The 131,862-nt window shown below is 39.7% G+C and overlaps 1 protein-coding gene and 1 pseudogene across 4 annotated transcripts; one reads left to right on the forward strand and one right to left on the reverse strand.

Moving 5' to 3' along the window:
- The first annotated feature begins 4,208 nt into the window (after positions 1-4,208).
- Positions 4,209-5,213, forward strand: LOC119536901 (annotated as a pseudogene).
- A 6,006-nt stretch (positions 5,214-11,219) lies between these two features.
- On the reverse strand, positions 11,220-112,678 carry ALKBH3 (alkB homolog 3, alpha-ketoglutarate dependent dioxygenase). 4 transcript variants are annotated; one of them, XM_037839451.1, is made up of 14 exons: positions 112,540-112,678; positions 110,903-111,026; positions 110,004-110,107; positions 96,428-96,462; positions 94,011-94,058; positions 92,547-92,650; positions 90,847-90,935; positions 74,804-74,838; positions 72,390-72,437; positions 70,926-71,029; positions 69,226-69,314; positions 56,069-56,278; positions 13,659-13,757; positions 11,220-12,837 (listed from the first exon to the last, which is right to left on the reverse strand). In XM_037839451.1, the coding sequence occupies exons 2-14, from the start codon at positions 110,979-110,981 to the stop codon at positions 12,745-12,747; spliced, it is 1,137 nt and encodes a 378-aa protein (XP_037695379.1). In that variant the 5' UTR covers positions 110,982-111,026; positions 112,540-112,678; the 3' UTR covers positions 11,220-12,744. The 4 variants fall into 4 exon arrangements, with proteins under 4 accessions (XP_037695379.1, XP_037695382.1, XP_037695381.1 ...); XM_037839454.1 differs by having other exon boundaries at positions 11,220-12,863; XM_037839453.1 differs by lacking the exon at positions 112,540-112,678 and adding an exon at positions 112,400-112,510.
- Positions 112,679-131,862: the final 19,184 nt, after the last annotated feature.

Consider the following 131,862-nt stretch of genomic DNA (forward strand, 5'->3'; position numbering starts at 1 on the left):
ACTACCCTGTGAGATGGTTTTCTTTTCTTTTTTTTTTTTTCTTTTTTTTTTTTTTTAATCATCATTTTATTGAGATATATTCACATACCACGCAGTCATACAAAACAAATTGTACTTTGGATTGTTTACAGTACCATTACATAGTTGTACATTCATCACCTAAATCAATCCCTGACACCTTCATTAGCACACACACAAAAATAACAAGAATAATAATTAGAGTGGAAAAGAGCAATTGAAGTAAAAAAGAACACTAGGTACCTTTGTCTGTTTGTTTGCTTCCCCTACTTTTCTACACATCCATCCATAAACTAGACAAAGTGGAGTTTGGTCCTTATGGCATTCCCAATCCCACTGTCACCCCTCATAAGCTACATTTTTATACAACTGTCTTCGAGATTCATGGGTTCTGGGTTGTAGTTTAATAGTTTCAGGTATCCACCACCAGCTACCCCAATTCTTTAGAACCTAAAAAAGGTTGTCTAAAGTGTGCGTAAGAGTGCCCACCAGAGTGATCTCTCGGCTCGTTTTGGAATCTCTCTGCCACTGAAGCTTATTTCATTTCCTTTCACATCCCCCTTTTGGTCAAGAAGATGTTCTCCATCCCACGATGCCAGGTCTACATTCCTCCCCGGGAGTCATATTCCACGTTGCCAGGGAGATTCACTTCCCTGGGTGTCTGATCCCACGTAGGGGGGAGGGCAGTGATTTCACCTTTCAAGTTGGCTTGGCCAGAGAGAGAGGGCCACATCTGAGCAACAAAGAGGCATTCAGGAGGAGACTCTTAGGCACAAATACAGGGAGGCCTAGCCTCTCCTTTGCAGCAACCGTCTTCCCAAGGGTAAAACTTATGGTAGAGGGCTCAACCCATCAAACCACCAGTCCCCTATGTCTGTGGTCATGTTAGCAACCATGGAGGTAGGGTAGGCGAATACCCCTGCATTCTCCACAGGCTCCTGTGAGATGGTTTTCTTATCCTTCTTTAACAGGTAGAAAAACTCGGGCTAAGAAATTTGCCAAAGGCCACACAGTAGTTAGTGGAGGAGCTGGGACCAGAACCATGTCTGACTGGCACCAAAATTTACACCACAGTGTAATCCTGCCTGGCTGATTCCTGCCGGCCTGTCCTCCAAAGTCTCTTGGAGAGTGGAAGGGGCAGGGAGCAGGGAGGGGAAGGTATTCTCCTACCCTTATGTTGCAATAAGACTATGCTCCATTCCCAGGAGGGAATATTAGAAGGCAACGTCCAAGCCCCTGACTGTCTCTCTTCCCCAGGAGAGGAGTAACTTACCTGATAGGGGAGTTTGGGAGGAGTAACTTACCTGATAGGGGAGTTTGGGGCAGGAGAGTGGAATCTGGTCTTTTCTGCATGCTTTCAGATCTGCCTGCTTGGCTCCTGTGTCCCCCACGTAGGAGGGAAAGCGGTAAAGGCCAGTGTCCCCCTTCTTGAAGCAGGTCAGGAGCCCACCTCCCCACTCCCCATTTCCAGGCTCGGTAGGGGAGGCGGCGATTCTCCTGGCAGCAGGCAGGAACAGGGTCTGCCAAGCAGACTGTCTCCTTGAACCGGGAGCCCCTAAAGCTTGCACTTGGTGGGGAGCAGCTTGGTGGGGGAGCATCAAGACGTACAACTGTGGTCATGTTTGTAAGCCAAGTTCTCCGATACAGCTTTATCGGTATCAATAATAACCTTGATATTTTGACCTCATCACTTTGATCCTTGTGTCTCCTTTTCTCTTGCTTCAGTACTCATGGGAAGAAGGGGTGGTACCAGCACCTTTACTCCCTGCCACTCCCAGAGGCACCCCCCACCCCAGGCCTCCCTCTCACTTGGGCTCTGGTAATGGTCTCCCAACGGCCCTTTCCACTTCCTAAACCATCCCGTCACTCCATCCTGCCCAGCCTGGTAAACCCATTTTCCTAAAAGTCACCCTCCTTGCCTCCCAGTGTCTCCCCACCACCAAGACCTCTGGTCTGAGATGGCTCCCAGGCCTGATGTCTTACCCGCTCTGCGGCTTCTTGCTCCCCACCACAAGCCCTCGACTCAGGCTACCCAGGGCCTCTCACTGCTCCTGAGCCTTCTGGCTGTCACTTCACAGGGTCCTCCCAACCATTCTCCAAGTGCCTCCTCCTCCATGCAGCCTGACCACCAACCCCACATGATGTGTCATGTCCCTCCAACTTATGTAGCACTCGTCAGGACCACCCTTTTCACTCCACCTTATTGATAAGGTATTTCAAGTGTGTGTCTTGTTTGTTCAACTAGACGATGACGACAACAACAATGCTAATACTGGCTAAGATGTATGGAGCTCTCGCTTAGCCCATGCTGGGAAGACAGCATTATCTTTAGGGAGAGAAACTTTGTAGAATCCTGAGTACAGGACCTGGCTCATGGTTGGTGCTCCAAGCACAATCTGCATCTCTCAGATACATCCAAACACAGTTGGTAGGAAGAGAAGTTGGTGCAACTTTTCTGGAAAGCCATTTACATTATGTATTCAAAACTTTCAAGATGTACAAACTTCCTCTGAGCCAGTGTCTGTGTGTGCCAGGCTGCTCTCACAAACACCACACAATGGACTGGCTCAAACAATGGGAATGTACTGGCTCTTAGTTTTGAGGCTAGGAGAAGTCCGAAGTCAAGATATTGGCAAGGCTTGCAATCTCCCTGAGACTCGTAGCGGTCTGGGACCGGTGGCTGGCGACACTTGGGGTTCCAAGGCTTGCATATCTGCCTCCTGTCATGGGGCGATGCCCTCTCCTTTCTCGTCTGGGTTCCCGCTGTCTTCCTCTCCCCCTCCTGGCTCTTTCCTGGGGGCTTTCTTTTTATAAGGCCTCTAGTAATCCAGAATAAGGCCCTCCCTGCTTCAGTTAGTCACACATTAACTAAAAACAACATCTTTAAAATGTCAATCTTTAATCTTGTATTATGAGGAAGAACATGTCCATGTTCAGATGTATAATTCAATCTACCACAGTCACAACCCCACTCTTGGGAATTTATTCTAAGAAACAGTTATGGATGTGCACAAAGGTTTAGCTACACCATGGCTGTACACCATTCTGCCGAGTAGATCAGCCATGCCTGCATTTCTTCAGTTGAAAATGGGGATAAAAATTGTGCCTAGTGCTTAAGGAGTACAGAATGTTTAATAAAGTCAATTGTCAAGGTTCAGAAATGGATAGCACAATATTGTGTGATGGTAACACAATATTATAAGTGCAATTAACAAAGCTGACTGTGAGTATGGTTGAAAGAGGAAGATTAGGGTCATGCATGTCACCAGAAGGAAAGCTAGAGGATAAAAACTGGGACTGTATAACGTAGCAAAACCTAGAGTGGATGATGATGGTGGTTAATTGTACAAATGTAAGAAAGATTTTATATGAACTAGAACAAATATATGTCACTAATACATGTTAATAATGGGGTAGTATACGGAAAAAATGCAATCAATGTAAACTAAGGTCTATGGTTAACAGTGGCATTATAATATTCTTTCATTAATTGTAACAAAGGCACTACATCAAAGCTAAATGTCAATAGTGGGGGGGATATCAGGGAGGAAAGAGATTGTTTTTCCTTTCTTTTCAGAAGAAATGGGAGTGTTCTCATATAGATTGTGGTGGTGAATGCCTAACTATGTGATTCTACCAGGAGCCACTGATTACACACTTAGGATGGATTGTATGGTGTGGTATGTGAATAAAAGTGTCAAAAAATTTTTAAAAATTGTTCTTAGTTCATGGGCTACTGGAGTATTAATAAACCATAAGTTAATATATGTAAAGTATCTCACATGGTGCTGGGCACATATTCAGGCTCTATCAAAGTGTTAGCTGTTTCTATTATTTGAATTGAGGTCTGAATGATGCTCAAGCCAGGGCTCTTAGCTACAACACCTCCCTGCCTCCCACCATCTATTCTCATTTCCAGTGGCGCCAGAGTGGTTACTTACAGCAAAACAACATCAACACCAACAACAAGCTAAACACCCAACACTAGGGGACTGGTTAAAAAATGACATGATTATATAGTAGAATACTATGCAGCCCCTCCAAGTGATGCTATGGAGCAATAATTATGCATCAATATACATAACATGTGGGAAACGGCTACAATACTGTAAGTTCAGTATGATGCTACTTTCATTCAGAAAAAGTATACAGAGAGAGCGGAGGCGGTGGCGGCTGCTGGCCAGTGTGAGATGGTGGTGGTGCTGGTGGCAGCAGTGGACGGGCCGGATGGGCCTGGAATAGTCAGAGGAGCTGCTGGCAGAAGGGTGACCCGAGACGGGAAGCAGGCTGCTGAGCCTCGCCAGCTCCCATGCTTGTAACTGCTCCAGCCAGACACCCCTCCTTGACCCACTTGAGGAGACATCTTTGCCACTTTAACTTTTCTTAGTCCTTCAGTGAATCGACAGCCCTATTTTCTCAGGACCGCAGCCTGGCTTTACTTCGGTGATAAAGGAGGAAAGGCTGGATACAACAAACACCATTCGTGCTGGCCAGCAAAAAGAGCAGCACAGATGGCCAAACAGACTGAGCTAAGAGAAGCCTGTCCAGCAGTCTGGAGGAAATGTCTGGAGCTGAGGAGGGAAGAGAGACATCCTTGGGCATTAAGGTAGAAGCCTCAGATCTAAGCCTGAGCTTGACTGGGGGTGATGGTGGCCCCAGCCGCATCAGCATGGAAAGTTAGGGGCAGACACAGACAGCTCAGATGAGGACAAGGATTCTGACAGCGTGAAGGACACCGGCCCTTGTTCCATCGATGATGAAAACTGAGTCCATGGCTGCTCAGAGGAAGAAGGGCAGGGGCGTCCTGTACTGCGCAAGCGGGCCGAACGTGATCCACAGGACTCACCAGACGATGAGCAGGCCCTAGAGGACCAGACCAAGGGTCCTCAGAGACATCAGCCCTGCCCCGACCTCACTGGCGAGCCTTTCTTGCCCTTTGGGAGCAGGGGCTAGGTTCCAAGTGTCCGCTTTGTATTTAGGTTTGTGGAGTCAAGAGTCTTTGTGCAGTGTTTCCATCTGCAACCCAGGCTTCAGGGCCATACTGGTGTCAATAATCTGCACTTTAACCAGCTTGGCACCTGGCTGATTAAAATGATGCTCTGAAGGTGGTGGTGTGGGATTGGGTGCAGCGGCAGCCAGTACTGGACTTTGAGAGTGGCCATAAAAGTAGTCTCTTCCAGATGAGTAGCAGCTGAGAGTCATCAAGAATGGGTTAACCAATCTAGCTCCTCCTGGAGCTGGAGCTGGGTATTGTGGTAGGAACTGGACATCAAGACTCCCGGCCCTTCCTTGGCTCCCATAACGATTTAGAGGAGTCAAATACACTGAAAGTCCCATGGCAACTTTTGTTTTCTTGAATATACAGATCACTGGAAGATGTTGGAACTCATCACAAAGGTTTTAGTTGTTGCTGTTTTTTTTTTTTTTCATCAGAAAGGTTTTAAATGTGCCCTGGTAGGATGCATACAGTACAAGAACACAAGCTCTTGAGCCAGTTTGCCCGGGTTCAAGGCCTGGCTCTATCACTTACTAGCTGTGTGATTTTGGGCAAGTCTTAACCTCTGTCTTCAGTTTATTTATCTGTAAAATGGGGCTAATAGTACATAGGGTTATGAGGATTAAATAACAACAGCAACTAAGCTGTTAGAACAGTGCCTGGTACTTAATAAACATTTGATAAAATATATTTTTAAAAAGTATACAAATAGGAAAAATGTTCTGCTGTGAAATGTACCGTTGAGAAATTACACATGGTTTTTCGTTTCTGTTTGTCTTTCTTTTTAATTCTTGTGAAAAACACGTAAGTCCCTTTTGTGGTAGGAAAAAAAAAACTAATTGTGAAAAAGAAAATAGAAGCCACATTGGTTTCTTTCTATCTGCAAGGCAAGGGATTGTGTCTTGCTTTTGTGTATCCCCTGGAGCATCTGACACTCAATCTCTGATAATAAAAGCCCCATCTTAAACAGAATTCCAGCCTGGTAATCTTGTTTAATCTTCCAGGCCAAGGCGTTCTGTACACAGTTTAGACATGGCCTGCAAGGACGAGAAGAAAATGCAGGCTGGCGGGGGCACGTCCAAGCCTGCTCGGTGACCAGCTTGCCTGGCTGGGAGACATCAAGAACTGATGGGGGGGTGAGGCAGTGGAATGAGGCCAGGGACCATGCATTAGAAAACCAATTACCTGGGGAGCATGTGGTGGGGTTGCTGAGAGGCAGCTGAGTGTCAAGGCAAGGCCACTTTGGCATCTGGGAGCTCTCTTCAGCTTGGTATATAGAACTTCCCAGGAGAGGCTTAAGTGCAGCTGGATCTTAATATGACCAGCCTTACTTGTGAACAATTTTCATTTTGGCCATCTTCCCCAAAGCCTCTGGGTTTCCCCTCAAAGAATGCAACAGAGGCACAGGCACCCGGGGAGGCTGCCAAGGGGAAGGGCAGGGTCACGGGGCAGGGTCCCAGGGCCATCTGCAAGCCACAGAGGGACCACCCACCCAGCGGCAGAGCAGCGAGAAGATCAGGGTTGGAGGTAGCAGGGCATGTGAAATGCTCCACTTAGCAAAAATCACATTATGAAACACATTACTGTCAGGCACATTACATTCATGATCTCAAGCCTGGTAAGACACTTGAGAGGTTGCTGCTTCTGTGTCTGTTTCATGGCTGAGGAAACTGAGGCTTGGAGGCTGAGTGACTGTCCAGGGTGACTCAGCTGGAAAGGGCAGAGCTGGGATTCAGCTCTGCCTGATTCAAACTGAGGCTCTTTTGACCTCTCTCAGGTAGTAATTCTAGGGGGGAGGTCATAGCTGCTCGCTAATCCCCCCCATTGCAGGCAGCACTGTGACTGCAAGAGGGGGCACATCCACTTGCAAAGGGGAGCTGGACCAGTCTTGATTGAAATTGTCCAGCAAAATCCCCTGGCTAGTGGGTCAGAGCTCTGCTGGCACTGTTCTCAGCAGGACGATGCTACCTCAACTGCAGCTGGGATCATTGCCACATATTGAGCATCCTGGCTGGTGCCTGTGGAGACTGCCAATCCTGCTCCTTGGAGGGCTGTGACAATAGGCACTGTGACTTTCTGGGGCTGTATATCCCCTGCTTTCCCTCTTGTCACCAGGCCCTGCTTTTAGGTGGTGGTCTCTGAGGAAGTCACAGGCCCTCAGATGGAAAGAACACTGATCTGGGCACCTGATGTGGGCTATCCTCCTGGCTCTGCCTCTCATTTCCTGGGTGACATCTGGATGAGTACTTAGCCCCTCTGGGCCTCAGTTTCCTCATCTGTTCAATGGGGAGGACAGTCCCTAACCTATTCCTTCATGGGGTTTTGGGGAGACAGAGAGCTAGCATGTAGAGTTCACTGGCTCTCCTCTATGACCCAGCTTCTCCCAGCACAGGGCAGCTGGCGGGCCCACCCAGAGACCCCATGGAGGAAGGTGCTGGGCAATGTGGGGTGGGGGTAGGAGAGCCAGCCATTTAGACTCCCTGTCCTTGATTTTCACCTCTAGGTTAGCTGTCTCCCCTTCCCTCTCACCCAGGTGAACAGAGGTTAGAGGCTGAAGGTCAGAAGGCCGTTGTTGCTGGGAAGAAGCTGGTGGTTGATTAGGTTGATGCATCTTCAGGGGAAACATTCCGGGAAAGTTTCTCTACACCACAAGGGCGTGAAGGGAGACACTGCTGTGGGGCGCCCCTCCTCTCCCTGACTCTGCTGAGTCCTGCCTGGGTGGTCCCAGCAGCCAGAATACCCAGGGGCCAGTGTATGGTATCCTTCATCCACCCACTCCATAAGATATTCTTTAGGCTGGAGGGTACAGCCCTCAACCCAGGGTCACTTCCTAGATTGGTCTCATGCCCATTCTCCAGGTAAAGATAACAGGGGCGGGGAGGGCGCTGCTGGCAGACGCTAGGGTCCTCGGAAAGACCCGGGGAAGGTCAGAGTTAATCTAGGGAGCGATCCTGGAAGAACGAGGAGGCCCTTCCCTCTGGGCCACTAACTGCTGCAGGAAAGGTTTTGGCCGGATCCAGCCGGGAGGCCGGGCGGGAGCCCTTCGCTGGTCGCCGCTGGGGCATCTGGAAAATCGCTGCGGCTACCGCCGCCGCCGGCGCCTGTCAAAGCGCGCTCGCCCACGCCCTTCCTGCGGCGGGCGGCTGATTACTGCTGGATCTTGGGGCGCTCGGGAGGCCCGCGCTGCGCCCACCACTTCCCTCCGCTCCGCGCCCCCTCGGGAGCTTCGGCCCACGACCAAGGCAAGACCAGGAGTCTCTGCCTGCTGCTTGCCTGTTAAGGGGCCAAGAAAGCAGTTTCTCTGCAGCCAGGAGAGCTGGGTGCAGCCTCCCCCACTGCCAGGGCTGCCTCAGGGGGTAGGGGTGAGGGGAGGGGCATCCGGAGACCACCACATCAAATGCCCACCGGTAAGGCGAATAACCCTCAGGCTCTCCCCAGCCCACCAGGGAAGACCAGCTCTCAGGATCTAATCAATCCCCTAGGTACTTCCGTTTCCTAGCTATAAAACAAAACAAGGAACACTTCAAAGGGATGCTTTTAGGGATAAATCAGATTACGGATGTAATGGGCCCAGCTCCCTCCAGGCTTTCACTTCTTCCCTTTCAGAAACCCAGAATGTGTCGAGTTAAAGTCTGCGGGGTCAGAGGCCAGGGCCCTGCCGGGGCAGGGAAGATGTGTCCACACTCCTGGAGGCCGCATGAGAACAGGGACTGTCCTTGGTGCAGAGAGGAGCGTCACACCACTTTTACAACGAGGGGGAGTAATGGCATAGAAATAATTGTAACCACGTCATACATACCTCTGCCAGTTCCAAGTTGGCTCACTGGAGAAAACAGTCTTTTTGATAGAGCTGACTACAAAGGTACTAATTTATTCTGTTTTCCTACACTGCTGACTGCCCCCCTACACACACACACACACACACACACACACACACACACACACACACACACACACTCACGACACTAACAAACAGCCCAGCCCCTGCATGGGACTCTCTTCACCAGCTGAGGAAGGCTCCTGTAATACAGTGCAGTACCAAACCAGCTTTTAAAGGCATCGTTAGTCTGTGTCCACTTTAATAAATAAACATCAAAGTCATTGTCCTGTTGACTCCTCGATACAGGAATCATATTTGAGAGTGGATTCCAGCAGCACAATTTTGCCAGGGGCCCCATATGGGGGTTCCTTCTGAAAAGAAAAATGGGGAGGGGGCAGCTATAGATTACGCCCCTGTGAGGGGAAAGCATGTGGGTGGAACCATGTAGAAATGAAGACTTAAATAAACAGAATGTGTCACTATGGAAACATTTGGCTTTTTCAAAGGCACTGTTAAGAAAAATAAAGTAATCAAGACTTTGGATTCAACATTACAAGTGTTTATGACCAGAAAAGGCAAAGTGGGTCTTAGATATTCTGCAGCCAAGTAGAAGCTGCCAGAACTCAAGGAAGAACTATTCCTAGTAGGGCAAAGAGGGACCCATCATTTGTCTGCGCTTTCTCTGAAAATTTCCAACTGGAGCATTTTGCTCCTTGCAGTGCCCACTTTAATTTTTTCGTGGTTACCCTGACGCAACCCAAGAGATGGTGCCAGTTACTGGCCAGGTTCACACAGTCCTGCCACACACTCAGGCAGGATCATCCAGCCACGGGGGCAGCAGAGAGTGAGCACCACAAAGAAATGGCAGGTTTATTACCTGTGACCCAACTTATTAGGAACTGTTGATGCCAACTGAGTAAGCAGCTTAGTCAAGGATGGATCAATTGGCATCCTGATTTCAAAACTGGGGATGGCAATCTGGGTGGAAATTACCCTGATGCCAAGTGTCCAACTGTGTTCTGAGGCAAGATGTTTTTATTGTGCAGCCTGGTTTGTTTCTTTGGGTTCTCTGCTGATCGGACCTTGCAGGTTGGGATACCGGTTAAGTATCTTGAAGAAGCCTGATGATGAGTTTGGGAGTCCCCAAATGTACTTATGGATAAAAATGAGGGGAGGAATGGCTCACTGGGGGAAAATTCATCTAAACTTTAAAAGTTTAATGATATGTCTACTTGGATATGGTCAGGAAACATTGTTCTGAGTCACTTGACAGGAAGGTTGGCCAAGAATTTGTCTAACTCACCAGAAATTGGATTCTGTCCCCTTAAGAACTTCCTCGGTTAAATGTTTAATTACTAATCCAGTCAGCAGCACCCTTCTGACTAGAAGATCTAATGTTGATTAAGGAGAGATCAGATGCAGATGCCTGCCCTGACTCACAGGAAAGGCAGGGGACAAACAAGGTAGCCTGGGATTCAGCTGTGGCCAGCTGGGTTGCCAGCTCTGCAGAAGCATGCCCTGAGCCTCATGATCCCAGTATGCCCAGCAGACTATTCTGTCTAAATTCAGCATGGCAGTGGAAAAGCACCCAGGTTTTTAGATTAGACTGCAGTTTGAATACTGGCTCTGCATTCAATTTCCTAGTCCCTAGAATGGGAATAGTTAACTCTCTCTTGCAGGGCTGTGGTGAGGATTAGGGATTATGTATAAAAAGCACCTAAGAGAGTGCCTGGCAGATTACTGAAGCTAAAAAAAAAAGGAGCTTAAAAAAAAACCAAAACCCTATTTTTTGTCATTATGCTACAGCCATTGTATTTGTTTTCTCTGGTTTACAAGTAATGCTAAGTAAAATAGCTTTACCCTATTTCCTAGTTAAGATTTGCCAACGGTAAAACATAGCAACAGGCTGGCACAGTCACTGAGCCTGGCTGTCCTTTGCCAGGGTCTGGAATTCCTGTGCATTCCTAAGACCCTGTAGTTTAACTCTATGGCAAGTACCTGCTTGTCATTTCAGAAGGAACACTACCTCAGTGGGAAAATAAATGTCTGTGCTGGCATCTGGCGTCTACAGTAACAACAAGAAACAAAACCTGAGATTTGCTGCTCTCAGACAGAGAAAGCCAGGTGACAGTCCAACCTCTCTGCTTTACATTAGAAGTTAGTGTCCCAGACTGATAGGGCTTAATGTAGAGATCAAATTTGCAGCTGATGCAAGGGGTGATCATGACCCTTTACCAGCAGAGATGCTGTAAGACCTGGAACCACTTGCCAGTTCTGTCATCTGTAGAAATGGATGAAGAATTTTCCAACGTCATGCATCAAACTCATGATCAAAGCTGGTTGCATCACCCTGGGCAGATTCTGTTTGTTTTAATGGGAAACCAGTTAGAAATTAAACAGAGGTTTTATTTTTTTGGTGGTTTGTACCTCCCTCACAGGAAGGCTTAGTATGATCCATAGCTCAGATTTTATAAAGCATTTAGTATTTCTTAAAGAAAGGAGCTTTATACATGTGCCTGCCATACATACATAAGCATAATAATAATAGGGGTTACAATGCAAGAAAGCAGAAAGTTTGTCAGAGAACACAGCCAAGCCAGGTATGGTGTTCCATTTTAGTTCTGGGTAAGAGCTTTCTCAGCCTTTGACATGTTACCATGAACACAGGGATCATCAATCTTACAGCATAGAATGGAAACAAAATAAAAAGCAAAATGGCTCTGTAAATTTTCTCCATAGGCAGACAGGGAAACTCTATAACTCTATTGCCCTATTTTCATCCACCTAAACTCATTTTCTTTATCTCAGGTTTTCCATATCTGACTTTGGAATTAATCTGGCACACTGCTCCTAAGTCAAGAGGTCAAGAAAACATGTGCTTTTATGATGCAACAAGGGGCAGCCACTCTGTTCTGTTTTGGGAACCTCAGTGACATCATGGACTAACCCTTGTATCTCGGGACCTTGTGTATAAGAGAACACTGAGTCAGAAGAGAGCCTTAGTCATAGGGCTACTGAACTCTAAGGTGGAAGAGAACTATTAGGTAACAGTCTATTCCCTCAAGGACTGCTCCTGCTTCTATCTGGCTTGGGTTTAAATGACTCAAGTAATTCTCTAGGGGAAACTAATCTATGTGGAACAGCTGCTGCTAGCAAGGCAATTGCTGCTCTACAGCCTAAATTTCAGTCTGTTATTTCTCATGACATCACTCGATTCTCTTCCCTTTAAGGAGACAGTTCTCTCTTGTATTGCAAGTGGGACAGATGACTGCTTGAAAGTGGCTGGAGTAGAGAAAACTGCCTTCATGCTTTATTCAGAGGCCTGCAATGTCTTTGAGTGTGTTCAGGAAGACTGACAGGCAGAGAGACTTATTCCCTGAATATGTAGCTTTCCCTAACAAAAGCACACAAGTCAAGGTGCCTAGGAGTCAAGGCAGACTTCAACAAAGCTCTATGAAACCAACTCTGTTTGGGTTTCAGCAGATGTCTGCCTAAGAAAGGCTCCAGAGTCACTGACGCATATTTGTATCTCCACTTGGCTGAAGTCACGAGGAATAGACACGTGCAGATTTTCCACAGAGGCATAAATCCATTCATATTTCTTCAAATGAAGGCAGGGAGGACAGGAGAAAAACTGCTTATCGACAAAATCATCCTTGAGCAGAACCACAGCAGTTTTTAATTTGCCTAAAGATAATATGCGATTTCAAGATGCAATGAGAGGTTACCATCCCCACAGTAAATATACTGCTAGCTGTCACTTAGTAGCACTCTGAGCTCGGAAACAAATCCCACCCTCATCTTCTGAACAGCCACCCCACGAGATCAGCTGGATCGGCCTCTCCCTGAAGTTTCTTCGTGTGAAAGGTTTGCCCACTTTCAGTGCATCTTCACTCTCAAGGACCTCGCATCACCAGTGCACCCCTCTTGGGTCTGGATAAACTGTCCGAAAGGTCAGGTTAACTCTTGGTTCTCTAGAGTGGTACTCTTTGGGCACTCGATGCTAAATGGAAACATATAAATAACTCTCTGACATAAATACACACACACACACACACACACACATACACTGTTAGTTCATAGCAATTTAAAACTCATCTATGAGGATATAGACATATTTCGATTTTATCCCCTCTAAACTGAAGGGCTCTAAACTGATGAGCTCTCTAAATTCTTGTACAGAAAGGGCTCCTCCTCTGAAACAAATTCCCATCCTCACTCCTACTGCAGTATGCCAGTACCCTCACAGTGAGATATTTTCATCTCATCTAATAGTTTGTTGTTCTTTGTCTCAGACTCCTCCCTTTTTTCCAAATTTCAGAAGAACACATGAATGGCTGAGACAAAGAGAGGATGGAAGTCCACTCTCATTCTAACTGCTCTTACGTTAACATGCACACCTTAACAAATGGTCTGGCCAAGACCCTGGAACTACGTAGTCCAATATGGTATCCACTGCCACTTGAGGCTATTTAACTTTAAATTAATTAAAATTAAATAAAGTTTAAAATTCAGTTCCTCAGCACACTAGCTATGCTTCAAGAGGTCAAGAGCCACATGTGGCTAGTGGCTTTTGTATTAGCACAGATAGAGAACATTTCCATCATCACAGAAAGTTCTATTGCACAGCACTGCTGCAGAGTCCCATTTTAATTGTCAGTAGTATCAAAACTCCTTGGAAATGATGCCACATTTTTCTCTGGCTCATTATAAAAAAGATTTGCTTTTCACCACATAATTTACTCTAGACACTCATAATCCAAAGCCAGTCAGGAATCTGCCTCCACATGATAGAGTGAATCCGTATTAATTGCATGCTCTTACCTGCCAGTCAGCTTGTGTAGCTCCTTCCATGATTAACAAGGTCCCATGATCCAAGGGGATCTTCACTCTTTCCACATATGTGTAGTCTCCATTCTCTTCCTATAAAACAATATAGGAATATTTTTGCTTGCATGACCAAGATACAATATAACCTAAAGTGGACAAAGAGCTAGAAACTTCTACTCCTTGGCCAGACTGTGGGATTCATACACAGCTGTCACTCAGAAGCTGTTTGACCTTGGGCAAGTTATTTCTGCTCTCTGTACTTCAGTTACTCATTTGTAAAACAGGGATAATGAGAGTACCTGCCACACAGAGTTGCTGTAGGCCTAAACTGATATGTGTAAATCACTTAGAGACAGGCACATAAATAGGCACAATATAAGTGCTGGTTGTTGTTGTTGTTATTATTACCAGCATCCAAACTGTGGAAAAACCCATTCTGGCCTATGAAGAAATTAAACATCATTTATACAAGAACTCTTCATAACTGCTTTATGCTGATGCCATGCCTTTTGACATACTCAATGTGGGGAAAATAGGCTTTTAAGCATGACATGAAGTAAATGAGTTCTGCTTCCCCTTTTCACAATTTATGCCCACACTCTGTAATCGATACCTATGTTGAAGCTAGTCACAACTATTCCCATGGCTACTTTGATGTTTTGGAGATACATTCCTGTCTCTTTCCAGAACATTCAACAGCAAGATAGTCTCAAAGAAGGGAGCTCTGGTTTGACCAGAAGTGTTGCCAAACTGAGGACAGCTGTTTAAGCCTCTGAAAATGGATCACAACTCCTGAAAACTTAGGATATAAATGCCTTGTATTTATACTGCCCCTTTCTTCCAGAGACCTCACAATTTATGTCCAATATTGCCATGAATCTTCCCAGCACAGCCTGCAATGCAGCCAACAGGTGGTGTTACTCCATCTTCACAGCTGACAAAGGCATGCATTAAGCAACTTCCTTCCTCTCAGCAATACAGAACATGCCAAGAGTTGAGGCGAGGACAGACCTAAGCTTTCTGGATTTCTTAACCTCCATTCTGGGCAGAAGTGGTAGATCCATCCATTCATCTGCTTCACTTCCAATGCAAGGGTTACATCTGGGTTGCCACAGGACTGATTTTTAGTGCAATACTGTGTTTTTGTTTATTATTGTAGGAGTGACTCTGAGAACTTAACTGTTTACAATGATTTTCTCCCAGGGAAAATCAAAATCAAAACAATAATGAACTTGCATAAACAGTCTAAGCTCCAGGCCTCAACCCTTGATAGTGACTTTGTCAAGCACAGTAATAATGTTTACAGGCTGAAGTAGAGGTAGTGCTTGAAATAACTTCTGATTTCAGTTATTGATTTTAATTGCTTGCCACTTTTTCTCTTCCAGTAAATAGGTAAGAAACAAAACATTTGCTTCTGACCCCTCAGTTAACCAGTGAGCAGTGGGAAGATAGCCTTGCCCTTCGGTGGCCCATTTCCATCTCAGAAAAGAAAAAAGTTATTCCCTGAAAAAACATCAGACAGAGAAATATATGTTCTGGAGAAAAGTTACCAGAAGGGAGTGCATCAACCTTAGATTAGAGGGGTCTAAGGCTACTTGATGTAGGCTGAAAGTCAGTTTTCAGATCAAGGTTCAGCATAGCCAGAAGCAAAAGAACTTCTGCTACCCTCTCCATAATCAGGGAGTGCAAGGCAGCCTTAATCTACAAATTAGGTACAGACACTAGGACAGGAGTGTGAAATGAAGTAGAGAAGAAAGACACTTAACCACAACACGAGGACAATTCTGAGATGAAGATCATTTAGAACATCAAATACATTTGGGGGGAGGGGCACTGCTAAGGCCAATGGAAGAGAAGAGTCAGCACTGTAACTCCACCTGGAAACGTGAAACAGGAACAGACTTAGCAGGTCAAAGAGAATTTCAAATGCAAGTGGGATCAGCATGGTTGGAAAGTAATGCTCAGCAGATCCACTTTTCACCTAATGTTCCTAAGATCTGAATTTTTCAAATGAGAGAAAACTAGGTTTTTTTTGAACACACTACCTCCAACACAACCATAAGCCAGACCAAAAAGCAGGTAAGGATGTGCCTTCACTTGGTGTAGAGTTACTCTGATCAGTCCATGAAGAAGACAAAGACACACAGAGCACCCACTGTGAGAGGTGATGTCATTACTTTGCTGCTTGCAATTTATTCCTTCCAACACCCTTGGCTTAGAGACTGCATTCCTAATTTGAAGATGGGGGATGGGCTGAAAAGAGGGCAAGGGAGCCTACCATGGCAACACAGAGCTCACAAATGCTTCCTTCTTCTCTCGAGGCCTGAATGGCAGCAGACCACAGTGCCACCCTTTAATGCAACTAAGATACATGGAGATTTTTTCCACTTAGGAAGTAGATAAAAGACCAGAACTCACGTGGCTGATAAAGCCCCAAGCTGATAAACAGATATGCAACAGTGGAAGCAGGGGTTGGACTGTTTGGAGGAAAGCACTCACAGCCATTAAGCTCAGTTATGTTACCAAAACATGTCTCCATATAACCCTTTTTATTTACTTGGGAATTTCTTCAAAACAAAACAAAACACACCTCAAAAAACATGGTTTAGGATAAAATTTTCCATCTCTGATTCCAGCTAAAAAAGGCTGTTAGGGTCACATTTCAATCTACTGGGTAGGTGGTGGTGTTGCTGATCTTGGTTTTCTATACATTTGAAACCTCACAAGTAGATGGAAACAAAAAAAATAAAAATAAATAAAAATATATATATATAATATTAATATGATCAGTATTCTCACTCCCTCCCCAACCACAGCTAGTTTATTTGGATGCTTGGTCATCCTTTCCCAAGAAGTGCTGGGGGCTTCCCAAAGTTCCACAATTCTCACTTCAACCTCACCCAGCTACTACTCTCTACAGTTTCCTTTAGAAAAATGCTATTTATATTTTTTAAAAGTCTGGGTTTATTTATTGTTATATCATTACTAATCATCCAACAGACAGGAAAACTAACATTTTTCTTTTAGTTGGAAAGGTATGAGATCTACTTTGAGTTTTCATGTAATCATCCCCTTCTTGTTCTAAAAGAAGTATCTTAGAAATTGTAACAATCATCAGTCCTTTTAAATCATCATCATAGTTTTTCTTTCTAGAATATAAAAGAATATTATCAGTTCATTAAAGTAAATGATGCACTTGTAATTACTTGTTCAATGTCTGCCTTGTCCACGAGGGCAAAGGACTATGTTTCGAGATCTTTAGAAATATACCTAGTGCTTATCACACATATCAAGAAATACGGAAGGAATGACTGAGGAAAAGCAACAGGTTTTTTTTTTTTTTTTTTAATTACCCTTAATCCTATTATCCAGAATTCACTCAACACACACACACATAGAGGAAACATTCTAGGTATACAAGCTTGTACTCTGCATGTTTAACATTATATTGTGAGCACTTTAATACATTTTAAAATATACCATATTTCAAAAATATGGTTAAGTAACATTCCTTTATATGAACATAGCCTTCCTTCTTTAAACTCACAAAAATTTTCTGGACCATCCCTGTGTGTCAGGCACTGTACTTATGCTAAGGATACGGCGGTGAGAACACACTATTGGAGATTTAGATTTTTCCATTTTATTACTATTATATAAAAGAAATGAAGGGAGGGTAAACAAGCTACTGCAAGTAGATCTTGGGCTACTTTTCTGAGTAAATTTCTAGGATATATTCTTAAAAATGGAATCTGTTGGATCCATGGGTAAGATCTTTAAGGCACTCACACTACACCAAACTTCCTTCTTAAGAAGGCTATAGCAATTTATAGTTCTATCAGGAAAATATGACAGTACATATCTGCTGGCCACATTACCAGTAATAAATGTTATCAACTGACAACGATGAAAAAAAATTTAGGGGAGAAATGGCAATTTATTCTAACTTAGAGTTCTTTGATTACTGGCGCAGTTAAACATTTTTTTCCCATGCCTGTTTGCTGTTTGCATTTCTTCTGTTGTGAACTCTCTATTCATGTCCTTTGTTCATTGTTCTGTGAGTTGCTAACATTCTAATTGACCTGTAACCACAGATAGTACGGTATTTATTTACCTTTTGTATGTCATACTTGTTGCAAATTTCTCATTTGCTATTTGTCTTTTAACTGTATTAATGATATTCAACATAGAGTAACTCAAAAATATTGGAAGTCAACTCTACAGACCTTGCTTTGGCTCTCCTTGAAGGGTTTTTATGCTTAGACTTTTCCCATTCTGAGGAAAGTTAAATACAATCGTGTTTCCTTCCGGTTAAAAAAAAAGTTGTTTGTTTCTTTTTTTTTTTAGATTTAACTCTAATCCACCTATAGTAGTAGTTGTTGTTTTTCATGCTTCTTTTATAAGTTTCCAGGTACTTAAAGCAAAGTGTACTGCTAGAATTTTTGGCCAGGACCAACCATGGTGTGTGCTCATGTTAGGTGCTGTATATACACTATTGCCAATCCTCACTACAACCCCAAAGGGAGGCATACATCCATTTTGTCATAAGCAAAGGCACTGTACTCTACTCCCCAAAGCGATCTCTATTCTTTCTGAAAACCTTCCTGTCCTAATTGTATGGCACTCTGACTATACCACAGAGGTCACAAATGCCAGCAAGTAGCATAAATGAGGGGTGTAGGTCAGGTGAAACATGGCAGGGGGCAGGAAACATGGGGAACCAGAGAGGTGGCAGCCACTCTGCTGCTCCAGCTCATTGTTCCCCCAGTGTTGCCCGATTTTCTGGGTTTTCCAGGGGGACTTTTATGTGAAATCTTTAGAATTTTATATTTTGGCAACTAATTCAGTATCTTTAAAAACACTGGGCAGTATAAACATAAGTCAGAGGGCCAGATTCAGCTCAAGGGCTGCCCACCTGTGGCGTGATGGACCCTTATCCCACAGATTGCCTTCTTTTATGTCATGTCTTGTCACCTCCTAGCTGGCCTGTAAACTCCTGTAGCCAGTTGTCATCTGATGTGCTTCTTTGATCCCTGTTTGCCATTCCCCACAGTAGTGCCTGCTGGAAAGCGCAGGACACACATTATTTCATCTTCAAGTATCATATTTTTCATCTTCCTCCCAATGCAATCAGAAAAGACTCTTCAAAGTAAAATGTATTTCCAGATGAATGATCTCAGATAATAAAGAGGCATTTTTTGCTGGAAAGGATGTGAGCAAGATTCAACAGTTTACTGGTCCCATTTAGACTGGTTTTCCAAGTTATCTCTGATATCTTAGATAAGCTATTTATCTAAGGAAACTTTCATCTTTTTACTAAGGAGGTGTGTACAGAAACAACAAAAATGAGTAGAAAGGACAAGCAAAATCAAGTAGAAATCTGCTACCTGTTTCTAATTTCCCAAGCTCACGGCGGGGTAGGGGTGGGAGAATGGACTTGACACAGAGTAACTATTATTATTAGTTTCTGCATCTGAGGCATCAGGGAATACTTTATGGCTAAACTGGGGCCCTGAAACCTGGGGAGGATTTCTAGTTAAGGAGAAAGTGAAGAGCATGCCTCAAGGAGAGCAGAGAAAAAATTTCACTGAAATGAAGCAATAATACTAGGAAGAGAGACCAAAGGAGGCTGGGCATAGATTACATAAAGTTTTAACAATCTGGCTAAGGAGTTTACATTTTATCCTTTATTCAGCAGGAACAAATAAAGTCTTGTGACTTGGAAAACAGTGATGAAAGCAGTAGGGTCAATTCTGGTTCTCTGCTCCTCATTCTCTCTTCTCTTGCCTTGAATGACAATGTGCAATTCCATAGCTTTACACATTACTTATATTATTAGTTTCAATTCAGTTCAACAAATAGTTGTAGATCAGCCGTGTGCAAAAGATTTAACTCTGCCTCAGCCACTTCATCTGTACAATGGGGATGATCATAGTACCAACTTCACAAGATTATTGGAAGATTAAATGAAAAGCACTTAGAACAGTGCCAGGCACAGAGCCAGTAATACACATTTGTTATTTATCATTTTACTGCTGTTAGTCTGACAATTCCAAGATGACATCTCTACCCCTGGCTTATCGTCTGAGTCCCACGTATATTGCCCATGGTCTACATTACAACGTTTGGATGTCTGGGGCATCTCAAACTCAGCATGCAGAGATTAGAACTCTTAATTCCCACTATAAACTCTCCTTAAACAATGGCAAAGTCAAATGCAAAAATCCTTGCTCCTCCTCCATCTGAGTAAATAGCACCTCCATCTACTAATTGTGCAAGCCAGAAACCTAGTAGTCACTCTGATTCTTACCTCCACATCTAAAATGTTATTGGCAAGTGTGGTGGTTTGAAGCTGTATGTACACCAGAAAAACATGTTCTTAAATTTAATCCATTCCTGCGGGTGTGGAACCATTGTAAGCAGGACCTTTTGATGAGGCTACTTCAGTTAAGGTGTGACCCATCTCATTCAGGATGGGTCTTAATCCTATTAATTGGGTCCTTCATAAGAAGGAAATTCAGATAAAGAGAAAGAAAAGCCATGAAAGCAAGAAGCTGAAATCAACGAAACATGGGAGAAGGGAGAGACCAGCATGTGCTTTGCTATGTGACAGAGGAGCAAAGGATTACTGACAGCCAGTCTTTGGGAAGAAAGCATTGCCTTGATGAAACCTTGATTTGGACATTTTCCTGGCCTCAAAGGCATGAGCAAATAAATTCCCATTGTTTAAGCTGAACCATTTCATGGTGTTTTCTTTGAGTAGCTTAAGAAGCTAAAACAGCAAGTTTTGCTGGTTCGACTTAAAAAACATACCTCAAATCCATTCATTTCTTATCCCCACTGCCACCATCTTAGTCCAAGCCATCAGTCTTCCACCTAGACTACTGCAAACACCTTTTGTTTAGTTTCCTTTTACTCATGCCTCTCCCCAAACTACTCTCCACATAGCAGCCAGACTGAGCTTTTAAAAATGTAAATCAGATATACCACAACTCCTTACTTCCCATTTATTCCTATCACACTTAGAATAAAATCCAAACTCAGAGTTCTAACCATCAGATATAATTATTTCTCTCTCTTTGCTTATATGATTATTGTCTATCTCCTGTGACCTCCATGAGGGCAGGGACCACTTCAGTCATATTCACTGCTATATCCCCCGAACTGAGCATAGTACCTGACACATAGTAGGTGCCTAATATGTGTGGGGGAAGGAGGAAGAAAGGGAGACAGACAGACACACACACACATTACACAAAAAGATCAAGGAATTAAACCTGGGAAAAATTCATTTTAGTATTTTAGGCATGTGTTAAAAAGAGCCTGGGATGAAGATGGCCATGATGGCCATTATGAGAAGAATGAGTTCTTTACACATTTGAAAAAAAAAAAAAAGATTACGATGGCTTGGGAATTGATTATATATGAAAAGCAAGAGAACAGGGAAGAACTGAAAGTAATTTATGTTAATGTGATCAAGAGAATGGTATCATGAACTAAAATGAAAATGGACTTATCTACAGGTGGCAATTATGAAGCTGTTCTAATCTAATTTTACATATTCAGTTTGGAGGTGACATGCGTTATAAATGGAAATGCTGTGTGAGCCTGTGGAAAGTGATGACTGGAACTTGAGACAGAAGTCAAAGCCGAAGATAAGAGATTTAGAAGTCACCGTACCAAGTGAGGGTTGAAGCCATAAGACCTAATGAGATCCTATATATTTACTTATTCAATGAAAAAAAAAAAGAATTCTTGCTCTGCTAAATGCTGGGTTCATAATGACAAACAAGATAGAAATGGACCCTGCCCAAATGTACTACAAGTTTATACTTGTCTAAAGAATAGAGTAGACAAAAATGCCAGAATTAAAGGTAACAACTTACTTGTTGAGGACCAACTGTCCATTTGCTTCTCTTATACTCCAATTTATGACTATATCAATAACATTTTTTTGGTCATTTCTTAGCAGCTTGTTTTTCCAAATTAATGGTGTTGCCTTGCCCTTGAGATCCTGGCTGGGTCTCCTGCTTCATGGATCATCTAAGCTTGCCACTATATTTGAACTGCAAAGTTGTTTCTAGAGCACTGATGCAAGAACACAGCTGGACTTTGGACTTTTTGTTAGTAGTGGTTTTATATATATATATATATATATATATATATATATATATATATATATGTATATATATATATGTATATATTTTAATGCAATTTTATTGAAATATATTCATATACCATACAATCATCCAAATTGTACAGTTGTTTACAGTATCATCATATAGTTGTACATTCATCACCATAATCAACTTTTGAACATTTTCGTTACTCCAAAAAATAAAAGTAAAAATAAGAATATAAATAAAAGTAAAAAAGAACACCCCAAACACCCCATACCCCTCCACCCCCCAAACTATTCATTCACTTTTTGATCCCAGGTAATATATTTTTTAAAATCTGACATAAACAAAACATTAGTTACGGAAATTATGAAATTATGGAGAGAGAATAAAGCCTGGAGCCCCACAAAATCATCCCTACAGAATTATCTGCCAACTCTAACCACATTTTAAATGACAGCATCCACAGCATTGATCTGAAATACATTACTTTAAAAACAAAAGCAACTGTTTCTGAAATAAGATCTGCTAAAATAACAAACTAGCTGAAAAAGCCCAGAATTGAAAGCACTGAGGTTATCTGTTCAAAAGGGTTTTCAACTCACTTGCCACATATATATCTTTGAGTTTTTAATCAAATTATTTCCTGAATTTGGCATTCATTTGAGATGGAAGTTTCTGGCAAGGTGAATTGGAAAGCAAAGGATAAAATGTGCAATAAATCATCCTACACTGGAAACACTCAGCATGATCTTAATAGCTCAGTAATGCAGGACCTCACCAATGCCATGCTAACTTATAACAGGGTTTGCAAATAGTGGGCAATTTTTCATTGCAGCAGAGGTTCTCTCTCTATAGGCACCTAAAATAAGCACCGTAACCCAAACCAGTATGGAGTCTCCTGCTTTTCCTTCTGGACTGGACACAATGAAAGGCAAATGAAATTTAGAATGAAGTACCTGCAGACGGTGTTTGGTGTTCAGTTTTGTTGTTGGTATGGTACTGGGAGAAGGGTGGGGTAAGAAATTACTGAATTCAACCAAAGGAAAACTAGGCTTCCTTTCCAGCTACACTGAATGTGCATTTAAAATTATATGAGTTAACGTAATGAAGAATCCATTCTTGGTAACATTATATTACAAAGTGTGCTGGTTTGAAACTGCTATGGACCCCAAAATGGCCATGATCTTTTAACCCAATCTTGTGGGTAGAACCTTTTGATTGAGTGTTTCCATGGAAATGTGGCTCACCCAACTGTGGGTGAGACCTCTGATTAAATTATTTCCATGGAGATGTGACCCCGCCCATTCTGGGTGGGTCTTGATTAGTTCACTGGTGTACTCAAGAGAGCTCAAGAGCCGACACAGACGACGCTGCTTGGAGACACTTGGCGATGCAGACAGAAAGACATCTGGAGATGCTAAGCTAAGAGATGAAGCCCAGAATTTGCCCTGGAGAAGCAAAGAGAGAACCCCCAGATACTTAGAGAGAAATGCCCTTGGAGAACAAGCAAAGATGCACAGAGACTGAGAGAGAGAAGCTACGAAAGACAGAAGCTCAGAGACATTCTGGAGAAGGCCATTTTGAAATGCAACCTGGGAGCAAAGGACCAGTAGACACCAGTCATATGCTTTCCCAGCTGACAGGGGTGTTCTGAATGCCATTGGCCTTCCTTCAGTAAAAGTATCCCCTTGCTGATGCCTCAGTTTGGCCTTAGAACTTAGGTTATTTGTAACCTAATAAATCCCCTTCATAAAAGCCAATCCATTTCTGGTATTTTGTATAACAGCAGCTCTAGCAAACCAGAGCATTGAGAAATGCAAATAAGGGAACTGCCATCCTGAAAGAGCTTCCACCAAAGACCACAGCACCAGAAACAAATGCCTTACTTCTTCTAAGAGCAGATGAGAATAAAGTCCCCAATGCCTGACATACCAGCTGGCCCCAGTCACTACTAGAAGTGCAAGCTTCCCCAGTCATCCATTAATAACAGAACACTCATTCCAAACCCTTCCTGAACATATCCTGATCAGATACAATACCCCATCACTCGCCCCCCTGCAACCTTCCACTGTGCTCTCTGGAACTCCTATTCAGTGATGAATGAACCCCCCTATAGCCTTAACTTCAAAATGCTCTGAAGGTTCCTTGTACTTCCTTGTACTAAATGAAACCTGGCAATTCCCAGAAGATTTCAGGTTTCCTGGAATCCTCTCATATGGAAGGTGATACCTCTCATATCCAGTGGCTCTCAGGGCCAGGCAAGAGAGTAGATATTCTCCTTGGTTCTCATTAAGACTTTCAGACCATCATTCCCATGCCTCTCTTAAGCCAGATAAACTTGAATATATCTACACCAAGTCACAGTATAGTGAAACTGTCAAAATACAAAGAAAATTAGAGAATTCTGAAAGCAGCAAGAAAGAAGCAACTCATTACAAACAAGGGATCCTCAGTAAGATTAACAGCCAATTTTTCTACAGAAACCATGGAGGCCAGAAGGCAGACATAAATTCTGTAAAGAAAAAACCTGTCACCCAAGAATTCTATGTTCAGCAAAATTATCCTTCAAGAATGAAGGAGAAATTAATACTGTACTGGTTTGCTAATGCTGCCTTTTCGCAAAACACCAGAAATGGATCGGCTTTTATAAGGGGGTTTATTTGGTTACACAGTTACAGTCTTAAGGCCATAAAGTGTCTATCAACAAAGGGTACCTTCACTGGAGGATGGCCAATGGCGTCTGGGAAACCTCTGTTAGCTGGGAAGGCATGTGGCTGGAGTCTGCTCCAGAGTTCTGGTTTCAAAATGGCTTTCTCCCAGGATGTTCCTCTCTAGGCTGCAGTTTCTCAGAAATGTCAATCTTAGTTGCTCTTGAGGCGTTTTTCTTCTCTTAGCTTCTCCGGAGCAAAAGTCTGCTTTCAATGGCCATCTTCAAACTGTCTCTCATCTGCAGCTCCTCTCTCTCAGCTCCTGTGCATTCAAAGCATCCCTCTTGGCTGTAGCAAGCTCCCTCCTTCTGTCTGAGCTTATATAGTGCTCCAGTAAACTAATCAAGGCCCATGCTATATGGGTGGAGCCACACCTCCATGGATACTATTCAATCAGAGTCATCACCCACAGTTGGGAGGGTCACATCTCCATGGAAACACTCAAAAAATTACAATCTAATTAACACTGATATGTCTGCCCACACAAGATTACATCAAAGATAATGGCATTTTGGGGGACATAATACATTCAGACTGGCACATTCTGCCTCCTGGAACCCAAAATGACATGATCTTTTCATATACAGAATACATTCATCCCATCCCAATATCACAAAAACTTAAATCATTTCAGTAGCAATAGTTAAGTACAAGATCCCATCAAAATCAGTTACAGGTGTGGTCTGTCCCAAGGCATAATTCTCCTCTAGCCATGGACCTGCGAAACTTAGAACAAGTTATGTACTTCCAATATACAAAGGAAGGACATTCACAGGATAAACATTCCCATTGCCATAGGAGAAACTGAAAGGAAAGCAGGGTTTAAGGGACCAAAACAGTTACTAAAACCCACAGGGCAAACTCCATTAGATTTCAAAGTCTGAGAGTCATTTACAGAATGACGTTGCATCCTTGGGGCTTGAGAGAGCAGGAGTCTAACCCTTCTTAAGGGTGTTTGTGGCAGCCCTTTCCTCTCCAAACGCTGGGGTGAGTGCTCCAATATATCCACACACTGGGGAGACCACCTTCTCAGCTCCACCCTCCTCAAACATTGGGGCAGCACCCAGATCCTCTTCCATCTCTGGGGCACACGCTCAACCCCTTCAAAACAGTGGGGTGGTGGCCAGGCTCTCCCCAGTTCCCTGGGAATGTGCCCCATCCTCTTTGAGGCCTGAGGTGGCAACACCTTTCCTGAACATCAAGGTGGAAGGCCCACCCTTGACCTCTGGGGCAAACTCACCCTTTCCATGCATGTGGGCCACTCCGCTCTCCCAGCCTAAGATCTCTTGACTCCAGACCTCAACTTCCATGGCTCTGTCTTTGAAGAAATTTTTCCTTCAATTTGTTCCTTGTCTGTCTCCTCCAGTCCAGACCAGCAGTGGCTCCATTTATAAAGATCTTGCAAAAATTCTGTTGGCTTTGCATGAAGCACACAGGGGTGAAAGCCATCAGACAATAGGACTTTCCACAAATCCTTTCTGCTTAACTCCTTCTCCAATCTTGGCTTGTACTGAAATGGTGGCTGGGTTCCATATTTGGTTACATCCCCACATTGGGCTGTAGCTTCTGGGGTTTTACCCCCTGGAAGCCCAGAGTTTTTCAGGTCATCAATTTCTAGTTTTTTTGAAACCAAGAGTTCATTTCTCAGCTTATCTCTGTCCTCTCACATTTTACTATAAGCTGCAAGTAAAAGCCAGGCTACTTCTTCTCTCTCTCTCTCTCTGTGCATATATATATATTTTTTGGCCTTAAATGCATTTATTAGAAATCAAAATTGAAAACAAACCAAGCTTTCAAGAATCTAGGTGAAAGTACACAAAATAAACTCAAATAAAAGTAAAAGGAAGTAATTAATAAAGTCAGAAATCAATGAAAGAAAATACAAAAAATAGAGTTGAGCAATACACAAAAAACTGCTTCTTTGCCATGACCAACAAATTAGACAAATGTTCTTTCTGATAAAGAAAAAGAGAAGGGAGACATAAATAATGATAGGAATAGGCTTCACCTCCAGAATAGATTTTTTAACAAATAAATTTTCAAAACAGAAACATAATTATTTGGTAGGCAATCATAAACTTGTGTAAGGAAAAGTATAGGACTAGTATGGACCAACAGCCATAGAAGAAAGTAGAGGGGTAGTCAAAGATCTACCTTTAAAATTTGTTGCAGGTAGCCTCTAAAATGGCCCATAATAGCACCTACTGGTATTCACACCCTTGTGTAATCTCCTCCCTTTGAGGGTGGCTGGACTAGCAACTCGCTTCTTCTAGCCAACAGACTGCAGCAAAAGTGATGGGATATTACTTTCAAGGTTAGGTTACAAAACAGTCACTCCTGTTTTGCTACATGACTCTCTCCCTTAGTGAAGCCAGTTGCCAAGTCGTGAGCTGCCCTGGGAAGAGTTCCATGTGTCAAGGAACTGAGGGGGCCTCTGGCCAACAGCCCATGAAGAACTGAGGTCTTGGGTCAGACAACCCACAGGAAACTGCATCTTGTCAAGAGCCATGTGAGTGAGGTTGGAAATGTATCCTCCCCCTAGATAGCCCTAAGATGACTGAAATCCCAGCCAACACCTTGATTGCAGCCTGTGAGAGATCCATGCTTAGTTTCTTGATCTACAGAAATTATGAGGTAATAAATGTTTGTTGTTTTAAACCATTAAGTTTTGGGGGTAATTTGTTACACAGAAATATATAACTAATACAAAAACAGGTCCCAGGCCCAGATGATTTTCTATATTATGTAAACACTTCCTGAGCATAGAAAAAGATGGACAGCTATTCACCTCACTTTTGATACCAAAGGTGGGACAAGAACAGGATATGTAAAGAAGATGATAAATGAATCACTTTACAAACACCAAAGAAAAAGTCATAAAAAAACATTTAACAAGTGAAATCTAACAACATGGTAATTGAATACTGAATTGTAACCATGTCGAATTTACTTCCAAGAAAGTAATACTTTAAAAAATATATATTTAGTACTTACTATGTACTAGGCTCTGTCGTAGGTGCTTTACATGTACTTAGTGGTTTAACCTGCGTAATAACCTAATGAGGTAGCACCTATTGTTTAAACCCAATTATATATTTGATGAGACTGATGGGGAGAAGTTACACAAGTCCCAGCATTACCCTGATGATAAAACCAGATAAAGACATTACAAGAAAGAAAAACTACAAATATCTCTTATGAATACACATGCTAAAATTCTCAACAAAATTTTAGCAAATTGAATCCAACAATATATTACTGAACCTTTCTCCATCTCTCTCTCTCCTTTCTTTGTTTCTCTGTCAGTAGGGCTCTCTGTATCTGAAGTTGCACAGGTCTTTTGTTAGCAAAATCTCTCAGCATTTGTTTGTCTGTGAAAAATTTAAGCTCTCCCTCAAATTTGAAGGAGAGCTTTGCTGGATAAAGAATTCTCAGTTGGAAATTTTTCTCTCTCAGAAGTTTAAATATGTTGTGCCACTGCCTTCTCGCCTCCATGGTGGCAGCTGAGTAGTCACTACCTAGTCTATACTGTTTCCTTTGTATGTGGTGAATTGCTTTTCTCTTGCTGCTTTCAGAACTTGCTCCTTCTCTTCAGTATCTGACAGTCTGATCAGAATATGTCTTGGAGTGGGTTTATTTGGATTTATTCTATTTGGAGTTTGCTGGGCTTTTATGCTTTGTGTATTTATACTGTGTAGAAGGTTTGGGAAGTTTTCCCCCAAAATTTCTTTGAATACTCTTTCTAGACCTTTACCCTTCTCTTCCCCTTCTGGGACACCAATGAGTCTTATATTTGGACATTTTATTTTATCTATCATATCTCTGAGGTCCATTTCAATTTTTTCGATTTTTTTCCTCATTCTTTCTTTTGTTCTTTCATTTTCTGTTTTGTCCTCCTCCAGGTCACTGATTCATTGTTCAGTTTCCTCTAGTCTTGTACTATGAGTATCCAGAATCTTTTTAATTTGGTCAACAGTTTCTTTTATTTCTGTAAGATCATCTATGTTTTCATTTACTCTTGCAATTTCTTCTTTATGCTTTTCTAGGGTCTTCTTCATGTCCTTTATATCCTGTGCCATGCTCTTCTTCATGTCCTTTATATCCTGTGCCATGCTCTCATTGTTTGTCTTTAGTTCTTTGATTAATTGCTCCAAGTACTGCATCTCCTCTGATCTTTTGGTTTGGGTGTTTGGGTTTGCGTTATCCATATTGCCTGGTTTTATCACATGCTTTAAAATTTTCTGTTGTTTTTGGCCTCTTGGCATTTGCTTAACTTGATAGGGTTCTTTTAAGATATGTAGGCTAATTCAAAGACTAATCTCTAATTTGTCAGATCTACAGCTTGGTGGCATACACTTTCTCTAACCAACCAGCAGGTGGCATCCACGAACCATCTGTTCCCCTCAAGCCAGTTCTCCCCAACTTTGTCTTCGTGGTGTGTGGCAGTCTGATTCTTGTGTGGTTCCAATTGGTGCACCAAGGATGGGTGTGTTGTTGGTGCTGTCCGCCCTGAATGTGGGGCGTGTGTCTGAGTGGACAGGGAGGGAGGGTGGCTTTAATAATCAAACCTCCCAGGTATTCCCGGAGATTTAAGGCTGTTATAAGAGTCTAAACCTTCAGTCTCACCACAGATTGTCTCTGGCGCTCACCCACAAGTCCTTGGTATTGGCGTATGGTCCCTGGGATTTCCAAATGGGTCCCTCTTCCAAGCCATGCCCTCCTAGGGCCTCTGCTGAGGGAAGGCTGTGCTACATCACAGGTGAGTGATGTCCCCCAAGGGAAGTTCTGGGCAACGGCTGTGTAGGGGCATTCCCAGCCTGCTGAAAGGATGGCTATATGGGGCGTGTTAATTTCCGCCTTTTTGCACAGCTCCACCTTCCTAGCTCTGGGACAATTAGCTGTGGGTGCGTGAAAGGCTATTGTCCATGCCAGATATTGTGGCATGTGTGTGTTGTTGGAGACACTTCCTGTCACACTGGGTTTTTTGGTGTGGCTCTGGGCTGTGGCACCAGCTCCAGGTAGGAGCGTTCCCAGCCCGCCGGGAAGATAGCTATAAGGGGCATGGTTATTTTCCCCTTTTGGCTCCCCTCTGCCTTCCTCGCTCCGAGACAATTAGCAGCAGGTGAGCAAAAGGCTATCATCCACACCAGATACTAAGGCGTTGGCACAGCCCGTTCCTGCCGTGCTTCACTGCGCGCTTCTCACTGCCATATCTGCAGCCGTTTTTGGGTTTTTTTAAAAAAAGAACTGGTCCGACTCCAAACCCCAGCCCATGGTTTCCCCACACCACAGCATGGCTGCCAGATATTCAACAGGCTTACTCACTCAGTTCAGAATGTAGACTCCTGGTTTCACCAAGTGCACGGTCCTTGTGGATTTAGCAGACCTCGTCCAGCTGGTGCACTGCTGGAACTGGTGTTCTGGGTCACTTTCTGGCTTTTACTTAGTATTTTTCACGGAGGTGTTTTTTTGCCCTGTCTCTCCTAGACACCATCTTCCGGAAGTCTTCTTCTATATTTTGTTTGGAGATCTCATCAACTAAATATTCCAGGTCATTGCTTTCAAATTCTGCCTTCTGTCCAACACCAGGACTCAATTTTGCCAAATTCTCTGCCCCTTTAAAACAAGGATTGCTTTCCTTCCAGTTAGCAACAACACATTCATCATTTCTGCTCAAGGCCTCATCAGAAGTATCTTTAGAGTCCATATTTCCACCAACGGTCTCTTCAAAGCAGTTTAGGCCTTTTCTATCAAGCTCCTCACAATTCTTCCAGAACCTTCCCCTTATCCATTTAAAAAGCCATTGCAACATGATTGGTATTTGCAAACTCAGCAGCATCCCACTTCTCTGGTACAAAAATCCGTTCTGGTTTGCTAATGCTGCCTTTTTGCAAAACACCAGAAATGGATTGGCTTTTATAAGGGAGTTTATTTGGTTACACAGTTATAGTCTTAAGGCCATAAAGTGTCCAAGGTAAGTCATCAATAGCCGGTACCTTTACTGGAGGATGGCCAATGGTGTCTGGAAAACCTCTGTTAGCTGGGAAGGCACGTGGCTGGTGTCTGCTCCAGAGTTCTGGTTTCAAAATGGCTTTCTCCCAGGACGTTCCTCTCTAGGCTGCAGTTTCTCAAAAATGTCAATCGTAGTTGCTCTTGGGGCATTTTTCCTCTCTTACTTTCTCTGGAGCAAAAGTCTGCTTCAATGGCTGTCTTCAAACAGTCTCTCATCTGCAGCTCCTTTCTCTCAGCTCCTGTGCATTCTTCAAAGTGTCCCTTCTTAGCTGTAGCAAGCTTGCTCCTTCTGTCTGAGCTTATATAGTGCTCCAGTAAACTAATCAAGGCCCATGCTGGATGGGTGGGGCCACACCTCCATGGAAATTATCCAATCAGAGTCATCAACCACAGCTGGGTGGGTCGCATCTCCATGGAAACACTCAAAGAATTACAATCTAATTAACACTGACATGTCTGCCCACACAAGATTACATCAAAGATAATGGCGTTTTGGGAGACATAATACATTCAGACTGGCACAGATACATTTACAGATAAACAAAAGCTGAATGATTTCATTACCAGAGAACCTGCCCTACAAGAAATGCTAAAGTCCTTCAGGCTGAAATAGAAATCACTAACTTAAAGCCATAAGAAGAAATAAAAAACATTATCTGGTAGAGGAAAGAATATGGGTAAATATAAATTGTGTATTATACTTTTGGTTTGTAACTGCTTTTTCCTCCATTTATGACTTAAAAAAGGAAAATATATAAAACAATAAAATCTATGTTAATAGGCATACAATGTATAAAGATATAATCTGCAACAATAACATCATGAAGTGGGAGGGACAGAGATGTAGAACATTTGTATATTACTGAAACTAAGTTGGTATTATTCAAATTAGGTTGTTAATAGTTTAAGATGTTAACTGTAATCACGAAGGCAACCACTAAGAAAAATAATTAAAAATAGAGAAAAGGAGAGAAAGGAATCAACATGGTACACTACAAAAATCAACTAAATACAAAAAAAAGAAGGAAAGAAACAGAGTAATCTAGGAACAAAAAACATAAAAGACATACAGAAAATAAACAGCTAAATGGCAGAAGTAAATCAACCCTTGGCAGACTGGTGAAAAAAAGCACGATCCATCTATATTGCTGCACAAAAGAGACTCACTTTAGAGTCAAAGACAAAAAGAGGTTGAATGTAAAGGAAGGAAAAAGATATTCTATGCAAATAGTAACCAAAAGAGAGTCAGAGTGGCTTAAGTGAAAAAGGTTACTAGAGACAAAGAAGGACATTATATATTGGTAAAAGGTTCAATCCAGCAAGAAGATATAATCATTATAAGCATATAGGCACCTAACAACAAGGTCTCAAAATATATGAAGCAAAAATTTACAGACATGAAGTAAGAAATAGGTCTACAATAAGAGTTGGAGTCTTCAATATACCACTTTCAGTAACTGACAGAACGTCTAGATGGAAGATCAATAAGGAAATAGAGGACTTTAACAATATTACAAAAAAATTATACTTAAAGAACATATATAGAACACCCACCAACAGCAGAATACACATTCTTTTCAAGTATACATGGATCATTCTCCAGGACAGACCATAGGTTAGGCCAAAAATCAAATCTTAATAAATTTTAAAATATTGAAATCATATGAAGCGTGTTCTCTGATCACAACGGAATGAAGCTAGAAATCAATAAGAAGGAAAACTGTTAAATTTACAGTATGGGAAATTAAACAATACATTCTTTAACAACCAATAGATCAAAGAAGAAATCGCAAGGGAAATGAGAAAATACTTGGCGATGAATGATGAAAACAAAAATACAACATAAATAAATTGATGGAATGCAGCAAAAGTAGTGCTCAGAGAGAAACTTTTAGCTGCAATTGCCTATACTAAAAAAGAAGAAAGGTCACAAATCAGTAACCTAACTTCATATCTAGAGGAATTAAGAAAGACAAACCAAACCTGAAGTTAGCAAAAGAAAATAAGATAGTAAATATGAAAACAAAGATAAATGAAATAGAGAATAGGAAAACCATAGAGACTCAATAAAACAAATTTGGTTCTTTGAAAAAAATCAATAAAATCAACAAACCTATAGCCAGAATGAAAAGGAAAAAAAGAGAAAAGACACAGACATCTAAAATCAGTAACGAAAGTGGGGAAATTAACACTGATCTTTAAATAAATAAAAAGGATTTTAAGAGAATACAATGAATAACTGTATGACAACCAATGAAATGGATGAAATGGACAAATTTCTAGAATTATACAAATTACTTAAACTGACTCAAAAAGAAACAGAAAATCTCAGCAGACCTATACTTTGTAAAGAGACTGAATCAGTAATCAAGAACCTCCCAACAAAGAAAAGTCCAGGACCAGAGGGCTTCACTGGTACATTTTATCAAACATTCAAAGATCAATGAACAACAAGAGTTTTGCTCAAACTCTTCCAAAAAATCAAAGAGGGAATACTTTGTAACTCATTCAATGAGGCCAGTATCAGCTGAATACCAAAGTCAGACAAAAATATCATGAGAACAGAAAATTACAGATCAATATCCCTTATGAAAACAGATACAAATACACTTAACAAAATACTGACAAACTGAATCCAACGGTACATTGAGAGGATTATACACCATGACCAAGTGAGATTTATTTCAGGAATGCAAAGGTGGCTAAACATAAGAAAATCAATATAATACAGCACATTAATAGAATGAAGGAAAAAAACACACGATCATCTCAACTGATGCAGAAAAAGTTTTTGAGAAAATACAGTACTCTCTCATGATAAAATCACTCAGAAAACTAAGAATAGAAGGGAACTTCCTCAGTATGATAAAGGGCATTTATGAAAAACCCATAGCGGAGACTTCCAGGAAGATGGCAGATTAGGAGAGACAGAGCAAAATTCTCCTCCATTAAACACACTAGATAAAGGACAGAAAGTTGCTCCAGAACAGCAGTTCCAGGGTTCCATAGGCTGGGCAGGAATTTCTACACCCACAGTGAGTGTGCATTTGGAGAAGCTGAGAGAGTGTGTTTAAGAGTGGTGAGTGATTAGCCCGGAACAATGCCAGGGAAGGAGCGATTGGAGCTGGCTGACGAGCATGGAAGGGAGGAGCCTCCCATGCCCTGGGCACCCTCCTCAGTACTTGGCTCAGGTGATAACCCTTCACTGACCTGCGGCCAAGAGCCCCCATGCCAGAGACTGTTGGTTGGAGCAGGCAGATGAGCACGGAAGGGGGCAGCCTTCCATGCCCCGTGCAGCCATCTTTGCAGTTGGCAGGGGAGATGACCCTTCGCAGCCCCATGACTGAAAATTTCCTTGAGAGAATTTAGGATTCAGTGGGCTTGTGACATCATCCACTCATCTTCCATGGAAGCCTGCAATGTGTACAACCTAGAGGCAAGGGTTGTCATCAATAGCCGGTACCTTTACTGGAGGATGGCCAATGGTGTCTGGAAAACCTCTGTTAGCTGGGAAGGCACGTGGCTGGTGTCTGCTCCAGAGTTCTGGAGTCTCCAGTCCCAGGGACTCATGGGCACACAGCAGACAGGGAATATGGGGCATTTGAGCTGGAAGGTGAGACGCACAGCTCTGCAGCCCAAGAGTACTCCACTGGCAGTTCTAGGAATGGCTGGGACCACTGTAACCTGGAGTGGACTCCCTGACAAACTGCACAGGGCATGCTCCCCACACACAGGGCTGGCAGTCCCCAGTGCACATGAAAATTGGTGAACTGATTGGACTTACACATGGTTTGGATCCCCAGTCAGTGCAGAGACGAAGTTGGGGGAGGATTGGCTTGAGGGTAAAAGGTAGTTCGAGGGCGCCATCTGCTGGTAGGTCAGGGAAAGTACACACCACCAAGCTGTAGCTCTGCCAGATTATAGATAAATGTTCAAATAATCCTACATATCCTAAAAGAACCCTATCAAGATAAGCAAATGCCAAGAGGCCAAAAACAACAACAGAAAATTATAAAGCATATGACAGAACCAGATGATATGGACAACCCAAACATCAAAATTAAAAAGCCAGAAGAGACAGAGAACTTGGAGCAATTAACCAAAGAAGAACACACAAGTATCAATGTCATGGCTCAGGATATAAAGGACATGAAGAAGACTCCAGAAGAGCATAAAGAAGAATTTGCAAGAGTAAATAAAAAAATAGTGGATCTTATGGAAATGAAAGATACTGTTGATCAAATTAAAAATACTCTTGAGACACATAACAGCACACTTGAAGAGGTAGAGGAATGAATTAGCGAAGTCGAGGACAAGGCAATGGATTATGAAAGCACAAAAGAACGAATGGTGAAAAAAATCGAAAAATTTGAAATAGATCTCAGGGAAATGATGGACAACATGAAGTGCATAAATATAAGAATCACTGATTTCCAGAAGGCAAAAAGAAGAGTAAAGGGCTAGGAAGAATACTTGAAGACATTGTTGGGGAAAACTTCCCAACCCTTCTAAATGACATAAACATGCAAATTAAAGATGCCAAAGGAACTCCAAATAGAATAAATCCAAATAAAGTCACTCCGAGACATAATTTGATCAGATTGTCAAATGCTGAAGAGGAGAAAGTTCTGAAAGTAGCAAGGGAGAAGCAATTCACCACATACAAGGGAAACAACATAAGACTAAGCACTGACTACTCAGCAGGCACCATGGAGGCGAGAAGGCAGTGCTCTGACATATTCAAAATTCTGAAACAGAAAAATTGCCAGCCAAGAATTCTTTGTCCAACAAAGCTCTCCTTCAAAATTGAGGGAGGGCTAAAATTTTCATAAACAAATGCTGAAAGAAATTGTTAAGAGACCCGTCCTGCCAGAAATATTAAAGGGAGCTCCACCACCTAAGAAAAAAAGACAAAAGAGAGAAGCTTGGAGAATGGCACAGAACTGAAGAGTATTAGTAAGGGTAACGTAAAGGAAATAAAGAGAGAGGGAAAAAATAGATCTGACAATTAAAAACCAAAGGATATGATGGCTGATTCAAGAACTGCCTTCACAGTAATAATATTGAATATGAATGGATTAAAATCCCTAATTAAAAGAGACGGATTGGCAGAACAGATTTAAAAATACGAACCATCAAATGCTGTTTACAAGAGACTCATCTTAGACCAAGCAACACAAAGAGACTGAAAGTAAAAGTATGGGAAAAAATATTCCACGCAAGCTAGAGCCAGAAGGAAGCAGGGGCAGCAATACTAATTTCAGGTAAAATAGACTTTACATGCAAGGATGTCATAAAAGACAAAGAAAGACATTATATACTAATAAAAGGGACAATTCACCAAGAAGAAATAAAAATCATAAATATTTACGACCCAATCAGGGTGCTCCAAAATACATGAGACAAACATTTGGCAAAAATGAAGGAAGCAATAGATATATCCATAATAATCATGGGAGACTTCAATACATCACTCTCTCCTATATATAAATCAACCTGACAGAGGGCCAATAAGGAAATTGAGAACCTGAACAATATGATAAACGAATTAGACTTAACAGACATATATAGAGCATTACATCCCAAATTACCAGGATATATATTCTTCTCTAGTGCTCATGGAATTTTCTCCAGGACAGATCAAATGCTGAGGCATAAAACAAGCCTCAATAAATATAAAAAGTCTGAAATTATTCAATGCATATTCTCTGACCACAATGGAATGTAACTATAAGTCAATAGTGATCAAATATTTAGAACATTCACAAATACCTGGAGGTTAAACAACACACTCATAAACAATCAGTGGGTCAAAGAAGAAATTGCAAGAGAAACTGCTAAATATCTACAGATGAATGAAAATGTGAAACAACATATCAAAACTTACAGGATGAAGAGAAGGCGGTATTGAAGGGGAAATTTATAGCTCTAACTGCACACATTAAAAGGGAAGAAAGAGCTAAAATCAAATAACTAATGGAACAACTGAAGAAACTAAAAAATGTTCAGCAAACTAATCCTAAAACAAGTAGAAGAAAAGATAGAACAAGGATTAAAGCAGAAATAAATGAAATGGAGAACAAAAAAAACAATAGAATAAATAAAACCTAAAGTTGGTTCTTTGAAAATATCAACCAGACTAACAAACCCTTAGCTAGACTGACAAAGTCAAAAAGAGAGAAGACCCAAATAAACAAAATAGTAAACGAGAGGGAGGAACATTAGTGTGGATCCCGAGGAAATTTTAAAAGTCATTAAGAGGACACTATGAACAACTGCACACCAACAAACTAGACAATTTAGAGGAAAGGGATAATTTCCTGGAAACAGCATGAACAACCTAGACTGACAAGAGAAGAAATAGAAGACCTCAACAAACCAATCACAAGTAAAGAGATCCAATCAGTCATCAAAAAGTTTCCTACAAATAAAAGCCCAGGGCTAGATGTCTTCACAGGGGAATTTTACCAAATTTTGCAAAAATAACTGACACCATTCCTACTCAAACTCTTTCAAAAAACTGAAGAAAATGGAACACTACCTAACTCATTTTATGAAGCCAACATCACTGTAATACCAAAACCAGATAAAGATGCTACAAGAAATGAAAACTACAGGCCAATCTCCCTAATGAATATAGATGCAAAAATTCTCAAAAAAATACTTGCAAATTGAATCCAAAGAAATCATTAACAAATGGGGTCCATCCCAGGCATGCAAGGATGGTTCAACATAAGAAAATCAATCAACATAATACAACACATTAACAAATGAAAAGGGAAAAATCAAATGATCATTTCAACAGATGCTGAAAAAGCATTTAACAAAATTCAGCATCCTTTTTTCATAAAAACACTTCAAAAGGTAAGAACTAAAGGAAACTTCCTCAACGCGATAAAGGGAATATATGAAAAACCCACAGCCAGCATAGTACTCAATGGTGAGAGACTGAAAGCCTTCATCTAAGATCAGGAATGAGACAAGGATGCCTGCTGTCACCACTATTATTCAACATTGCGCTAGAAGTTCTAGCCAGAGCAATTTAGCAAGACAAAGAAATAAAAGGCATCCAAATTGGAAAGGAAGAAGTAAAAAAGTCACTATTTACAGATGATATGATCTTATATTTGGAAAACCCTGAGAAACTGATGATACAACTACTTGAGCTAATAAACAGATTCAGCAAATGGCAGGATACAAAATTAATGCACATAAGTCAGTGATGTTCCTATACACTAGAAATTACCTAACTGAAGAGACACTCAAGAAAAAGTTACAATCCACAATAACAACTAAAAAAATCAAGTACCTAGGAATAAACTTAACTAAGGATGTAAAAGATCTCTACACAGAAAATTACAAAACTATACTAAAAGAAATCAAGGGGGACCTAAAGAGATAGAAGTGTAAACATCGTTAAGATGTCAATTCTACCCAAACTGATCTACAGATTCAACGCAATACCGATAATAGTTCCAACAACCTACTTTGCAGACTTGGAAAAGCTAGTTACCAAATTTATTTGGAAGAGAAAGGGGCCTCAAATTGCTAAAAACATTCTAAAAAAGAAAAACAAAGTGGGAGGACTTATACTTCCTGACTTTGAAGTCTACTACAAAGCCACAGTGATCAAAACAGCATGGTACTGGCACAGAGACAGACATACTGATGAAGGGAATCAAACTGAGAATTTGGAAATAGAACCCCAGATCTATGGTCGACTGATTTTTGATAAGGCTCCCAAATCCACTGAACTGGGACAGAACAATCTCTTCAACAAAGAGGACCCCTATCTCACACCCTATACAAAAAAGAACTCAAACTGGATCAAAGACCTCAGTATAAGAGACAGTACCATAAAACTCCTAGAAGATAATGTAGGGAACATCTTCAAGACCTAGTATTAGGAGGTCGCTTCTTAGACCTTGCACCAGAGCACAAGCAATGAAAGAAAAAATGGATAAAAGGGAACTGCTCAAAATCAAAAGCTTCTGTACCTCAAAAGAATTTGTCAAAAAAGGTGAAGAGGCAGCCAACGCAATAGGAGAAAATATTTGGAAACCATGTATCTTACAAGAGACTGATATCTTGCATATATAAAGAAATCCCACAACTCAATGACAGTAGTACAAACCGCCCAATTATAAAATGGGCAAAAGTTATGAAAAGATATTTCTCCAAAGAGGAAATACAAATGGCTAAAAAACACATGAAAAAATGTTCATCTTCACTAGCGATTAGGGAGATGCAAATCAGGACCACAATAAGATGTCATCTCACACCAATAAGAATGGCTGCCATTAAACAAACAGGAAACTGGAAATGCTGGAGAAGATGTAGAGAAATTGGAACTCTTATTCATTGCTGGTAGGACTGCATAATGGTATGGCCCCTCTGGAAGACAGTTTGATGGTTCCTCAGAAAACTAGATATCGAGTTACCCTATGGTCTGGCAGTTTCATTTCTCAGTATATACCCAGAAGATCTAAAAGCAGTGACAAGAACAGATGTTTGCACACCAATGTTCATAGTGGCATTGTTCACAATTGCCAAGAGATGGAAACAATCCAAATGTCCTTCAACAGATGAGTGGCTAAACAAAATGTGGTCTATACATATGATGGAATACTGTTCTAGTTTGCTAATGCTGCTGGAGTGCAAAACACCAGAGATGGATTGGCTTTTATAAAAGGGGGTTTATTTGGATACACAGTTACAGTCTTAAGGCCATAAAGTGTCCAAGGTAACACATCAGCAATCAAGTACCTTCACTGAAGGATGGCCAATGGTGTCCAGAAAACCTCTGTTAGCTGGGAAGGCACGTGGCTGGTGTCTGCTCCACAGTTCTGGTTTCAAAATAGCTTTCTCCCAGGACATTCTCTCTAGGCTGCAGTTCCTCAAAAATGTCACTCTTAGTTGCACTTGGGGTATTTCTCCTCTCTTAGCTTCTCTGGAGCAAGAGTCTGCTTTCAACAGCTGTCTTCCAACTGTCTCTCATTTGCAGCTCCTGTGCTTTCTTCAAAGTGTCCCTCTTGGCTGTAGCAGCTTGCTTGTTCTGTCTGATCTTATATATTGTGCTCCAGTAATTTAACTCAGACCCACCCTGAATGGGCGGGCCAACACCTCCATGGAAATTATCCAATCAGAGTCATCACCTACAGTTGGGTGGGGCGCATCTCCATGGAAACACTCAAAGAATTACAATCTAATTAACCCTGATAGGTCTGCCCACACAAGATTATATCAAAGATAATGGTGTTTGGGGGACATAATACATTCAAACTGGCACAAATAGTATGCAGCAGTAAGAAGGAACAAGGCCGTAAAACATATGACAACATGGATGAATCTTGAAGACATAATGCTGACTGAAATAAGGCAGACACAAAAGGTGAGAAATTGTATGTTACCAATAATGTGAACTCCATGAAAAATGTAAAATAGGTGTTCTATAATGTAGAATATAGGGGACCTAGAGATAGAAGCTAGTGAAAGGGGAATGATAATCTAATATGTACAGATATGATAATGAGGGTGAACTTAATGGTATGGGAATGGTCAGGTGTGACTATGGTTCATTAATAAGATTATAAGTATCAGTGACACATTGAAGGCAAACATGTTTGTAAATGGTTATTTAAAGACATGTAACCCACAGAGTAGCACCACAAACCTAAATGTTAGCATGATATACTTAATAAGGTATGACACTGGTGCAGAGGGTTAACAACAGAGTGGTATGGAAAAACTGTCCATTACATATTAAAGACTATATTTAATAGGAATATCTTACCAATGCTACACGAATACTAAGGATGAATAATTAGCAGCTGATAAGAGCTCTGGGATGTATTATGTTATGATAATTGTTTAAAGTTGAGAGTGATGATGATTGTACTAAGTGAAATAGTAAGTGAAGACAATGTAAGAAAGTGACCATTTATCTTGGAATAGAATATATATTAAGTGAAATTAGGACCCCACTACTTAATAAATCAAACTCTCAGCTTGAGGCATGCTCTTGTGGAACTTAGGGTTGTAAATGGGAGGCTAAGCCCTCCTATATTATGCCTAAGAAGCACCTCCTGAGAACCTCTTTTGTTGCTCAGATGTGGCCGTTCTCCCTCTAAGCTCAACTCAGTAAATAAATTCACTAACCTCCCCACCACGAGGGACATGACTCCCAGGGGAAAGAATCTCCCTGGCGATGTGGGAAATGACTCCCAGGAATACGCCAGGCCCTGGCAGTGAGGGACTGAAAATGCCTACTTGACCAAAAGGGGGAAAAAGGCAACAAGCTGAGGTCACAGTGGCTGAGAGATCCCAAATAGAGTAGAGAGGCTAACCTGGAGGTTTCTTGTATGCAAGCTCCAGCTAGACATTCCAAATCACCACCGTATGCCAGGCCCTTCTCAAAAGTAGTCCCCAAATACATAGGTCCCTACCTGAGATTCTATAAAAGATTCACTTACTAAGTTTTATCTCTCAGAAACTTAAATCCACCAGAGTGTTCCTATGCCAGACAAGTCCTAAAACCCAGAGGCAACAGCCTCTTTAAGAACAACAATCAGATGCAGCTCCCATCCCCATGCTGCCTAGACACCCCTGAAGAAAGAGAAAGGGATTAAGTGAGAAGAAGGGGTGGCAACAAACAATATAAGATTTAACAAAGGTCTATGAATACTGCAACTTATATAAATATAAATATATATATGTATAATAGATGCTGGGGTGTTGGAATAGCTGGAAGGAGGTAAATGACATGGTGGAACCGTAACCTATGACACCCTTTGAAATTTTCTCTACAGCTACCTGTTGAATTGTGCTTTGAAAGTCTTCAGCTTTCTGTATATACTCTATATTGCATGATAAGGAAAGAACTGAGACTGTGGAACTGTAACCCATAACAATTTTTGAAATTACCTATATAACTACTTGCTGAGCTTTACATCAAAAGTTAACACGTTTCTGTATGTATGTTATATTTTACAATGATGTAAATAGTTGAAGTTGTGGAACTGTGTCCCATGACATTCTTTGGAATTTGTTCTCTAACTACTTGTTAAATCATACTTTGAAAGTTATCATATATATATATATATATATATATATATATATTACAGTTCACAATAAAAAAAATGCGTTAAAAAAACAAAACAAAACACAGCAAGCATTTTACTCAATGGCAAAAGACCAAAAGCTTTTCCCCTAAGATTAGGAACAAGAATGCCTGCTGTCACCACTGTTACTCAACATCATATTGGAAGTTCTAGCCAGAGCAATTAGGCAAGAAAAAGAAAGAAAAGGTATCCAAATTGGAAAGGAGAAAGTAAAACTATCTTCATTCACAAATGACATGATTCTATAGATAGAAAATCCCAAAGAATCCACAAGAACTACCTGAACTAAATGAATTCAGCAAAGTTGCAGAATATAAGATCAACATGAAAAATCACTTATATTTCTATACCAGCAATGAGCAATCTGAAAAGGAAATTAAGAAAATTCCATTTATAATAACTTCAAAAAGAATAAAATATCCAGGAATAAATTTAACTTGGGAAATAATTCATTCAAAATGCCTAGGAATAAATCTAACCAAGGAGGTATAAGACTTATACACTATAAACTATAAAACATAGCTGAAAGAAATTAAAGAAGACCTAAATAAAAGGAAAGACATCCTCTATTCATGCATTAGAAGACTTAATATTGTTATTGTACTACCTAAAGTGAATTACAAATTCAGTGCAATCCCTTTCAAAATTCCAACACCCTGTTTTGCAGAAATGGAAAAGCCAATCCTCAAAGTCATATGGAATTGCAAGGGGCGCTTGAATAGCCAAAACAATCTTGTAAAAGAAGAACAAAGTTGAAGGACTCATACTTCCTCTTCAAAATCTGCCACAAAGCTTCTTATAATTAAAACAGTTTGGTTCAGGCATAAGACCAGATATATGGACCAATGGAATATAGTTGAGTGCCCAGAACTGAGTCTTCATATCTAAGGCCAGTTAATTTTCAATAAGGGTGTTCATTCAATAGGAAAAAATATTCTCTTCAACTAATGGTGCTGGGATAACTGGAAATCCAAAAGCAAAAGATAGAATCTGGACTGCTACCTCACACCACATACAAAAAAATTAATTCAAAATGGCTCAATGACCTAAATATAAAACTCTTAAAAAAAAAATGGGGAAATATCTTCAGAACCTTATTTTAGACAATGGATTCTTAGATTTTACACCAAAAGCATGAGCAACAAAAGAAAAAATAAACTGGATTTCATCAAAATTAAAAACTTTTGTGAAACAAAGAACATTGTCAAAAAAATGAAAAGACAACCCACAGAACAGGAAAAAAATATTTGCAAATCACATATCTGATAAGGGTTTGTTCTAGTTTGCTAATGCTGCTGGAGTGCAAAACACCAGAGATAGATTGGCTTTTATAAAAGGGGTTGATTTGGATACACAGTTACAGTCTTAAGGCCATAAAGTGTCCAAGGTAACACATCAGCAATTGGGTACCTTCACTGGAGGATGGCCAATGGTGTCCGGAAAACCTCTGTTAGCTAGGAAGGCACGTGGCTGGTGTCTGCTCCACAGTTCTGGTTTCAAAATGGCTTTCTCCCAGGACGTTCCTCTCTAGGCTGCAGTTCCTCAAAAATGTCACTCTTAATTGCACTTGGAGTTTTTCTCCTCTCAGCTTCTCTGGAGCAAGAGTCTGCTTTCAACAGCTGTCTTCCAACTGTCTCTCATTTGCAGCTCCTGTGCTTTCTTCAAAGCGTCCCTCTTGGCTGTAGCAGCTTGCTCGTTCTGTCTGATCTTATACATTGTGCTCCAGTAATTTAACTCAGACCCACCCTGAATGGGCGGGCCAACACCTCCATGGAAATTATCCAATTAGAGTCATCACCCATAGTTGGGTAGGGGACATCTCCACGGAAACACTCAAAGAATTCTAATCTAATCAACACTGATAACGTCTGCCCACACAAGATTGCATCAAAGAATATGGCTTTTTCTGGGGGACATAATACATTCAAACCAGCATAGGGTTTAACACCCAGAAAATAAAAAATACTCCTACTGCTGGTGGAGAATGCAAGGGTATTGGCCTGCTCTACCTCGATGGTTGCTAATGTGCTCACAGACATAGGGGACTGGTGGTTTGATGGGTTGAGCCCTCTACCATAAGACTTGTCCTTGGGAAGACTGTTGCTGCAAAGGAGAGGCTAGGCCTCCCTATAAATGTGCCTAAGAGCCTCCTCCTGAATGCCTCTTTGTTGCTCGGATGTGGCCCTCTCTCTCTAGCTAAGCCAACTTGAAAGGTGAAATCACTGCCCTCCCCACTACACAGGATCAGATACCCAGGGGAGTGAATCTCCCTGGCAACGTGGAATATGACTCCCGGGGAGGAATGTAGACCTGGCATCTTGGGATGGAGAACATCTTCTTGACCAAAAAGGGGAAGTGAAAGGAAATGAAATAAGCTTCAGTGGCAGAGAGATTCCAAAATGAGCCAAGAGGTCACTCTGGTGGGCACTCTTATGCACAATACAGACAACCCTTTTTAGGTTCTAATGAATTGGGGTAGCTGGCGGTAGATACCTGAAACTATCAAACTACAACCCAGAATCATGAATTTTGAAGACGATTGTATAAAAATGTAGCTTATGAGGGGTGACAATGGGATTGGGAAAGCCATAAGGACCACACTCCACTTTGTCTAGTTCATGGATGGATGAGTAGAAAAATGGGGGAAGGAAACAAACAAACAAAGGCACCCAGTGTTCTTTTTTACTTTAATTGCTCTTTTTCACTTTAATTATTATTCTTGTTATTTTTGTATGTGTGGTAATGAAGGTGTCAGGGATTGATTTAGGTGATGAATGTACAACTATGTAATGGTACTGTGAACAATCGAATGTACGATTTGTTTTGTATGACTGCGTGGTATGTGAATATATCTCAATAAAATGAGTATTAAAAAAAAAGTACTCCTACAATCAACAACCAAAAAACAAACAGAATTGAAAAGTGAGCAAAGGACTTGAACAGACATTTCTCCAAAGAAGATACACAAATGGCTAAAAAGCACATAAAAAGATGCTCAATATCATTAGCCGTTAGAGAAATGAAAATCAAAACCATGAGATACTATTTCACACCCACTAGAATGACTCCTATTAAAAAAAAAGAGAGAGAGAAAATTACAAGTGATGGAGAGGATGTAGAATAATAGGAATACTCATTCACTGTTGGTAGGAATGTAAAATGGTGCAGCCACTGTGGAAGACAGATTGGCAGTTCCTCAGAAAGCTAAATATGGAATTACCATATGACCTGGCAATCCCACTTCTAGGTATATACTCAAAAGAACTGAAAGCAGGGACTCGAACAGATATTTACACATTGCTGTTCATAACAGATAAGCACAATTGCGAAAAGATGGAAGTAACCCGTGTCCTTCAGCTGATGAACCAACAAAATGTGGTATATACATACAATGGAATACTATTCAGCTGTAAAAAGGAATGAAGTTCTTATACATGTGACAACATAAATGAACCTTGAAGATAGTATGCTGAGTGAAATAAACCAGACACAAGAGGTCAAATATTGTACAATCTCACTGATATGAACTAATTATAATAAGCAAATTCATAGAGTTAGAACTAGAATACAGGTGACCAGGATAGGTGTAGGGAAGAGATGGAAGGTAGAGATGAAAGGGTTAATGCCTAATAAGTACAGAATTTCTGTTTGGGGTGATGGAAAAGTTTTGGTAATGAACAGTGGTGATGGTGGGACAACACTGTGAACATAAGTAACTGCACTGTAATACATTTAAAAATATGGTAAAAGGGGAAATTTTAGGCTGTATATATATTAGTAGAATAAAAATTCTAAAAAAATATCCACATGCCTGTACAACACAGTAAACCCAAAGTTAAACCATGGATTATAGTTAATAATTATAAAAACGTTCTTTCATCAATTGCAGCAAATACACCACACTAATGCAAAGTGTTAATAATAGGATAGAATATGGAACTCTGTATTTTACGCATGATTTCTTGGTAAACCTACAACTTCTCTAATAACAAATTAAAAAAAAAAGTTAGTAAGATCTCATGGTGCCCTGGCTGGCCCTTTCCCCCATCCCCTTATCAGCTCTGCAAAAAGCCAGCCACACTCCTGTGCAGATCCTTGGTCCCAATTACAGAGGAAGCAAAGTAACTTCCATGTACATACTGGGAGTATGTATGTCTGGACCAATCTGCTGGTGCCTGAATGGCTCATTGTCCCAGAACTTGCCCTGCATGTAGAAGACAGCTCACTGAGTTCACCTAAAGAATCCTGCAGGAGAGCAGTAAGTTGTGCCGCCTGGGGCAAGGATTGCTGGCTAAGACATACAGTGCAGTGCCCTGTGTGGGGAGGAAACAGTTTCCTAGGGAAGACAAACATTTGTACCCATGTTTATGGGGGAATTTCTAGGGCCACATGTTCATGATCAAGACCAGAGGCATGTATAGAAAGGATTAGGGAGGTCCCCATGCTTTAGCCTGGAATTTATTGTATAGATAAGCCCGGGAGGAAAGCACTCCCACAAATCAATCTTAAAGACTAGGAAAGGTGTTTTCTTTTCTCTCTTCTCCTTTTTTTTTTTTTTGTTAGTTCCCACTATTCAAGGAAAGCTCTGTCATAACACTAGCTGGGTACAAGACTAAGGAACAGACATCACAGAGACTAAATCCCAATGATAGCACACAAAAATATCAAAATGTACAGGTTTCAACAAAGATTACAAAACATACAATGAAACAGGAAATAGTGGCCCAGCCAAAGGAGAAGATGAAAGCTTTAGAAACCATTTCAGACAAAGATTAAAAAAAAAAAGTCCTAAATATGCTCAAAGAGTCAAAGGAAAACATGAACAAAGAACTAAAGGAAATCAGGAAAAAACCACAGATGAACAGAAAGAGAATATCAATAGAGAGATGGGAATTATGAAAAGAAACTGAACAGAGCTGAAGTCCACAGTAACAGAAATTTAAAATTCCCTAGAAGTGTTCAACAGCAGATTGGAGTTGACAGAGAAAAGAATCAGTGAATTTGAAAATAAGACAACTGAAATCTTCCAGTTGAAGAGCAGAAAGAGGAAAGAATGAAGAAGAGTGAACAGAGCCTTAGGAACCTGTGGGACACCATCAAGCATACCAATATACACATTGTAGGTGTCCCCAAAGGAGAAGAAAGTGAGAAATGGCAGAGATAATATTCTAAGAAATAATGGCTGAAAACTTGTCAAATTTAACAAAAGACATGAATATACATATCCAAGATACAAACTCCAAACAGGATAAACCCAAATAGATCCATATTGTGCCAAGTTATAATCAAACTGTCAAATGCCAAAGATAAAGAGAATTCTGAAAGCTGCAAGAGAAAAGTAACATGCCACATACAAGGGAGCCTCAATAAAATTAAGTGATTTCTCATCAGAAATCATGGAGGCAAGAAAACAGTGGGAAGACACATATATAGTGTTTAAAATGAAAAATTGCCACCCAAGAATTCTGTATCCAATAAAATTGTCTTTCAAAAATGAGGGAGGAATTAAGACATTCTTAGATATAAATAAAACCTGAGGTACATCATCACCACTAGATCAGCCGTAAAAGAAATGGTAAAGGGAGTTCTGCAAGTCAAAAGGAAAGGACACTAGACAATTGACCAAAGCTACAAGAAGAAATAAAGATCTCCAGTAAAGATAATGACATGGGTAAACATAAACATCGGTACTACATTTTTTATTTATAACTCCGCTTTTCATATCCTACAGGACTTAAAAGGCAAATGCATATAATGTAATGATAAATCAAAGGTTTTGGACTTATAAAGTATAAATAGGTAATTTGTGACAAGAACTACATAAAGGTGGGAGGACAGAGGTACAGGAACAGTTTATCTATGCTACTGAAGTTGTTAAGTTTGTATCAAAGCAAACAAGATTGTTACAGATTTAGATTGTTAAATTTAAGACCCACAGTAACTACAAAGAAAATATCAAAGAATATGCAAACTCATAGAGAAAGAGAATAGAGTACAGGTTACCAGGCTGGGGGGCAGGGGCAATGGGGAGTTAATGTGAAATGAGTGCAGAGTTTCTGTTTGAGATGAAGGGAAAGTTCTAGTAATGGATGGTGGTGAGGGTAGTGCAACATCGTGGATATGATTAATCCCACTGAATGGTATTGCTGGAAGGGACTGGAATGGGAAGGTTTATGTTATATATATATTTCCACAATAAAAGAAAAAGAAAAAAGGAAAGAGAAAGCAAAGAGATGATGACAATTAAATGCAATACGTGATACTAGATGGTATCTAAGAATGGAGAGAAAAGGCTCAAAACGATATTATTGGGACATAAAACATTGGAACATAGAACATAAGCTTTATATCAACACTAGATTTCTTGAACTTGATAATTATACTCAAGGTGAGTATGTAAGTGAATATTCTTGTTCATAGCAAATGTACATGGAAGTATTATGTGTTCAAGGAGTATGATGTGTGTAACCTCTCAAAGGTTTAGAAAATAGATAAATGACATGGTAGACAGATGATGGATGGATGGAAGGAAGGAAGGAAGGAAAGAAAGAAAAAAGAAAGGAAAGAAGGAAGGAAGGAAGGGAGGGAGGGAGGAGGGAAGGAAGGAAGGAAAAAGGAAAGAAGGAAGGAAGAAAGAAAGGAAGGAAGGAAAGGAGGAGGGAGGAAAGGAGGGAAGGAAGGAAGGAAAGAAGGAAGGAAGGAAGGAAGGGAGGGAGGAGTAAAGGAAGGAAGGAAAAAGGAAAGGAGGAGGGAAGGAAGGAAGGAAGGGAGAAGGGAGGGAAGGAGGGAAGGAAGGAAAGAAGGAAGGAAGGAAAGAAGGAAGGAAGGGCAAAGGTGACAAAATGTTAAAATTGGTGGATTTGGATATCTAGGGTGGGAAGGGTGGGGTATGTTAGAGCTTTCTGTATGGAGTTTGTATTATTTTTGCAACTATCCTGTAAGTTTGAACTTATTTCAAAATAAAAAGTGAAAAAAAAATGGTTAAAATGATTTTTAAGTTACGTATATTTTACCATAATAAAAAAGGGGGAAAAAAAGTCACCACGACATCTACCATTTATAAAAGCTGAAAAACTCACTGATTACTAAAACAACTTTCATGGTGCCTTTCATGGCAAAACTTTTCTATTACTCCCATGAAGTAGCTACCAATGATCATCTCCATTTACAAAAGGAGTAAGCATAAATGAGGCAGATAAGTGCTTTTTAACAACATCAGCAACAGAAATAAGAAATAAAAACCTGATTTTCTACATCTCATTAGGGTTTTTTTTTAAAAAGACCATGGTTTTCAACAATTTTTTTCTTATGATTTCTCAGAACAGAAGCAGTTATCAGAATATATATGAAGAAGGAGGATGGATGACTGGAATAGCAGCAGCAGGGGCTGCTGGCTAAGGGGGATGTTCAGTCACTACTCCATGAACTGCTGCATTAGTTTATCAGTTTCCAAAATTAAGCTATTCAGTACATTATTTTGGATTCCCCAATATCATTTCTTTCTAAAGTCCTGGAAAAAAATATCAATATCCAGAATCATATTGACTGACATTTTTATATTTCATTCTCACCAGTAGTGTGTAAAAAACAATTAGTAAGGGAGGTAACTTTGAACCCCAATCCACTAAGAGCTCTCAGTCTCTACCATTATTTTACAACCACCTCCTCTGGTGATATGAACAGGGTTCACATTCTTCAGAAGCAGCTAGAGATAGGAGTGGTTAGAGAATGTCCAACTTGCTTCAGCTCAACCACCTTGATGTAGACAGAAGGCCTTTACATTTGCAAGAATCAGTGCATGAAGGACACAGCTTATCCAGAGATTATTTGCTAGAAAAACAAGGCTTTTGGCATCTAAATCTCCAGTGCTTCACAAACTTCTTGCTATTATCTAATAACCGCCCCTCACCCCCACCCCGTAGCCATCACTGTTTCCATGGTAACCGACAGAGAAATAGCAACCTGCCAAATGCAGTTCCCTTTCCAGCTTGTTCTTCGGTATAGAATTAAAGCTAGTTATGAAAAGAACCAGACTAATCTTTACAACATGGACGTGATGCAGTCCATGCATCACGTGCATGCAGTTTTAAAAGTACAACTGGCTTTGGGAGAAGGAAAGTAGAAAAGCTTTAATGAGCTCAGGATGATAGAATTAAAAAGGTTCTTGGTTTCTGACAAATACCTAAAATATATTCAGTAAGCTTTACTTTGGTATCAAGACAGTTTTTCCCGGCATTGTTCCGAAGACAGATATGGTGTTGTTCACTCAGTCTTTGATTTGAATTAAACAAAAGAAGGCATTGAGGTGAACGGAAGAACAAGATCAGGCAAGTCTACTATACCCCCAAGTTCCTTAGTATCGTTAAAGGAAATGGTAATTTACTCCAAAATCAAAATGGATGAGCAGGGGTTGGCAGACTTGGGCTAGAAGATAGTGTCAAAAGGATCAGCACCTTGGAGGAGTGAAATATCTAATCTCAAGAATGATGTATGCATGAAGCTCACTAGTCAAATAAATAAATCAGAGAGGGCACTGATGCTTAGGAAACAAAGATCTCCTTACAATCTCAGCACAGTGAGAAATTGTTAGGAAAGCAATGTGTGGAACTGGGGCAGCTTTCAGAAGATCAGCAGTTACAGAGATCTGCTTAAGGTGCCAGACCACAAAACAAGCAGCTGCCGCAGGGGTGGAAGAGTTTGAATTTTTAAAAAAATCAAGAGTATTTCTCTTTGAAAGTGGACCAAAACAGATGCTTTTCTCTGACAAAAGTGCCTACTTGAATGAAGTGTAGGAAATGTCATGACTCTTCTATGTCAGTTCCAGATGAGATAATGTGACTGTAGTCAAACAGATATTAGCTTCTCATCTGATAGGTTAAAATTCATCAGAATTTGGAGCGATGTCATCAACATGGCAACACAGAGAAAAAATAGATAATTGAGACCTCCTCAAAATTAAAAACCTTTGTGCATCAAAGGACTTTGTCATGAAAGTGAAAAGGTAACTTACTCAATGAAAGAAAATATTTGGAAACCACATATCCAATAAGAGTTTATTATCCAAAATATATAAAGAAATTCTACAATGCAATAAAAAAAAGACAACCCAATTAAAAAATGGGCAAAAGACTTGAATAGACATTTCTCCAAAAAAAGATACACAGATGGCTAAAGAGCACATGAAAAGATGCTCAACATCATTAGTTAGAAGAGAAATGCAAATCAAAACCACAGTGAGATATCATTTCCCACCCACGAGAATGGCTACTATTAAAAAAACAAAAACCACAACTGTAGGGGAGGATGTGGAGAAATGGGAATACTCATTCATTGCTGGAGGGAATGTAAAATGATGCAGTTGTTGTAGAAGACAGTTTGGCAGTTCCTTAGGAAGCTAAATATAGAATTACCATACAACTGGGCCATCCCACTGCTAGGTATATACCCAGAAGAATTGAAAGGAGGGACTTGAACAGATATTTTCACAGTGATATTCACAGAAGCATTATGCACAATTGCCAAAAAGGTGGAAGCAACCCAACTGTCCATTCAACTGATGAATGGACAAATAAAATGTGGTATATACATACAATGGAATATTATTCAGCTGTAAAAAGAAATGAAGTCCTGATCCATGCAGCAACATGGATAAACCTGGAAGACATTATGCTGAATAAAATATGACAGACACAAAAGAACAAATAGTGTATGATCTCAATAACATGAACTAATTATAATAAGCAAACTCATCGAGTTAGAATCTAGAATATAGGTTACCAAGGGATAGACTTGGAGTAGAGAATGGAGAGCTGATGTACAATTTGTCCAGAATTTGTATTTAGGTTGATTGCAAAGGTTGGAAATGGATGGTGGTGACGATAGCACATTATTTTGAGTGAAATTAAAAGTACTGAATTATGTCTGTGAATATGGTTGAAAGGGGAAGTTTTGGGCCATGGATGTTACTAGAATGAAAAGTTAGAAGATAAAACATGGAACTAGATAACACCGTGAACCCTGTTGTGGATGTTGGACTGGGGTTAATAATACAAATATAAGAATGTTCTTTCATGAATTATAACAAATGTAAGAAATTAATACAATGTGTTAATAATAGGGTGGTGTATGGGAAAAAACATACCTAATGCAAACTATGGACTATATTTAACAGTACTATTTTAATACTTTTTCATCAATTACAACAAAGGTACCACACTAATGCAAAGTGTCAACAATGGGATGGTATATGGAAACAACGTATTTTTTACATGATTTTTCTGTAAACCTACAACTTTTCTAATTAAAATAATAATAATAATAATAACAGGACATATTTCACAGGCCTGTATACTGGATGTTTTAAATGACGTAACCATGTAAATTGCTTCACACAGTGCCTAGAACATTGAATCTCTCAATAAATGCTGGCTACTACTGTTAAAAAAAATAGTACACTTATAAAAAAGTGCTACCATCAATTGTAACAAATGTTCCACACCAACATTTGTTGGTAATGTGGTGTTGTATGGGAATCCTGTATTTTATCCATGGTTGTTCTGTAAACCCACAACTTGTCTAATAAAAAAATTAAATTAAAACAAAAAACCAGCTAATTGGAGTTTGAAAGAGATTGCTTTCCATAACCTTGGTGCACCCCAAATGTCTTGTTGACAGACATGAAAATTACAAATGTACAGCAGTGTACTAAGCCAGGTAGCTAAGAGTTACAGAAGGTCAGACTCCCACACAGAATATTAACCTAATTTATAATTTTAAATTTATGCTTTTACTTTGGGCTATATGAATCATAAGTCATGCTTCTCAGAGCTATCACCTGAGTTTAAAAAGAAAAGTAGACACAAATTTGCAATAACTATTTCCTTTCAATCTTCCAGAAAATGGATCATTATAATATAAAGGTGATGTATCCTAAGATACATTTCCAAGGTTGTCAACTCAAGCAAAGGCTTCCGTACTTCTAGTTTGGCTAGATTTGTAGAGAACCCAATTTTTGGAGTCTGTTAAGAAAAACCTGAAGGAATCTGTCCAAAAGTTTAAACGTGGGTCCTGTATATCCAAGAATGGAACTAATAAGTTCTAAAAGAGAAAGGTCATTTTTAAGCTTTATTCACTAATGCCATTATAATTTCAATATATTAAAATTCAGTTGCCTCAACTTAAACAAAAGCCAGAACTGAAGGAATATACAAAATTTGCATCAAACATCAAACTCAATCATAGTTAAGAATAGACAGGAAGCCAAAATTTACTAGAGTCAATAACCTGTGGTACTAACATGTTTATATGTCTTCCCAAATATATTTTTTCCCAAACAAAGCTAACTTTGTTTCAAGATCTCAGACAAATTTTCTTTCTTATTAAATCTTTATTTTCTTCAAATCAGCTACAATAGTTATAATGCTGATTCCCTTGCTACTGGCAGACAACGGGCTTTTACCACATTTTATAATCGGTGTTTCATGGCCTGTGCTTTCACTTGTTGTTCATCAAGACAGACTCCAAGAGGCCTTGAGGAGAAAACAGAGCTGCAATACAGGCAGCCTCCTTCTTAAACACAGATTTTGTTCCAAACTGTTTCTTTCAGATACAATATTGTATGTAGTAATTATGTTCTCAGTCCACATATTAACCTATACCATTACTGAAGTATATTACCAAGAAATCGCTCTTGATCACCATGTATAATATTTTTATATGCAAACATGAAGAGCTTCAGCTACCTGGAAGGGGAAGGAATGGGGTATTTCTGGGCATCACAACACTGCAAATGCTTAATAGCCGGAAGCCACTTGTATATAATTGTAAAACTAATTATCCCCAAACCACACTTTGGGAAAATTATTAAATTCTGATTTTATAAATAGGTCCCCAAAACATTCTTAAAGGAGGTGGTGGTGGTAAATGTGTGTGTAGAGTAACAGTAACTGAATACTTGACTAGTTAGCAACAAAGAAACAAGCAGTGAAGAAACAAAGACAGAGATAATACCAAAGATGATACCAGATGCACTATGGCTTGTTTGCCAGTAAGGAGGATGGAAGGATAACAGCACCAGCAAGTGCTACATCATGAACTCTTGGAGAAGAAAGACCTCTTCATCTTATTCATTGTTTCAGCCCCAGCTCCCAGAAACAGGCCTGGCAAAAACCTGATATTCTTAGCTTATGTATCTATTGAAGTTGTTAAACTGGTATCAAAGCAAACAAGATTATTATAGATTTAGGAATGTTAAATGTAAGCCCCATGGTAACCACAAAGAAAATATCAGAGAGTATGCAAACTCATGGAGACAGCAGAGTACAGGTTACCAGGATTGGGGGCAGGGGCAGTGGGGAGTTAATACAAAGTTAGTGCAGAGTTTCTGTATGGGGTGAGGGGAAAGATCTAGTAACGGATGGTGCTGAGGGTACTACAATACTGTGAATGTGATTAGTCCTACAGAATAGCATGCTGGGGAGGAGTTGGAGTGGGAAGATTTATGTTGTAAGTTTCCACAATTAAAAAAAAAGAGAGAGAAAGAAACTAAAGAGATAATGATAATTAAATGCAATACATGACACTGAATGGGATCTAAGAATAAAGAAGAAACGGCTCAAAATGACATTATTGGGACATAAGAAAAAACTGGAACATAGAACATAAGCTTTATAATGTTAAATTTCTTGCTAACTGTACTTCAGGTGATTACATAAGTGAATATCCTTGTTCATGGGATATGTACATGGGAGTATGACATGTGCAAAGAGTATGATGTGTGTAACCTGCTCTCAGATGTTCAGAAAATAGATAGACTAATACAGCAAAGATGACAAAATGTTAAAACTGGTGGATCTGGGTATCTGAAGGTGGGGGTTGGAGGATGTTAAAAGTTCTCTGGATGGGGTTTGTATTATTTTTCCAACTATCCCGTGAGTTTGAAATTATTTCAAGACAAAAAGTTTTTTAAAAAGTTGATATTCCCTATGTCTGGCTTGAGAAGAAGGTCTAAACTTAAAAATAACAGGAGCCTTGCTGAAGGCAGGATGAATTCTTCACATGCACGAACTTGGAATTTAAGTGAGTGAAAGCCTGTGTACAGAAGCATAATCATACCCAAAAAAGAACATGGTGAAGACTGGACAGTTTGGTTCTCAAGTAGTGCTCCTTGGGACATGAGAAGGCTGACTGCTAGTAAAAACTGTGACAGCTATTCAAAGTGCTCAGAGAGTGAGTTCATTAGACAAGTCACTGGCAACTGGCAATCTCCTGCTAACATATACCGAAGTTACTATCTAAACACAATCAAGGAAGGCCCAACCAATGGAAACCCTACCAACAAAAGGTACTTAATGGCTTATATGCAAAATTACTCAATATGTGTCAAAATACCATGTTTGGAAACCCAAATCCATGTCAAGAAAACAGCCCAGGCATGGATTTCACTCTCAGAGCCAAGATATCTGATGAAGAAGAGACATGAACACTGACCAACTAATAAGTACATGAGTTGGATTAGGTCAGAATCAGGAACAGCCTTGTGGACCTTCCACCCTGACTGGGTTTGGTTTCATGTTGCAAGCTGAATGATGGGGAACCTTGGTTGGGAAAAGGCACAAACCCTGGAATTCAGACAATTTGGTAGAGGTTTGTTCTTTTCCTAGCATTCCCACAATCTATCTGTTTTAGTCATAAGGTTCTACACTTTTTGATTAAAAAAAAAAAAATAATAGCCCTAGTATTCCTCAAATGTCATGTAAGCTAGGTAAGAGTTGGGGTAGAAAGCTGAAGTTATTATACAGTCAAGTTAGTCACTGATTTCCTCCTTGAACTTGGACCAACCGTCACCTCTGATAATCTGGCATTAGTTCCCTCTGTCTGTAAGAGTTAAAGCTTCATCTGCATTTCAGAAGAACGCTGAGAAGGCAGTGATGATGCAAGTGATGCTCCCTGATAGAAAAGTGGCAACATTATGATGAAAAGCACTTACTTAAAATAAAGCCTTCTTCAGGAGCAACTTCCTTGAGCCTCCTTCCTTTCCCTTCTTGCCCCACTAGCTTGAGTCATCCCTTTATAAACCGCCTTCATACCATTTACCACAATTGCAATTCTTTGAGTATTCACTAACATCTGTCTGCCCCCACCAGACTATACCTCCATGAGGAAAGAGACTGTATCTTTCCTTTCTGCCAATGTATTGGCAGTACTTGGTAACAAGCCACCAGCACTGGGCACATAGCAGGCAATTCCTCCAGGATGACTAAATGAATGAATGAGCACTGTGGAAGACAAAAGTCAACCATGGAGTGAATAACCAGTTGAAAAAATATCATCAACAAAACATACACTACTGTCCTCTAAATATGAAAATAGGAATTTTAGGAACTCTATCTTTTCTGCAGAATCAGAGAAGACAGGAAGAGCATAAACAAGAGAATACTCACTGGTGGGGGCTTCTTCCTCATCTCAAACACACGTGTGGCACCGAAACTGAGTGAAGCGATGATGGGGCACTTCCCTAGCGAGGGTTCATCATCACTGTGCCAGTCCACGCTATCTTTCTCGTTTCGGTAAAGATTGCAGAGCAAGGAGTTGAAGGTGCGGCCAGTGTTCTCTTCAATGCGGCGCTTTAGTATGCTCAGCACAGGATGCCACTGCAATCAATAGGCCAAGAAAAGGGCAGAGACACTCACATAAGTTACAAGGTGACCGCCACGTGGAAAAAGAGAAATAAAGGGCAAAATTAGTCAAGTTATTAACAGGCGCATGGAATAAGCAAACCACTTGGAAAACAAGAAATAGAAGGCAAGACAGTCGTTTAATTCCCTCCCATTATTTCTATTTTCAAGCAAGTTTACCTCCACAATTTTGTAAAGACACTAAATTTGGTACAGCAATGTCACAAAGACCAGGGCCTATCTACCAGTATCATCCTTTCCATGTTAAACACACAACCCTCACAAAGAAGTCAGTGTCAATATATTCAGGGCACTCACCTTGGTAAGTCACTAAGGCAGTAAGTGGAGCAGAGGCTAGTTTGCAACCACAGCTGAGGCCTTGCCAGGCAGTTAGACTGACTGAAGTCTAAAGAGTGAGAGAACTTTCCTGCTGGGTGGCCCTCTGTTCATTTTATTCCTATTTTATCATGAATGGCAGAATTGCTTTTTAAAAAAGATATTTAATATTCCCAGAGCTAGCTAACTTATTAAAAATAGATCCTTATGGGGGAAAAACATTCTTTTCTATAGAATGGGAATCATGACATACCCTCAACACATACCCTCAATAAGTGTGCAGGCTATGAACTACAGATTTAAACAGATTCCACAGCCCATCCTTCTGGGCACTGGGCTCACTTATATAGTGTATATTGGGAACTTGAAGAGAAACCACTGTCTTATCATGTAACTAGAGAAAGCTTGATCCCAGACCTCAAGTTGTAGTCGGTAGATACAATCAGTACAGCCAATAATGGCTCTTGCTAGAATTTTGTCTTTCCTCCTCTCAGTACACTCAAGTTTTATAGAGCTTCCTTTAGGACAGCAGTTCGAAAATGTACACTATTAAAAAGTATTGAAGGTAGAGGCGGGGCAAGATGGCAGACTGGTGAGCTGTATGTTTTAGTTACTCCTCCAGGAAAGTAGGCAGAAAGCCAGGAACTGCGTGGACTGGACACCACAGAGCAATCTGACTTTGGGCATACTTCATACAACACTCATGAAAACGTGGAACTGCTGAGATCAGCGAAATCTGTAAGTTTTTGCGGCCAGGGGACCCGCGCCCCTCCCTGCCAGGCTCAGTCCCGTGGGAGGAGGGGCTGTCAGCTCCGGGAAGGAGAAGGGAGAACTGCAGTGGCAGCCCTTATCGGAATCTCATTCTACTGATCCAAACTTCAACCATAGATAGACTGAGACCAGACACCAGAGAATCTGAGAGCAGTCAGCCCAACAGAGAGGAGACAGGCATAGGGAAAAAAAACAACACGAAAAACTCCAAAATAAAAGCGGACGATTTTTGGAGTTCTGGTGAACATAGAAAGGGGAAGGGCCCTGAGGCGCATATGCAAATCCCGAAGAAAAGCTGATCTCTCTGCCCTGTGGACCTTTCCTTAATGGCCCTGGTTGCTTTGTCTCTTAGCATTTCAATAACCCATTAGATCTCTGAGGAGGGCCCTTTTTTTTTTTTTTTTAAATCCTTTTTTCTTTTTCTAAAACAATTACTCTAAGAAGCCCAATACAGAAAGCTTCAAAGACTTGCAATTTCGGCAGGTCAAGTCAAGAGCAGAACTAGGAGAGCTCTGAGACAAAACGCAATAATCCAGTGGCTGAGAAAATTCACTAAACACCACAATTTCCCAAGAAAAGGGGGGTGTCCGCTCACAGCCATCATCCTGGTGGACAGGAAACACTCCTGCCCATCGCCAGCCCCATAGCCCAGAACTGCCCCAGACAACCCAGTGTGACGGAAGTGCTTCAAATAACAGGCACACACCACAAAACTGGGAGTGGACATTAGCCTTCCCTGCAACCTCAGCTGACTGTCCCAGAGTTGGGAAGGTAGAGCAGTGTGAATTAACAAAGCCCCATTCAGCCATCATTTCAGCAGACTGGGAGCCTCCCTACACAGCCCAGCAGCCCAGAACTGCCCTGGGGGGACGGCACTCACATGTGACACAGCACAGTCATCCCTCAACAGAGGACCCGGGGTGCACGGCCTGGAAGAGGGGCCCACTTGCAAGTCTCAGGAGCCATACGCCAATACCAAGGACTTGTGGGTCAGTGGCAGAGACAAACTGTGGCAGGACTGAACTGAAGGATTAGACTATTGCAGCAGCTTTAAAACTCTAGGATCACCAGGGAGATTTGATTGTTAGGGCCACCCCCCCCTCCCTGACTGCCCAGAAACACGCCCCATATACAGGGCAGGCAACACCAACTACACACGCAAGCTTGGTACACCTATTGGACCCCACAAGACTCACTCCCCCACTCACCAAAAAGGCTAAGCAGGGGAGAACTGGCTTGTGGAGAACAGGTGGCTCGTGGATGCCACCTGCTGGTTAGTTAGAGAAAGTGTACTCCACGAAGCTGTAGATCTGATAAATTAGAGATAAGGACTTCAATTGGTCTACAAATCCTAAAAGAACCCTATCAAGTTCAGCAAATGCCACGAGGCCAAAAACAACAGAAAATTATAAAGCATATGAAAAAACCAGACGATATGGATAACCCAAGCCCAAGCACCCAAATCAAAAGACCAGAAGAGACACAGCACCTAGAGCAGCTACTCAAATTACTAAAGATGAACAATGAGACCATAGTACGGGATATAAAGGAAATCAAGAAGACCCTAGAAGAGCATAAAGAAGACATTGCAAGACTAAATAAAAAAATGGATGATCTTATGGAAATTAAAGAAACTGTTGACCAAATTAAAAAGATTCTGGACACTCATAGTACAAGACTAGAGGAAGTTGAACAATGAATCAGTGACATGGAAGATGACAGAATGGAAAATGAAAGCATAAAAGAAAGAATGGAGAAAAAAATTGAAAAAATCGAAATGGACCTCAGGGATATGATAGATAATATGAAACGTCCAAATATAAGACTCATTGGTGTCCCAGAAGGGGAAGAAAAGGGTAAAGGTCTAGGAAGAGTATTCAAAGAAATTGTTGGGGAAAACTTTCCAAATCTTCTAAACAACATAAATACACAAATCATAAATGCTCAGCGAACCCCAAATAGAATAAATCCAAATAAACCCACTCCGAGACATATACTGATCACACTGTCAAACACGGAAGAGAAGGAGCAAGTTCTGAAAGCAGCAAGAGAAAAGCAATTCACCACATACAAAGGAAACAGCATAAGACTAAGTACTGACTACTCAGCAGCCACCATGGAGGCGAGAAGGCAGTGGCACAATATATTTAAAATTCTGAGTGAGAAAAATTTCCAACCAAGAATACTTTATCCAGCAAAGCTCTCCTTCAAATTTGAGGGAGAGCTTAAATTTTTCACAGACAAACAAATGCTGAGAGAATTTGCTAACAAGAGACCTGCCCAACTGGAGATACTCAAGGGAGCCCTACAGACAGAGAAACAAAGACAGGACAGAGAGACTTGGAGAAAGGTTCAGTACTAAAGAGATTCGGTATGGGTACAATAAAGGATATTAATAGAGAGAGGGAAAAATATGGCAAACATAAACCAAAGGATAAGATGGCCGATTCAAGAAATGCCTTCACGGTTATAACGTTGAATGTAAATGGATTAAACTCCCCAATTAAAAGATATAGATTCGCAGAATGGATCAAAAAAAATGAACCATCCATATGTTGCATACAAGAGACTCATCTTAGACACAGGGACACAAAGAAACTGAAAGTGAAAGGATGGAAAAAAATATTTCATGCAAGCTACAGCCAAAAGAAAGCAGGTGTAGCAATATTAATCTCAGATAAAATAGACTTCAAATGCAGGGATGTTTTGAGAGACAAAGAAGGCCACTACATACTAATAAAAGGGGCAATTCAACAAGAAGAAATAACAATCGTAAATGTCTATGCACCCAATCAAGGTGCCACAAAATACATGAGAGAAACACTGGCAAAACTAAAGGAAGCAATGGATGTTTCCACAATAATTGTGGGAGACTTAAACACATCACTCTCTCCTATAGATAGATCAACCAGACAGAAGACCAATAAGGAAATTGAAAACCTAAACAATCTGATAAATGAATTAGATTTAACAGACATCTACAGGACATTACATCCCAAATCACCAGGATACACATACTTTTCTAGTGCTCACGGAACCTTCTCCAGAATAGATAATATGCTAGGACATAAAAAAAGCCTCAATAAATTTAAAAAGATTGAAATTATTCAAAGCACATTCTCTGACCACAATGGAATACAATTAGAAGTCAATAACCATCAGAGACTTAGAAGATTGACAAACACCTGGAGGTTAAACAACACACTCCTAAACAATCAGTGGGTTAAAGAAGAAATAGCAAGAGAAATTGCTAAATATATAGAGACGAATGAAAATGAGAACACAACATACCAAAACCTATGGGATGCAGCAAAAGCAGTGCTAAGGGGGAAATTTATAGCACTAAACGCATATATTAAAAAGGAAGAAAGAGCCAAAATCAAAGAACTAATGGATCAACTGAAGAAGCTAGAAAATGAACAGCAAACCAATCCTAAACCAAGTAGAAGAAAAGAAATAACAAGGATTAAAGCAGAAATAAATGACATAGAGAACAAAAAAACAATAGAGAGGATAAATATCACCAAAAGTTGGTTCTTTGAGAAGATCAACAAGATTGACAAGCCCCTAGCTAGACTGACAAAATAAAAAAGAGAGAAGACCCATATAAACAAAATAATGAATGAAAAAGGTGACATAACTGCAGATCCTGAAGAAATTAAAAAAATTATAAGAGGATACTATGAACAACTGTATGGCAACAAACTGGATAATGTAGAGGAAATGGACAATTTCCTGGAAACATATGAACAACCTAGACTGACCAGAGAAGAAATAGAAGACCTCAACCAACCCATCACAAGCAAAGAGATCCAATCAGCCATCAAAAATCTTCCCACAAATAAATGCCCAGGGCCAGATGGCTTCACAGGGGAATTCTACCAAACTTTCCAGAAAGAACTGACACCAATCTTACTCAAACTCTTTCAAAACATTGAAGAAAATGGAACACCACCTAACTCATTTTATGAAGCTAACATCAATCTAATACCAAAACCAGGCAAAGATGCTACAAAAAAGGAAAACTACCGGCCAATCTCCCTAATGAATATAGATGCAAAAATCCTCAACAAAATACTTGCAAATCGAATCCAAAGACACATTAAAAAAATCATACACCATGACCAAGTGGGGTTTATTCCAGGCATGCAATGATGGTTCAACATAAGAAAATCAATCAACGTATTACAACACATTAAGAAGTCAAAAGGGAAAAATCAGTTGATCATCTCAATAGATGCTGAAAAAGCATTTGACAAAATCCAACATCCCTTTTAGATAAAAACACTTCAAAAGGTAGGAATTGAAGGAAACTTCCTCAACATGATAAAGAGCATATATGAAAAACCCACAGCCAGCATAGTACTCAATGGTGAGAGACTGAAAGCCTTCCCTCTAAGATCAGGAACAAGACAAGGATGCCCGCTGTCACCACTGTTATTCAACATTGTGCTGGAAGTGCTAGCCAGGGCAATCCGGCAAGACAAAGAAATAAAAGGCATCCAAATTGGAAAAGAAGAAGTAAAACTGTCATTGTTTGCAGATGATATGATCTTATATCTAGAAAACCCTGAGAAATCGACGATACAGCTACTGGAGCTAATAAAAAAATTTAGCAAAGTAGCGGGATACAAGGTTAATGCACATAAGTCAATAATGTTTCTATATGCTAGAAATGAACAAACTGAAGAGACACTCAAGAAAAAGATACCATTTTCAATAGCAACTAAAAAAATCAAGTACCTAGGAATAAACTTAACCAAAGATGTAAAAGACCTATACAAAGAAAACTACATAACTCTACTAAAAGAAATAGAAGGGGACCTTAAAAGATGGAAAAATAGTCCATGTTCATGGATAGGAAGACTAAATGTCATTAAGATGTCAATTCTACCCAAACTCATCTACAGATTCAATGCAATCCCAATCAAAATTCCAACAACCTACTTTGCAGACTTGGAAAAGCTAGTTATCAAATTTATTTGGAAAGGGAAGATGCCTCGAATTGCTAAAGACACTCTAAAAAAGAAAAACGAAGTGGGAGGACTTACACTCCCTGACTCTGAAGCTTATTATAAAGCCACAGTTGCCAAAACAGCATGGTACTGGCACAAAGATAGACATATAGATCAATGGAATCGAATTGAGAATTCGGAGATAGACCCTCAGATCTATGGCCGACTGATCTTTGATAAGGCCCCCAAAGTCACTGAACTGAGTCATAATGGTCTTTTCAACAAATGGGGCTGGGAGAGTTGGATATCCATATCCAAAAGAATGAAAGAGGACCCCTACCTCACCCCCTACACAAAAATTAACTCAAAATGGACCAAAGATCTCAATATAAAAGAAAGTACCATAAAACTCCTAGAAGATAATGTAGGAAAACATCTTCAAGACCTTGTATTAGGTGGCCACTTCCTAGACTTTACACCCAAAGCACAAGCAACAAAAGAAAAAATAGATAAATGGGAACTCCTCAAGCTTAGAAGTTTCTGCACCTCAAATGAATTTCTCAAAAAGGTAAAGAGGCAGCCAACTCAATGGGAAAAAATTTTTGGAAACCATGTATCTGACAAAAGACTGATATCTTGCATATATAAAGAAATCCTACAACTCAATGACAATAGTACAGTCAGCCCAATTATAAAATGGGCAAAAGATATGAAAAGACAGTTCTCTGAAGAGGAAATACAAATGGCCAAGAAACACATGAAAAAATGTTCAGCTTCACTAGCTATTAGAGAGATGCAAATTAAGACCACAATGAGATACCATCTAACACCGGTTAGAATGGCTGCCATTAAACAAACAGGAAACTACAAATGCTGGAGGGGATGTGGAGAAATTGGAACTCTTATTCACTGTTGGTGGGACTGTATAATGGTTCAGCCACTCTGGAAGTCAGTCTGGCAGTTCCTTAGAAAACTAGATATAGAGCTACCATTCGATCCAGCGATTGCACTTCTCGGTATATACCCGGAAGATCGGAAAGCAGTGACACGAACAGATATCTGCACGCCAATGTTCATAGCAGCATTATTCACAATTGCCAAGAGATGGAAACAACCCAAATGTCCTTCAACAGATGAGTGGATAAATAAAATGTGGTATATACACACGATGGAATACTACGCGGCAGTAAGAAGGAACGATCTCGTGAAACATATAACAACATGGATGAACCTTGAAGACATAATGCTGAGCGAAATAAGCCAGGCACAAAAAGAGAAATATTATATGCTACCACTTATGTGAACTTTGAAAAATGTAAAACAAATGGCATATAATGTAGAATGTAGGGGAACTAGCAATAGAGAGCAATTAAGGAAGGGGGAACAATAATCCAAGAAGAACAGATAAGCTATTTAACGTTCTGGGGATGCCCAGGAATGACTATGGTCTGTTAATTTCTGATGGATATAGTAGGAGCAAGTTCACAGAAATGTTGCTCTATTAGGTAACTTTCTTGGGGTAAAGTAGGAACATGTTGGAAGTAAAGCAGTTATCTTAGGTTAGTTGTCTTTTTCTTACTCCCTTGTTATGGTCTCTTTGAAATGTTCTTTTATTGTATGTTTGTTTTCTTTTTAACTTTTTTTTCATACAGTTGATTTAAAAAAGAAGGGATAGTTAAAAAAAAAAAAAAAAAAGAAAAACAAGGAAAAAAAAAGATGTAGTGCCCCCTTGAGGAGCCTGTGGAGAATGCAGGGGTATTCGCCTAACCCACCTCCATGGTTGCTAACATGACCACAGACATAGGGGACTGGTGGTTTGATGGGTTGAGCCCTCTACCACAGGTTTTACCCTTGGGAAGACGGTTGCTGCAAAGGAGAGGCTAGGCCTCCCTATGGTTGTGCCTAAGAGCCTCCTCCCGAATGCCTCTTTGTTGCTCAGATGTGGCCCTGTCTCTCTAGCTAAGCCAACTTGAAAGGTGAAATCACTGCCCTCCCCCCTACGTGGGATCAGACACCCAGGGGAGTGAATCTCCCTGGCAACGTGGAATATGACTCCCGGGGATGAATCTAGACCTGGCGTCATGGGATGGAGAACATCTTCTTGACCAAAAGGGGGATGTGAAAGGAAATGAAATAAGCTTCAGTGGCAGAGAAATTCCAAAAGGAGCCGAGAGGTCACTCTGGTGGGCACTCTTACGCACACTTTAGACAACCCTTTTTAGGTTCCAAAGAATTGGGGTAGCTGGTGGTGGATACCTGAAACTATCAAACTACAACCCAGAACCCATGAATCTTGAAGACAGTTGTATAAAAATGTAGCTTATGAGGGGTGACAATGGATTGGGAAAGCTATAAGGACCACACTCCACTTTGTCTAGTTTGTGGATGGATGAGTAGAAAAATAGGGGAAGGAAACAAACAGACAAAGGTACCCAGTGTTCTTTTTTACTTCAATTGCTCTTTTTCAGTCTAATTATTATTCTTGTTATTTTTGTTTCTGTGCTAATGAAGGTGTCAGGGATTGATTTGGGTGATGAATGTACCACTATGTAATGGTAGTGTAAACAATCGAAAGTACGATTTGTTTTGTATGACTGCGTGGTATGTGAATATATCTCAATAAAATGAAGATTTAAAAAAAAAAAAAAAAAAAAGTATTGAAGACCTGAAAGAACTTTTGTTTATGTAGGTTACAGCTAATATTTACCAGATTAAAAATTAAAACAAAATTTAACTATTGACTCATTTTAAAAAGCAATAATAAATGCATTACATGTTAACATAAATATTCTTTTATGAAAAATAACTATTTTCCAATACAAAAAAATTGATGAGTGGCACTGTTTTGCAAATCTCTTTGTTGTCTGGCTTAATAGAAGACAGTTGCTTCTCATACCTCTTCTGCATTCAATCTGTTAGAATTTATTGTTTTGGTTGAAGTGTATGAAGAAAATACATAGATACGTAGTTGGAAAAGAGAGTTGGAAAAGGTAATTCATAGCCTTTACAAATAACATGTAAATATATTTGTAAAAAATATATAATCAAACAATTGTAGATATTTTTCTTTGATATTACACCAAAACTCAGCAAGTGCTAATTTCTTAAAGGTTAGCTGTGATGTGGAATCTAAAACTATATAAATGTTATATTTAAAACCACTGGTCTAGCTTGCACTCTGAATGGGTCTTTTAACCGTACATGATTTTATAACATCAAGCACTGGTCATCTGGAAAATGTCAGCTCACTAAGTTATGCAGCTCTTCTAAAATGCTGACACATTTCATTATACAATAACAACAACAGCAAAAATCACATTCATTAATATCACCACCAATCTCATCAGAAAAGTCTAAGTAAGGGGAAGTGGTCAGGCTCAAAGTGGCCAATACCAGTTTTCCAAAATTCTGATTTTGCTTGAAAACTCAACTTTTATCATTAATCCTGTCCATTGTTTTCCTTGAAGTGACACTCAATTTATTCTTTTATGAGAAAACGTCTGTCAAATTCTCAAGTCTGAACAAGAATAGTTTGTCTGTCAGTTGTTCTTTTAAGTAAAAACGGTCCATGAAAAAAGTTAGTTAGTTCAGCTCATAACTCAAACAATCACACAAGTGTTTTTCCTCAAGATAGTCATCACCCTTTGGTTTGCAGCAGAAGTGCTTTATGTGTCCTTTCCATTTCATCAAACAAAATATTAAAAAGACAGATTTAAAGGTTGAGATTTTTAGGAGTTAGTAATTTTTACTTATTTATAAAGGGACATTCTTAAGTGAAATCAGCATTTTGTTTTGTTTGATTTTTACTGGAAATACCTCAGTGTGACGAATATACAATGTCTTCTAGTACAGTTTGGTTACAATGCCTTGATTCATGCTAAGGCACTAGCAGTTTTATCCACCATTAATTTTGTCCACCAGTGCAAATTCAACTATGGAAATAGTTTTGACCTTGTGGACACCCAAAGGCTTTTGAGGACACCTCTCCAGGAACCCACAGATTATACTTTGAGAACTACTGCTTTAGAGAACACCTTAAAAGTCCATGTTATATGTTTGGTAGTGAAGGAATGAATGTTCCAGCAAAGAAAAGCATAATATTATTATTAAGCATATCCCATGGCTACTATCAAGGAAAACTGCTGGGGAAGCATATGTGGGAATCACTCAGCTTTGCTGTGATGTTCAAACCATGGGATTCTTTGTAAATATTAACTTTATATTCTAAGCAGAGGATTTTAATAAGTAAACAGTAAAACCAACAAACAAAACTTAGCTGAATAAAACAGAAATGTTAATAAATTCCAAAAAGTAATTACAATAATAATGTTAGCAAGCTGAATTTTGTATATGGAGATAAAAATGATACTAGATTTATATACTTGACAAGAAAGACAAGAAAAACAAGAATGCAAAGGAGAGAGCTCTTCTGCAATGTGACTGAGAAACTAATTAGCAAAATCCCTGACTTGCTGAGGTTCTGCACTGTGATAACATCAAGTTTGCATTATGCTTTTAAGTGAGTATATTTTTTTCTTGGTTATTTTTGGTGATGAAGTACAGAGAGAAGGAGAAAAAAGAGAAAAAAGAACTAGAGGACTAAATTTAGACTCTCCAACCAATATTCTATACGGTTTCCTCAGAACTGAGAGTTTAAATTAAAATTCAGTGTCATCTCACTGTTCAGTGAAGACATTCTATCCTTAAAAGACATTTGAGGAAGAAACGATGAGAATATATGAATCACAGAAGTAAAAGGACCTATGCAGTGGATCTAAACTCTGTTTTGTAGAGTCCTAGAGAACCATAGAGGTGCTTCTGGAGCTACAGTCTGAGAAAAAGAAGGTTAAATTGGCAGGACTTGCAGTCTACCTCTGCTTCAGACAAGGCATTCTAGTTTTATCTGCTTTCTATATTGGATTCGTATAAGATTTAATTTGAACAAAGACTAAAAGAAGTTTAAAAACCTATGATTGAACCTACTCCTTTTCTATGGGATATTAAGCTGAAGGTAACACTTCAATTTTAAAGGTAAACAAGTATTTGAACCCGTATACACACACATTAATGAATCTCCTTTAAAAAAATCTGAGAAAGAGGCATTTTAAAAAATTTTTCAAGACTGTACATAAATAAACTAAATCTATTAGCAAAACATATGAAATGAGCCAGAAAAATCCAAATAAAAAAATTTTAATTTGACAACCTTAACATCTAACAAAAGGGGCTTGCTTGAATAAATTATGGTATACACACATCATGAAATACTATGCAGTCATTAAGTATGACATTGTAGAAGGAACAATGATAGAACACAATTTATAGTTAAATGGAACACAATATACAGAATTGATTTTATTCTTATAGAAAAAATTCTCTACGTATATTTGCCTAAAATAAGAGAAGATTGGAACCAAAACATCAGGTGATGTAAGTATTAGGAATTTCAATATTATTCTTTGTGCTTATCTAAAATTTCTAAATTTTTAATAATGAGAACATATTTCTTACATCACTTTAAAAATTATCATTAAAATAATTCTTTTGAAGGAATGTCAAAATGTCCCCAAAGTGGAAGACAATGCTACTTTACGCAGCAGATCCTGTGTGTCTTACGCTTATTCTAAAACAGTATTATCAACCCAGGGGCAATTTTTCCCCTCAGCAGACATTTTGCAATGTCTGGAAACATTTTTGATTGTTATGACAGGGTGGGGAATGCTACTGGCATTTAGTGGGTAGAGTTCAGGACAGCGCCCCACAACAAAGAATTATCATCAATAGCACGGAGGTTGAGAACTTTAACTAGACTGAATAAAAAAGAACTTCTTCTCCAGAGCCTGTTTATTCCTCAATTTCTCTGCTCTGAATAGTGGCAAGGAGGTAAATTAATTCTGACAGAAACATGAAGAGCAGTCTATATGGGATTGGCCTAATTAAATTCTCTCCATGTTTCCAAATCAACCTCAGATATAAAGGGCCCCAACACTTCCCTGGGTCACACTCTAAATGCAGCCCCTAGAAACCAAAGCAAGCAGATATTCTTCTATGTATCAGCCATGTACGCCCACTCAATATTTTATCCCTGGACATTTTAGTAAAGAGGTAGTTTGTGACTACAAGTACTGGGAGCTCTAACATGTGTCACCACTTCTGTTTATCTGAATACCATAAGCAAAACTCCATTTTCTTCAAACTTTCTTTCAATAAAGCACAACATTCTTTGCCAAAGGCAAGGTTCCAGGGACTAAACAGGGAGCTATTTCTTGGACCTTAACTCCATCCTCTGGACAAGCTTAATTTATAGACTAGAATATCTTTGTCTACTGTTACGGAAATTTTTAAAAACAAAAGCAGCAGTAGAAACAAGCCAAAGCATGATAAGTTGGAAGTCTGAGAGCAGCAGCCAGAGAATGAATACAAAGCCAACAAGAAAAACACCAGATTTTTCCGCAAATGGCAAGAGAGTCTGAGAAATGGAAAGACATTCTAACACCACGGGTCAGTCACAGGGACTTGGCCCCACAGCAAATGTATACCAGGCTGTACACAGAAGGGCTACAGCCAGAAAAGCTTGGGAAATGAGGAGAGTAGGAGAAAAAATGGTCCACTTTCTTGAAATCCTGGATTCTGGTTCCAATTTATTCTAGTACCAGTTTTTTTCTCATCCTCTGAATTCATCTATGGATCAGAAGCATATAAAGGGTAACAGGCACAAAGACTCATATTTGAACCCAGAGTATTTGTTGAACTAGGAGCCATCAAGCATCTCTGCAAGGTAATTTACTGTTATTTTTACAGAACTCTATGTTTATAGTATATAGTCTATAAAACCATACCAACGACAATATTCCAACATACGTGAGGATTTGGTTCCATAGTGATTCTTGAATAAGTGTAAGGAAGTTCTCCATACCATGCTGTGAGTCTTGGTTGCTGATAAGTTATATCTAAGAAAGAAAATAAAGGGCCTTTGAAATGGTTTAGTGCTACTTAAGGTGTACCTACTGAGTGCCAACTCTGTGCTTTGCAATGTGCAAGAAGCTATGAGAAATAAAAAGGAAGAATAAGGATGGGGTCTGACCCAAGGTTCCACTTTCATAGAGGACATGGGATTTGATTAGAATGGGTAAGAGCTAAAAGGAAGAAAAAACAAAAGAACGTACTATGACAGAAACTCTGAGAATAGAATATGTATGAATATGTATGACTTGTTTACATTAGTGTTGACAAACACAAGAGTGAAGAAGTCACACTGGGAAGACTTTCGAAGGTTTCAAAAAGCAAGATATGGACTCTGAACCCTTGTAGGTGGGAATTTGTGGCACTAGAGTCCATATCTAGAAATAAGGCAAATTGTTCACCCATGTGTCCAACATTGTAAACCTTTTGATTTCAAATGAAGAAAAAAGTACTCTGACCAACCATAGCATGTAGCTAATTTGAGTCAGAAGTTTTTGATGTCCAAATTTATTTAGAGAGGGAGTTATCCACAGATCTACTATTTTTTCCACAACTGAGATCAACCAAAACAACACCAATAACAATAAAAGCAGCTAACATTCAATGAAGGCTTACTATGTACCAGGCATTCCATGAAGCACTTATCATGCATTATTTCCTTCAATTATCACAATAACCTTATAAGGTAGGTATCATTATTAGCTTTATTTTACAGAAAAGAAAACCAAGGATCAGAGAGTTACTTAACTGTAATTTGCTTAAAATTAACAATTATTTTGAATGACAGAGCCAACAATCAAAGCCAAATCTGTCACCAAAAGCTCTGCTATTGAAACTGCTAGGAGTTGGGAAAACATAGCCCTGAAAAAGCTGACCCCTATTCTGATGTCTGAGTCACAAAAATGAAGATGGTGCTTGCTATGCCTCTTTCTTTACAGAAAATGTAAACTCACTCATGGTGGCAGAGAGGAAATTATCTGCCGAAGCACATCCGCCCTCCAGTGACCACCAGAGGTATAACAGGTACCGCTGCTTGTGGATGCACATAGGGGATCAGGTTCCCAGTCAGGCAATAAACTGTGCCTTGTCAACCTTACAAGCTCAGGAAAGTACAGAAGCTGAAGCTAAAGGAGTCTGGACTTCTCTGGTGAAAGTAAATTGAGAATAAAAAGTCAGTAAGAAGGATAGCAAAAGACCATCCCAAACAGGATCAAAAAAAGAGAGAAAGCTCTGGAAGTTTGTATGAAGAAAGAGGAAAGTTGGCACCATTTGAACTAATAAAGGCAGTGAACAAAGACAAAGGGAGATAAATATGTCAACCAGAGTTCAGCCACACTAAGCTTGCTTTGATTTCCTGAACTCTCACCTCCATTTCCTGATTCCTGCCAAGTTCACTCTGATCTCTGGGCATTCCACCTACCGTTCTTTTCTGCCTGGAATACTCTTTTGACTAGCTAATTCCTACAGAGCTATACGGTCTCAGTTAGGTTTTGAACCTCTGTTTAAGACTGGTTGCTGTGAGAAAAGGCAATGGTATTAGCAGAACTTAGGGGAGGAAGGCCAGGCAGCAACAACTACAATCTCAGAATTCTACTTACCCTCTCTGATACCTGTCCTCTGTTTCCAGGGAACATCCTGAAGAAGCTGTTCCAGTATCCCGTCTGCTTCTTTTAAATCAAGAAAGCCAGGATACAAACGCAGCCTTGATGCAGAAAGAACCCAGGAAAGATGGGTTAGACTTTAACCATTAGAAGAACAAATTGATTTAGATGTTTCCTTTAATCTGGATGAAATCATTTTACCACATCTCCCATGGCAAGCAGAGCCTATTATCACCCAGGTCATGATGTGCCTGATGTAAATTAAATTCCTTTCATGTTAAGACATATGAAAGAGGAAATGGAGGATAAAGGGATACAATGAAGCTTGTATTTATTTATGTATTTATTTTTGTGCTAATCAGATAGATTATGGTTCAAATACTGCTCCAGCATGGATTAGCTTTGGGAACTTGGGCAAGCTGCTTAACCTCTCTGAAACTAGATTTCCTCATCTGTAACATGAAGATGATATCCATCACATATGGACACTGTGAAGGGTAAATAAAATAACTAATAGAAGGCCTAGCTCTGTGTTATCTTAACCATTCGTAGTCTTCTGAGACTATGTCAATTCTAGTGAAAGCTAGAGAACATTATCTGACTGTATCAAAATAAAGATATCCAAATGAGGGTTCTTTCTGTCACTGCAAATATGGTTATTTCAACAATGCCAGCCAGCTCAAAATATTTTTGGATTTCCTTCTTAAGAAATGTTCTGAAAGTCCATGGAACAGTCTCTTGACTGTTTGGTGGTAGCAAACTGAAAGTGCATTTGATTTTTGAAAGAGCCAAAGTTCACCTGCAAAGCCATACCTTGTTAAAAATGAGATGTGATCAAAATAATGCAACTAATTTTCTTGTGTGACTGATAAACTCACTTAAAAGAGAGAGATTCCAAAAAGGGTTATGAACAATGGAAATGCCATTGGAATAATTAGAGCTTTCCAGGTCCAGAGGATGCTCTTTAAGGGCAATTCATTCAGATGTGTAAGTTCTAATATATTTGCTTTAAGAATATCATTTTTTTATAGTGACAATTGGTATACTCATGCATTAAGGTGATGCTTTCTAAAACACTGGATAATGCTTAACATACTAAATAGTATATGCTTTAATATTTTTGAAATACACCTATAGTCTACAAGTCAAGGCTAGACCCAACTCTAATATTAATTAATTTACTATGTGTCCCTGGGAAAAATTACTCAATCTCCTTAGGTCTCACTTCCTCATCTGATAAACTGGGGAAACAATAGTTACTATATCTGTCAGAGAGGCTGTGAAAATTTTTTGAAGCCAGAAGAGCTATATAAACAGGAGATATCCAATTCCTGTGCTCCCCATCACACCAAACATTATTTAAGGGACAGATGTTACCTATTTCAAGTAAGGGGATTAGCATATTTTAAGAGACTGTAATTGAGTGATAATTGTAGTCACTTCTAGCGAGGATTCACTTACCTTGATACACCTGTGGGTGACAGGCTGATTTCATACACACCCTCCCTGCTAAAGAAACAAAGGAAATAGACTTGTTGGTGTGAGGCAAAACAATACACTACACCCAGTAAAAGAGCTATCCTTTTGGATTCCTAAAGTATTGGCTCACGAAAATCATTTAAAAGCACTAGGAGGGAGACATAATCCCTGCCTTCCACTACCATCAAGGTAAGGGGCAAGACAACCATACATCACTAACGGCACTGGGAAAAGAACTGACAGGTTCAGGTCATGAAGATGAAGAGTGGGATAAAATGAATTCTGATTCTACCCTTTTATATTTCATCTATAATTAAGGCTGATATGTCCAGGAATCTATCATTACTCCTTTGGACACCCTTTGGAATTAGGGATGCATTTAACAGGTAGGAAGTATTTCTCAGGGCTCTGAGCTTCTCTGGCTTTTAAACACATGTCTAATGAGGTTCTTCCTCTGACTAAAATCCTTCAGTGCCTTCCCATCAACTTTTTAGCATTGCATTCAACATCTTCATGACCTAGCTCCATCTCTGGATAGCTGTCACCAACTCATTATCCTCAAGCAACAATTAACTGCTAGGAACTTCCTGAACATATCCCCACATTTCTAACCCCATGCTTTTCCATATGCTGGAATGCCTCTCTGCCACCAAGCAACCTCACTCATTTCCAGTCTTGGTCCAAGGGAAAATTCTAATTTGCTTTTCAAAATGCAGCTCAGCATCTCTTTCTCTAAAACTTTCCCAAACTTCAATTCACCTCATCCTCCATGCCACCATTAAATCTTACATGTAAGTCTACGTTTTCACTATGAACAGGATTATCACTTATCTCTATCACTTATCTGTTTGCATGTCTTTATCAGTTATTAGACTATGGGCTCTTCAGGGGCAAGGATAAAGTTATTATCCTGTTTCCCGGTACCTAGCACATAGTAGATGCACAATAAAAAGCTTTCTGAATTTGATTAAAAATAAGACAGTATAAAACTTGCAGATGTGCAGTGAGGCAGAGAAGAGTGGTATAGACTGGATAGGTGTATCTATCAAGACAACAGTGTCAAATCCTTCTCAGAGACAGAATTACATGAAGGGTCAGTTTTCATGTCACCTCTGCCATGTGAGTTAGTGGTTTATGATCTCTCAGCTAAGCTCACAGATAGATCTGTGAGCCCCTTTGAGCCAAAATGTAGGCATAGTTATTGTCATTTATATACACATGATATTTATGAATTAGTTGCCTGTAAAGTTCCCCAGAGTAATTCAGCATGATGTATCTTGGGCCACATTTGGAAACTGGCTTACTTCAAATATGGGGGGCATTTCCGGCCATTAAAAAAATCTAGCATAGTTAACTTTAGATGACAAGAATTAAATTCTATGGCTAAGCAGGAATGGGTTCTGTCAATTTTCTCTGATTTGCAAACTCACAACTGTCCATTTTTTCCAGCCTGAATATTCCATCTATACCTTCTAATGGGTTTCATGGTGGTGTTTATTCTCTTTATCATCAATGAAGTCAATATTACACTGGTATTGGTAAAACAATCAAAGACTGTTAGAGTCAGACTGGGCCTTAAGTGTTTACGTAGTCTAAAAACCTTAATTTACAGACAAGGGAAGTGAAGCCCAGAGAGAACAGAATAACTTATCTAAGGACTAGTTACATAGCTAACTAGTGGCAGCAGGGCCAAAACTAGATGCTCTCTTTGAAAAGATGTTGATACTTGTGTTAGTTTCAAATTTTTCTAAGATATAAAGCCAACCTACAAACAGTTAAAAATCATAACAGATTGCTCTTGGACAATAATATACACTTATTAACAAATGATAATTTGTTAAAATAAAAGAATGGTTTTCACTGACAATTTATCTACATCAGATAGAAATGGAGAAGCAGGAAAAGAAGAGTCAAAGTATCCCTCATCTGTATTAAGAACATTTTAGACACGGATCTCAATAAGAGAAATGTTACTAACATTTAAATTGCTATGGAACAATTATGTGGTTTTAATAAATGGACTGGAAGGTCATCCAGATTTCTACAGCTTTATAAGCATTGCTAGTAAAATGTGCTTAGAGGCTTCTCAAAGACTCAGGAAAAATTCCCCTCTTTCTCTAGGACATGTTTTAGCTTACTGTCTGCAGAAATAAGTGAAATAGGATCAGGAAAACTACCACCAGAGAGATTTTGTTACATTTTCCAAATTGATTATCAATTTAGAAGATTTTTCAGAGACCAAATTTAAATATATCTGAGACAGGAATATCCCAGCCAAAAGTTCAGACACTTATGGGCCATATCTCTTCCAGATGGAAAAATCAGGGTCAGGGAAAGATCCCGGGCTCTCCATTTCACTATGGACAACTGTTAGGGGAAAACAGCAGATTACTTACTCGATCACTCGTGGCTCTGGGGCTCTGCGTGTTACCTGCAAGGAACAAGCAGATCTTATTTCTGAATGATACCTAATCCCCAGGGAGACTTGCAGCATAGGATTACTGTATTCTCCCATTTTTGGTCAAAATAAATCAGGTTTAAAACTATCTCCTTTTATCAAGCTTTTACTACTCCTTCAGAGACCCTTGTTTCTACTCCTCTTTTAACTAATCACAAGTGGGGACTACACATTTGTTAGGGGCAGTGAAAGAAGATAAATTAGAATTAAGCAATATTCCTAGTAGACAGAGCTCCAGAAAAACCTTCTTTACAGAAATTTTTTGAGAAGAAGAAAAAAGCAGAAGCAGCAGCAGAAGCAGCGGCAGCAGCACTATAAAATAAGGAGGGAAGAATTACCAAACCCACAGAAATAAAAAGGATTATAAGAGGATACTATGAACAACTTTATGCCAACAAATTAGATAACCTAGATGAAATGGGCAAATTCCTAGAAATACACAAACTACCCACACTGACTCAAGAATGAATAGAAGATCTCAACAGAACAATAACAAATAATGAGATTGAATTAGTAGTCAAACACTTCTTGACACACAAAACCTAGGACAGGATGGCTTAATTGGTGAATTTTACCAAATATTCAAAGAAGTAACAAAAAGCCTGCTCAAACTCTTACAAAAAATTGAAGAGGCGAGAACACTACCTAACTCATTCTATGAGGTCAGCATCACCTGAATACCAAAGCCAAATAAAGAGCACAAGAAAAGAAAATTAGAGAGTAACACCCCTTATGATGAATGCAAAAATACTCAGCAAAATACTTGTAAACTGGATCCAACAGCATATTAAAAGAATTATACACCAGAATCAAGTGGAATTTATCCCAGGTATTCAAGGGTGGTTCAGCTTAAGAAAATCAATCAATGCAATATACCACATTAATGGAACAAAGGAAAAAACCACATGAGCATCTCAATTAATGCAGAAAAGCCACCTGAAAAAATATAGCACCCTTCTAGATAAAAATGTTCAAAAAACTAGGAATAGAAGGAAACAACCTTAACATGATAAAGGGCATTTATGAAAAACCCACAGCTAACATCATATTTAATGGTGAAAGACTGAAAGCTTTCCCTCTAAGATCTGGAACAAGACAAGGATGCCCACTATCACTACTCTTATTCAACACTGTGCTGGAAGATTCAGCCCAGAACAGTTAGGTAAGAAAAAGAAATAAAAGGCATCCAAATTAGAAAGGAAGAAGTAAAACTTTCCCTATTTGCAAATGACATGCTCCTATATATAGGAAATTCTGAGAAGTCCACAACAAAGCTACTAGAGCTAACAAATTTAGCAAAGTGGCAGGGTACAAGATCAACATGCAAAAATCAGTGGTGCTTCTATACACTAGCAATGAATAATCTAAAGAGGAAATTAAGAAAACAATTCAATTTACAATAGCAACTAAAAGAATCAAATATCTAGGAATAAATTTAACCAAGGGTGTAGATGACTTGTACATGGAAAACCACAAAACACCGCTGAAAGAAATTAAAGGAGACCTAAATAAATGGAAAGACATTCTGTGTTCACAGACTGGGAGACTAAATATTGTTAAGATGCCAATTCTACCCATAGTAAGTTACAGATTCAATGAAATCCCAAAAAATTCTAACAGCTTTCTTTGCAGAAATGGAAAAGTCATCATCAAATTCATATGGAAGGGTAAGGGGCCCCGAATAGCCAAAAACATCTTGAGAAGAACAAGGTTGAAGGACTCACACTTCCGATTTTAAAAACTTATTACAAAGCTACAGTAATCAAAACAGTGTGGTACTGGCACAGACATATAGACCAATGGAACAGAATTGAGAGTTCAGAAATAAACTTTCACATCTACAGCCAATTGATTTTGACAAGGGGGCCAAGTCTACTCAGCAGGGAAAAAACAGTCCCTTCAACAACTGGTGCTGGGAAAACTAGATGACCATATGCAAAAGAATGAAGGTGGACCCCTACCTCACACTATATACAAAAATTAATTCAAATGGATCAAAGATGTGATTATAAGAACCAAAACTATAAAACTCCTAGAAGGACACACAGGGAAACATCTTTAGGACCTTATTTAGGCACAACAAAAGAAAAAATAGATAAATGGGAATTCACCAAAATAAAAAACTTTGAACATCAAAGGACTTTATTAAGAAAGTAATCATAGGGCAGATAAAAAATATATTTACAGCCTCCCCCTCCCCAGCCCCGAGGATCTGGGGAAAGGTGCAGATGTCTTGGACATCCTCACCTGGCCTGGTGTTGATGTTGTCACAAACACTGGGACTGGCGGTTTGATGTGCTGAGCCCTCGAGCATGGGACTTGCCCTTATGAAGCTCATTACCACAAAGGAGAGTCTAAACTTGTATGTAATGGTGCCTAAGAGTCTCCCCCTGAGTACCTCTTTGTTGCTCAGATGTGGCCCTCTCTCTCTCTAACTGAGCCATCTCGACAGGTGAACTCGCTGCCCTCCCCGCTACGTGGGACTCGACTCCCAGGGGTGTAAATCTCCCTGGCAACGCAGAGTATGACTCCCGGGGATGAATGTGGACCCGGCATCGTGGGACTGAGAGTATCTTCTTGACCAAAAGGGGGATGCAAAATGAGATGAAATAGTTTCAGTGGCTGAGAGATTCCAAATGGAGTCGAGAGGTCACTCTGGTGGACATTCTTATGCACTATATAGATAACACCTCTTAGGCTTTAATGTATTGGAATATAGCTAGAAGTAAATACCTGAAACTACCAAACTCCAACCCAGCAGTCTGGACTCCTGAAGACAATTATATAATAATGTAGATTACAAGGGGTGACAGTGGGATTGTGAAGACCTTGTGGATCACACCCCCTTTAACTAGTGTATGGATGAGTGGAGGAATGGGGATAAAAACTAAAGGACAAATGGGGTGGGATGGGGGGATGATTTGGGTGTTCTTTTTTCACTTTTATTTTTTATTCTTGTTCTGGTTCTTTCTGATGTAAGGAAAATGTTCAGAGATAGATTGTGGTGATGAACGCATAACTATGTTATCATACTGTGGACAGTGGATTGTATATCATGGATGATTGTATGGTGTGTGAATGTATTTCAATAAAACTGAATTTAAAAAAAAAGGAAAAAAAAGAACGTAACCATACAAACTACAAAGTGGAAGAAAATATTTGGAAATCAAATATTTTATAAGGGTTTAATATCCAGAATTTATAAAGAACTCCTACAACTTGCAACAAAAAGACAAACATCCCTATTTAAAAATGGGCAAAAGATTTGAATAGAAATTTCTCCAAAGAAGATATCCAAATGGCCAATAAGCACATGAAAAGATGCTCAACATCATTAGCCATTAGGGAAACGCAAATCAAAGCTACAATGAGATACCATTTCATGACCACTAGAATGGCTACTATTAAAAAAAACAGAACACTACAAGTGTTGGTAAAAACCCTCATACATTGTTGGTGGGAAGATAACATGGTGTAGCCACTGTGGAAAACAGTTTGACTGTTCCTCAGAAAGTTAATATAGAGTTACCCAATGACCTGGAATCCTACTTCTAGATATATACCCAAAAGAACTGAAAGCAGGGACTCAAACAGGTATTTGCAGGCCAATGTTCACAGCAGCATTACTCACAATTGCCAAAGGGCAGAAGCAACCCAAGTGTCCATCAACAGATGAATGGATAAATAAAATGTGGTATATCCATACAATGGAAGATAATTCTACCATAGAAAGGAATAAAGTTCTGATACATGCTACAAAACGAATGAACTTTGAAGACATTTTGTTGAGTGAAATAAGCCAGACACAAAGGACAAATATTGTATGATCTCACTTATATGAAATAATTAGAATATGCAAATTCATAGTCAGAAACTAGAATACAGGTTACTAGGAAATAGGCAGGGTGGGGAACGGGAGTTAGGAGTTAATGCTTAAAAGGTATGGAGAGGGGCGGGGCAAGATGGCAAACTGGTGAGCTGTATGTTTTAGTTACTCCTCCAGGAAAGTAGGTAGAAAGCCAGGAACTGCGTGGACTGGACACCACAGAGCAATCTGACTTTGGGCATACTTCATACAACACTCATGAAAACGTGGTGGAACTGCTGAGATCAGCGAAATCTGTAAGTTTTTGCGGCAGGGGACCCGCGCCTCTCCCTGCCAGGCTCAGTCCCGGGGGAGGAGGGGCTGTCAGCTCCCGGGAAGGAGAAGGGGAGAACTGCAGTGGCAGACCCTTATCGGAAACTCATTCTACTGATCCAAACTCCAACCATAGATAGACTGAGACCAGACACCAGAGAATCTGAGAGCAGCCAGCCCAGCAGAGAGGAGACAGGCATAGGAAAAAAACAACACGAAAAACTCCAAAATAAAAGCGGAGGATTTTTGGGAGTTCTGGTGAAATAGAAAGGGGAAGGGCCCTGAGGCGCATATGCAAATCCCGAAGAAAAGCTTGATCTCTCTGCCCTGTGGACCTTTCCTTAATGGCCCTCGTTGCTTTGCCTCTTAGCATTTCAATAACCCATTAGATCTCTGGGAGGGCCCGTTTTTTTTTTTTTGTTTTTTTGTTTTTTTTAATCCTTTTTTCTTTTTCTAAAACAATTACTCTAAGAAGCCCCAATACAGAAAACTTCAAAGACTTGCTATTTGGGCAGGTCAAGTCAAGAGCAGAACTAGGAGAGCTCTGAGACAAAACGCAATAATCCAGTGGCTGAGGAAATTCACTAAACACCACAATTTCCCAAGAAAAGGGGGGTGTCCGCTCACAGCCATCATCCTGGTGGACAGGGAAACACTCCTGCCCATCGCCAGCCCCATAGCCCAGAACTGCCCCAGACACCCCAGTGTGACGGAAGTGCTTCAAATAACAGGCACACACCACAAAACTGAGCGTGGACATTAGCCTTCCCGGCAACCTCAGCTGACTGTCCCAGAGTTGGAAGTGTAGAGCAGTGTGAACTTAACAAAGCCCCATTCAGCCATCATTTCAGCAGGACTGGGAGCCTCCCTACACAGCCCAGCAGCCCAGAAACTGCCCTGGGGGGACGGCACTCACCTGTGACATAGCACAGTCATCCCTCAACAGAGGACCCGGGGTGCACGGCCTGGAAGAGGGGGCCCACTTGCAAGTCTCAGGAGCCATATGCCAATACCAAGGACTTGTGGGTCAGTGGCAGAGACAAACTGTGGCAGGACTGAACTGAAGGATTAGACTATTGCAGCAGCTTTAAAACTCTAGGATCACCAGCGAGATTTGATTGTTAGAGCCACCCCCCCTCCCTGACTGCCCAGAAACACGCCCCATATACAGGGCAGGCAACACCAACTACACACGCAAGCTTGGTACACCTATTGGACCCCACAAGACTCACTCCCCCACTCACCAAAAGGCTAAGCAGGGGAGAACTGGCTTGTGGAGAACAGGTGGCTCGTGGACACCACCTGCTGGTTAGTTAGAGAAAGTGTACTCCACGAAGCTGTAGATCTGATAAATTAGAGATAAGGACTTCAATTGGTCTACACATCCTAAAAGAACCCTATCAAGTTCAGCAAATGCCACGAGGCCAAAACAACAGAAAATTATAAAGCATATGAAAAACCAGACGATATGGATAACCCAAGCCCAAGCACCCAATCAAAAGATCAGAAGAGACACAGCACCTAGAGCAGCTACTCAAAGAACTAAAGATGAACAATGAGACCATAGTACGGGATATAAAGGAAATCAAGAAGACCTAGAAGAGCATAAAGAAGACATTGCAAGACTAAATAAAAAAAGGGATGATCTTATGGAAATTAAAGAAACTGTTGACCAAATTAAAAAGATTCTGGACACTCATAGTACAAGACTAGAGGAAGTTGAACAATGAATCAGTGACCTCGAAGATAACAGAATGGAAAATGAAAGCATAAAAGAAAGAATGGGGAAAAAAATTGAAAAAATCGAAATGGACCTCAGGGATATGACAGATAATATGAAATGTCCAAATATAAGACTCATTGGTGTCCCAGAAGGGGAAGAAAAGGGTAAAGGTCTAGGAAGAGTATTCAAAGAAATTGTTGGGGAAAACTTTCCAAATCTTCTAAACAACATAAATACACAAATCATAAATGCTCAGCGAACCCCAAATAGAATAAATCCAAATAAACCCACTCCGAGACATATACTGATCACACTGTCAAACACGGAAGAGAAGGAGCAAGTTCTGAAAGCAGCAAGAGAAAAGCAATTCACCACATACAAAGGAAACAGCATAAGACTAAGTACTGACTACTCAGCAGCCACCATGGAGGTGAGAAGGCAGTGGCACGATATATTTAAAATTCTGAGTGAGAAAAATTTCCAGCCAAGAATACTTTATCCAGCAAAGCTCTCCTTCAAATTTGAGGGAGAGCTTAAATTTTTCACAGACAAACAAATGCTGAGAGAATTTGCTAACAAGAGACCTGCCCTACTGGAGATACTAAAGGGAGCCCTACAGACAGAGAAACAAAGAAAGGACAGAGAGACTTGGAGAAAGGTTCAATACTAAAGAGATTCGGTATGGGTACAATAAAGGATATTAATAGACAGAGGGGAAAAATATGACAAACATAAACCAAAGGATAAGATGGCTGATTCAAGAAATGCCTTCACGGTTATAACGTTGAATGTAAATGGATTAAACTCCCCAATTAAAAGATATAGATTCGCAGAATGGATCAAAAAAAATGAACCATCAATATGTTGCATACAAGAGACTCATCTTAGACACAGGGACACAAAGAAACTGAAAGTGAAAGGATGGAAAAAAATATTTCATGCAAGCTACAGCCAAAAGAAAGCAGGTGTAGCAATATTAATCTCAGATAAAATAGACTTCAAATGCAGGGATGTTTTGAGAGACAATGAAGGCCACTACGTACTAATAAAAGGGGCAATTCAGCAAGAAGAAATAACAATCGTAAATGTCTATGCACCCAACCAAGGTGCCACAAAATACATGAGAGAAACACTGGCAAAACTAAAGGAAGCAATGGATGTTTCCACAATAATTGTGGGAGACTTCAACACATCACTCTCTTCTACAGATAGATCAACCAGACAGAAGACCAATAAGGAAATTGAAAACCTAAACAATCTGATAAATGAATTAGATTTAACAGACATATACAGGACATTACATCCCAAATCACCAGGATACACATACTTCTCTAGTGCTCACGGAACTTTCTCCAGAATAGATCATATGCTGGGACATAAAAAAAGCCTCAATAAATTTAAAAAGATTGAAATTATTCAAAGCACATTCTCTGACCACAATGGAATACAATTAGAAGTCAATAACCATCAGAGACTTAGAAAATTCACAAATACCTGGAAGTTAAACAACACACTCCTAAACAATCAGTGGGTTAAAGAAGAAATAGCAAGAGAAATTGCTAAATATATAGAGACGAATGAAAATGAGAACACAACATACCAAAACCTATGGGATGCAGCAAAAGCAGTGCTAAGGGGGAAATTTATAGCACTAAACGCATATATTAAAAAGGAAGAAAGAGCCAAAATCAAAGAACTAATGGATCAACTGAAGAAGCTAGAAAATGAACAGCAAACCAATCCTAAACCAAGTACAAGAAAAGAAATAACAAGGATTAAAGCAGAAATAAATGACATAGAGAACAAAAAAACAATAGAGAGGATAAATATCACCAAAAGTTGGTTCTTTGAGAAGATCAACAAGATTGACAAGCCCCTAGCTAGACTGACAAACTCAAAAAGAGAGAAGACCCATATAAACAAAATAATGAATGAAAAAGGTGACATAACTGCAGATCCTGAAGAAATTAAAAAAATTATAAGAGGATACTATGAACAACTGTATGGCAACAAACTGGATAACGTAGAGGAAATGGACAATTTCCTGGAAACATATGAACAACCTAGACTGACCAGAGAAGAAATAGAAGACCTCAATCAACCCATCACAAGCAAAGAGATCCAATCAGTCATCAAAAATCTTCCCACAAATAAATGCCCAGGGCCAGATGGCTTCACAGGGGAATTCTACCAAACTTTCCAGAAAGAACTGACACCAATCTTACTCAAACTCTTTCAAAACATTGAAGAAAATGGAACACTACCTAACTCATTTTATGAAGCTAACATCAATCTAATACCAAAACCAGGCAAAGATGCTACAAAAAGGAAAACTACCGGCCAATCTCCCTAATGAATATAGATGCAAAAATCCTCAACAAAATACTTGCAAATCGAATCCAAAGACACATTAAAAAAATCATACACCATGACCAAGTGGGGTTCATTCCAGGCATGCAAGGATGGTTCAACATAAGAAAATCAATCAACGTATTACAACACATTAACAAGTCAAAGGGAAAAATCAATTGATCATCTCAATAGATGCTGAAAAAGCATTTGACAAAATCCAACATCCCTTTTTGATAAAAACACTTCAAAAGGTAGGAATTGAAGGAAACTTCCTCAACATGATAAAGAGCATATATGAAAAACCCACAGCCAGCATAGTACTAAATGGTGAGAGACTGAAAGCCTTCCCTCTAAGATCAGGAACAAGACAAGGATGCCCGCTGTCACCACTGTTATTCAACATTGTGCTGGAAGTGCTAGCCAGGGCAATCATGGCAAGACAAAGAAATAAAAGGCATCCAAATTGGAAAAGAAGAAGTAAAACTGTCATTGTTTGCAGATGATATGATCTTATATCTAGAAAACCCTGAGAAATCGACGATACAGCTACTAGAGCTAATAACAAATTTAGCAAAGTAGCAGGATACAAGGTTAATGCACATAAGCCAGTAATGTTTCTATATGCTAGAAATGAACAAACTGAAGAGACACTCAAGAAAAGATACCATTTTCAATAGCAACTAAAAAAATCAAGTACCTAGGAATAAACTTAACCAAAGATGTAAAAGACCTATACAAAGAAAACTACATAACTCTACTAAAAGAAATAGAAGGGGACCTTAAAAGATGGAAAAATATTCCATGTTCATGGATAGGAAGGTTAAATGTCATTAAGATGTCAATTCTACCCAAACTCATCTACAGATTCAATGCAATCCCAATCAAAATTCCAACAACCTACTTTGCAGACTTGGAAAAGCTAGTTATCAAATTTATTTGGAAAGGGAAGATGCCTCGAATTGCTAAGACACTCTAAAAAGAAAAACGAAGTGGGAGGACTTACACTCCCTGACTCTGAAGCTTATTATAAAGCCACAGTTGCCAAAACAGCATGGTACTGGCACAAAGATAGACATATAGATCAATGGAATCGAATTGAGAATTCGGAGATAGACCCTCAGATCTATGGCCGACTGATCTTTGATAAGGCCCCCAAAGTCAATGAACTGAGTCATAATGGTCTTTTCAACAAATGGGGCTGGGAGAGTTGGATATCCATATCCAAAAGAATGAAAGAGGACCCCTACCTCACCCCCTACACAAAAATTAACTCAAAATGGACCAAAGATCTCAATATAGAAGAAAGTACCATAAAACTCCTAGAAGATAATGTAGAAAAACATCTTCAAGACCTTGTATTAGGCGGCCACTTCCTAGACTTTACACCCAAAGCACAAGCAACAAAAGAGAAAACAGATAAATGGGAACTCCTCAAGCTTAGAAGTTTCTGCACCTCAAAAGAATTTCTCAAAAAGGTAAAGAGGCAGCCAACTCAATGGGAAAAAATTTTTGGAAACCATGTATCTGACAAAAGACTGATATCTTGCATATATAAAGAAATCCTACAACTCAATGACAATAGTACAGTCAGCCCAATTATAAAATGGGCAAAAGATATGAAAAGACAGTTCTCTGAAGAGGAAATACAAATGGCCAAGAAACACATGAAAAAATGTTCAGCTTCACTAGCTATTAGAGAGATGCAAATTAAGACCACAATGAGATACCATCTAACACCGGTTAGAATGGCTGCCATTAAACAAACAGGAAACTACAAATGCTGGAGGGGATGTGGAGAAATTGGAACTCTTATTCACTGTTGGTGGGACTGTATAATGGTTCAGCCACTCTGGAAGTCAGTCTGGCAGTTCCTTAGAAAACTAGATATAGAGCTACCATTCGATCCAGCGATTGCACTTCTCGGTATATACCCGGAAGATCGGAAAGCAGTGACACGAACAGATATCTGCACGCCAATGTTCATAGCAGCATTATTCACAATTGCCAAGAGATGGAAACAACCCAAATGTCCTTCAACAGATGAGTGGATAAATAAAATGTGGTATATACACACGATGGAATACTACGCGGCAGTAAGAAGGAACGATCTCGTGAAACATATAACAACATGGATGAACCTTGAAGACATAATGCTGAGCGAAATAAGCCAGGCACAAAAAGAGAAATATTATATGCTACCACTTATGTGAACTTTGAAAAATGTAAAACAAATGGCATATAATGTAGAATGTAGGGGAACTAGCAATAGAGAGCAATTAAGGAAGGGGGAACAATAATCCAAGAAGAACAGATAAGCTATTTAACGTTCTGGGGATGCCCAGGAATGACTATGGTCTGTTAATTTCTGATGGATATAGTAGGAGCAAGTTCACAGAAATGTTGCTCTATTAGGTAACTTTCTTGGGGTAAAGTAGGAACATGTTGGAAGTAAAGCAGTTATCTTAGGTTAGTTGTCTTTTTCTTACTCCCTTGTTATGGTCTCTTTGAAATGTTCTTTTATTGTATGTTTGTTTTCTTTTTAACTTTTTTTTCATACAGTTGATTTAAAAAAGAAGGGATAGTTAAAAAAAAAAAAAAAAAAGAAAAACAAGGAAAAAAAAAGATGTAGTGCCCCCTTGAGGAGCCTGTGGAGAATGCAGGGGTATTCGCCTAACCCACCTCCATGGTTGCTAACATGACCACAGACATAGGGGACTGGTGGTTTGATGGGTTGAGCCCTCTACCACAGGTTTTACCCTTGGGAAGACGGTTGCTGCAAAGGAGAGGCTAGGCCTCCCTATGGTTGTGCCTAAGAGCCTCCTCCCGAATGCCTCTTTGTTGCTCAGATGTGGCCCTGTCTCTCTAGCTAAGCCAACTTGAAAGGTGAAATCACTGCCCTCCCCCCTACGTGGGATCAGACACCCAGGGGAGTGAATCTCCCTGGCAACGTGGAATATGACTCCCGGGGATGAATCTAGACCTGGCGTCATGGGATGGAGAACATCTTCTTGACCAAAAGGGGGATGTGAAAGGAAATGAAATAAGCTTCAGTGGCAGAGAAATTCCAAAAGGAGCCGAGAGGTCACTCTGGTGGGCACTCTTACGCACACTTTAGACAACCCTTTTTAGGTTCCAAAGAATTGGGGTAGCTGGTGGTGGATACCTGAAACTATCAAACTACAACCCAGAACCCATGAATCTTGAAGACAGTTGTATAAAAATGTAGCTTATGAGGGGTGACAATGGATTGGGAAAGCTATAAGGACCACACTCCACTTTGTCTAGTTTGTGGATGGATGAGTAGAAAAATAGGGGAAGGAAACAAACAGACAAAGGTACCCAGTGTTCTTTTTTACTTCAATTGCTCTTTTTCAGTCTAATTATTATTCTTGTTATTTTTGTTTCTGTGCTAATGAAGGTGTCAGGGATTGATTTGGGTGATGAATGTACCACTATGTAATGGTAGTGTAAACAATCGAAAGTACGATTTGTTTTGTATGACTGCGTGGTATGTGAATATATCTCAATAAAATGAAGATTTAAAAAAAAAAAAAAAAAAAAGTATTGAAGACCTGAAAGAACTTTTGTTTATGTAGGTTACAGCTAATATTTACCAGATTAAAAATTAAAACAAAATTTAACTATTGACTCATTTTAAAAAGCAATAATAAATGCATTACATGTTAACATAAATATTCTTTTATGAAAAATAACTATTTTCCAATACAAAAAAATTGATGAGTGGCACTGTTTTGCAAATCTCTTTGTTGTCTGGCTTAATAGAAGACAGTTGCTTCTCATACCTCTTCTGCATTCAATCTGTTAGAATTTATTGTTTTGGTTGAAGTGTATGAAGAAAATACATAGATACGTAGTTGGAAAAGAGAGTTGGAAAAGGTAATTCATAGCCTTTACAAATAACATGTAAATATATTTGTAAAAAATATATAATCAAACAATTGTAGATATTTTTCTTTGATATTACACCAAAACTCAGCAAGTGCTAATTTCTTAAAGGTTAGCTGTGATGTGGAATCTAAAACTATATAAATGTTATATTTAAAACCACTGGTCTAGCTTGCACTCTGAATGGGTCTTTTAACCGTACATGATTTTATAACATCAAGCACTGGTCATCTGGAAAATGTCAGCTCACTAAGTTATGCAGCTCTTCTAAAATGCTGACACATTTCATTATACAATAACAACAACAGCAAAAATCACATTCATTAATATCACCACCAATCTCATCAGAAAAGTCTAAGTAAGGGGAAGTGGTCAGGCTCAAAGTGGCCAATACCAGTTTTCCAAAATTCTGATTTTGCTTGAAAACTCAACTTTTATCATTAATCCTGTCCATTGTTTTCCTTGAAGTGACACTCAATTTATTCTTTTATGAGAAAACGTCTGTCAAATTCTCAAGTCTGAACAAGAATAGTTTGTCTGTCAGTTGTTCTTTTAAGTAAAAACGGTCCATGAAAAAAGTTAGTTAGTTCAGCTCATAACTCAAACAATCACACAAGTGTTTTTCCTCAAGATAGTCATCACCCTTTGGTTTGCAGCAGAAGTGCTTTATGTGTCCTTTCCATTTCATCAAACAAAATATTAAAAAGACAGATTTAAAGGTTGAGATTTTTAGGAGTTAGTAATTTTTACTTATTTATAAAGGGACATTCTTAAGTGAAATCAGCATTTTGTTTTGTTTGATTTTTACTGGAAATACCTCAGTGTGACGAATATACAATGTCTTCTAGTACAGTTTGGTTACAATGCCTTGATTCATGCTAAGGCACTAGCAGTTTTATCCACCATTAATTTTGTCCACCAGTGCAAATTCAACTATGGAAATAGTTTTGACCTTGTGGACACCCAAAGGCTTTTGAGGACACCTCTCCAGGAACCCACAGATTATACTTTGAGAACTACTGCTTTAGAGAACACCTTAAAAGTCCATGTTATATGTTTGGTAGTGAAGGAATGAATGTTCCAGCAAAGAAAAGCATAATATTATTATTAAGCATATCCCATGGCTACTATCAAGGAAAACTGCTGGGGAAGCATATGTGGGAATCACTCAGCTTTGCTGTGATGTTCAAACCATGGGATTCTTTGTAAATATTAACTTTATATTCTAAGCAGAGGATTTTAATAAGTAAACAGTAAAACCAACAAACAAAACTTAGCTGAATAAAACAGAAATGTTAATAAATTCCAAAAAGTAATTACAATAATAATGTTAGCAAGCTGAATTTTGTATATGGAGATAAAAATGATACTAGATTTATATACTTGACAAGAAAGACAAGAAAAACAAGAATGCAAAGGAGAGAGCTCTTCTGCAATGTGACTGAGAAACTAATTAGCAAAATCCCTGACTTGCTGAGGTTCTGCACTGTGATAACATCAAGTTTGCATTATGCTTTTAAGTGAGTATATTTTTTTCTTGGTTATTTTTGGTGATGAAGTACAGAGAGAAGGAGAAAAAAGAGAAAAAAGAACTAGAGGACTAAATTTAGACTCTCCAACCAATATTCTATACGGTTTCCTCAGAACTGAGAGTTTAAATTAAAATTCAGTGTCATCTCACTGTTCAGTGAAGACATTCTATCCTTAAAAGACATTTGAGGAAGAAACGATGAGAATATATGAATCACAGAAGTAAAAGGACCTATGCAGTGGATCTAAACTCTGTTTTGTAGAGTCCTAGAGAACCACAGAGGTGCTTCTGGAGCTACAGTCTGAGAAAAAGAAGGTTAAATTGGCAGAACTTGCAGTCTACCTCTGCTTCAGACAAGGCATTCTAGTTTTATCTGCTTTCTATATTGGATTCGTATAAGATTTAATTTGAACAAAGACTAAAAGAAGTTTAAAAACCTATGATTGAACCTACTCCTTTTCTATGGGATATTAAGCTGAAGGTAACACTTCAATTTTAAAGGTAAACAAGTATTTGAACCCGTATACACACACATTAATGAATCTCCTTTAAAAAAATCTGAGAAAGAGGCATTTTAAAAAATTTTTCAAGACTGTACATAAATAAACTAAATCTATTAGCAAAACATATGAAATGAGCCAGAAAAATCCAAATAAAAAAATTTTAATTTGACAACCTTAACATCTAACAAAAGGGGCTTGCTTGAATAAATTATGGTATACACACATCATGAAATACTATGCAGTCATTAAGTATGACATTGTAGAAGGAACAATGATAGAACACAATTTATAGTTAAATGGAACACAATATACAGAATTGATTTTATTCTTATAGAAAAAATTCTCTACGTATATTTGCCTAAAATAAGAGAAGATTGGAACCAAAACATCAGGTGATGTAAGTATTAGGAATTTCAATATTATTCTTTGTGCTTATCTAAAATTTCTAAATTTTTAATAATGAGAACATATTTCTTACATCACTTTAAAAATTATCATTAAAATAATTCTTTTGAAGGAATGTCAAAATGTCCCCAAAGTGGAAGACAATGCTACTTTACGCAGCAGATCCTGTGTGTCTTACGCTTATTCTAAAACAGTATTATCAACCCAGGGGCAATTTTTCCCCTCAGCAGACATTTTGCAATGTCTGGAAACATTTTTGATTGTTATGACAGGGTGGGGAATGCTACTGGCATTTAGTGGGTAGAGTTCAGGACAGCGCCCCACAACAAAGAATTATCATCAATAGCACGGAGGTTGAGAACTTTAACTAGACTGAATAAAAAAGAACTTCTTCTCCAGAGCCTGTTTATTCCTCAATTTCTCTGCTCTGAATAGTGGCAAGGAGGTAAATTAATTCTGACAGAAACATGAAGAGCAGTCTATATGGGATTGGCCTAATTAAATTCTCTCCATGTTTCCAAATCAACCTCAGATATAAAGGGCCCCAACACTTCCCTGGGTCACACTCTAAATGCAGCCCCTAGAAACCAAAGCAAGCAGATATTCTTCTATGTATCAGCCATGTACGCCCACTCAATATTTTATCCCTGGACATTTTAGTAAAGAGGTAGTTTGTGACTACAAGTACTGGGAGCTCTAACATGTGTCACCACTTCTGTTTATCTGAATACCATAAGCAAAACTCCATTTTCTTCAAACTTTCTTTCAATAAAGCACAACATTCTTTGCCAAAGGCAAGGTTCCAGGGACTAAACAGGGAGCTATTTCTTGGACCTTAACTCCATCCTCTGGACAAGCTTAATTTATAGACTAGAATATCTTTGTCTACTGTTACGGAAATTTTTAAAAACAAAAGCAGCAGTAGAAACAAGCCAAAGCATGATAAGTTGGAAGTCTGAGAGCAGCAGCCAGAGAATGAATACAAAGCCAACAAGAAAAACACCAGATTTTTCCGCAAATGGCAAGAGAGTCTGAGAAATGGAAAGACATTCTAACACCACGGGTCAGTCACAGGGACTTGGCCCCACAGCAAATGTATACCAGGCTGTACACAGAAGGGCTACAGCCAGAAAAGCTTGGGAAATGAGGAGAGTAGGAGAAAAAATGGTCCACTTTCTTGAAATCCTGGATTCTGGTTCCAATTTATTCTAGTACCAGTTTTTTTCTCATCCTCTGAATTCATCTATGGATCAGAAGCATATAAAGGGTAACAGGCACAAAGACTCATATTTGAACCCAGAGTATTTGTTGAACTAGGAGCCATCAAGCATCTCTGCAAGGTAATTTACTGTTATTTTTACAGAACTCTATGTTTATAGTATATAGTCTATAAAACCATACCAACGACAATATTCCAACATACGTGAGGATTTGGTTCCATAGTGATTCTTGAATAAGTGTAAGGAAGTTCTCCATACCATGCTGTGAGTCTTGGTTGCTGATAAGTTATATCTAAGAAAGAAAATAAAGGGCCTTTGAAATGGTTTAGTGCTACTTAAGGTGTACCTACTGAGTGCCAACTCTGTGCTTTGCAATGTGCAAGAAGCTATGAGAAATAAAAAGGAAGAATAAGGATGGGGTCTGACCCAAGGTTCCACTTTCATAGAGGACATGGGATTTGATTAGAATGGGTAAGAGCTAAAAGGAAGAAAAAACAAAAGAACGTACTATGACAGAAACTCTGAGAATAGAATATGTATGAATATGTATGACTTGTTTACATTAGTGTTGACAAACACAAGAGTGAAGAAGTCACACTGGGAAGACTTTCGAAGGTTTCAAAAAGCAAGATATGGACTCTGAACCCTTGTAGGTGGGAATTTGTGGCACTAGAGTCCATATCTAGAAATAAGGCAAATTGTTCACCCATGTGTCCAACATTGTAAACCTTTTGATTTCAAATGAAGAAAAAAGTACTCTGACCAACCATAGCATGTAGCTAATTTGAGTCAGAAGTTTTTGATGTCCAAATTTATTTAGAGAGGGAGTTATCCACAGATCTACTATTTTTTCCACAACTGAGATCAACCAAAACAACACCAATAACAATAAAAGCAGCTAACATTCAATGAAGGCTTACTATGTACCAGGCATTCCATGAAGCACTTATCATGCATTATTTCCTTCAATTATCACAATAACCTTATAAGGTAGGTATCATTATTAGCTTTATTTTACAGAAAAGAAAACCAAGGATCAGAGAGTTACTTAACTGTAATTTGCTTAAAATTAACAATTATTTTGAATGACAGAGCCAACAATCAAAGCCAAATCTGTCACCAAAAGCTCTGCTATTGAAACTGCTAGGAGTTGGGAAAACATAGCCCTGAAAAAGCTGACCCCTATTCTGATGTCTGAGTCACAAAAATGAAGATGGTGCTTGCTATGCCTCTTTCTTTACAGAAAATGTAAACTCACTCATGGTGGCAGAGAGGAAATTATCTGCCGAAGCACATCCGCCCTCCAGTGACCACCAGAGGTATAACAGGTACCGCTGCTTGTGGATGCACATAGGGGATCAGGTTCCCAGTCAGGCAATAAACTGTGCCTTGTCAACCTTACAAGCTCAGGAAAGTACAGAAGCTGAAGCTAAAGGAGTCTGGACTTCTCTGGTGAAAGTAAATTGAGAATAAAAAGTCAGTAAGAAGGATAGCAAAAGACCATCCCAAACAGGATCAAAAAAAGAGAGAAAGCTCTGGAAGTTTGTATGAAGAAAGAGGAAAGTTGGCACCATTTGAACTAATAAAGGCAGTGAACAAAGACAAAGGGAGATAAATATGTCAACCAGAGTTCAGCCACACTAAGCTTGCTTTGATTTCCTGAACTCTCACCTCCATTTCCTGATTCCTGCCAAGTTCACTCTGATCTCTGGGCATTCCACCTACCGTTCTTTTCTGCCTGGAATACTCTTTTGACTAGCTAATTCCTACAGAGCTATACGGTCTCAGTTAGGTTTTGAACCTCTGTTTAAGACTGGTTGCTGTGAGAAAAGGCAATGGTATTAGCAGAACTTAGGGGAGGAAGGCCAGGCAGCAACAACTACAATCTCAGAATTCTACTTACCCTCTCTGATACCTGTCCTCTGTTTCCAGGGAACATCCTGAAGAAGCTGTTCCAGTATCCCGTCTGCTTCTTTTAAATCAAGAAAGCCAGGATACAAACGCAGCCTTGATGCAGAAAGAACCCAGGAAAGATGGGTTAGACTTTAACCATTAGAAGAACAAATTGATTTAGATGTTTCCTTTAATCTGGATGAAATCATTTTACCACATCTCCCATGGCAAGCAGAGCCTATTATCACCCAGGTCATGATGTGCCTGATGTAAATTAAATTCCTTTCATGTTAAGACATATGAAAGAGGAAATGGAGGATAAAGGGATACAATGAAGCTTGTATTTATTTATGTATTTATTTTTGTGCTAATCAGATAGATTATGGTTCAAATACTGCTCCAGCATGGATTAGCTTTGGGAACTTGGGCAAGCTGCTTAACCTCTCTGAAACTAGATTTCCTCATCTGTAACATGAAGATGATATCCATCACATATGGACACTGTGAAGGGTAAATAAAATAACTAATAGAAGGCCTAGCTCTGTGTTATCTTAACCATTCGTAGTCTTCTGAGACTATGTCAATTCTAGTGAAAGCTAGAGAACATTATCTGACTGTATCAAAATAAAGATATCCAAATGAGGGTTCTTTCTGTCACTGCAAATATGGTTATTTCAACAATGCCAGCCAGCTCAAAATATTTTTGGATTTCCTTCTTAAGAAATGTTCTGAAAGTCCATGGAACAGTCTCTTGACTGTTTGGTGGTAGCAAACTGAAAGTGCATTTGATTTTTGAAAGAGCCAAAGTTCACCTGCAAAGCCATACCTTGTTAAAAATGAGATGTGATCAAAATAATGCAACTAATTTTCTTGTGTGACTGATAAACTCACTTAAAAGAGAGAGATTCCAAAAAGGGTTATGAACAATGGAAATGCCATTGGAATAATTAGAGCTTTCCAGGTCCAGAGGATGCTCTTTAAGGGCAATTCATTCAGATGTGTAAGTTCTAATATATTTGCTTTAAGAATATCATTTTTTTATAGTGACAATTGGTATACTCATGCATTAAGGTGATGCTTTCTAAAACACTGGATAATGCTTAACATACTAAATAGTATATGCTTTAATATTTTTGAAATACACCTATAGTCTACAAGTCAAGGCTAGACCCAACTCTAATATTAATTAATTTACTATGTGTCCCTGGGAAAAATTACTCAATCTCCTTAGGTCTCACTTCCTCATCTGATAAACTGGGGAAACAATAGTTACTATATCTGTCAGAGAGGCTGTGAAAATTTTTTGAAGCCAGAAGAGCTATATAAACAGGAGATATCCAATTCCTGTGCTCCCCATCACACCAAACATTATTTAAGGGACAGATGTTACCTATTTCAAGTAAGGGGATTAGCATATTTTAAGAGACTGTAATTGAGTGATAATTGTAGTCACTTCTAGCGAGGATTCACTTACCTTGATACACCTGTGGGTGACAGGCTGATTTCATACACACCCTCCCTGCTAAAGAAACAAAGGAAATAGACTTGTTGGTGTGAGGCAAAACAATACACTACACCCAGTAAAAGAGCTATCCTTTTGGATTCCTAAAGTATTGGCTCACGAAAATCATTTAAAAGCACTAGGAGGGAGACATAATCCCTGCCTTCCACTACCATCAAGGTAAGGGGCAAGACAACCATACATCACTAACGGCACTGGGAAAAGAACTGACAGGTTCAGGTCATGAAGATGAAGAGTGGGATAAAATGAATTCTGATTCTACCCTTTTATATTTCATCTATAATTAAGGCTGATATGTCCAGGAATCTATCATTACTCCTTTGGACACCCTTTGGAATTAGGGATGCATTTAACAGGTAGGAAGTATTTCTCAGGGCTCTGAGCTTCTCTGGCTTTTAAACACATGTCTAATGAGGTTCTTCCTCTGACTAAAATCCTTCAGTGCCTTCCCATCAACTTTTTAGCATTGCATTCAACATCTTCATGACCTAGCTCCATCTCTGGATAGCTGTCACCAACTCATTATCCTCAAGCAACAATTAACTGCTAGGAACTTCCTGAACATATCCCCACATTTCTAACCCCATGCTTTTCCATATGCTGGAATGCCTCTCTGCCACCAAGCAACCTCACTCATTTCCAGTCTTGGTCCAAGGGAAAATTCTAATTTGCTTTTCAAAATGCAGCTCAGCATCTCTTTCTCTAAAACTTTCCCAAACTTCAATTCACCTCATCCTCCATGCCACCATTAAATCTTACATGTAAGTCTACGTTTTCACTATGAACAGGATTATCACTTATCTCTATCACTTATCTGTTTGCATGTCTTTATCAGTTATTAGACTATGGGCTCTTCAGGGGCAAGGATAAAGTTATTATCCTGTTTCCCGGTACCTAGCACATAGTAGATGCACAATAAAAAGCTTTCTGAATTTGATTAAAAATAAGACAGTATAAAACTTGCAGATGTGCAGTGAGGCAGAGAAGAGTGGTATAGACTGGATAGGTGTATCTATCAAGACAACAGTGTCAAATCCTTCTCAGAGACAGAATTACATGAAGGGTCAGTTTTCATGTCACCTCTGCCATGTGAGTTAGTGGTTTATGATCTCTCAGCTAAGCTCACAGATAGATCTGTGAGCCCCTTTGAGCCAAAATGTAGGCATAGTTATTGTCATTTATATACACATGATATTTATGAATTAGTTGCCTGTAAAGTTCCCCAGAGTAATTCAGCATGATGTATCTTGGGCCACATTTGGAAACTGGCTTACTTCAAATATGGGGGGCATTTCCGGCCATTAAAAAAAATCTAGCATAGTTAACTTTAGATGACAAGAATTAAATTCTATGGCTAAGCAGGAATGGGTTCTGTCAATTTTCTCTGATTTGCAAACTCACAACTGTCCATTTTTTCCAGCCTGAATATTCCATCTATACCTTCTAATGGGTTTCATGGTGGTGTTTATTCTCTTTATCATCAATGAAGTCAATATTACACTGGTATTGGTAAAACAATCAAAGACTGTTAGAGTCAGACTGGGCCTTAAGTGTTTACGTAGTCTAAAAACCTTAATTTACAGACAAGGGAAGTGAAGCCCAGAGAGAACAGAATAACTTATCTAAGGACTAGTTACATAGCTAACTAGTGGCAGCAGGGCCAAAACTAGATGCTCTCTTTGAAAAGATGTTGATACTTGTGTTAGTTTCAAATTTTTCTAAGATATAAAGCCAACCTACAAACAGTTAAAAATCATAACAGATTGCTCTTGGACAATAATATACACTTATTAACAAATGATAATTTGTTAAAATAAAAGAATGGTTTTCACTGACAATTTATCTACATCAGATAGAAATGGAGAAGCAGGAAAAGAAGAGTCAAAGTATCCCTCATCTGTATTAAGAACATTTTAGACACGGATCAATATAAGAGAAATGTTTACTAACATTTAAATTGCTATGGAACAATTATGTGGTTTTAATAAATGGACTGGAAGGTCATCCAGATTTCTAACAGCTTTATAAGCATTGCTAGTAAAATGTGCTTAGAGGCTTCTCAAAGACTCAGGAAAAATTCCCCTCTTTCTCTAGGACATGTTTTAGCTTACTGTCTGCAGAAATAAGTGAAATAGGATCAGGAAAACTACACCAGAGAGATTTTGTTACATTTTCCAAATGATTATCAAATTTAGAAAGATTTTTCAGAGACAAATTTAAATATATCTGAGACAGGAATATCCCAGCCAAAAGTTCAGACACTTATTGGGCCATATCTCTTCCAGATGGAAAAATCAGGGTCAGGGAAAGATCCCGGGCTCTCCATTTCACTATGGACAACTGTTAGGGGAAAATAGCAGATTACTTACTCGATCACTCGTGGCTCTGGGGCTCTGCGTGTTACCTGCAAGGGAACAAGCAGATCTTATTTCTGAATGATACCTAATCCCCAGGGAGACTTGCAGCATAGGATTACTGTATTCTCCCATTTTTGGTCAAAATAAATCAGGTTTAAAACTATCTCCTTTTATCAAGCTTTTACTACTCCTTCAGAGACCCTTGTTTCTACTCCTCTTTTAACTAATCACAAGTGGGGACTACACATTTGTTAGTGGGCAGTGAAAGAAGATAAAATTAGAATTAAGCAATATTCCTAGTAGACAGCAGCTCCAGAAAAACCTTCTTTACAGAAATTTTTTGAGAAGAAGAAAAAGCAGAAGCAGCAGCAGAAGCAGCGGCAGCAGCACTATAAAATAAGGAGGGAAGAATTACCAAACCCACAGAAATAAAAAGGATTATAAGAGGATACTATGAACAACTTTATGCCAACAAATTAGATAACCTAGATGAAATGGGCAAATTCCTAGAAATACACAAACTACCCACACTGACTCAAGAATGAATAGAAGATCTCAACAGAACAATAACAAATAATGAGATTGAATTAGTAGTCAAACACTTCTTGACACACAAAACCTAGGACAGGATGGCTTAATTGGTGAATTTTACCAAATATTCAAAGAAGTAACAAAAAGCCTGCTCAAACTCTTACAAAAAATTGAAGAGGCGAGAACACTACCTAACTCATTCTATGAGGTCAGCATCACCTGAATACCAAAGCCAAATAAAGAGCACAAGAAAAGAAAATTAGAGAGTAACACCCCTTATGAATATGAATGCAAAAATACTCAGCAAAATACTTGTAAACTGGATCCAACAGCATATTAAAAGAATTATACACCAGAATCAAGTGGAATTTATCCCAGGTATTCAAGGGTGGTTCAGCTTAAGAAAATCAATCAATGCAATATACCACATTAATGGAACAAAGGAAAAAACCACATGAGCATCTCAATTAATGCAGAAAAGCCACCTGAAAAAATATAGCACCCTTCTAGATAAAAATGTTCAAAAAACTAGGAATAGAAGGAAACAACCTTAACATGATAAAGGGCATTTATGAAAAACCCACAGCTAACATCATATTTAATGGTGAAAGACTGAAAGCTTTCCCTCTAAGATCTGGAACAAGACAAGGATGCCCACTATCACTACTCTTATTCAACACTGTGCTGGAAGATTCAGCCAGAACAGTTAGGTAAGAAAAAGAAATAAAAGGCATCCAAATTAGAAAGGAAGAAGTAAAACTTTCCCTATTTGCAAATGACATGCTCCTATATATAGGAAATTCTGAGAAGTCCACAACAAAGCTACTAGAGCTAACAAATTTAGCAAAGTGGCAGGGTACAAGATCAACATGCAAAAATCAGTGGTGCTTCTATACACTAGCAATGAATAATCTAAAGAGGAAATTAAGAAAACAATTCAATTTACAATAGCAACTAAAAGAATCAAATATCTAGGAATAAATTTAACCAAGGGTGTAGATGACTTGTACATGGAAAACCACAAAACACCGCTGAAAGAAATTAAAGGAGACCTAAATAAATGGAAAGACATTCTGTGTTCACAGACTGGGAGACTAAATATTGTTAAGATGCCAATTCTACCCATAGTAAGTTACAGATTCAATGAAATCCCAATAAAAATTCTAACAGCTTTCTTTGCAGAAATGGAAAAGTCATCATCAAATTCATATGGAAGGGTAAGGGGCCCCGAATAGCCAAAAACATCTTGAAGAAGAACAAGGTTGAAGGACTCACACTTCCGAATTTTAAAAACTTATTGCAAAGCTACAGTAATCAAAACAGTGTGGTACTGGCACAGACATATAGACCAATGGAACAGAATTGAGAGTTCAGAAATAAACTTTCACATCTACAGCCAATTGATTTTGACAAGGGGGCCAAGTCTACTCAGCAGGGAAAAAACAGTCCCTTCAACAACTGGTGCTGGGAAAACTAGATGACCATATGCAAAAGAATGAAGGTGGACCCCTACCTCACACTATATACAAAAATTAATTCAAATGGATCAAAGATGTGATTATAAGAACCAAAACTATAAAACTCCTAGAAGGACACACAGGGAAACATCTTTAGGACCTTATTTAGGCACAACAAAAGAAAAAATAGATAAATGGGAATTCACCAAAATAAAAAACTTTTGAACATCAAAGGACTTTATTAAGAAAGTAATCATAGGGCAGATAATAAAAAATATATTTACAGCCTCCCCCTCCCCAGCCCCGAGGATCTGGGGAAAGGTGCAGATGTCTTGGACATCCTCACCTGGCCTGGTGTTGATGTTGTCACAAACACTGGGACTGGCGGTTTGATGTGCTGAGCCCTCGAGCATGGGACTTGCCCTTATGAAGCTCATTACCACAAAGGAGAGTCTAAACTTGTATGTAATGGTGCCTAAGAGTCTCCCCCTGAGTACCTCTTTGTTGCTCAGATGTGGCCCTCTCTCTCTCTAACTGAGCCATCTCGACAGGTGAACTCGCTGCCCTCCCCGCTACGTGGGACTCGACTCCCAGGGGTGTAAATCTCCCTGGCAACGCAGAGTATGACTCCCGGGGATGAATGTGGACCCGGCATCGTGGGACTGAGAGTATCTTCTTGACCAAAAGGGGGATGCAAAATGAGATGAAATAGTTTCAGTGGCTGAGAGATTCCAAATGGAGTCGAGAGGTCACTCTGGTGGACATTCTTATGCACTATATAGATAACACCTCTTAGGCTTTAATGTATTGGAATAGCTAGAAGTAAATACCTGAAACTACCAAACTCCAACCCAGCAGTCTGGACTCCTGAAGACAATTATATAATAATGTAGATTACAAGGGGTGACAGTGGGATTGTGAAGACCTTGTGGATCACACCCCCTTTAACTAGTGTATGGATGAGTGGAGGAATGGGGATAAAAACTAAAGGACAAATGGGGTGGGATGGGGGGATGATTTGGGTGTTCTTTTTTCACTTTTATTTTTTATTCTTGTTCTGGTTCTTTCTGATGTAAGGAAAATGTTCAGAGATAGATTGTGGTGATGAACGCATAACTATGTTATCATACTGTGGACAGTGGATTGTATATCATGGATGATTGTATGGTGTGTGAATGTATTTCAATAAAACTGAATTTAAAAAAAAAAAGAAAAAAAAGAACGTAACCATACAAACTACAAAGTGGAAGAAAATATTTGGAAATCAAATATTTTATAAGGGTTTAATATCCAGAATTTATAAAGAACTCCTACAACTTGCAACAAAAAGACAAACATCCCTATTTAAAAATGGGCAAAAGATTTGAATAGAAATTTCTCCAAAGAAGATATCCAAATGGCCAATAAGCACATGAAAAGATGCTCAACATCATTAGCCATTAGGGAAACGCAAATCAAAGCTACAATGAGATACCATTTCATGACCACTAGAATGGCTACTATTAAAAAAAACAGAACACTACAAGTGTTGGTAAAAACCCTCATACATTGTTGGTGGGAAGATAACATGGTGTAGCCACTGTGGAAAACAGTTTGACTGTTCCTCAGAAAGTTAATATAGAGTTACCCAATGACCTGGAATCCTACTTCTAGATATATACCCAAAAGAACTGAAAGCAGGGACTCAAACAGGTATTTGCAGGCCAATGTTCACAGCAGCATTACTCACAATTGCCAAAGGGCAGAAGCAACCCAAGTGTCCATCAACAGATGAATGGATAAATAAAATGTGGTATATCCATACAATGGAAGATAATTCTACCATAGAAAGGAATAAAGTTCTGATACATGCTACAAAACGAATGAACTTTGAAGACATTTTGTTGAGTGAAATAAGCCAGACACAAAAGGACAAATATTGTATGATCTCACTTATATGAAATAATTAGAATATGCAAATTCATAGTCAGAAACTAGAATACAGGTTACTAGGAAATAGGCAGGGTGGGGAACGGGGAGTTAATGCTTAAAAGGTATGGAGAGGGGCGGGGCAAGATGGCAGACTGGTGAGCTGTATGTTTTAGTTACTCCTCCAGGAAAGTAGGTAGAAAGCCAGGAACTGCGTGGACTGGACACCACAGAGCAATCTGACTTTGGGCATACTTCATACAACACTCATGAAAACGTGGAACTGCTGAGATCAGCGAAATCTGTAAGTTTCTGCGGCCAGGGGAACTGCGCCTCTCCCTGCCAGGCTCAGTCCCGGGGGAGGAGGGGCTGTCAGCTCCGGGAAGGAGAAGGGAGAACTGCAGTGGCAGCCCTTATCGGAAACTCATTCTACTGATCCAAACTCCAACCATAGATAGACTGAGACCAGACACCAGAGAATCTGAGAGCAGCCAGCCCAGCAGAGAGGAGACAGGCATAGGAAAAAAAACAACACGAAAAACTCCAAAATAAAAGCGGAGGATTTTTGGAGTTCTGGTGAAAATAGAAAGGGGAAGGGCCCTGAGGCGCATATGCAAATCCCGAAGAAAAGCTGATCTCTCTGCCCTGTGGACCTTTCCTTAATGGCCCTCGTTGCTTTGCCTCTTAGCATTTCAATAACCCATTAGATCTCTGAGGAGGGCCCGTTTTTTTTTTTTTGTTTTTTTGTTTTTTTAATCCTTTTTTCTTTTTCTAAAACAATTACTCTAAGAAGCCCAATACAGAAAACTTCAAAGACTTGCTATTTGGGCAGGTCAAGTCAAGAGCAGAACTAGGAGAGCTCTGAGACAAAACGCAATAATCCAGTGGCTGAGAAAATTCACTAAACACCACAACTTCCCAAGAAAAGGGGGGTGTCCGCTCACAGCCATCATCCTGGTGGACAGGAAACACTCCTGCCCATCGCCAGCCCCATAGCCCAGAACTGCCCCAGACAACCCAGTGTGACGGAAGTGCTTCAAATAACAGGCACACACCACAAAACTGAGCGTGGACATTAGCCTTCCCGGCAACCTCAGCTGACTGTCCCAGAGTTGGGAAGGTAGAGCAGTGTGAATTAACAAAGCCCCATTCAGCCATCATTTCAGCAGACTGGGAGCCTCCCTACACAGCCCAGCAGCCCAGAACTGCCCTGGGGGGACGGCACTCACCTGTGACATAGCACAGTCATCCCTCAACAGAGGACCCGGGGTGCACGGCCTGGAAGAGGGGCCCACTTGCAAGTCTCAGGAGCCATATGCCAATACCAAGGACTTGTGGGTCAGTGGCAGAGACAAACTGTGGCGGGACTGAACTGAAGGATTAGACTATTGCAGCAGCTTTAAAACTCTAGGATCACCAGCGAGATTTGATTGTTAGAGCCACCCCCCCTCCCTGACTGCCCAGAAACACGCCCCATATACAGGGCAGGCAACACCAACTACACACGCAAGCTTGGTACACCTATTGGACCCCACAAGACTCACTCCCCCACTCACCAAAAAGGCTAAGCAGGGGAGAACTGGCTTGTGGAGAACAGGTGGCTCGTGGACACCACCTGCTGGTTAGTTAGAGAAAGTGTACTCCACGAAGCTGTAGATCTGATAAATTAGAGATAAGGACTTCAATTGGTCTACAAATCCTAAAAGAACCCTATCAAGTTCAGCAAATGCCACGAGGCCAAAAACAACAGAAAATTATAAAGCATATGAAAAAACCAGACGATATGGATAACCCAAGCCCAAGCACCCAAATCAAAAGATCAGAAGAGACACAGCACCTAGAGCAGCTACTCAAAGAACTAAAGATGAACAATGAGACCATAGTACGGGATATAAAGGAAATCAAGAAGACCCTAGAAGAGCATAAAGAAGACATTGCAAGACTAAATAAAAAAAGGGATGATCTTATGGAAATTAAAGAAACTGTTGACCAAATTAAAAAGATTCTGGACACTCATAGTACAAGACTAGAGGAAGTTGAACAACGAATCAGTGACCTCAAAGATAACAGAATGGAAAATGAAAGCATAAAAGAAAGAATGGGGAAAAAAATTGAAAAAATCGAAATGGACCTCAGGGATATGATAGATAATATGAAATGTCCAAATATAAGACTCATTGGTGTCCCAGAAGGGGAAGAAAAGGGTAAAGGTCTAGGAAGAGTATTCAAAGAAATTGTTGGGGAAAACTTTCCAAATCTTCTAAACAACATAAATACACAAATCATAAATGCTCAGCGAACCCCAAATAGAATAAATCCAAATAAACCCACTCCGAGACATATACTGATCACACTGTCAAACACGGAAGAGAAGGAGCAAGTTCTGAAAGCAGCAAGAGAAAAGCAATTCACCACATACAAAGGAAACAGCATAAGACTAAGTACTGACTACTCAGCAGCCACCATGGAGGTGAGAAGGCAGTGGCACGATATATTTAAAATTCTGAGTGAGAAAAATTTCCAGCCAAGAATACTTTATCCAGCAAAGCTCTCCTTCAAATTTGAGGGAGAGCTTAAATTTTTCACAGACAAACAAATGCTGAGAGAATTTGCTAACAAGAGACCTGCCCTACTGGAGATACTAAAGGGAGCCCTACAGACAGAGAAACAAAGAAAGGACAGAGAGACTTGGAGAAAGGTTCAATACTAAAGAGATTCGGTATGGGTACAATAAAGGATATTAATAGACAGAGGGGAAAAATATGACAAACATAAACCAAAGGATAAGATGGCTGATTCAAGAAATGCCTTCACGGTTATAACGTTGAATGTAAATGGATTAAACTCCCCAATTAAAAGATATAGATTCGCAGAATGGATCAAAAAAAATGAACCATCAATATGTTGCATACAAGAGACTCATCTTAGACACAGGGACACAAAGAAACTGAAAGTGAAAGGATGGAAAAAAATATTTCATGCAAGCTACAGCCAAAAGAAAGCAGGTGTAGCAATATTAATCTCAGATAAAATAGACTTCAAATGCAGGGATGTTTTGAGAGACAATGAAGGCCACTACGTACTAATAAAAGGGGCAATTCAGCAAGAAGAAATAACAATCGTAAATGTCTATGCACCCAACCAAGGTGCCACAAAATACATGAGAGAAACACTGGCAAAACTAAAGGAAGCAATGGATGTTTCCACAATAATTGTGGGAGACTTCAACACATCACTCTCTTCTACAGATAGATCAACCAGACAGAAGACCAATAAGGAAATTGAAAACCTAAACAATCTGATAAATGAATTAGATTTAACAGACATATACAGGACATTACATCCCAAATCACCAGGATACACATACTTCTCTAGTGCTCACTGGAACTTTCTCCAGAATAGATCATATGCTGGGACATAAAACAAGCCTCAATAAATTTAAAAAGATTGAAATTATTCAAAGCACATTCTCTGACCACAATGGAATACAATTAGAAGTCAATAACCATCAGAGACTTAGAAAATTCACAAATACCTGGAGGTTAAACAACACACTCCTAAACAATCAGTGGGTTAAAGAAGAAATAGCAAGAGAAATTGCTAAATATATAGAGACTGAATGAAAATGAGAACACAACATACCAAAACCTATGGGATGCAGCAAAAGCAGTGCTAAGGGGGAAATTTATAGCACTAAACGCATATATTAAAAAGGAAGAAAGAGCCAAAATCAAAGAACTAATGGATCAACTGAAGAAGCTAGAAAATGAACAGCAAACCAATCCTAAACCAAGTACAAGAAAAGAAATAACAAGGATTAAAGCAGAAATAAATGACATAGAGAACAAAAAAACAATAGAGAGGATAAATATCACCAAAAGTTGGTTCTTTGAGAAGATCAACAAGATTGACAAGCCCCTAGCTAGACTGACAAACTCAAAAAGAGAGAAGACCCATATAAACAAAATAATGAATGAAAAAGGTGACATAACTGCAGATCCTGAAGAAATTAAAAAAATTATAAGAGGATACTATGAACAACTGTATGGCAACAAACTGGATAACGTAGAGGAAATGGACAATTTCCTGGAAACATATGAACAACCTAGACTGACCAGAGAAGAAATAGAAGACCTCAATCAACCCATCACAAGCAAAGAGATCCAATCAGTCATCAAAAATCTTCCCACAAATAAATGCCCAGGGCCAGATGGCTTCACAGGGGAATTCTACCAAACTTTCCAGAAAGAACTGACACCAATCTTACTCAAACTCTTTCAAAACATTGAAGAAAATGGAACACTACCTAACTCATTTTATGAAGCTAACATCAATCTAATACCAAAACCAGGCAAAGATGCTACAAAAAAGGAAAACTACCGGCCAATCTCCCTAATGAATATAGATGCAAAAATCCTCAACAAAATACTTGCAAATCGAATCCAAAGACACATTAAAAAAATCATACACCATGACCAAGTGGGGTTCATTCCAGGCATGCAAGGATGGTTCAACATAAGAAAATCAATCAACGTATTACAACACATTAACAAGTCAAAAGGGAAAAATCAATTGATCATCTCAATAGATGCTGAAAAAGCATTTGACAAAATCCAACATCCCTTTTAGATAAAAACACTTCAAAAGGTAGGAATTGAAGGAAACTTCCTCAACATGATAAAGAGCATATATGAAAAACCCACAGCCAGCATAGTACTCAATGGTGAGAGACTGAAAGCCTTCCCTCTAAGATCAGGAACAAGACAAGGATGCCCGCTGTCACCACTGTTATTCAACATTGTGCTGGAAGTGCTAGCCAGGGCAATCTGGCAAGACAAAGAAATAAAAGGCATCCAAATTGGAAAAGAAGAAGTAAAACTGTCATTGTTTGCAGATGATATGATCTTATATCTAGAAAACCCTGAGAAATCGACGATACAGCTACTAGAGCTAATAAACAAATTTAGCAAAGTAGCGGGATACAAGGTTAATGCACATAAGCCAGTAATGTTTCTATATGCTAGAAATGAACAAACTGAAGAGACACTCAAGAAAAAGATACCATTTTCAATAGCAACTAAAAAAATCAAGTACCTAGGAATAAACTTAACCAAAGATGTAAAAGACCTATACAAAGAAAACTACATAACTCTACTAAAAGAAATAGAAGGGGACCTTAAAAGATGGAAAAATATTCCATGTTCATGGATAGGAAGGTTAAATGTCATTAAGATGTCAATTCTACCCAAACTCATCTACAGATTCAATGCAATCCCAATCAAAATTCCAACAACCTACTTTGCAGACTTGGAAAAGCTAGTTATCAAATTTATTTGGAAAGGGAAGATGCCTCGAATTGCTAAAGACACCCTAAAAAAGAAAAACGAAGTGGGAGGACTTACACTCCCTGACTTTGAAGCTTATTATAAAGCCACAGTTGCCAAAACAGCATGGTACTGGCACAATGATAGACATATAGATCAATGGAATCGAATTGAGAATTCGGAGATAGACCCTCAGATCTATGGCCGACTGATCTTTGATAAGGCCCCCAAAGTCACTGAACTGAGTCATAATGGTCTTTTCAACAAATGGGGCTGGGAGAGTTGGATATCCATATCCAAAAGAATGAAAGAGGACCCCTACCTCACCCCCTACACAAAAATTAACTCAAAATGGACCAAAGATCTCAATATAGAAGAAAGTACCATAAAACTCCTAGAAGATAATGTAGAAAAACATCTTCAAGACCTTGTATTAGGTGGCCACTTCCTAGACTTTACACCCAAAGCACAAGCAACAAAAGAGAAAACAGATAAATGGGAACTCCTCAAGCTTAGAAGTTTCTGCACCTCAAAAGAATTTCTCAAAAAGGTAAAGAGGCAGCCAACTCAATGGGAAAAAATTTTTGGAAACCATGTATCTGACAAAAGACTGATATCTTGCATATATAAAGAAATCCTACAACTCAATGACAATAGTACAGTCAGCCCAATTATAAAATGGGCAAAAGATATGAAAAGACAGTTCTCTGAAGAGGAAATACAAATGGCCAAGAAACACATGAAAAAATGTTCAGCTTCACTAGCTATTAGAGAGATGCAAATTAAGACCACAATGAGATACCATCTAACACCGGTTAGAATGGCTGCCATTAAACAAACAGGAAACTACAAATGCTGGAGGGGATGTGGAGAAATTGGAACTCTTATTCACTGTTGGTGGGACTGTATAATGGTTCAGCCACTCTGGAAGTCAGTCTGGCAGTTCCTTAGAAAACTAGATATAGAGTTACCATTCGATCCAGCGATTGCACTTCTCGGTATATACCCGGAAGATCGGAAAGCAGTGACACGAACAGATATCTGCACGCCAATGTTCATAGCAGCATTATTCACAATTGCCAAGAGATGGAAACAACCCAAATGTCCTTCAACAGATGAGTGGATAAATGAAATGTGGTATATACACACGATGGAATACTACGCGGCAGTAAGAAGGAACGATCTCGTGAAACATATGACAACATGGATGAACCTTGAAGACATAATGCTAAGCGAAATAAGCCAGGCACAAAAAGAGAAATATTATATGCTACCACTAATGTGAACTTTGAAAAATATAAAACAAATGGCTTATAATGTAGAATGTAGGGGAACTAGCAATAGAGAGCAATTAAGGAAGGGGGAACAATAATCCAAGAAGAACAGATAAGCTATTTAACGTTCTGGGGATGCCCAGGAATGACTATGGTCTGTTAATTTCTGATGGATATAGTAGGAGCAAGTTCACAGAAATGTTGCTATATTAGGTAACTTTCTTGGGGTAAAGTAGGAACATGTTGGAAGTTAAGCAGTTATCTTAGGTTAGTTGTCTTTTTCTTACTCCCTTGTTATGGTCTCTTTGAAATGTTCTTTTATTGTATGTTTGTTTTCTTTTTAACTTTTTTTTCATACAGTTGATTTAAAAAAGAAGGGATAGTTAAAAAAAAAAAAAAAAAAAAAACAAGGAAAAAAAGAAGATGCAGTGCCCCCTTGAGGAGCCTGTGGAGAATGCAGGGGTATTCGCCTACCCCACCTCCATGGTTGCTAACATGACCACAGACATAGGGGACTGGTGATTTGATGGGTTGAGCCCTCTACCACAGGTTTTACCCTTGGGAAGACGGTTGCTGCAAAGGAGAGGCTAGGCCTCCCTATGGTTTTGCCTAAGAGCCTCCTCCCGAATGCCTCTTTGTTGCTCAGATGTGGCCCTGTCTCTCTAGCTAAGCCAACTTGAAAGGTGAAATCACTGCCCTCCCCCCTACATGGGATCAGACACCCAGGGGAGTGAATCTCCCTGGCAACGTGGAATATGACTCCCGGGGAGGAATGTAGACCTGGCATCGTGGGACGGAGAACATCTTCTTGACCAAAAGGGGGATGTGAAAGGAAATGAAATAAGCTTCAGTGGCAGAGAGATTCCAAAAGGAGCCGAGAGGTCACTCTGGTGGGCACTCTTACGCACACTTTAGACAACCCTTTTTAGGTTCTAAAGAATTGGGGTAGCTGGTAGTGGATACCTGAAACTATCAAACTACAACCCAGAACCCATGAATCTCGAAGACAGTTGTATAAAAATGTAGCTTATGAGGGGTGACAAGGGGATTGGGAAAGCCATAAGGACCACACTCCACTTTGTCTAGTTTATGGATGGATGAGTAGAAAAATAGGGGAAGGAAACAAACAGACAAAGGTACCCAGTGTTCTTTTTTACTTCAATTGCTCTTTTTCACTCTAATTATTAATCTTGTTATTCTTGTGTGTGTGCTAATGAAGGTGTCAGGGATTGATTTGGGTGATGAATGTACAACTATGTAATGGTACTGTGAACAATCGAAAGTACGATTTGTTTTGTATGACTGCGTGGTATATGAATATATCTCAATAAAATAAAGATTAAAAAAAAAAAAAAAAAAAGACATAATGCTGAGCAAAATAAGCCAGGCACAAAAAGAGAGATATTGTATGTTACCACTAATGTGAATTCTGTGAAAAATGTACAATGTTTTATACTGTAGAATGTAGGGGACCTAGAGATAACAATTAGTGGAGGGGGAATGATAATCTAATAAGAACAGATAAACTATGGAGGGTAATCTGAATGTTATGGGAATGCTCAGGAATGATTATGGTTTGTAAACTTTCTTGGATATAGTAAGATCATGTTGGAAGCAATAGAGTTATTTTAGGTTTTTTTTTTCTCTTATTCCTTTGTTTTCTTAGGGGTTGTTAATTTTCTTGGGGTATGGTAGGAACATGTTGGAAGCAATGTAGCTATTTTAGATTATTTGTTTTTCTTACTCTTCTGTTTGGACATGGTTTATTAATTTTCTTGGGGTATGGTAGGAACATATTGGAAGCTAAGTAGTTATTTTAGGTTATTTGTTTTCCTTAATCCATTGCTTTGTTTGAAATGTTGTGGGGTTTTTTTGGTTGTTGTTTGCCTGTTTGTTTTCAATTTTTTGATAAACAAAGTTAAAAAATTGAAAAAAAATCAGTAGAAAAATGGGAGTAAAAACTAAATGACAAATAGGGTGGGATGGGGGGATGGTTTGGGTATTCTCTTTTCACTTTTATTTTTTATTCTTATTCTGATTCTTTCTGATGTAAGGAAAATGTTCAGAAATAGATTGTGGTGATGAACGCATAACTATATGATCATACTGTGAACAGTTGATTGTATACCATGGATGACTGTATGGTTTGTGAATATATTTCAATAAAACTGAATTTTAAAAAAAAAAAAAAAAAAAAAAAGGTATGGAGTTTCTGTTTGGGATAATGGAAAAGTTTAATGGATGGTGGTAATGGTGGCACAACAATGTGAATGTAATTAACAGCACTGAATTGTATAATTGAAAGTGAATAAATGGGTATCTATGTCACCAGAATTAAGAAACAAACACCATAGAACTGTACAACACAAAGAGTGAACCACAGACTATAATTAATAGTATAAATATAATAATATTGTTTTAACAATTATAACACAGATACCACACTAATCATGAAATATGTTAATAATGGGGAAAACTGTGTGAGGGGGGTTATATGGTAAGTCTGTACTATCTACATGATTTTTTCCTAAACCTACAATTGCTCTCATAAATATTAAATAAATAAATAAATTAGGAAGGTTGATCATTATTGCGTGATCATTACTACCTCAAAATGCCTGATTTTTAGCTCTTTTTTTCCATGTTATTAAAAACAGTGAATCTTAACTGTTTCTTACATTTTTCCCCAAGGGAAAAAGAATTAAAAAAAACAGGCATTTTGCTGTAGTAACTGAAATTTTAATCCATTTCCAGAGATATTTCTTGCACTAGCACTGAAGACAGCTTGATTTAGGACTGTTAGAATTTGGATAACCATGGCAAACTTGTGTCGTGGTATAGCCTTTAACCTCTAGTCATGGCATAGCCTTCTTGCCTAAAATTTGGGAATAACCATAAATTGGGAGCAAACAATAAAGAGTCCTCAGACATACTAAGGAACTGATACTTTACATTTCATTATTATAACACTTTTACTCTTCTTATTTATTAGTGACATTATTTATTCAATCACCATATACTTGAGTGTCTATTCAATGAATGTATCTTTTATAAGCAAATCTTTGTTACTGTTAAAGGAGAAACAAGAATTCACCTGCTGGGGTTCTTTGAATACAAACTGTCTGTCAGACAGATGTTGGTCCTTGTTTTTCCAGGTCTGACCAGGCCTCTGCTGGAGATGGCTCTTAACAGTGGTAGCTGAAACGAAAGAGAAAACACCCTCAAACAGGGGTAAATCTGTTCCATCACCTTCTATTGAGCAAGAGCCAATAAAATGCAGTTGGAGATGACCTCAGTGACATCCAGAAATTAACTGGTCAAGTCAAAAGAAGACCTCAACACACACACTGAAAGATTTGAGGGGAGTGGCTAAAAGTGAGGAAGGCTAAAGATCCATTTTTACCTCATCAACAACAAACCAGATAAAATGCCAGCCACAGTTCAAACAATTCCTTAACATCAAGTGAAATTGTTGTCCATCATAAACCAAAAAGGATATAAATAAGGAAGGAATGGTGGTGGTTCACATCCATAAACACATACACTGTGGTAAGTTGAATTGTGTACCCCCAAAAACACGGGTTCCTACTCTTAATTTGCATCCCTGTGGACGTGAACCCATTGTAAATAGGACCTTTTGAAGATGTTATTTTAGTTAAGGTCTGGCAAATTGAACCAAGGTAGGCCATAATCCAGGTTACTGGAAGCCTTATAAACAAGAAGTCACAGGGAGGAACCAGAAGCTGAGTGTTAGCAGGAACCCAGAAGAGAAAGGAGAGAGCATCTCCACATGACATGAGGCAGAGATGCAAGCCAAGGAACCCTAAGGATTATGGCAAGCCAGCACCAGAAAGCTAGTGACCCCAGGAGGAAGTAAGCCAAAACCGTGAGACAATCAATTCCCATGGTTTAAACCAACCCATTAAGTGGTATTCATGATAGCAGCTTGGGTAAACTAAGATACACATACAAGAGATCCCCATAGGTTCTTGCCTGGCTGTGCAGTGGCCTGGCTCTTAGCAGGGCCCGCCCAGGCTCCCTGCACTCGGGCTCGCTGTCTTTTGTCCTCCATGCTGACCAAAAAGGCTCTGCTTTCAGCTTTCAGAAGACTTCATTCCTGGTTCAAGACACAATGATAACTGTTTAAAACAAACAAATGTGCTTGTGAGAGCTTAGATTCCTAAGGGGTAACTGTAATCTTTTCAGGCAGAAGAGGTAGCTCAACAGCAATCAGAGCTTTTATATACAATCAACTTCTGACATCACAACATCTCAATCAAGGAGCCTACTAAGTCATTTGAGGCTGCTGGTTTGTTTAGCTTTTGCAGCTGTATCATAGTACCTTCCTTTCTTTCCAAAGAAAACAGTGCCTGCTAAGAAATTCTAAAACCATGAACATGGTTTATGATAGGTCTCTAACCGTGTTACTCTTATTAGTCCCCAGGAGCAGGACATAAGGAAACTGTAATACTCCCATTTTCACCTAAACTGGGAAATAGGCTAAGACCCAGTTTCCAAGTGCATTTCTATATTCTATTGTCAGCTGACTGCTGACATCAGACTTCCCTGGAAGCTTGTTAACATCACACAGGTGCTACATCCAGAAATTCTCATTTAGGATGGGAGATAGGCATCTGTCCATATAACAAGCATTGTAGGAGACCATGATGTACAGGTATGTATGGGGCCCACAAGGTTAAGTGACTTATCTAAAGTCATTCAGAAAATCAATAGTAGGTTGATTAACATGCAAATTTTATTAAGTTCCAGTCTTCAGCTACCTAAAAATTCTTCCTCATAATGGCTAGTACCACTAATTTGACATTTTTGCCAATAAAAGCTTAGCCCACAGTAAATAGAGGCATGTATAGCTACAAAACAAACAAAGGAGGCTTCAGCTACATGTTCTGAATCTATGATCAATTTTTTAATGGCTCTTTCAAAGAGAACTTTACACCTCAAGTTCTCAAATGCAGCAAGACCATTTTACAGCTTGTCTAGTTTAGATCCCCAGGCCCCACCTCCAGATCCTCTGATTCAGTAGCGGTGATAAGTAATTCTTCTCATTTAATAAATGGGAGAGACTGCCATCTGCTGGAAAGACTTAATAGCAGAATCAAATACTAAAATGTGTGGAGGAAACCCCCATTTACAAAGCAGCAGCATGTGTCCCCCAAATAGTTATTTGTCAGGAGACAAGGGTTGGAAATACAGAATCTGTTTTATAACTAACCCCACCCTCTACCCACGGATTCTTTTACCCAGAAACTTGAGAATGTTGCGCAGTGCAAAAAACGAGGCCGCTGGCGCCAGGAGGGATTCTCTTTGAATATAGATCTGTCGATTCCCAGCTGCAGGATCTGGGGCAAATGACTTCACCTTTCTGAGCTTCCGTTTCTTCTAAAAACTGGGGAATCAATACCTCCCTTACTAATGAAGTGCAGATTACGAGAGTCACACAGGTGAAAGCGCCTGGTCCTTGACAATCACCTGCTCTTCCTAATTCAGACCCTCCTTTCTCTCCCAAGGAGCACTGAATCAAGCCCTAGGAGGCCGCCCGGGAAAGGAACTCAGGGGCAGTTCCCACACTCCCATTCCCGGGCGCCCAGCGGGAAGCCCGAAGGCCGCACCTGCGGGCGGGACCCAACGCTCGGGTCCAGACACGCTCCGGCCTGGAGCAACCTCCCCTTATCTCCGAAGAGCTCCGCCGCCTGCAGCCCGGAAAACGTTTAGAGCAGGACACCGACTCCGGCAACTCCCAACCACAGGCAGCAGCGTCCGGCGCTTTCTTCTGACGTAACGCGCGCTGCCCCCGCTTCCGGTGCCACAGCCTGGGGTCAGCACCCGGAAAACTGGGCTGTGAAAGTGCCTGTGTGAGGGTGAAATTAGGGGATTGCGGGTACTGTAGAGCCGGGTGAGGGGTTGGGATGTGGCGCCAGTGGGATTGAAGACGTGTTTCCTAGATCGAAGTTCCCGGGAGGTGAGCTCCCAGGTCCTGGAGACATCCAAGCGCCGGCATGTCTGGTCCATGCGGAAAGAGCCACCGGATCCCAGCGGGGCTGGCGGAAGGACGAAAAGTTTGGGAGGCCAGATTAGCAAAAAGGATTTGATGTTTATCCCGAAAGCCGTGAAGAGTATAAAAGACGCCCCCTCAGTGCTCCCGTAGCTGCATGTGGATACGTCCATAGCAGCACTTAAAACAGGGCATGGGACCACTCATTCAGTTTGACTGGATGCTAAGCACATGATCTGTATATAGTAGGAACTCAAATATTTGCTTGAGTGAACCGACCTGGATTTCAGACCAGACGCCACTCTTTACTAGGTATAAAATCTAGGTCAGGTTAAGTACTCCGCTTCTTTATAAAATGGGCATAGGGCCTGTTGGGAGGGTTAATGTTGAGTATTAAGTGAAGAGTGTCCTCTCTTCCCTCATCTATGAGTTCTTGAGAAGCGTCTTTCAAGTGGCCTTGTTAAACCATGTACCTTAAGGTATAAAAAAATATTTTGTTGATTACTGAAAGTAACTCTGAATTAACTATTTTGTGCAAGTTATTTCTCTACTATCTACCAAAGCATAGTCATTGTGGAAATCTGTAAAATAAGCCTTGTATTAAATAGTGCATAACTCCAGAAAGCTCAGTGTACCCCATAAATGTATCTAAATTGTTGCTACTCTCAAATCTAATTTTCACAGCACCCATTAGTCTTTGTTATAGTTCGATTTATCCTAGAACTGAAAGGAGAGTCTATAAGGTCTGTAAGATTAGACTATAATTTTTGTCTTTTTTTCCTTTTTGATCAACCAGTAATTTGTCAGCATCTACTTCTAGCTAAAGAACCTTAGCTGTGTCTTCCGAAGGATGCCATTTCTTTCTTTTTGATAGTTATGGCACTGGAACAGGAACAGAGAAGTCTGGATGGAGGAGTCCCTAAAAGTAGCGATTAACACTTCTTCAGACTCCAAGTAGAATGTTTCTCAAAAATCAATCCATGGCTTGTTAGCATATGAAATCCCTGCATTTTAAAACAGATTCGCCTGCATTTTTACCAAGTGTCCAAGGTGATTCTGGTGCACAGAAAGTTCAGGAACCTCTGAAACATTTGTAGGGTGATGAATCATCCAGGTTTGCCTTGGACTAATGGGTTTGCTGGGGTGCGGGACATTAAGTGCTAAAGCTGGGACAGTCCTAGACAAATTGGGATGGTTGCTCAACCTAGATGCAAGTGAGTATATAGTATTAGAAAGCTGCTCTTGATAGGTTTTGGCATTCTGACTTTCCTTATTCTGTTTGCAGTAGTTGTATTTTTATGGTGGGGGCGGGGGTGGTGACCTGGAAACCATGGGAGCAGGAATGAAAGCAAGGTGTGTGTGCCCGTTTTCCATCCATTGACTTTCAGCTCCAAACCCACCCTTCATTGTCCTGTTCACAAGACAGAACATTCCCCTTGCTGGCTGGCAAACTTCTTGTTAAGCTTCATCAGTAGAGGGTACTGGAGGGACACTAGAAGAGGAAGGGGCACTTCTTCCTAGTTCCAGTGGGTTCCTGTCTGCTAACTCCTAGCATGGGATGATCTCCAATTGCCCTGTGGCAGCTTCCCAGAGAGTTCGCCTATTGCAGCAACTCAGTGAACTTTTTTACCATCTGGTGTTGGCCATACCTTCTCCAACAAGGTTTGGATGGCAGTCTTGTGGGCCAGGGGCTTTTCCAGATTTGTTTCTTCCTCAGATGCTCTGCTTCAGGCTAGAAGCAGTGGCTGTCCCTCTCTGATATTCCTTTATTCTTTGGAGTTCTCTTTTTCTCTTAGTAGTTAATGTGTTTTAATTAATAATTATTTACATTTACTTTTCCCTATTCAAATTACTATGTGGTTTTTCTCACCTGATTGGACCTTGACCAATACAGAATTGCTACCAGAAGTGGGTGGTACAGGGAGACAGATGTGCAGATATAAATTTTGAGATAGGTTGGTTGTGCCTTGGGTTTGAATACTGTACTGTGTTCCTTGCCAGTAGTGCACAGGATGCTAATAACTCATGGCATGCATTGGTATCACAATTAATTAAGCTATCACTATAGTTGACTGTGATGATGTGTCAACTAATGCAAGTGCCTTGGGACACCAAATGCTGTTGCACTTGACCAGTATGGCAATAATGACTATAGGGACAGTCGTGTGGAATGGAGTGTTCTGATTGACCTGGAGCAGAAAACAAGATGACAAACTCAAGTCATTTAACTTTCAACTTTAGTTACAGACGGAGAACAGAAGAGTGTCTCTGACAGCCCTAAAAGAATCTTTTATTTATTGCAGCTACCAGGTTGGTGTTGCTAAAAATCAAAACACAGGCTGCTAAATTACAGTATTAGTCAAATTTACAGTCTTCCAAAGTTTCACTCATGAAAGTGAAGGCATTAATTGTGAAAGAATGGAATCTCAAAACTTGAAATGGGGACATCTGCTTGGACCTAGTTGAAACACAATCTCAAACCCCAGTGTCACTCTGAGCCTCTCTTACCAGTGGAAGTAGCTTGCCTTCCTGTGTCTGAGGAGACTAGTCTTCCTATGCTTGAAAATCCTGTGACACCCTTACCTGCAGAAGATGCCTTGAAAGGGGAGGCTCTTTATGTCACTGAATCAAAAGGCAAAGAAAGACATTGCTCTGTTGGCTGGAGTGATTGATCCTAATTACCAAGGGGATATTGGGTTAATGCCCACAATGGGGGCAAGGAAAACTATGTTTGGAAGCTAGGTAATTTTTCTGGGGTGCCTCTCAAAAATAAAGGTTAACAGAAAATTACAGCAACCAGAAAGAAGTCAGGATGAGTAATAATTTGTATTCTTCAGGAATGAAGATTTGGGTCACTCCACCATGTCAAGAAACCAACCAGCTGAAGTACTTGGAATTGATATGAAAGAAGCCATAGATAACCAGTTATAGTCTCATAACCAATAACAAGCAAACATTGTAGGAGGTTTGTGTATTTTTCCCTTTGCTTGTTTTATTTGCTTATTTGTATATGCCAACCATTTTCTTCTCTCTTCTTCTTGCTACTATTTGGTATGCACATTTTGGAGGTTACTTTTACAATTTAGTTTTTAGGTAACAGAATATTCCATGGGATTCTGATCGAATTACTCATTAACATAGTCAGTGATGGATAAATGACTGCTAGAACCTCATTTTGGGGGAAAGGATGAGAATTTCTTCGCTTTGATGAGGGATAACTATATCTTGTTATGTGGAAACGTAGAGTTGTTGTGGTGCCCTGCAGAAGTTCAAATGCGTATATGCAAGAGCATATGGAAACTGAGGAGGTAAAGGACAGGGCTGTGCCAGTTATTAACCCATTAGCTCTCCGTTCCAAATCCACCCTTTATTTCCCTGCTTGAGATACTACATTTCTTTCTTGCCAGTTGTGCTGATGTTAAGCTTCATCATTCAAGGGTGTTTGGCACCTTCCTGTGGGCAGTTTCCCCCAGCACCCTTGAAGGCAATTTCCTAATGAGTTCCACTGTTGTGACACACACACACCTGCTCCTCCACGGGCAACTTCCTGTACACCCCAGCGAGTTCCCTTGCCATCGCACCTTAACAAACTTCTCTGCCATCCAGTGAGCCATGGCCACATTCTCCAGCAAGGTTTGGATCTTAATCTTGGGGGTAGGATCTCTTCCAGATTTTATTCTTTCCTTGGTGTTCTGCCTTGATCTAGAGGTAGTGGCTATTCCCTAAATCTGCTATTCCTGTATTTTTAGAGTTCTCCTTTTCCTTTTGTAAGTATCCCCTACTATATAGTTAACTTTTTTTTCCCTGTTCAAGTTACTATGTAGTTTCTGTCCCCTGTTTGCATCCTGACTGTTACAGTGTGACTGTGATGTCAGGGATTGGGAGCAATGGCTAACATGTAGCTGGACTAGGGCTGGCTTTAAGCTGTAAGTAATTGGTTTGCCGCCAGTTTGGGCCCTTGCTATTTCTAGCCCTTCACTCCTGTTCTGCTTCCTCTTGTGGCTTCTCAACTAGATGGCCCTCCTGAAGTCCCAGTAGACTTCGCTGTTTGGTTGCCTTGTCTCTACTCCAAAACCAGAATTCTTCGGGATATGATTAGAAGACCACCTGCATCAGAATCACTAGGGATGCTTGTGAAAAATGAAGAATTCACCTTCCCCCCCACCAATCCAGATTTGGAGTTGGTAGGTCTGGGATTGGGCCCAGCAATTAGAATTTTTAACAATACCTTGTTTTGTTTTGCAAGGCCTGCAAGAGTTCTCTCTACTTCTTCTAGCTGCCTGATTTCTGCAGGTGATTAATTTCCACTCAAGAGTTTCTCATCCCCTAGATGGGAGATAGTATATGCACTGGTACCTCTTAGAAATGATTTGGAATGAGCTACATACTGCAGCCTATTTTCAGTTGCTGATTTTCACACCAGACTCTTGCCAAATGTTCCGTTTCAAACATGTGCAGCTTGTGTAGCACCTGCTGCTGTCTTCCTGAGAAAACCTAATCCAAGGAAAATAATGGCACATCATACTAATAGCTCTCAGTGAAGGTGTCTCATAGAGAAATTCCCAACCCATGTCTCACTGCCAAAGGCTTAGCATTTCCCAGTTTGAGGGAGGAGGGTGGGAGGGGAACCTGCCAATTCTGCAGCGAGTTTGCATGGAGGCTTTCATGCCTTAGCCAACTTTAATCAACAGTGATGGGTAGAGGATGTTCCTCCAGACTCCAGACAGGAACTCCTGTTCAATGCCCAGCAGGACTGTAGATGCTTCAGAAGATAAAAAGTAATATGAGGAAAACTAAGATGGCGGCTAGGTGAAACAGGGCAAAAATACACCTCCGCGAAAAACACTAGATAAAAACTAGAAGGTGACCCAGAATACCGGTTACAGCGATGCGCCAGCTGGACGAGGTCTTCTAGTTCCACAGAGGCCGTATACTTGGTGAAACCGGGAGTCTGCATTCTGAAACGAGTGAGTAAGCTGGCTGGAAGACCCAGAGCTGCACGGCGGTCTGGGAAAGCCAGGGTTTGGTGTTTGGAGACCAATGGGCTCTTCTGAAAAAAAAAAAAAGGGAAAAACCCAGGAGCAGCTGCAGCTGTGATAGTGATAGTGGGAACCACGCAGTAAAACACAGCAAGAGGGGGCTGGGCCAGCCTCTCAGTGTCTGGCCGGGAAGATAGCCTGCTGCAGATAACCTTGGGGCCAGGGGAACGGAGGGGAGAGCCAGAAACAGAAAGAAATCCTGCGGCTAGCAGCTGGCTCCCCAGAAGGCTGGATAAACTCCTGCCCGGGGCTGTGCCCACAGCCCAGAGCCCCGCCAGTTGTCCCGGAGCTGGGAAGGAGGAACTGTGCGAGGAGGGGGTGTGGAGACACTCTGTTTGGCCATCTTTGCATCAGGTGGAGAGCGCCCCTGCACGGCCCGGCAAACCGGGGCTTCCCTTGAGGGACGGCGCACACTGGTGATGTAGCACGGCATTTCCTCAGCAGAGGTCCTGGAAGATCATGGCTGGGTGGGGGGACCTGCTCGGAGAACCCAGGGACACTACGCCAAGTCCAGTGGTTTGTGGGACAGCGGGAGAGAGGGTCTGGGGCTGAAATAAAATGAAGGCTTAGACTCTTGCGGCAGCCTTGAATCCCCGGGAACCTGGGGGATTTGAATATTAAAACTGTCCTTCCTCCCTGGCCACCCATACACATGCCCCACATTCAGGGTGGACGGCTCCAGCAACACACCCAAACTGAGTTCTCCAACTGAACCCCACAAGAATTATTTGCCCACACACTGCAGGGACAAGGTGGAGAACTGACTTGAGGGGTATGGGTGACTCACAGACGCCATCTGCTGGGTAGTTAGAGAAAGTGTACGCCACCAAACTGTGTTTCTGAAAAATTAGATAGGTTTTTTTTGTTTTTTTTTTTTACAACTTAAAGAACCCTATCAAGCAAAGCAAATGCCAAGAGGCAAAAAACAACAGAAAATCTTAATGCATAAAACCAGACGATATGGAGAATCCAACTCCAAACACACAAATCAAGATATCGGAAGCAACAGAGTACCTCACACAGTTAATCAAAGAACTACAATCGAGGAACAAAAACATGGCAAAGGATTTAAAGGACATCAAGAAGACCATGGCCCAGGATATAAGTGACATAAAGAAGACCCTAGAAGAGCATAAAGAAGACATTGCAAGAGTAAATAAAAAAATAGAAGATCTTATGGAAATAAAAGAAACTGTTGGCCAAATTAAAAAGACTCTGGATATTCACAATACAAGACTAGAGGAAGCTGAACAACGTCTCAGTGTCCTAGAAGTCCACAGAACAGAAAATGAAAGAAAAAAGAAAGAAGGGAGAAAGAAATCGAAAAAATCGAAATGGATCTCAGGGATACGATAGATAAAATAAAACGTCCAAACTTAAGACTCATTGGTGTCCCAGAAGGGGAAGAGAAGGGCAAAGGTCTAGAAAGAATATTCAAAGAAATTGTTGGGGAAAACTTCCCCAACCTTCTACACAATATAAATACACAACGCATAAATGCCCAGCAAACTCCAAATAGAATAAATCCAAATAAACCCACTTCGATACATATTCTGATCAGACTCTCAAATACTGAAGAGAAGGAGCAAGTTCTGAAAGCAGCAAGAGAAAAGCAATTCACCACATACAAAGGAAACAACATAAGACTAAGTTGTGTCTACTCAGCAGCCACCATGGAGGCGAGAAGGCAGTGGCGTGACATATTTAAAATTCTGAGAGAGAAAAATTTCCAACCAAGAATACTTTATCCAGCAAAACTCTCCTTCAAATTTGAGAGAGAGCTTAAATTTTTCACAGACGAACAAATGCTGAGAGACTTTGCCAATACAAGACCTGCCCTACTTCAGATTCTAAAGGGAGCCTACCAACAGAGAAACAAAGAAAGGAGAAAGAGATATAGAGAATTTTAACAGACATATATAGTACCTTACATCCCATCACCAGGACACTCATTTTTCTCCAGTGATCATGGATCTTTCTCCAGAAGGGACCATAAGCTGGGACATAAAACAAGCCTCAAGAAATTAAAAAAAAAAAAAAAACGTGAATATACTCAAAGCACATTCTCCAACCACAATGGAATACAAATAGAAGTCAATAATTTTTGAACTGTAACTCCACTATTTACTTCCTACATGATATAGAATACACAAACTCTAATGACAAATCAGTGGTTTTGAACTCAATGTAAAATATGTAATTTTAGACAACTATATAAAGGTGGGGGAATGGAGGAGTATAGGAACACAGTTTATGTGTCCTATTGAAGTGAAGGTGGTATGAAAGAAAAACAAGATTGATATGGATTTAAGAGGTTAATTTTAAGCCCCACAGTAAACACAAAGAAATTATCAGAGAATATAACCATAGAGATGAAAAGTAGAGTTTGGGTTAAGAGAAATGGGGGAAGGGGCAATGCGGAGTTAGGAAATGAGTGTAGGGTTGCTGTTTGAAGTGAAGGGAAATTTCTAGTAATGGATGGTGGGAAAGAGCATTACAACATTCTAAATGTGATTAACCCCACTAATGGAAGGCTAAGGAGGGGGTGGAATGGGAAGATTTAGGCTGTATATATGTCTCCACAATTGAAAAAAGAAAAATCTAAATAGATGACAATTGAATGCCAAGGATAAACTTGGATGGGATTGGAGAATAGAGGACAGGTGGCTCAAAGGGACACAGTTGAGACATAAGGAAAAGGAAATATAGAATGTAAGCTTTGTATCATTGTTGAATCTCTTGTACTTCTTAGCTGCACTTAATGGGATTGCATAAAAGAATGTTCTTGTTCATGGGAAGTGTATATGTGAATTATAGTGTATGTTCAAGGATGTGTGCAGCTCACTCTCATATGTTCAGAAGACAGCAATAGATGATGGATGATAGGGAGGGAGAGAGGGAGGGAAAGAAATAGCGATGTGACAGCACGCTGGTGGATTGAGCTATTGGGGGAGGGGGTCAGGGTATGATGGAATTCTGTGTATGGGGTTAGTACTGTTTTTGCAACTGTTCCTATAACTTTGAATTTATTTCAAAATAAAAAAAAGTAATATGAGACAAGTTGACTGAACCTAAATCTTCAGATGAACCATAGGTTAAACTATGTGAGGTATAATTAAAGAACAGTATAATCAGATGTTAAATTGTGGAGAGCAGACAGAAATCTGTGGACAGGAGAGATCACTAGAGGTTATAAGTTTCAGCTAGGGCTTTATGGAGAATTGGGAGTTATGTCGAGGTTTTAAAAGTATCTAGCATTTAGATGACTCAAAGATATTCTAATAGTCACATTACCCCTTTAAAAAAAGTAGGCAACATTTACATGGGACTTACTTGTAGATAATAGCAAATAATTTTTCTTGAGAGATTCTTGTGTGCTAAGTGCTGCTTTACTCACTTTACATGCATACACTTATCTAATTTTCAGAACAATCTTATGAAGTAGGTACTATTACTGTTAGTCCTATTTTTCAAAGGAGAAAACTGAAGCATAATGCCACACGATGCCACCATGCCACTTCTCTAAAAATAACGGCAGAATACATTTCCAAATTAGGAAAGGTGGGGCTATTCCTGAAGTGAAATATGGAGCCATTTCCTGGAACCACATAGCTAGTTCTCTTTCAGTGACTTCAAAAGTGAATGTGATAAGTTGAAATCACAGGGTTAGTAGTATAACAGCATACCTGAGTTATAAATCATTCTTGATGGTTTTATCTAGATGGCTTAGCAGATTCTTTTTTAGCAGTACTGAATCCTCAAGCCAAAACAAAACACCATCTGGTTATCAGCCAACTTTGATGCAATGGGTGCTAAGAAAAAAACCTCCAAACATGTTTCTTGTTGTGGGTGTGTGGGACAATGATGATAAGCCCACAAATACCACAATATGATCTTAGAGCCATATGAACTCATTATTTCAAGTGTATGAATTGTGATGTCAGGCTAGCCTGGTTCAAATCTTAGCCTCACGACTTCCTTGGTGGGTAACTTCAGGTGAGTTTCTTAAGCCCTCCTAGCCTTAGTGTTTCTCATCTGTTCAATTGTTTAATGATTCACTTATATTCATTGATTTATTCATTTAATCAACAGATACGAAGTATTGACTGTAGCCAGCACTGGACTAGAGGCTAGGGACAAGGAATAATACAGACTGGTTCCTGCCTCATGGAAGTTATGATCTAGCAGGGGAGGTAGAAATTTTTAAAAATTAGCTAACATAGTTTCTATGAGACTTATCCTGGGGGACCTAACCTAGTGGGCTAACGTCCTCAAAGTAGTTGAATTCTGTTGCTGGGAATTCTACTGATCTGGGCCAGGCTCAACAGGCAGGTCAGCTGGGGGCTGACTGGCCACAACTCCAGTTAGTCTCTCGTTGTTTGCTAAAGGAGGCATGTTCTAAAGTGGTGGCATGGGTCTGAGAGACAGAGAGAGAGACACACACACAGACACACACTCACTCACTCACTCTTCTTGAGGCTTAGGCTTGGTACTGGCCCTACATCATTTCCACTTCGCTTATTGGTCCAAGTGAGCCAGTCCAGATTCGAGAAGTGAGGAAACAAACTCTAGCCCTTAATTGGAGTTGTTGCAAAGTCACATTGCAAAGGGTTTGGATACTGGGAGAGGTGGAGTACTGGAGCCACTTTTGCAGGGAACCTACCACACTAGGTGAGGAGGTGTACTGGGCTCCTGTGGGAATAGAGAGGGAGAGGGTTTTTTGAAATGAGGTAGGCAAGAGCCAGATCAGGCGGGCCTTGAGAGGCATAAGCATTAAATATTAATTTACGTATGGTGTGAAGTACGTAATTAAATGTTCATTCTCCCTTCCTCCCCTTATTTCCATTTCATAGAATGTTACTTTGAAAATGTTGCCAGTCCCTTTGTTTTAAGTGTGTACCTAAGGCAGAGATTGTTTTCTTTTGAGGGGTTAAGATGTTGGTCAACAAATATTCCACAAAGGTTATTACTGGATCAATTTTAAAGCACCCCAATTTATTAAGTTAATGACTAGTGGACCATTTCCTCCAATGCCTTAGTAATTATCCATTTTCTAGAAGCAAATTCATAATGTAGAGAAGCTTGAAAACAAAATCCATCTTCCTAGGTTGTCTTTTTTTTTTTTTTATCATCATTTTATTGAGATATATTCACATACCACGCAGTCATACAAATCGTACTTTCGATAGTTTACAGTACCATTACATAGTTGTACATTCATCACCTAAATCAAACCCTGACACCTTCATTAGCACACACACAAAAATAACAAGAGTAATAATTAGAGTGAAAAAGAGCAATTGAAGTAAAAAAGAACACTGGGTACCTTTGTCTGTCTGTTTCCTTCCCCTATTTTTCTACTCATCCATCCCTAAACTAGACAAAGTGGAGTGTGGTCCTTATGGCTTTCCCAATCCCATTGTCACCCCTCATAAGCTACATTTTTATACAACTGTCTTCGAGATTCATGGGTTCTGGGTTGTAGTTTGATAGTTTCAGGTATCCACCACCAGCTACCCCAATTCTTTAGAACCTAAAAAGGGTTGTCTAAAGTGTGCGTAAGAGTGCCCACCAGAGTGACCTCTCGGCTCGTTTTGGAATCTCTCTGCCACTGAAGCTTATTTCCTTTCCTTTCACATCCCCCTTTTGGTCAAGATGTTCTCCGTCCCACGGTGCCGGGCTACATTCCTCCCCGGGAGTCATATTCCACGTTGCCAGGGAGATTCACTCCCCTGGGTGTCTGATCCCACGTAGGGGGGAGGGCAGTGATTTCACCTTTCAAGTTGGCTTAGCCAGAGAGAGAGGGTCACATCTGAGCAACAAAGAGGCATTCAGGAGGAGACTCTTAGGCCCAAATATAGGGAGGCCTAGCCTCTCCTTTGCAGCAACCGTCTTCCCAAGGGTAAAACTTATGGTAGAGGGCTCAACCCACCAAACCACCAGTCCCCTATGTCTGTGCTCATGTTAGCAACCATGGAGGTGGGGTAGGCGAATACCCCTGCATTCTCCACAGGAGCTCCTCAAGGGGGCACTACATCTTTTTTTTTTTTTTACTTGTTTTTCTTTTCTTTTCTTTTTTTTTTTAACTTTCCCTTCTTTTTTAAACCAACTGTATGAAAAAAAAAAGTTAAAAAGAAAACAAACATACAATAAAAGAACATTTCAAAGAGACCATAACAAGGGAGTAAGAAAAAGACAACTAACCTAAGATAACTGCTTAACTTCCAACATGTTCCTACTTTACCCCAAGAAAGTTACATAATATAGCAACATTTCTGTGAACTTGTTCCTACTATATCCATCAGAAATTAACAGACCATAGTCATTTCTGGGCATCCCCAGAACGTTAAATAGCTTATCTGTTCTTCTTGGATTATTGTTCCCCCTTCCTTAATTGCTCTCTACTGCTAGTTCCCCTACATTCTACATTATAAACCATTTGTTTTACATTTTTCAAAGTTCACATTAGTGGTAGCATATAATATTTCTCTTTTTGTGCCTGGCTTATTTCGCTTAGCATTATGTCTTCAAGGTTCATCCATGTTGTCATATGTTTCACGAGATCGTTCCTTCTTACTGCCGCGTAGTATTCCATCGTGTGTATATACCACATTTTATTTATCCACTCATCTGTTGAAGGACATTTGGGTTGTTTCCATCTCTTGGCAATTGTGAATAATGCTGCTATGAACATTGGCGTGCAGATATCTGTTCGTGTCACTGCTTTCCGATCTTCCGGGTATATACCGAGAAGTGCAATCGCTGGATCGAATGGTAGCTCTATATCTAGTTTTCTAAGGAACTGCCAGACTGACTTCCAGAGTGGCTGAACCATTATACAGTCCCACCAACAATGAATAAGAGTTCCAATTTCTCCACATCCCCTCCAGCATTTGTAGTTTCCTGTTTGTTTAATGGCAGCCATTCTAACCGGTGTTAGATGGTATCTCATTGTGGTTTTAATTTGCATCTCTCTAATAGCTAGTGAAGCTGAACATTTTTTCATGTGTTTCTTGGCCATTTGTATTTCCTCTTCAGAGAACTGTCTTTTCATATCTTTTGCCCATTTTATAATTGGGCTGTCTGTACAATTGTCATTGAGTTGTAGGATTTATTTGTATATGCAAGATATCAGTCTTTTGTCAGATACATGGTTTCCAAAAATTTTTTCCCATTGAGTTGGCTGCCTCTTTACCTTTTTGAGAAATTCCTTTGAGGTGCAGAAACTTCTAAGCTTGAGGAGTTCCCATTTATCTATTTTCTCTTTTGTTGCTTGTGCTTTGGGTGTAAAGTCTAGGAAGTGGCCACCTAATACAAGGTCTTGAAGATGTTTTCCTACATTATCTTCTAGGAGTTTTATGGTACTTTCTTTTATATTGAGATCTTTGGTCCATTTTGAGTTAATTTTTGTGTAGGGGGTGAGGTAGGGGTCCTATTTCATTCTTTTGGATATGGATATCCAACTCTCCCAGCCCCATTTGTTGAAAAGACCATTATGGCTCAGTTCAGTGACTTTGGGGGCCTTATCAAAGATCAGTCGGCCATAGATCTGAGGGTCTATCTCTGAATTCTCAATTCGATTCCATTGATCTATATGTCTATCTTTGTGCCAGTACCATGCTGTTTTGGCAACTGTGGCTTTATAATAAGCTTCAAAGTCAGGGAGTGTAAGTCCTCCCACTTCGTTTTTCTTTTTTAGAGTGTCTTTAGCAATTCGAGGCATCTTCCTTTTCCAAATAAATTTGATAACTAGCTTTTCCAAGTCTGCAAAGTAGGTTGTTGGAATTTTGATTGGGATTGCATTGAATCTGTAGATGAGTTTGGGTAGAATTGACATCTTAATGACATTTAGCCTTCCTATCCATGAACATGGAATATTTTTCCATCTTTTAAGGTCCCCTTCTATTTCTTTTAGTAGAGTTATGTAGTTTTCTTTGTATAGGTCTTTTACATCTTTGGTTAAGTTTATTCCTAGGTACTTGATTTTTTTAGTTGCTATTGAAAATGGTATCTTTTTCTTGAGTGTCTCTTCAGTTTGTTCATTTCTAGCATATAGAAACATTACTGACTTATGTGCATTAATCTTGTATCCCGCTACTTTGCTAAATTTGTTTATTAGCTCCAGTAGCTGTATCGTCAATTTCTCAGGGTTTTCTAGATATAAGATCATATCATCTGCAAACAATGACAGTTTTACTTCTTCTTTTCCAATTTGGATGCCTTTTATTTCTTTGTCTTGCCGGATTGCCCTGGCTAGCACTTCCAGCACAATGTTGAATAACAGTGGTGACAGCGGGCATCCTTGTCTTGTTCCTGATCTTAGAGGGAAGGCTTTCAGTCTCTCACCATTGAGTACTATGCTGGCTGTGGGTTTTTCATATATGCTCTTTATCATGTTGAGGAAGTTTCCTTCAATTCCTACCTTTTGAAGTGTTTTTATCAAAAAGGGATGTTGGATTTTGTCAAATGCTTTTTCAGCATCTATTGAGATGATCAATTGATTTTTCCCTTTCGAGTTTTTAATGTGTTGTAATACATTGATTGTTTTTCTTATGTTGAACCATCCTTGCATGCCTGGAATGAACCCCACTTGGTCATGGTGTATGATTTTTTTAATGTGTCTTTGGATTCGACTTGCAAGTATTTTGTTGAGGATTTTTGCATCTATATTCATTAGGGAGATTGGCCGGTAGTTTTCCTTTTTTGTAGCATCTTTGCCTGGTTTTGGTATTAGATTGATGTTAGCTTCATAAAATGAGTTAGGTAGTGTTCCATTTTCTTCAATGTTTTGAAAGAGTTTGAGTAAGATTGGTGTCAGTTCTTTCTGGAAAGTTTGGTAGAATTCCCCTGTGAAGCCATCTGGCCCTGGGCATTTATTTGTGGGAAGATTTTTGATGACTGATTGGATCTCTTTGCTTGTGATGGGTTGGTTGAGGTCTTCTATTTCTTCTCTGGTCAGTCTAGGTTGTTCATATGTTTCCAGGAAATTGTCCATTTCTTCTACATTGTCCAGTTTGTTGCCATACAGTTGTTCATAATATCCTCTTATAATTTTTTTAATTTCTTCAGGATCTGCAGTTATGTCACCTTTTTCATTCATTATTTTGTTTATATGGGTCTTCTCTCTTTTTGATTTTGTCAGTCTAGCTAGGGGCTTGTCAATCTTGTTGATCTTCTCGAAGAACCAACTTTTGGTGATATTTATCCTCTCTATTGTTTTTTTGTTCTCTATGTCATTTATTTCTGCTTTAATCCTTGTTATTTCTTTTCTTCTACTTGGTTTAGGATTGGTTTGCTGTTCATTTTCTAGCTTCTTCAGTTGATCCATTAGTTCTTTGATTTTGGCTCTTTCTTCCTTTTTAATATATGCGTTTAGTGCTATAAATTTCCCCCTTAGCACTGCTTTTGCTGCATCCCATAGGTTTTGGTATGTTGTGTTCTCATTTTCATTCGTCTCTATATATTTAGCAATTTCTCTTGCTATTTCTTCTTTAACCCACTGATTGTTTAGGAGTGTGTTGTTTAACCTCCTGGTATTTGTGAATCTTCTAAGTCTCTGATGGTTATTGACTTCTAATTGTATTCCATTGTGGTCAGAGAATGTGCTTTGAATAATTTCAATCTTTTTAAATTTATTGAGGCTTGTTTTATGTCCCAGCATATGATCTATTCTGGAGAAAGTTCCGTGAGCACTAGAAAAGTATGTGTATCCTGGTGATTTGGGATGTAATGTCCTGTAGATGTCTGTTAAATCTAATTCATTTATCAGATTGTTTAGGTTTTCAATTTCCTTATTGGTCTTCTGTCTGGTTGATCTATCTATAGGAGAGAGTGATGTGTTGAAGTCTCCCACAATTATTGTGGAAACATCCATTGCTTCCTTTAGTTTTGCCAGTGTTTCTCTCATGTATTTTGTGGCACCTTGATTGGGTGCATAGACATTTACGATTGTTATTTCTTCTTGTTGAATTGCCCCTTTTATTAGTATGTAGTGGCCTTCTTTGTCTCTCAAAACATCCCTGCATTTGAAGTCTATTTTATCTGAGATTAATATTGCTACACCTGCTTTCTTTTGGCTGTAGCTTGCATGAAATATTTTTTTCCATCCTTTCACTTTCAGTTTCTTTGTGTCCCTGTGTCTAAGATGAGTCTCTTGTAGGCAACATATTGATGGTTCATTTTTTTTGATCCATTCTGCGAATCTATATCTTTTAATTGGGGAGTTTAATCCATTTACATTCAACGTTATAACCGTGAAGGCATTTCTTGAATCGGCCATCTTATCCTTTGGTTTATGTTTGCCATATTTTTCCCTCTCTCTATTAATATCCTTTATTGTACCCATACCGAATCTCTTTAGTACTGAACCTTTCTCCAAGTCTCTCTGTCCTGTCTTTGTTTCTCTGTCTGTAGGGCTCCCTTTAGTATCTCCAGTAGGGCAGGTCTCTTGTTAGCAAATTCTCTCAGCATTTGTTTGTCTGTGAAAAATTTAAGCTCTCCCTCAAATTTGAAGGAGAGCTTTGCTGGATAAAGTATTCTTGGCTGGAAATTTTTCTCACTCAGAATTTTAAATATATCGTGCCACTGCCTTCTTGCCTCCATGGTGGCTGCTGAGTAGTCACTACTTAGTCTTATGCTGTTTCCTTTGTATGTGGTGAATTGCTTTTCTCTTGCTGCTTTCAGAACTTGCTCCTTCTCTTCTGTGTTTGACAGTGTGATCAGTATATGTCTCGGAGTGGGTTTATTTGGATTTATTCTATTTGGAGTTCACTGAGCATTTATGATTTGTGTATTTATGTTGTTTAGAAGATTTGGGAAGTTTTCCCCAACAATTTCTTTGAATACTCTTCCTAGACCTTTACCCTTTTCTTCCCCTTCTGGGACACCAATGAGTCTTATATTTGGACGTTTCATATTATCTATCATATCCCTGAGGTCCATTTCGATTTTTTCAATTTTTTTCCCCATTCTTTCTTTTATGCTTTCATTTTCCATTCTGTCATCTTCCAGGTCACTGATTCGTTGTTCAACTTCCTCTAGTCTTGTACTATGAGTGTCCAGAATCTTTTTAATTTGGTTAACAGTTTCTTTAATTTCCATAAGATCATCCATTTTTTTATTTAGTCTTGCAATGTCTTTATGCTCTTCTAGAGTCTTCTTGATTTCCTTTATATTCCGTACTATGGTCTCATTGTTCATCTTTAGTTCTTTGAGTAGCTGCTCTAGGTGCTGTGTCTCTTCTGGTCTTTTGATTTGGGTACTTGGGCTTGGGTTATCCATATCGTCTGGTTTTTTCATATGCTTTATAATTTTCTGTTGTTTTTGGCCTCGTGGCATTTGCTGAACTTGATAGGGTTCTTCTTTTAGGGTTTGTAGACCTATTGAAGTCCTTATCTCTAATTTATCAGATCTACAGCTTCGTGGAGTACACTTTCTCTAACTAACCAGCAGGTGGCGTCCACGAGCCACCTGTTCTCCACAAGCCAGTTCTCCCCTGCTTAGCCTTTTTGGTGAGTGGGAGAGTGAGTCTTGTGGGGCCCAATTGGTGTACCAAGCTTGTATGTGTAGTTGGTGTTGCCTGCCCTGTATGTGGGGCGTGTTTCTGGGCAGTCGGGGAGGGGGGTGGCCCTAACAATCAAATCTCCCTGGTGATCCTAGAGTTTTAAAGCTGCTGCAATAGTCTAATCCTTCAGTTCAGTCCTGCCACAGTTTGTCTCTGCCACTGACCCACAAGTCCTTGGTATTGGCGTATGGCTCCTGAGACTTGCAAGTGGGCCCCTCTTCCAGGCTGTGCACCCTGGGTCCTCTGTTGAGGGATGACTGTGCTATGTCACAGGTGAGTGCCGTCCCCCCAGGGCAGTTCTGGGCTGCTGGGCTGTGTAGGGAGGCTCCCAGTCTGCTGAAATGATGGCTGAATGGGGCTTTGTTAATTCACACTGCTCCACCTTCCCAACTCTGGGACAATCAGCTGTGGTTGCAGGGAAGGCTAATGTCCACGCCCAGTTTTGTGGTGTGTGCCTGTTATTTGAAGCACTTCCGTCACACTGCGTTGTCAGGGGCAGTTCTGGGCTATGGGGCTGGCGATGGGCAGGAGTGTTTCCTGTCCACCAGGATGGTGGCTGTGAGCGGACACCCCCCTTTTCTTGGGAAGTTGTGGTGTTTAGTGAATTTTCTCAGCCACTGGATTATTGCCTTTTGTCTCAGAGCTCTCTTAGTTCTGCTTTTGACTTGACATGCCCAAATTGAAAGTCTTTGAAGCTTTCTGTATTGGGCTTCTTAGAGTAATTGTTTTAGAAAGAGAAAAAAGGATTAAAGAAAAAAAAAAAAAAAAAGGGCCCTCCTCAGAGATCTAATGGGTTATTGAAATGCTAATAGACAAAGCAACCAGGGCCATTAAGGAAAGGTCCACAGGGCAGAGAGATCAGCTTTTCTTCGGGATTTGCATATGCGCCTCAAGGCCTGAGCTCCGCCCTTCCCCTTTCTGTGTTCACCAGAACTCCAAAAATCCTCTGCTTTTATTTTGGAGTTTTTCGTGTTGTTTTTTTTTTTCTATGCCTGTCTCCTCTCTGCTGGGCTGGCTGCTCTCAGATTCTCTGGTGTCTGGTCTCAGTCTATCTATGGTTGGAGTTGGATCAGTAGAATGAGTTTCCAATAAGGGCTGCCACTGCAGTTCTCCCTTTTCCTTCCCGGAGCTGACAGCCCCTCCTCCCACGGGACTGAGCCTGGCAGGGAGGGGCGCGGGTCCCCTGGCCGCAAAAACTTACAGATTTCGCTGATCTCAGCAGTTCGACATTTTCATGAGTGTTGTATGAAGTATGCCCAAAGACAGATTGCTCTGTGGTGTCCAGTCCACACAGTTCCTGGCTTTCTACCTACTTTCCTGGAGGAGTAACTAAAACATACAGCTCACCAGTCTCCTAGGTTGTCTTTTGCCATGAAAAAAAAAAAAGCAACATGGCTGCTAAACAGAACATTCAATTGAATTTCATTCATAGCTTTTCCGTAGTTGTGTGGTGCTTCATAGTCAGAACAATTGGTTTGTCCAGTTGTCGAATGCAGCCCACACCAGCACCAGGGTGGGTGTATGATCAAAAACATAGTGAGCCCAAATGATTCCTTCATATGGAATAACACTCTGAATAAAACTGAGCACTTTAAAAAGTGGCCTTATGTCTTTCAGATTTCTAGTATCACTGGATGGGCCGAAAACACATTTACAAGGTGTGAGTCTGCAAAGCTTCTTCCAGGTCTTGCATCATTGTTCTCCCAGGGGCAGAACAGTTGGCTTTGCAGTGATGAACTAACTGCCAGAACACTACGTAGGAGACTCTGATCTGATATATTGAAAGCACATAGAACTTCCGATTCTGGAAATGAGGCAGATTGGAGATCCTGAAGGTTGTCTGCTGCAAGACACCTACAAAGATAAAATATAAAATGCCCTTTCCGACAAAGACTGTGTGAAAGAGATTTTCTCTGAGACCAGGATTAACGTGGGGACATGAGTCCAGAGGAAAGAGTAAGATGGGACATACACACTCCTCCTGGCCTAATTGCCTGAATATTCCCAGGACTGGGGATGGATGGTGTGGGATGGGATATAAGACAAAGACCTTGCAGGCAAACTGTATCAGAGACCTGCATAAAACTATAAAGCTGAGACCCAAGAAGGGCTATGTGCTCAGAGACAGGATGAACCGGGAAAAGAAAAGAAATCTCACAGAGCCAAACAGCAAAAAAACGTTATCTGCCTTGACCTTAACTCAGAATGGAGGGAAAAAGTGTTCTCTGAGAATTCATGGCCACTAACTTAATTTTACATAGTTTTAGGGGATGAATTAACACCATTTGCATGATCCCCCTTTCTCCAAAAATGCCAACAAGAAGTGGACATATACAGA

The sequence above is a fragment of the Choloepus didactylus genome, chromosome 6, assembly GCF_015220235.1.
Source record: "Choloepus didactylus isolate mChoDid1 chromosome 6, mChoDid1.pri, whole genome shotgun sequence".
Classification (NCBI taxonomy): domain Eukaryota; kingdom Metazoa; phylum Chordata; class Mammalia; order Pilosa; family Megalonychidae; genus Choloepus; species Choloepus didactylus.

What these genes read in the sequence shown, in the direction of transcription:
- ALKBH3 (XM_037839451.1), bottom strand. Translation starts at nt 110,981, where the DNA reads ATGGAGGACAAAAGACAGCGAGCCCGAGTGCAGGGAGCCTGGGCGGGC. An exon ending in GAGGACAGGTATCAGAGAGG is followed by an intron (nt 69,315 to 70,925) that starts GTAAGTAGAATT and finishes TTTCTTTCTTAG; the next exon opens with ATATAACTTATCAGCAACCA. An exon ending in CTATGGAACCAAATCCTCAC is followed by an intron (nt 56,279 to 69,225) that starts GTATGTTGGAAT and finishes TATTGATTGCAG; the next exon opens with TGGCATCCTGTGCTGAGCAT.